This window comes from Chlorocebus sabaeus, chromosome 23 (genome assembly GCF_047675955.1).
Source record: "Chlorocebus sabaeus isolate Y175 chromosome 23, mChlSab1.0.hap1, whole genome shotgun sequence".
In the NCBI taxonomy this organism is placed as follows: Eukaryota; Metazoa; Chordata; class Mammalia; order Primates; family Cercopithecidae; genus Chlorocebus; species Chlorocebus sabaeus.
In genome coordinates this window covers 58,357,084-58,501,262 of record NC_132926.1, presented here as the reverse complement: position 1 = coordinate 58,501,262, position 144,179 = coordinate 58,357,084, and the positions used below count along the sequence as shown (strand labels likewise).

The window sequence follows — 144,179 nt, the reverse complement described above, 5'->3', positions numbered from 1 at the left end:
AGTAGACAGTTACTTTCATCCCTGGAGTATATACAGGCTTTCAATGTCTTGTTTCCTCTTGCCATTTTCTTAGGTTTGAATTATTTCATTTGCTAATATTTCCTAGCTTAGGCTGAGTTTCAAGCCAAGAACATTACTGCAAGAGTAGCAAGAAGAGAAAATCAATACCATATTGATTGCCAGTAAAAATGGCTATGAATAACTTCAGTTACCTCTTTGTAGTTTAAGGCTCATTGTTTTATCTTCACCATTTGTGGCTCTTTGAGTTTTTATAATGAAAATGTTGAGATTGAGTCAAAGACCTGGAAAAAATTTCATATCTATACAAGTTTGTAGATTCCTAAATGATGTGCTTTAAGAAAAAAGAAACAAACCTTTGGACACGGAGCTAAAAAGAATTATTTTCTGCTTTAGCTTTTTAATAAGAAAATGATTATTTTATTTATATATAATAAAGTGGTTATGTTTAGCTTGATCTAATGTAGGTAAATATCTTTACCTGTCCACGATCTTTTCACTCAATTTCAGTACATCAAAAAATACATTGTTTGTATGACAATGTATTTGTTTTAGACCTGACATTTCTTTCCAACATTGAATATAAAGACAATATTTAACCAACCTATTAACATAGAAATGTTTTAAATTGTAGAGAAATCACAGAGAATTAGGTCATGCTTTAAGTATTTTGGAGCTTAGGAAAATGTTTTCATTAGCTGTCAGAATGTAGGGTGGGAGGAGGTTAGGATAGAAGAATCTGCCTGGCTTGGCGGAGTTCTGGAAAAATATGATTCTGCAGATAGAGGGCAGCTCTTTGGGGCTCCCCAGATTGCCGACTTGGGGACATTGATTCTGACTCTACCTTTGGGAAGGCTGATTCTGAAAAGAACCAGAATCTTGCTATCAGTTTTAACATTGATACTTTGGTTCTTATCAACAGAAATCACCTTAGCTAATTTAAAGAAAACAAATAATACATTGGAGGGATATTGATAGTTCCAAAATCCAGGAAATAATGAATAATGTCCAGACTTCAGCAAGGACAGAAACTAGACAGCTTGGCAACTAGGTGTTCACTGAAGTCCAGAATTAGGGATAAAATAGCATCAATTATTTTCCATGCCATCCTTCCTTCCTCTGAGATTAACATTCTGGGAGGAAGAGAATTGATCTACCTAGGGTCCCAGGCCTAGGGTGGGCAAGAATCTTTGACAACTGCTATTCCTTTATGGTAAATGAGGAGGATTCTCAAAAGCAAACTAGGAAATTATCTGTTACTAGAAAAAGGGCAGGAAAAAAAAAACAACAACCCAACAGTTATCTCCTATAGGCAGTATTTTTTCACCCTAACGCTTCAGGATTTGTGTAGTCATTGTCCCAATATCTTCGTCTCACCATAATCTTTTTTTTTTTTTTTTTTTTTTTTTAAGACGGGGTCTCGCTCTGTCTGCCAGGCTGGAGTGCAGTGGCGCGATCTCAGCTCACTGCAAGCTCCGCCTCCCGGGTTTACGCCATTCTCCTGCCTCAGCCCCCCGAGTAGCTGGGACTACAGGCGCCCGCAGCCACGCCCGGCTAGTTTTTTGTATTTTTTAGTAGAGACGGGGTTTCACTCTCACCATAATCTTATAGTGCTCTCACAACCCTTTTCATTATAGACTTGCCCCTTAATTTTTTTGCAATGCCAGTCCAGCTTTGAGAGGACTGTGCATTGAGATGCTCTTGCTTTGGTGAGGCTATGCATTATGGTTTAGTTCTAGCATAGGTTCTGTATTGTTCTTGAGATCCCATTTCCTTGTTTCTGAGACTCCAGTTCTAGTGACCAGGGTCTTGTCTTATTTCCTGGATCTGAAGTTTGGAGTGAAACTCTGCTTTGCTTCTTGCTAGTCCCTCATCCCTACCAGAGGCTTGGGTGCTTTTCTGAACTTCCAATCTGTGATTGGTGTCCTGTTCTCCACTGTTAAACAACCCTGGGGCTCTCTGCCTGACCTCTCCTGGACTTCCCAGCACTGTGATTCTATGAAAATACTTTAAACATTCCTGGTGGGATCTGGCCAATGCCAACTAATTGTCTGCCAAATTCTCGCTCTCTCTGTTTTAAATTCAGACACACCTGTTTATGCAGTCCTGGCTTATCCAATATCCCCATTTAATTTTATTTTAAAAATTGTTTTAGTAAATATTGAATAGATATAAAATCCCAATAACACATTTAATGTTTTAAGAAATATCAAATAATAATCTCCAGTGTACCCATCACCAACCAGTTTAAGAAACAGGATGCAATGTCATTCTTACTTAAAGTAACTCTGCCTGACTGGTTAGAATGGGCCCATTCCACCTTTAAAGTCAGGAAAACTATGTTACAATCTCAGCTCTAATACTACCTATGTGATCTTGAATAGGTCACTTTGCCTCTCTGAACTTCAATTTAAACCTTGTCACTTTAAGTTGGAAAACATTATAGTTAGCACTTTATAGTTATAAATGTATCCTTCATCTAATGACTCTCAGTGAATGTGTCCTGCACCTTCCTCCTCCTCTTACATCTGCTGTTCATGGCCATCACCAACTTGTTCACTCTGGCACAAGACAGGATGCTCTATGCTAGCTGAAACAGGGATCCTTTTAAATTGAATACAAGATTGGCCTTAGAGTCGAGCCCAGCAGGAACCCAGTGGTCCTGACTATGGGGAAGAAGGATACACAGAGAGCCACCAGTATGTGAGGATTCATCATCCACACCTCTAAGTTACAAGGTTACATAGAGAACTAAAGGTACAGAGCAGGACATTATTTATCCCTATTCTGACCACTTAAACATTGGTCCCATTTAATCATTCCTCCTATCTCAACACCAGCCTATTAAGTCATCTTTGTTGGTCAGCCTTTCCTGGAGTACATGTTTCAATTATAGAAGGTATTTGACTAGATGTTTATTATTTGTTTAAATACCTCCCTTCACACTAGACAGAGCTCCATAAATGGAGGGCTCCTTCTGGCTCTTCCTATCTTGTTGTCTCCCTATACTCAGTTCTGTGACTGGCACCTAGCAGGTGCTCCATAAATGTTTGCTTCATGAAAGGTGCAGAGGCAGAGTTTAGCCTGCCCAGCATTTCTTAACAAAATTTGATCTGAAAATGGCCTTTAAGTATTATAGGCACAAAGAAACTATCTCTAAGATTGCTGCTTTGATACTTGAAAAGAACCAATAATGAAACTTGTACACATAATTCATGGAAAGATACAACAGCGTCAAACTGCCTTTTTGTATAAATTTTGAAACCCCTCCCCTATATCCCAAACTTCTGTTTAATAAGATATTCTATTGTTTTCTACTCCCCAGTTCTGACTCTGTTTCAGTCTGGCCTAGTCTGTTCTTGAGTGGGCAGAGAGAATACTTCATATTCAGCTAGAAACAGTAAGCAGGAGCTCTTAATGGGGACACTGCATCTGCCAATCCCCCCACAGCCGCCCCACACTCCCCACCTCCAGTGTGCTGTCACATTATGAATGTGGGGAATGCTCTATAAATGTTGGCAGACAGAATCAAACCCATAAGTTAGTTCATTTCAGCTTAAATGGATATGTCCAAATGAATTGCCACCCACATCTGAAATTCCCTGATTTGTATAGTACCATTTTTTTTTTCTTAAAAGAAATCGCATTCTGCCAGCAATAAAAATTACTCAAAATTTCAACAATTGTGATACTGTCTTGTAAAGATCACAAAGAGTCTTTTAAAATCCAATTTAGAAATAAGTCTATAAATATGTACACTGCAATGTTGCTTTCAATTAGGAAAATCCCCAGAATTTAACATATCAGATTTTAAAGAGGACATAATAAGTATTTTAACAGTTATTATGTGGGGGTTGATTCTGTAGTGGCTGTACAGCTCAGAATATTGAAAGAGCAGTATTTTTGCGCGTGGGTGGTGGGCGGGAAGGAGTGTCTCACATGCAGGCAGCTAAGCGGCAAACATGTTTATAATTGCAACACAGCAGAAAACATTGGTAAAGCTTATGAGCATAAAACAATTACACACAGACTTTGTGTCAGCCTGCGTGCCTTAAAGCAAGGGTCAGTAACCTAGAGCCCACGGTCTAATTCTGGCTCACTTAAGAGTCCTAAACAACCCACAGTACAGCTCTTTTCAGTCCAAACACGTTGGCAGTTTAAGGTATCGTAACTTTCCTTTTTTCATATGTCCTTGAGATCTAACCAATACTGTACCACTCAATTTCATCACAGTTTCCTGAATTTAGAATTCAAGTGGGGTTGGCTTTATATGATGACGAAGTAGCCAATTGACATTTTGATGAATAAATCTCAAATTTCATCGTTCTTAAAAAGATGAATTTTTAGACTCTTCAACATACTCTGCTTTTAGTTTTTCTTCTATTATTAGTTCTTGAGTGTTTAAAGAGGCCTTAAGACAATAAAACCTAGGTGTTTGTGGGGAGTGAGGGGATACAATCACATTCAAAAGCAATTTGAATTCTGGAAGTCATTTTAAGTGAGAATATTATTAAGTACAGTAGATAAAAGAACAATCTTAAAACAAAACAGCTATCACATAACAAACATCAATCAAAAAACCTTGAAATATAAAAAGTAGCTTGAAAATGTATGGGAATGGGAAAAGAGAAGGATTAGCTAATGAAAATACTCTAGGAAAGACAACGCTCTTGTAAAAAGACAATTTGGCAAGCCAAGGTACTCTTTTTATGGAAAAACTGGATGGGAGCAATCACTTTCAGAGTTTGATTTCAGAGGTTTGGGGAAGGTTTGTCTGCAACAAAATTCTCACCCACCTGTCACTGTCTCCTTCCCTTGAAATTCCTACAGGAGATATTCTTAGGGGCAAGGAGTGTGTGGGGTTATATCCAACAAGTGTCATGATCTAAGCTGCTAATATCCCTGGGAGTGGTAGTGCATTATGTTATCATTAATAATGAATTGCTTAATCAAACACCTAAAGGGATAGGAGTTCATTGAGAATTAAAAGGAGGAGATCATCCTGGATCATGGACCACTGTCCTGGGATATGAGAGCACTGGGCTAGGATAGAAAAGATGGGAAGAATTCCAGTGGGTTAGGGAAAGTGGAAGTAAGAATAGTGGGAACAATGGTTATGGGGAAGGGGTGGGAAAGAGAAGATATTCTATTTAAATCACACTTTTTCCTTAGGATAGGAGTTTTAGTTTTAGTTTTCTGAAGTTAGAACAAGGATGATGTTTTATACTATCTGGTAGTTTCTCCAAACACTTGATACAATTTAAAGTGGAGAGAACACAAGCTTTGGAGTCAGGATCTAGATTTAAACCACTCTCAATCGTTAAACTCTCTGAGCCCAGCTGCAGCTAAGAATATGTGGACATATGCTGATTGCCTACACAGTACTCAGCTCTCTTGTCTTTTTTTTCTAAGGGAATCCCAGGGTTCCCAGCTAGTGGCAGTTTGGGAAGGATTAAACCCAACCAAAGTCTAAGAGTTGGCTTTGATGGGTTCAAGCAAATCATTTCATTCCATTTGCATGTAATCCAACCTAAATTAATGCTTAGAGAGACATTTCACAAGGGCATCTGGGGTACATGCTGAATCTTCTAAGACATCTACTTTAAGAGGCGCTCTCTATCCCTGGGTAGGATGAGATGTGCTGATGTGAGGCCTGAAATGACTGTAGCCATTTTGCTGCCATGAAGGAAGCCAGTTGGAATTGAATTAGACACATGAATGAGGGCAAAACTGAGAGAACAGAAGAGAAATTCAGCCACAGCAGTGTTGAAATTGTATCTTAAGCTTCACATATTACTGGACTTATTAGTTATATGAGCCAATAAATTCCTTTTATTATTTGAGCTAGGTTTTTATTTAGGTTTTCTGTTGTTTGCAACCAAAACATTGCTAATCAATGCATTGAATCTCACTGGGCTTTTGTGAAGCTTATGGCCTATGGTGTTTGGCATATAAATATTAGGTGGAATTAACATTTATCTATTGGTTATTTTTAAAAAATTAATTTAACAACTGTCTAGTGAACCCTCATCGTGCCACTTTGTATAAACTATGGTGCTAAGTTCTAGGGCTATGAAGATATGTAAGAGTGGATCCCTGCTCTTAAGGTGTTCACAAACTTTGGACTAGCTTGTTTCTAACGATTTATTGGATATCATTGGAAAAATTTAAGCAGAAGAGACTGGGTTCTTTTAACCAGAATAGAAAGTTAGGTTACCTAGAACTTTAAAAGTTAATTCTTGAATATATAAATATTGACTATAATGTTAGGTTACTTGAATATATTACTATGACTACAGTTAATAAGGCAGTCTAACCATTTCTTTAGAACCAACAAATAGTATGTAGTCAGTGTTAGATAGGTTTTCACTGTGCTTTTTTACTTTTTCACCAAATTCCAACAACTGTTAGAGTTCCTCCTAATATCATTCAAAAATATAAACATTCTTCTATAATTAAAAAAAAAAAGCCTAGTAAGTACAGCACAATTTCTAATATGTCTCATTTAAGTCATTTTAATATAGCTCAAAAAAATCTGCAGATCTTTCATAACACAGAAGCTTTTTTCCAAGACTTTTAGTTGAACTTCTGTTGCTGCTAGTATTTTCTGAGTGGAAGAGTGCTATTTCTGGAGCTGAAATACAGTTGCTATTATAAGCTTTTTTTTTTTTTAAGGATAGTAATACTCATCAGTAAATATTACTTCAAATGCAGTTGGCTTTTGTAATAGTTTAGATTTGCTCCTTAATAGTTTTGGGAACAATTCCTGGTATATTGTTATGATTCTATCTAAAGTTAGAAAGTTTAATATGCATATTTCTTACACTAGCATCACACTGAATTGGGTATTATTTTATAAGGATTATCTGCATAATATAAGTAGGCACAGTTGATTAAAGTAATTTCCCTCTACTATGGCATTCTTTGCAAAATATGAGCACAGAAGTAGGTGGCTCATCCTCAAAAGTTCCGTATTATTTCAATGCAATCCATCTCTGCCAAAGGATATACTGCTCTCTTTAAGAACCTCAAATGGACTGGGCATAACGACTCACGCCTGTAATCCCAGCACTTTGGGAAGCCGAGGTGGGCAGACCACCTGAGGTCAGGAGTTCAAGACCAGCCTGGCCAACATGGTGAAACCCCGTCTCCACTAAAACTACAAAAATTAGTCGGGCATGGTGGCATGCACCTGTAATTCCAGCTACTTGTGAGGCTGAGGCAGGAGGATCATTTGAAGCAGGGAGGTGGAGGTTGCAGTGAGCTGAGACCACGTCATTGCACTCCAGCCTGGGCAACAAGAGCAAAATTCCATCTCAAAAAAAAAAAAAAAAAAACAAAAACCTCAAATGATAAATATTGGCCTATTAAATGTAATTTCAATAATCAGTTTCAATACATAGCATCTTTTTGACTTTTACAGGTAAAATTGATCAATGAGGTTATAAAACTGGAACAGTTTCTATTCAAGATAGAAAAATATATCCCTGTAATATTTCTTAAGGAACGAATATATCTTTTCTACAACTGATGATTAAAAAGAGGGAAGATAAGGTAAAATAAGGAACAAACACATGTTACTGCTTATCTCCACCCTGATGTTTCATTTAATGTATGGCTGATGAATGATAAAATGCTTTGTGTTTGCTCAATAGTTTGAGCTAACTTCTCAAACAGTACAACTGCTTCCAAGTTTTACAAATTTTCCACAATCCACATATTAAAATAGTGGATAAAAAACTTTGTTTTACATTAAAAACATGAAGCAGAGAGGTAAATATCAAGAAAATACAAGCTAGCCAGTGTCTATTATAAAGAAAAATATGTTGTTCCCGGTTTCATGTTGTTGGCTTGCTTTTTTCTCTTTGTGATTTGTGCCATACTAGATTGAATCACTTCTAATGATGTATGGCTGTGTCTCTTTCCCTTCTTCATCTTCATATTAAGGCCTTGTTCATTTATGGAGGATTCAAGCAACTCAAGGCCTTTTGGAACTGAGTGAGTACTTGGGCATCTATGATTGAAAGTGAAGGTCATTTCCAATTTGGAAAAGATGGTTTGGACCTGTTTTTTCTGCTTCTCTCCACTAAGCACAACTGTAATCCCTGGAAACAGTACAAAAAAATAACCAAAGGAGAACTCTAAAATATAGTCAGCAGAAGACAAGGTGGTGTGGGACCCCAAGACTGTAGGAATAGCACAGTGACAGGGTATCTTACATACCGCTACCCAACAGTGAAAGGCCACCCAGACCTAGTTTGAAAGCCGACCTAGCAATAGGAGGCAACATAGACAGGCTCAAACATTTCTCTGGACCACACTGGAGTCCCAGTGACAACATCAGGTGAGTCTGACAACACCAGCAAAGGGGATGGGTTGGAAAACTAACTGGAAATAAGCGACTGGAGGAGATACTCTCCTCTCCTGAGCCAGAGTCTCCCCTTTCCATTGAGAGATACCAAAGCAGACAGGGAGAACTAGCAGGAGAGACCCAGCAGCTGGATCTAGGAATCTTCTTTGTCTCCACAAGCCTGAGACTCTCCTCCCCAACCCAGAGACATCAGAGCAGCAGAGGGAGGTGGGAATAGGGAGAAACCAATAGTGGCATCTCTTCTTAAGAAGAATGAATGCTAATTTTACACAGTCTCTTCCTGAACATAGAAGAGACACGGACACTTCCAAACTTATTTTATAAGGCCAGTATTTCCCTAATAGCAAAACCAAGCAAAGGCAGCACCATAAAACCAACAAAACCCAAAAAACAAAAACTACAGATCAATATCTCTCATGAATATAGATACAAATATCCTCAACAAAATAGGAGTAAACTAGCTGGGTGTGGCGGCACATGCCTATAGTCCCAGCTACTTGAGAAGCTAAGGCAGGAAAATCCTTTGAGCCCAGGAGTTTGAGGTCAGCCTGAGCAATACAGCAAGATTCTCATCTCTTAAATAAATAAATAAGTAAATATATATATATGTGTGTGTGTGTGTGTGTGTGTGTATTAGCAAGCCATAATGTATTAAAAATTATACACCATGACCAAGTGGGATTTTTTTTCCAGGTATGTAAAACTGGTTAAATATTTTAAAATCACATGATGTTCTCTATAATATCAATAAGCTAAAGAAGAAGAAAAACCATAGGGTCATATCAATTGATGCAGAAAAAGAGGCCAGGCGTGGTAGCTCACGCCTGTAATTCCAGCACTTTGGGAGGCCAAGACGGGTAGATCACGAGGTCAAGAGATTGAGTCCATCCTGGCTAACATGGTGAAACCACGTCTCTACTAAAAGTACAAAAATTAGCTGGGCATGGTGGCGCACGCCTGTAGTCCCAGCTACTCACGAGGCTAAGGCAGGAGAATTGCTTGAATCGAGGAGGTGGAGGTTGCAGTGATCTAAGATCACACTACTGCACTCCAGCCTGGCATCAGAGCGAGACTCTGTCTCAAAATAAAATAAAGTAAAATAAAATAAGAAAAAAAAAAGAAAAAGTACTTGACAAAATCCAACACCTGTTTATGATAAAACTCTTAGCATATTAGTAATAGAAGAGAATTACTACAACTTGATAATGACCATCTATAAAAAAATTCTAAAATTAACATAATACTTAACAGGAACAAGGCAAAGGTGTCCACTCCCACAACTCTTAATCAATATAGTACTGGAAGTTCTAATGACTGGAATAAGGTAAGAAAAATGAATAATAGGCATACCATTTGTAGAGAAAAAATAAAGTTATCTCTACGGGCCAATTACATAATTGTCTATACATAAAATACCACGACATCTCCAAAGGGAAAACAAAAACACAAACCTCCCACAAACGTCTAGAACTTGTATGGGAGCTCAGGAAGATTACAGGGTACAAGATCAACACACAAATATCAATCATCTTATGTGTACCAACAATAAACATGCTGAAACCAAATTGTAAAACATAATACCAGTTTACAGTTGCTCCAAAGAAAATTAAACACTAAAGAAAACATGTACATAATCTGTTTGATGAAAATTAGAAAATGCTCATGAAGAATGTCAAGAAATAAATAAATAAATGGAGACACAACCATATTTATAGATTGGGAGACTCCACTGAGTAAGGATGCCAATTCTCTCCAAATTTATCTATAGTTTTAATGAAATCTCTACCACAGCAAGAATTTGTGAAGACATAGACAAGTTTATTTTAGAATTTATATGGAAAGGCACAGGCCTTAGAATAGCTTTAAAAAAATGACAAAAAATAGTAAAGTGGGAAAAGCTGCTCTGCCTGATATCAAGATCTACTATGTAGGTACAATAATCAAAAATGTGACATTGGCATAGAGATAAACACATATGTCAATGTATTAGAATAGATAACCCAGAAAAACACACACACAGATATGCTCAACTAATTTTGACAAAGGTGCAATACCTATTCAAAGGAGGAATGATAGACTTTTCAACAAAGGGTGCTGGAGAATACCTACAGAAATATTAACTTTAAATGGATCATAGACTTAAATATAAGATGTAAAACTATAAAAATTTGCTAATAGAAAAAAAGCATAGGAGGAATCTAGAGCCAGACAAAGGGTGGTTGGACTTGACACCAAAGCACAATCCATACAAGGAAAAATCGATAAATTGGATTTCATAAAAATAAATACCTTTTACTCCAATAAAGACCCTGTTAAGAAAATGAGAAGACAAGGTAGAGACTGGGAGAAGATATTTGCAAACCACATATCTGACGAATGACTGGTATCAAGAATATATAAAGAACTCTCAAAACTCAATAGTATAAAACTAAATAATCCAATTAGGATTATATAATTGGCAGTGGATATATGAATTTGCACAGCTAATACAATTGTATAGTGCTTACACACATGCATGCACAAAAATGAGGTAAATTATAACTGGGGAAATCTGAATAAAATGGGCAGATTTTATTAATGTCAATATCCTGGTTATGATATATTATAATTTAGCAAAATGTTATCATTTGGGTAAACTGGGAATAGTGTACAAGGAATCTATAACTCTGTATTATTTCTTACAGTTGCATGTGAATCCATAGTTATCTCAATAAAAGTTTCAACAGAGGCTGGGTGTGTGGCTCACGCCTGTAATTCCAGCACTTTGGGAGGTCAAGGGGGGCAGATCATGAGGTCAGGAGATTGAGACATTCTGGCTAACACGGGGAAACCCCATCTCTATCAAAAATACAAAAAATTAGCCAGGTGTGGTGGCACGCACCTATAGTCCCAGCTACTAGGGAGGCTGAGGCAGGAGAATCACTTGAACCCGGGAGGCGGAGGTTGCAGTGAACCGAGATAGCACCACTGCACTCCAGACTGGGTGACAGAGCAAGACTACATCTCAAAAAAAAAAAAAAAAAGTTTCAATTGAAAAGTCAGTCAGCTTGGTATTTGAAGTTGGTAAATTTAGGACAATTAAAAACAAGTTGGTTGCATACTTATAGACCTTATTGGTTTAATTTCAGAAGCTGAAAACACAGGCAAAATAAAATAATTTGAAAAAATTGTATATAGATGATCCATCCACAAGGGATTCCTCCAGGTAGTTAAAAGATTAGGTGGTTGGGCGTGGTAACTCATGTCTGTAATCCCAGCACTTTGAGAGGCCGAGGTGGGTGGACCACCTGAGGTCAGGAGTTCAAGACCAGCTTAGCCAACATGATGAAACCCTGCCTCTACTAAAAATACAAAAATTAGCCAGGTGTGGCGGTGTGTGCCTGTAGTTCCAGCTACTCAGGAGGCTGAGTCAGGAGAATCACTTGAACCCGGAAGGTGAAGGTTCCAATGAGTCAAGATTGTGCCACTATATTCCAGCAGCCTGGGTGGCAGAGTAGGACTCCATCTCAAAAAAAAAAAAAAAAAAAAGAAAAGAAAAGAAAAAATATTCTGTGTTCATTACTACACCTAAGCTTTAGAGGAATTCATGCTCTTCCAAAAATATTTCTTAGTGCTTCTGACAGAGATTTAATACAGTATTTGGAAATTGGCTATTTCTAACATCAATCACTGGCAATTTTTAATGGTGTTTTTGAAGGAAAAATTCATGTATAAGTTCAAGTTTACACAAATACTTTTAGTTTATAAGGAGGACTCTCATGATATTCAAATTTTGTGTTCTCAAGAAAATATAATTTTAAATAAAGACAAATTTAATAACAGCATAGCCAAATGCAACGGCTATTTTCCATTTTTTTGTGCTGAAACAAGCCATGATGTAATCCATTGAGACATTAAGTCCCCAAATTGCCGTCTTTTTATTTTATTTTCTTTTTTTTGAGACAATGTCTCACTCTGTTGCTCAGGCTAGAGTGTGGTGGTGCGATCATGGCTCACTGCAGCCTTAAACTCCCAAGCTCAGGCGATCCTCCCACCTCAGCCTCCCGAGGAGCAGGGACTACAGATGCTAACCACCATATCAGGCTAATTTTTGTATTTTTTGTAGGGACTGATTTCACCATGTTGCCCAGGCTGGTCTTGAACTCCTGAACTCAAATGAATCTCCCGCCTTGGCCTCCCAAACTGCTGGGATTACAGACATGAGCCACCACACGCCTTCAACCTTTCTCCTTTTTAGATAATAATTAAGGTCATTGTAAGACATATAAATATAATTCCAAGGTATACTAAAAAGTCACCTGTCCAATGTTTCTTTCAGCACATTTTCAGCAGCATTCCATAACAATTTTCAAATGTAAGTTTTTTGTATGATGCTTTACAAGATACCTTATTTTCTGTTGTTCTTAGCATGGATTGGAAGAAAGCTGAGAGAGGACAGAGTAAAATCTCAATTCGTGCTAACATTCTTTTTTTTCTCCAGAAGATGAATACATAGAGCTACTCAGACCACAGGTATGATAAACTTATGTCCGAGAGTGTGCCAAATGGCCGGATGTGTCAATATGGTTTTTTGCCATGATGTGGTAATAGGATTTCCATTTGGGCTTAGTTCTGAGGTTCTGATCTTGCTCATCCCTAGTCTATAGAAACTTATTTAAGGATTTTTTTTTTTTTTTTTTTTTGAGACAGGGTCACGATCTGTCACACAGGCTGAACTACAGTGGCAAGAACACAGCTCATTGCAGCCTTGAATTCCTGTGCTCAAGTGATCCTCTCACTTCAGCCTCCTGAGTAGCTGGGATTACAGGCACATACCACCATGCCCAAATAATTGAAACAAATATTTTTTGTAGAGATGGAGTCTTGCTTTGTTGCCCAGGCTTGTCTTGCACTTCTATCCTGAAGTGATCCTTCCAACTCAGCCTTCCAAAGTGTTCAGATTACAGCTGTGAGCCACCATACCCTGATTATTTAAGGATTTAATTCTGATCTGAGGTAGGTTTAGGGTGGCAGAGGATCCTATCACAACAGCAGCAACAACATAATGATGCATAAAAATGCAGTGGAATTAATTCAAACCCACAGCAGGCCAGAAATTACACACCTAAAAACCCTTCAGTTGGAAATGGTCTAAGTCAGACGGAAATCTCCTGGCACTCCTACCTCCAAGAGTCACTGGAAACCAGATCAATTCTCAGAAGCACGCGTGCAGTTGGCACACAGGCGCATCGCCAATACAATCTCTCCACCGTGATCATCTCGTTACATCAACCATAAGAGAACTGTCAGCCAATGAAATACAAAGCAAATGCAAAAGTATACTTCAGTATCCAAGATGCAGAGGCCTTAGTTAATATTTTAAAAATGCACGTTAATATCAGATATTCTGTAGTTAGTACTATGTAAATTCTATTATTATTTTCACTTTGAGTAGTCATTATATTACGTGTTAATCTTTCCAAAATGTACTTTACAGCCTTTGAACTCTTGAGAGTTAATTAATTTAAAATTAAATCATATCCTTATCATCAGAGTGCAATTTTACTAATAAGGAAAATAAAAGAAAGGCTTCATTTTCGAGATTTTTGCTGTGAAAAAGGACATTATTATAGAAATAAGCATTCTATCAACCCTAACTGATAAGGAGTCAAGAAAAAAAGAAAGCTAATGTTTTTCAATCTGACAGTCTCCAGGTTGAAAGCTAATTTTTTTGTTTGTTTGTTTTTTGAGATGCGGTCTCACTCTGTTTTCCAGGCTGGAGTTCAGTGGCATGATCTCGGCTCACTGCAACCTCCTTCTCCTGGGTTCAAGCGATTCTCCTGCTTCAGCCTCCCAAGTAGCTGGGATTACAGGCACATGCCACCAGGCCCAGCTAATTTTTGTATTTTTATTGGAGATGGGGTTTCAACATGTTGGCTAGGCTGGTCTCGAGCTCCTGATCTCAGGTGATCCACCCCACTCGGCCTCCCAAAGTGCTGGGATTACAGGAGTGAGCCATCGCACCCAGCCGAAAGCTGATCTTGAATAACGCCAATATCCAGAATTTTTTTTTCTAGAACCTATGTTAATACCAAGAACGAGTCTTATTATGGTAACAAGGCTGATTAAAACAGTGATGTGCTAGACAGCCAATTGTTAAATAATGAGGAATTTTGCAAGATAGTTGATGTCCCATTGGTGGATTAAAATCGGGCAGGTAGAAATATTTACACCATGCAAATTAGCATATTGTGCCAACAGCTGGTTGTTAAACATTTACCAGCATACCCCTGGGTACTCACATATTGGTAGAGTAAGTGGCTTCTTAAAGTTGTGATTTTGAGAAGATAAACTGAGGAAAGTCTCTTACTTTCTTTAAAATAACAAGTTTTTAATAATAATCATAGACTGCTGTTAGAGGAATTGTATCCAGAAAGTCTGTCTGATAATGAGCTATGACTTAGAAAAGTACAATAAATTGCACAGTCTTGTGTAGTTTACAAAGCCCTCAACATGGTTGATGTCGTTTGATGTTTACGACAATCCTGTAAAGCAAGTTTTATTGTTATTTTACAAGTTTGGTAACTGAGGCTCAAATGGATTTATTATCTTGTCCAAAATCACACACCAATGGTGGAGCTGATAGATAAACTTCGGTCTTCTGTCTCTAACTTCTTTGTAATGTATCAGAGGGAACACATGTAATGTTTCTTCTGCTATGTAATGTTTCAGAAGGGAAAATGCACTAAGTTTGGCATACAGGCTAAATTGGGGATATGGTTTGGATCTGTGTCCCCGCCCAAATCTCATGTAGAATTGTAATCCCCAGTGCTGGATGTGGGGCCTAGCGGGAGGTGACTGGATCATGAGGGCAGTTTCTCAACACAATTCCCCCTTGGTGCTGTCATCACGATAGTGAGTTCTCATGAGATCTGATTGTTTAGAAGTGTGTAGCACCTCCCGTCTCTCTCTCTTGCTCCTGCTCTGGCCACGTAAGACATGCCTGCTCCCACTGTGCCTTCCGCCATAATTGAAAGTTTCCTGAGGACTCCCCGGAAGCGGAGAAGAAGCTGCAATGACTCCTGTACAGCCTGTGGAACTGTGAGTCAATTAAACCCCTTTTCATTGTAAATTACCCAGTCTCAGGTATTTGTTTATAGCAATGTAAGAATGGAGTAATGCAATTAGTTTGGATTGGGAAATTGAAGTTCAAGAAGAGTGTAGAGCATGAGCTGCCACTCCAACAATGGGTAATATGGCTCTAACCAACCAGGGAACCAAACAACAGAACCAGGTGTGTAAGTAGCAAACTGCCCAGGAGGAGAAACCATAATATCAAAGGAAAGACTAGGAATTGTGCCAAAGACAATGCTACCAATTAAGAAAAGAGAGAGAGTGAGCCAATTTTGTATATCAGTTCAGCTCCAAGGAGTGGCATTCTTCTCAGGTACTAATTCAGATCTCTGTGGGCCAGTGCCCAATCAGGAAAATAGAAACACTTTAGGTATTTCAAACACAGGTGATTTAATGAAGGGATTTTTTAAAAAACAAAAACATTGTAAGATCTGAAAGATAAGATAGGGAAAGTGATGTTTAGAAGTTACTAATTGTGGGAAGCTGCTTGTACTCCTTACCTTGAAGATATTTAGAAAGCTAAGTAACTCCGTCCAAGGGTCATCTTAGCAATACATTTCCTTCTAGAAAATTGGGTACTTTGCGGAGGAACAGTAAGAAAAGTGAGTAAAAAAGTCAGGGGGAGATTATTCTAGGGACTTTATTCCAGTGTAGGTCCTTCAGATCCCTGATGTAGATGATTTGAACCAAAGGGTAAGTTGGAATTAGCTCAGGTTCTGGAAGCAAAATTAAAGTGGAGTTAACTTCAGAACATTTAGATCTGACTATCTTCCAAAGGCAAAGGTACTTTCTGCTTCCTGTTCTTTATTTTCAGTAACTTTACCAAGGCAGTCATCATAATCCAATCTGAGGGCATGTAAGGCTCTTCAGGATGGGCTTCACAGTGATCTAGGAATCTACCATTTGTAAAAGGACATGGAATTAAAGGTGAAAAAAGTCTATGTATTTCTCCAGAGAGTGACAAAACCTCAGTCTGAAAAGCATGTGGTCTAGGAGATTTTTGGAGGTTAAAGTAGTTGACTTTGCCCACATGAAGTAATATAGAATCAATGTCGCTAAAAGTGTGTGTGTGTGTGTGTGTGTTGTGGGTGAAGCTGGTGGATGGATAACGTTTAAAACAAATATACCCACAGCACAGCTACCTATTTTCTAATATACACATATACATACATATATAAGGATATTATATACATATTATATATTATCTAAATGCATATTATATATACACACACATTTAAAATGTAGCTAGCTAAAAACTTACAGTGACATCCTTTATGACTGCCACATCCCATCTTGAACCCTGGTTCAGGCTAGCCCAATAGCATGGCAGCAGCCTCATGCCACATAGAGATTTCAGAAAACATATAATCTACTCACAGACAGTGGGAAGACATATGGAAAACCCATATTACTGAGACCACAATGAGGGGATCATAAAGGAGGAAAATATGTTTGAGACAAGAAAAAGAGGGCAAGAATTAGAACTCTGGTGGGAGTGAAATGTCTATGTCATGCTAGGTCATTTCGAAACACATTTTGTTTTTGGGGAGCATGGATTTAGTAATCTACAAAAAATTCATTTTAGTCACGTACCTTGGGGTTGAGACCTGGCAAGGATTCAAGCTGATTCTCACAGCTTTACCTCAGACTTTCCTGGCTGTTAGAAGCCCCACTGCTCTTATTTACATAAAAAAGCTCTGTATAAAGTGAGGGAAGGCTTATAGAAGGGAAAAGTCAAGAAATAACTAAGAAGTTTTGGGACTTTAATATATTTCCAAGTTTTCGACTTCCTAACATCTCTTCCCATAAGTTCCCTGACATAGTGGGTATGACGATCTGCTTAAAGGAGAAATGACACTCACCATGGCACTCACCAAAAAGGAATAGAATAAGGAAGCTGGCAGTTTCTTCCTCTCTTTCCACAGCAAAATCACACCCCTTTATTGGAAGGTGGTCTAGTTGGTAGCATCAAATCACCAGAAAAAAAAAGGCCCTGGCTTCACCCTCAGCATGGAGCAGAATGACAGGAGAACTCCGTTGACATTTGATAACCTTCACTTAGTTTATTGGCTTTGAGAAAAAATAGTGGTGTACCACATACACACACACACGCCTACACTCACACATGTTAATTAAAATATATTCTGAGTCTAAAACCTCTCAGCAATTCCATTATCCCATTATCCCATTCTGGTCCTAGTCAGCATGTTGTGCAAGTAACAGCTTCCAAACTGGCGACCCTTATAGTTGAATCTCTTCATAGCAGCCAGTGTCTTCTTCAGATGTAAATCAGATTCTTTCAAGCTTCTACTTGAATCCTCTAGTGGCTTTCCTTTACATTTCTCATTTGTAAAATGGACTTACAAAAGTGCCAACTTACTGGAACTCTGAAAATCAAACGAGATAAAGCAGACAAAGTAATTCCACAGTGCCTAGTACATATCGTAGACACTCAATAAATGTTCAGTGGTAGCATTGCTATTATTATATTTTTTTCAACGTGTAATGAGTTGATAGTTATCTTACACTTGTAATTCTTTTTCAATTACTAGTGACCATTCAGGGTTGCTCAGGAGATTCATTAACTATGGTTAAATACACAAGTTCCTGCTATTACAGGAACATTATATATTTTGGAGCAAAATACATATAGGGAGTGTCCATGTAAAAAGCGGCTTCATGTGCCAATACTTGTCGGTCCTTGCTTCTTTTGAGTTTAAGCTTATATTTGCTTGTTTTCTCTGACCCAAACACTTTAATAGTATATTTCTCCTGATTAGAAGTCATATTGACCTCCTTGCACCTCAGTTTTGGCCTCTCTAGAAACCGAATGTGTTTCTCCTTGAGGTGCCCTTCAATAACCCTTGGTGTGAAATTCAGGAATGTCACATTTGGGCAAGACTAACCCAAAGATACTCTCCAAATTTGGGGGAAAAAACCCCCAATAATTTTCATGCAACATGCCTAAGTAGACAAAGATAAACTGACCTTCCCCATCATATTTTCTGTACTGTGCTTTAAAGAAATCAAGACAATTTATAAAAATACATATAGCACAATACAAAAACGAAAGGGAGTAGTATACAAGACAAGATTATACCACCAGAGTTGCTTAACTAAAATGCATGTTTTACAATACATGGAATACCTTGAGATAGACTACAAAGTTGGCTCTGGGTTTGCTAGCAGTCAGCACCATAAGGAAATAGAATGTTAAATGATTTATGGCACCCGTAAGATTAAAACAAACCAGCTGTATAAAAGAAACATAATTCTTCCTGGTATTGTAACTTAAAATAAACTTGTTCTTTGAGTTCTCATGTCGAAGATACAGTATGATGGAGTAAATATCACCCTTAAAAATATTCCTACAGTAATTACTATAACGAGTCTCATAGGACAGTTTCTTACATTGCCCCACAATGTAATCAGTTAGTTATCCATAACAGGGCCAGGCACGGTGGATCACGTCTGTAATTCCAGCACATTGGGAGGCCGAGGCGGGTGGATCACTTCAGGTCAGGACTTCAACACAAGCCTGACCAACATGGCGAAACCCCACCTCTACTAAAAGTACAAAAATTAGCCAGTCATGATGGCACATGCCTATAATCCCAGCTACTAGGGAGGCTGAGGCAGGAGAATCGCTTGAGCCCAGAAGGCAGAGGTTGCAGTGAGCCAAAATTGTGCCATTGCACTCCAGCCTGGGCAACAAGTAAAAACTCTGTCTCAAAAAAAAAAAAAAGAAAAAAAAAGAAGTTATCCATAACAGAAATCCACGTTTTGGTAAGCAAGTTCTATGCAAGGTGTTTGTTGGGGCAGTGGAGGAGATACAAAATCATGTGGGCCAGATGTATCTAAATCAAAGCATAAATTTGAGATATCTATAGTAATAGAAAGGCTGCATATTTTTTAGAAAATTTCCCCAAAATATTTTTTTCAAATGTTTTCAGTATTATCTGACAAGACAGTTTAAAGTTAGACTCTTGAACACCCCTCTTGTTAATTAATGGCAGACCCATTAATTAGACTCACAACCTTTTTATCAAAGCTAAGCCTAACCAGGACATGTTAGAGCAGACACTGTCTAATTTCACACAACGCAACTTCCTACTGAATCCTCAAGGATAAAGTAGTTGAGAAGAGAACTTGGAGTTGTAAGCAGCTAAAGGTTGGGGAATGTTTACTAAAAATAATTATTAACAATAATTTGTGTAGATATGTGGCTGAAAGGATAACTTATGTAAGTGAGCCAGTTGTACACAAGTAAATATTGGTTTTTAGCTTAAAGAATCTGTCATTCTTTGGGACCTGACATTTTGCAATAAGAGTTGATTAAAGAGTATTCTGAGTACAGATCATAGTAATTCTCTGACTGGTGCTGTTTCCTGTGAAGGCTACAATCCTTGAAGTTGTGTTTTGAAAAGGTTTTCCTTCAGCCTGTCTCTTTTTATTGCTCTCCCATATACATATTTGCAGTTGCTCTAATTCAATTTGGTATAAATCACTACTTTAGGATCTCTCTATCATTTCTTTCCTCTTCCTTCTCTCTTTCCTTTATTCCTCTGCCTAAACACGTTCAATCTGGAGACACTGTATTATAATAAGCAATCCCTAAGCCTGACAGTGTGTCCCAGGATCTCCTAACTCACCCCTTCTACCACATCTTGAAAAGCAGGGTAAATACATGGACTTTGGAGTCAGACATACCTGTATAGAAATTGTAGCTCTGTCTTTTACTAGCTGAATGACCTGAACACTTTGCTTAAACTCTGAGTCTTACTTTTCTCATTTACAAAGAAAGAGAAATGATACCTATCTATGGCAATTAAGAAATGTTTTCTAGAAAATGCCTGAAAGTCTTCAATTAGGCACTCACTAGTTGTTAGTTCTATTTCATCCAATTTGCCATTATATAAGGCTTGTGGGCAATACTGATAAAATTATTCTAAGAGCCAGATGTGGCATTTGTAGGTATTAAGTCTTATCTCAGCAACTGTGGTTAGACTCAACCCCTTTTTAAAACCTAAAGGCCTTCTATTTGACTTGGTGCTTGTGATAGGCAAAATATATCCCTTCCCCCAAAGACGTCCACATCCTAATCCCCAGAAACTATGAATATATTATCTCACATGGCCAAAGGGACTTTGCATTAAGATTAAATTAAGGATTTTGAGACAGGGAGATTATCCTGGATTATCCTGGTGGGCTCAATGTAATAATAGGATTCCTTCAAAGTCAAGAAGGGAAGTAACAGTGAGAGTCAGAGATGTGATGATGGAAGCAGAATTTGAAGTGGTACGATACTGGCTCTGAAGGTGCAAGTGGAATGTAGGAAGCCTCTAGAAGCTGGAAAACAGAAGCAAATGAATTAAATCCCAGAGCCTCCAGAAGGAACACAGCCCTGCTAACGCCTGGATTTTGGTTCAGTGAGAACCACTTTGGACTTCTGACCTCTAGACCTGTAAGATAATAAATTTTTATTGTTTTAAGCCATTAAATTTATGGTAATTTGTTATAGCAGCAATAGGAAAGGAATATAGTACCATATTCTACTTTTCTCTCTTCCAAAGGCTCTGCTATATGAAGTCTGAAGTGTAAGGGCTAATGATACTCATCGCAACTGAGTTTGGCTTGCTTCTGGACCTTTTCAGTCAACTGAATTAGGAAATACCTGTATGAAATACTGTGAGTTCATGATGATACTTCTAATTCAAATTTACAACTATAGGCAGTTTAGTTATTCTCTCTTTTAATGTATGCCAATGTCAAGAATAACAGAATTACAATATATTATAGTAACTCATTTTGCTTTATCCCACATTGCATATATCATAGTATCAGAAAAAACAGTATGAGCACCAACAATATGACTACCAAAAAAAAGTTTTTATAATTTTTTTGTCTTTATGATAAATCCCACTAGGGATATATAAGATACAACATTTTAAAGTCATTTGGAATTATGATCTTTTAAAAATTATTTTATATGTGCAGGATAAAATCAGTATTCTTTCCATTTACTGACCAGTCATAACCTTAATATCTGCTACATATTCTTTCTATTGCTTTGAATAATATTTTACTCTATTGAGTTTAATAATAATTAACATTTATTATCACTTAATCATTTACAATTGGGGTTTTTTGATATGTGGAAATGAATTCTAAAGTCAGCTTCTTTTTTGCAACCTTAACCATGACTCTCTAGAGTAGCCTGTTCAACGCCACTGACAGATTTCCAGTGAGATATTAATGTCTGATTTAAAGGCATGTAGGGGAAAGCTGAGGACTGCTGTTTTGGTTTGTAGCTCAAACACTTCACAACTGGATTCTCTTTAATATTTGAAAACTAGAACAGAGTTGATTAGGCAGCTTTTAAAACCAAGTGTTACCCCAGCACTGAGTACCCAAATTGCTATAGTTACTTTATAACACACATAGTTACTTTTCATTATAGTTACTTTTCATTATAGACAGACCAAGTTGATTTATCTTGGTTGACATGAATCAACAATATCAGAAGAGCATAGACAGTATTGTAAAGGAAACGAGATAGAGGACTATACTAGATTTTATTATTACGAATATAAATTGACAACTATACACTAATAGATACTAAAGTAACAGTTCTAGAAAGCAAGCATTGGCATTTGGTTGAAATTTGTTGTCAGTTAGATCAGGTCACCGAAGCTGGCAGAACACAAAGCATTAAGTCACAGTCCAAAGGGTTAGGTCTGCAATTGGCAGAGTTTCAGCAAGAAGCTGAGGTAGGGCTGCCTGGTGACAGAAGGCAGCTGCACTGAAATACAAAGCTTTGGTAGGGTGTGGCTAGCTTTGTCAATTAGGAGAACACAAGCCTGAAGCTAGGGAGCCTCACAACAGTGAGACAGTCAGAGATTATGTTAGGGTGAAACCAAAGAAGTGAAATAGGGTCAAATTATAGATTTGAATTTAAATGTTCATGTGGACGCAGAGCCAGATTATGAATAGAAAGAATACTTTGTAGGAGAGAGGGAGAGAAAGAGAAAGAGGTGAGGAAAACCAAAAACTAAGAATAAAAACCTGGTGATCAGGATAATTCAATTGCAAACAAAAGAAATATACTCTGGGTAATGCAATCAAACAGAATTTAGTGAAAGGCAATTAGGGGAGTCACAGAATTGACAGAAGCTGGAAGACTTGGTCTAGCCAGAATCCAAAATGCTCCAGAGGCTGGCAAGTAAGATCATAGCCACTATTGAAACTGTGTGGTCAGGGTGCCACTCTTGGGATGGAGTCCCTCCCATTCCAACCATTTTTAGTCTTCATGTTCCCCACCTCATAATTCAAATCTAGGTGCACTCCAGCCTGGGTGACAGAATGAGACCCTGTCTCAATAATAATAATATTAATAATTCAAATCTATGGAGAGAGAATCCAATTGATATTGTTTCAGCAACATGTCCCCCATTACTCCTCCCTTACTCCACACCTATAGGAAGGAAGGCACAGCCCCTGGTCACTGAATAGAGTGAGATAGAAAAAGATTCATCGAAGGGAAATCTGAGTGCTATTAGGAAAGGGTAAATAGATGCTGGACAGCCAATATACCATAAATGTCCATAAGTACTTGGTAAATAAAATTTTGAAAGGGCCTGAAGCAAATTCAAATAATATTTTGCTTCAGAACCACAATCTGGTTTCAAGTCTTAGACTCCTAAAGCTAGGAAACAGCTTGGGATCTGATATTTTCAACTTCTGATTACTGCTCATGTTGGATTGGAAAATGCAGGTTCCTAGGGGTCATGTGGTGTCTAACAACAACTATTTATTTATTGTTTACTATATGTCAGACACTGTGACAAGTACATTGCAGATATATCATTCATTTAATCTTCCTGATATCAATATGGTGTATATATATTATTGCCTCATTTTACAGATGAGCTGAGGTGCAGACTATTTAAAAAGCTTGCATAAGGAAGGAATATAGAAGAAAGCCAAAAAGTGGCATAATCCTTAGTACAGCAGAAGTAGAATGAGAACTAAACAGAAGTGAGAATTTAAACTAAAGTATCCTCTCACATCAATTTTAATTTTTATTGACCCTGTGATCTTATTCAGACAGATATGGCACTGATACTACAATAGGCATAGGTAGGAGAATGAAGACATGTCAGGAATTTAGCAGTACTAGTTGGTGAAGAAAGGGATGACATTAACGCCAAGCATAACCAAGCATGACCGAGACTAAAGAAACAATCAGAGAGGCTGATGCCCACAAGGTAGGCCCTTGTTCACTGTCCACAGAGTACATGAAATTCAGACATGGCATAGACAAGCTGTGGCACCAGTGCAGTCCTATTCAGCAGAAGGATATAGTAATGTAGTAATCCTAGTCAGTGGGTGATGTTTGAAGAAGTTCAGTAGCTTGAGGGTAATGTATCATAACAGTATCCTGCCCCATGAACTAGGATCTAGTCAGAACTGGGACTAGTGAAAAATTTTCCAAACCAAGCTTAAACTTTCACATTAGATGGGAGCTTAGGAATTGATATAGTTTCAATTATGAAAGAAAAGCAAAGGAGAAGTCCAGTGCTATAGACTGGGAAAATATCAGGGATATAGGGGAGTGGCACAGCTTGAAGTCTACCTGTAATCCAGCACTCTTACTTGGCATTCTACATCTTCAGAGGGCTACATGGTTCTTATGCGTGGGAGCTGTTGAGACATTTAGTCTTGCTCAGATTTCGTTCATGATCTAGGAAGGACTCTTGAGGTAGAAATATGAAGATATAACCACGGGGAGCAAAAGAAGACAAGAAGAGGGAAAATGGAACAGGGACTAATTATTATGACCATCTCCAAACTTTAGATTCATATATTACTCAGAATTCAAGCTGTTCTTGAAACCATTACAAGAAAATCACAGCTTTAGCTAACTCTTTTCCATTTATCACGAAACAACATTCTTTGGATAGCCAAACTTACTTAAAAACTGCCAGAATTCAGGTCTGCTAATGGATAAAAACAAAAATTAAATTGCCTAGCTAGAGATTTAGTCACTCTTTTTGGCAAGACACTGTTACATTTTTATGCTGTTTTAGCTTTTCCCTATGGAGCGTTTTCTTTATGGAAGTTCTCTCTTAAGAATGTATTCTCTTCTCCATGAGATTTTAACATGGTCTAAAAGTTGTCTTCTCTTATTAATATCCTGTCTAGCCTTTACCTTTAATTTATAGATGATATACTCTCTGCATGGAAAATACTCCTTTGAGGAGTGCTATGAACTGAATTTTGTCTCTCCAAAGTTCATATGTTGAATCCCTAACCCCGAATGTGATGGAATTTGCAGATGGGGCGTTTGGCAGGTAATTAGGTTTAGATGAGGTCATGAAGGCGGGGCCTTCTATAGGATTAACATGAGGAAGGGAGAGAGATCACCCTCTTTCTCCATGCCCATACATCGAGGAAAGGCCATGTGAGGACGCAGGGAGAAGGTGCCAATCCAAAAGTCAGGAAGAAAGATTTCGCCAGACTTTGACCATGCTGATATCCTGACCTCAGACTTTCAGCTTCCAGAACTGTGAGAAAATGAATTTGTATTGCTTAAGTTACTCAGTCTGCAATACTTTGTTATGGCAACCCGAGCTAACACAAGGAATCCTGAAAATGTGATTTTATTAAACATTTCTGAAGATCAATATTATAATATGCAATAAAGTCTCTCAGAAAAGTTTTGTGATTCTTGTCCATTTATTTTGCCACCTACCAAATACTTCAAACCATCCTTCTAAGGATGGTATAAAACAGTGTCTTGACTCTTTCGAGCTGTACTCATGTAACAATCTGAAATAAAGGTTGCTAAGCAATAGCTTCCCCAAAACCTGCTATAGCTGCTTTCTCCCAGAATCCTTCTTCTTCCTCCCCTTGACTGTAGGCTTGATGGGGGAAGAAATTATTCTCCTCGTCGCAGTAAAATATGCTGCTCTGCTCCCAGCCCCTGGCTATTGTTATAGTTCTCCATTTTGCATCCTTCCCTGTTCTACTTCATTGTTTACTTCTTAATTACATCTTTCTTCCAGGTACTTTTCCTTTAAAATAATGTTAAAAAATAAAGAATTAAGTATAATTTGGTGATGCCTCAGGCCTTATTCTGGCAACCAGTTAATCACCATGCCAGGTTTACCATTACAGTTAAGCAAAATATTGGAAAGAAGAAAATGAATGTTTTATCAGTTTTTATTTTGAAAAGTCTTAGTAAATATCTTAATCTCATAATTTCCTGCATAAAACCATAATCAAACTGTTTCGTTTCCATCTTTCTTCCACTTTAAATTTTACTGCTTACAAAGGAGAAAAAATGGCCAGCTTTACATTCCACAAACTACATACCATTCTCTCTCACCAAGCATCTGTAGGACATGTAGACAAAGCTTTTGTCAAAAGAGAATTTGATAAACGCAAGTTTCCAATGTACTATACAATTGTGACAACAGCATCACATGAATTTATGTTATAATCATAATGAAAAATATTAATAGAATATAAATACCTGAAGAGTGGTAATGCCAGGAAATGTGAGGTGACACAACAAATAAACTGTATTTGATTTGTAACATAGCAGAGTGAAAAGTATAATCTGGCTGCTTAGGTTGGAACATCATGCTATAAGATAAAGAGTTTTGCTTGCAATGCCTGTGGTTTGGCTTTTCCTTCATTAATATAAGCTGTTTTCACATTGCCGATTTTTCATATATACATAAATTTTTTTTTTTTTTTTTTTTAGACTGAGTCTCACTCTGTCGCCCAGGCTAGAGTGCAGTGGCGCTATCTCCACTTATTGCAACCTCCGCCTCCCAGGTTCAAGTGGTTCTCCTGCCTCAAGTCTCCTGAGAGTAGCTGGGATTAGAGGTGCATGCTACCACACCTGGCTAATTTTTGTATTTTTAGTAGAGATGGGGTTTTGCCACATTGGCCAGGCTGGTCTCTAACTCCTGACTTCAGGTGATCCACCCACCTTGGCTTCCCAAAGCAATTTGTTTTATAAGTTAATAGAATGACCTGAAAATGTCATTGCCTCCTACCTGGGTTACTTGTCTTTTTTTTTTTTTTTTTTTTGAGAAAAGGTCCTACTATGCGGCCCAGGCTGGCCTTAGACTCCTGGGATCAAGGGATCCTACTGCCTCAAGTCTCCCAAGTTGCTGGGACTATAGGCATTCACCACTACACCAGGCTTTGTCAATTTTAATCTATAGGAGTTTATGGGCCAAATTTTAACCAAATTCTTCACTGCAGTGTTAAAAATGTAAACACTTATTCCCATCCATTTCTAATATAATTTAATAAATACCAGTCAAGTGAAACAGCAGGAGGGGAGAAGGAACAAAGAAATCTGTAACTGGCTGTGATCAATTCGTTTTAAGTACCACTGTACTTACTTAGACCAGCTCATTTTTAATTTAAAAATGTGATTTGATCATATATTTATATACTTGACTTTCTCAACCATTTATGAAAACTTAGAAAGGTAGATGTTCTTTATCAAAACTGAGTTTTTTGAGGTAGAGAGAATAAAAAGGTTTGTTGGGAGTTGAGGACAATATTTAGTTTCCTGTGTTGCAGACACTTCTACTGAGTGAGATGTCAACTTTGTTTCTTGTCTAGCAGGGGGTCCTGGGAGAGATCAGAAATCCTGGGATATGTCATCTGCTTAGGCAAGTCATTCACAATTCTGAGCATGCATACATCTTAGCTGCTTTTGAGTCTCCTACAGAATGACGGTGTAGTAAGTATGGAGCAGAGCTCTTAACACTACCCTTCGAAGACTGGTGATGCTAGTCACTTCTTAACTTCCAGTTTGGAGAAGAAAGTGAGAAGGGAGGTTTTTTTTTTGTTTTGTTTTGTTTGTTTGTTTGTTTTTTTAAAAGGCACTGTTGGCCGGGCGCGGTGGCTCACGCCTGTAATTCCAGCACTTTGGGAGGCCAAGGCGGGCGGATCACGAGGTCAGGAGAACGAGACCATCCTGGCTAACACGGTGAAACCCCGTCTCTACTAAAAATGCAAAAAATTAGCCAGGCGTGGCGGCGGGCGCCTGTAGTCCCAGCTACTTGGGAGGCTGAAGCAGGAGAATGGCATGAACCCGGGAGGCGGAGCTTGCAGTGAGTCGAGATCGCGCCCTGCACTCCTGGGCGACTGAGCGAGAGACTCCGTCCCAAAAAAAAAAAAAAAAAAAAAAAAAAAAAAAAGGCACTGTTGTATTACAAACCAAAATCAAAAACAGATTTCCATACTAACTACCCCTCCAAAGGTAACGCATTAGGTATACCATTAACCTGGCAAAGTAGGGAGGAAAATGAAGGAGTGCATTTGTTTCATTAGAGGCATTTCGTTTTGAGAGGTGGACAGGAGAGCTATACACAAGACTCAAGTTTCTTGATACAGTAAGTACATCAAGAATATAAACGTGTTTGATAAAATGAACATTTTTACAACATGGCACCAGGCTATGATTCTTCTTCCTGCACACCTTCATGCCTAACTTTTTGAAAGGACTTGAGACATATGAATCACAATTTTAAAAAATTATAGTTTCAATGCCTTCGTGGTGGATCAATTTCCATAGAAGTCTACCAAAATGACTTATCTTCATCCCAGGGAACCAACTGCAAGAGGGAAAATGAAAGGAATGTCATATTCTTTCTATGTAGGCAGTGGACTTGAGTGAAGGTCAGAAACACTGATTTCAGTTTGTGCACTACAACCTGATGACTTGGGTGATGTTTGGCTTCTCAGAACTTTGGGAGACGAATTTGAAAAACAGATAATACCACACTATATAATTCAGAGGATTACCTCAGCTTACAAACAGCAAATGAGATGCAAATGTGAGACATAATTCATATTTCTAAGCAGTTGGAGCCCTGATATAGCACTGGGGTTATAGAGAAGTTGGGGAAAACGTCAACCCAGTGATGTCATACTCCTAGGCCGGGCCCTAAGATTTTTTGGAACCTGGCGGGCTGAGCACAATAGGGAAAGCCTCAGCACCCTGACTTGGCACAATGGCACCCTTAAGGCTCTTTGCTCACTCAATTCTTAGCAGCTCTCCTAAAGCACGGGGGCGTTTTCTTCCAGTTCTCTGTGTAGACTTTGCTATGCCTCTCCGCCCACTGCCTCATCCAGAGAAACACTCGTATCCACCACCGCTCCTCACTTTCTCTCACGCACGGCTCTAGGAAGACGAGGAGAGGGCGCGGCGTAGGCTTTATATACCTTGCCAGCCAATGACCGCGCCGTCTCCTTTCCGGTCGGCGATCCGACCAATCCAAGAAGGCTGGTGCAATCTTCGGCTCTACTCGGCTCTTTTCGCTGATGCGGGCAGCTTGGGGGCCGCGGCAGCTAGAGAGACGCTTTCCTTTTTAATTTTTTTTCCATGTGTTCACTTCCGGGTCCGGCGTCGATCCGGATGCCCGAGGCAGAAGGATGTTTGACCTCCGGATAAGCGAGGCGCCGCTGTGCATTCATTCCCAGCTGCATCGGTGGCGACAGCAGAGGCTCGGGCGGCGACTCTCCGGCCAGCGGCGGCGGTAGGAGACACCAGCGGCAGTGCAAGGACCGAATCCGAGCAGCGCTGCGTTACCTCGCTCGCTCCTTCCCCCCTACCTCGCTCGCTCGCTCCCTGCGTGGCTCGCTTTCCTCCTCCGGCCGCCGGCGGGTGTGATGTGCCGCCGTCGCTGCCCCCGCCGGCGCTGACTGACTGACTGGGGGCGCCGCCCGCGCCCGGGACCGACCCCGCTGCTCGCGGCCGCGCCTCTGAGGTAAAGCCCCCTGCGCGTTGGTGCTCGGCCGCCAGCCCCGGCCCGGTGGCTGCCTCGGCGCGGCCGCGGCGCCCTCCCTCCCGGATGGGGCTGGGGTCTCGGGCGGGGTGGGGTGGGGTGCGGCGGGGGCGGCGCCGCCGGCGCGGGTGTCGGGGGAGGGGTGGGCGAAGACCAGGGCGGGCGGCCAGGAGGCGTGGGCCGGAGGGGCCCGCGGTCCGAGGCTGAGGGCGCGGAGGGCTAGGGGGCAGCGGGGGCCGCGGGTGGCGGGCCGGCCTGGGTGCAAAAGTTGCCGGAGTGGTGCGGCGCGACTGGGGCGGCGAGGGAGGTGGGCCAGCTGGCCCGGCGGGGGCTTCCTTAGAAGAGATTGGGAGGTGGGGAGTGTCGCCCACGGTGCTCCTTGACTGTGTCCCGACAATTACCTTTGGAGTAGGGGCTTTGGGCAGGAAGGAGGCATGTATCGGCTGGGAGGAGGCGACAGGGGCCAGCGTTCAGTTCAGGGATAAACTTCCCGTTGGAGTGTTTAAGGGGTTGGGTGGGGGAACACAGGGATTTACCTGTTTCTTAGAGCTTTGACTCAACTAAAAACTTAACTAAGACATTAGTCAAAGGTTAACATAATTACTCTGATGGTTACTCTCATGGTGCCGGTTTGTTTATCCCACATGCAGGGGAAGTGACTCTGAGAGGCGTCGGGTCTCTTGGTCCATAGCCTCCACATTTCTTTTCAGCAGGATGAGAGGAGGGAGATGTGTGTCTATTCGTGGGGTGGGGGTAGTTAGGCCTGTGTCATGGTCATTCCCCTTCTCCCACCTCATGTTTCAGGGAGGAAAAGTTCAGATGGGGGAGAGAGAGAGTGTGCCTGTGTGTGTGGGAGACAGCTACTGTTGATACACTGTGTGAATTACTTTTAACTCTTTTGTGCTAATCACCCAGGCTGCTCAGTGGCCCCTTTTAAATCTTCTGCTAAAATATCTACTTTAAATTAGAGAATTATATAAGTACTTATTTTTAATGAATTAAGAAAGTAAATCATTATTTTAACTTTTGTAATTACTTCTTCCGATTCAAATGACATTTGCCCACAGATATAAGAGATAGCAAACTATATCTAAGATGGGATATAAAATTAAAACTGTATACATTTTAAAGATGTTTCTTTTTAAAGATGTTTCTTCGAGGAATATTGGCTTTCCCCATACATTTAGAAGAAAAACATTACAGGAATTGTGAGAATAATGTGGAATTAGAAAGATGTGAAACTAGAAATCATTTTTCGTCAAAAAAATCAGATCTGGTGTGTGACATTCTTAATAGCTTTCTTTCTTTTTTTTTTTTTTGGAGATGTACTTAGTGTATTTTGTAATTATTTACAAACTTTGCTCCAGTTGTATCTTAAGTTAAAATTATCTTATTTTGTATAGTTAACCTTTATAGTTGCACAGAAGATAAAAGATAAAAATTACATTTATGGGCATTGGAAGAAAGATGTTATCAAATACATTGTATGGCTTTGAGATACATTCTTAGCAGAATGTACAGACACTTCTGCTTTATGTGAACTTGCATTTCTGAATATGTATTAAGTAGAAGTAATTATTAGAATGGGGGACAGAAAGGTTAATTTTAATGTTATGAATGACATTTTTGGGGGATCTTGAGAAACTATTATCTTTACTGATGATTTATTGTAGTCATCCACCCCTTCTGCCATTCATCAGCTTAAACATTAGTGCATTACGTAATTATTGACATTTTCATCATTAGATTTTGCAAGCATTTACAATATATTAACAAAATCTTCTGTACGTGAAAGGCATTTATTACTTCCTTGAAAATAAAGGACTGGGATTAGTGGAATCAAGGAATTAATTCAACCAGGACCACCTTTACTGTGTGGCAAGGATGGAACAGTGGGTAGAATATGAAGATGAATGAGACTCAGTACTGCCTTCAAGGGAGAAGCAGACATACACAGAGGTAATTCACAGATTCCTGTGGGTTTTGTTGGAGGTGTATTGGACGCATGGGGTGTGTGTGAGACACTAATTTTTGACTGGGAAATTTTGAATGAATGTAGAGCTGGTAACACTCCATCTGGGCCTTAACATAGTTTAATAGGCAAAATGGGGGCGGAGGGAGTGACGGTGGGGGTAGTTTCCTGGGTGAAGGGAACAGCCTGAGCAAAGGCATGTGATTGTGTTACAGGGCTTGTTGAACTGGACATAAGGCTGTTTTGCCAGGAGGTCTTTGTGGGAGAAGCTATGAAAGTAGCTGGAGATCAGGCCATGGAAGTCCAACTTTGTATTTAAAGATGAGTCAGTTGGAGGCATGAAGGTCCAAATGTACGGAACCTATGCTACAGTAGGTAGGCAAATAAGGATAGTAAGTTTAAGGAAACAAGTTATAACAAAATAGTCAATTTTCTATCATTGGCACTACTGAAGGAAAGCAGAAAAGTATATAATCCAAAACAATCTATACATAGTTTTGTTATATTTATTTATTTACATTTTAATATGAGTGTGTCTGGTAATCTAGTAATTGGTTATACATGAAATCAATCCAGACTGTAAAAATGTGACTCAAGAAGAGAAGCTCTCCAGTTACTTCTCTGTGTCTCCTCTGATCCATCCTGTAATCCCTTTATGCTGGGAGTAGACTTATTCTGGTATAGTTTATTGGTTCAGATGTTTTGCAGAATGGAACAAGTGGTTGTTTTGTTCCAAAGGGCTTCCCAAAAGGATGTATCAAACTAAATAGAAGGAATGCTGAAGTATTAAATAACAAAATATAGGTCATTGAATAGTTACATTATTGTTGATAGTGAGATTTACTGTGGATGAAGTGAAATGTAAAGAGTGTATGTTTTCACAGAAAGTGGTTTTAATGAAGTAATAATAAAGGAATCTGTACGTGAAGAAAATTGACAGTACCAGAGGGATGATAATATGAGACACTTTCACAGTTCCGGATAAATGTGTGTGAAGTTTTTAAGTCATCTTAAATATTAGATGACCCTAAAATAATGTAACCCCACACTTAATCATTATCAAAGGAGTGCTTAGAAAAAAAAAATCAGTTTATAAGTGCATGTAAAATCATGTTACAGGGAAAATTGAAGGTTTTTTTTCCTCCTAATTATTTCCCTCTTAGCTTCCTTAATTATTCCCCTCTTAGTATTCAAAAAGGACTTATAACTGAATTTGAATTTGTGTTCCCTTCAACCTCCCAGTAACAACAACAATACCTCCTATAATTTATTAAGTGCATACTTTGATAGAGGCCATAAATGATACTATTAAGACAACTCTATGAGTTAGGTGGTGTAACCTCATTTTTGAGAGCAGGAAACAGTCTTCTGGAGTTTAAATAATGTGTTGAAGATATATCTTGGAAGTAACAGAGTGAATGTTTGAATCAGTTTATTTTTTTTCTGACTTCAAAGTCTTAATCCACCAATGATCTATTTTTTCTTATTTTCCGTCTTCATCCTTTTTCTGATCTTTTCTCAAGCAGTTGGCAATTAGTGGTATTAATTGATAGTATGTGTCTGAGTGTTGGTTCTTTATGATGTAATTTCTTCAGAAGTGGCAGTTTTGAGGTATCTGTCTTTAATTGTGGGATTCTGTAGGTGCAGACAGTATGGTTCCGGTAATTTAAGGTACCTCAGAGCATCACCTTTTGCTGATCTGCAGGACAGAACTATGCTTGGATTCTTAATGTATAGAAATGAAGTGTGCGTTCTCTATTAATGTGAAATGATTTTCAGGAGCATCTGAACTGCTCAGGAAATATGGAAGGAGAGATAAATATAGAAATGTATAACTTTTAGCGACATAGTGGAGGCTGCTGTTAGACATTTTTTGTTTCTTTTTTTTAAGCTCTCTCTGAAAGCTGAGATTTAGCAACTCTAAATGTTTGGGCTTCCCTTCTATTATGAAACCTAAGGAAAATATGTATTGATTTGTTCTTAGACCATAGTGATTGGTTATACTCTCTCCTGCCGCTTGGTGCTTATCATCTTAGTTATAAGAAATCATTTTTAACAATGAATTGAAGTATTGGGGAGATAAGACATACTTTTTTGGTTGCTTTGTTTACTAATGATATGTTACATAGTTATAATTTATTGAAAATTTATGAGTAAATTATGTCCACATGGCTAAATCATGTCCACATTTTTCATAACTTTTCAATGGAATGAGATAAGATCTGATGATACTCTTTTTCTTAAATGCAAAGTTTAATGTTTTTTTTCTCTAGGGTAGTAATGTGAGGTTGAAGTTGTATTCAAATTTATTACATTTATTTAGATCACTTTGTGTTACCTGGAAGTACTTTCTTTAGCTGATAGCTACATTTGGAAAAAAAGGGAAGAGTTACCCTGTTACTCCGCCATTGTGTTCTTCATCAAAATGGAGGAAATTCATATAAAGTGCCAAGGACTATGTGATGCCTGCCACATAGTAGGCACTGTGTAAATCTTCTGTCCTTCATTTCAGAAGTTGCTGATAAGAATTTTAGAGGGTGGATTGGTGGGTAGACAAGCAAAGACTCTCAGGAACACCCTGTTACAGGAAAATCTCTGTTACCTGACCTCTGCTTAACCCACTCGTGAGATTAAATGATAGTTTTCATTCTCTCTGTAGAATTTGCTGACTGATGCTCATGCTACATTGAGTGTAGCCTATTCTTTAGTTTGATCTTGAACTTTTATTCCCCCCAGTTACTGTATACTTACCAAGAGACGTGTGTTTGTACCCAACACACTGTTATGGCACTTGATGATGTAATCGCATAGTTTAATGAATTATTATTCATTGAACTCCGAAGATAAAAAGGTGTTTGTATGAGAACCAGTTGGCTGCTTTGAAATCAAGTGAATAGCCAAAATCAATTATGGTTGAAATAGATGAGGGTGAAATAATTTTAAATGATCAGGGGAAAAAAAAAACTAATAATCTAAAAAAATCTGCAATAATATTAGTTTTCACATGTTTGTGAAATGTCTTTCTGTGTTTAAGAAACAGAAACTGGAAATCACAGGTGTTGTTTTATGGGGAGTGGTTTTTGCAAGAAAAATGAAATAGAACTTTCATCAATAGACCCACACTTGAAGAAAAGGCCATATCTCTGTATTATAAGATTGTCTTGTGAATGGACATTTTTTGTTTTAGTTGTAATAAAATGTATAGAGTTTGTAGATGTTGAGAAATGATTTCCTTTTTAGGCTAACTTCAGAACCGTTGATTAATTGTAATATATTAAAGAAGTTGTCTGCTTCTAAAACATCATCTTTCCTAGTTTACGCTACTGCTTAGAGATTTATTTAATAACATCCTCTTTAAGGAAAAAAAAAAAAAAGAAAATTCTGGTATTCCCAGAGGTTCATTCCTTAGAGTGAATTGTTTAATTGTCTAGTCAGGTGATCAATCTATGGTTCTCACATATTTCCCAATATGGTCCCTAATCTGATTTCATAAGCTACCTTTCAACTTTTATGTACTGTCAGAGTTGGAGGGGTAAGCCTTCTTATAGTTCCAACATCTCCTCCATCCAAGTAGGAATGCGGAGGTAGAGGAGATTGTTCTTTGGAAGAGGAAATGTGGCACCCTTGATATATACGGGAGCACTTGAGCCTCCTGTCTCGCCTAGCTCAGTCCAAATGGAAAGGAGAACTTTCAGTTGAAGGAGCAGGAAGTCCAGGTTGGAGAAGGAGCGATATGTGTGGTATGCTATTTATTTTGGTGTAACCACATTGCTTGCTGAATTACAGTAGATGCTGAAATGGCACATTGAAGTATGAAGGTAGGGTGGGTGGCTCCAAGCTAGTACTTGAGGGCTCTGGCCTGCCTCTCTGATTTTCTTGGCTCTCTGTCTTCTGTGTGTTGGAGTCATCCTAAGGCCAGCAGCAAGATCACATCTAGACAGGCATTGGCCCGAGGAAGGAATGGATCTCTCTCTCTCTCTCTTTCTGTCTCTGTCTCTGGAAAAGCAAATAAATCTTTTGCATAAGCCTACCAACATACTTTTCTCTTCATATCTTATTGACCAGAATTAGGTCACATGTATGTCCTAACTAGTTATCTCAAGGAAAGTAAGGTTATCATGGTTGGTTTCTACTAATCAGGAGATACCTTCTGCAATTGGTGTTGGGATCACATTTTTCTGAGTTAGATGGAAGAGGGAGGATATTTTTAAAAAATTGTGGGAAGGAAGAATTTGGGGGATATGGATGTAAGAGAGATGATCAATAGTGACCGTTATATCTACCTGTTTTGAAGTGATTCTCGTGCTTCAGTGTCCCAAGTAGCTGGGATTACAGGCGCATGCCACCGCACCCAGCTAATTTTTGTATTTTTAGTATAGATGGGGTTTCTCCATGCTGGCCAGTCTGGTCTCGAACTCCTGGCCTCAAGGGATCTGCCTGCCTTGGCCTCCCAATGTGCTGGGCTTATAGGCGTGAGTCACCGTGGCTGGCCAGTTACTTTTTTTTGTTGTTGTTGAGATGGAGTTTTACTCTTGTCTCCTAGGCTGGCGTGCAATGGTGTGATCTCGGCTCATTGCAACCTCTGCCTCTTGGGTTCAAGTGATTCTCCTGCCTTAGCCTCCTGAGTAGCTGGGATTACAGGCACTCACCACCTTTCCTGGCTAATTGCTGTATTTTTAGTAGAGATGGGGTTTCGCCATGTTGGCCAGGCTGGTCTTGAACTCCTGACCTCAGGTGATCCTCCTGCCTCCGTCTCCCAAAGTGCTGGATTACAGGTGTGAGCCACCGCGCCTGGCTGGGTCTGAGTATTTTAGGAGCTTAAAAACCCTACTTTATTTTTTCATTGGCTAACTTTGAGTCAATAAAATAGGTGGTTAAGTTGAAAGGTTATAATTTTTTTCCATGAAACTCATGAAGCTATTTAATTTTAAATTAAAAATGTGTTCCTATAAACTCATTTAAAATTTTCTTCTGCATTGTTGCTTTCCTTCCTCACCATAAAGTTGCCCATAGCTTTGATTTCATTGATTACTTTGCTTGTCATGTCTGGGGAGAATAAGTGAGTAGAGGAAATGGGAGTTTCTTGGTCAGAAGGATTTATTTTGAATCCTGGAATACCAGTGAGATTGGAGGAAAGGATGGTTTTTACGTATTTCGAGAGCAGCCAAGTTGGTGAGGGAGTGGGGAGAAGGGAAGAACCGTAGAATTTTAGAATTAAAGTGTATCATAGGAAGATTGAAATGCTCAAGTCACACTCCTGATTAGTAGAACTCTTATCCTAATTACTAGTGTAATACTGTTTCTAAGTAAGAATTAGGAGGCCATAATAATCTTGTCTGCTTTGCAGTTTTGCTCAGGACTATGGGCTACCACTGTAAATCAGTCAGCTAATCACCTTTAGTACAGATACCTGTGTTCTTAGGCTTTGGAAAAATTTAACCAGAAGTTTTCTTTCTTTTTTCCAGTAAAATAAGTAAATAGACAAAATTTTTCAGCTTGCCTCAAGCAGTCAACAACAATGACAACATCACACAGAAAGACACACACACACACACACACCCCCCCACACACACAATAATCTTAAACCTAGCCTGCTTAAATGAAAATACAAAAGCGGACTATTTGGGACAATTTATTATTTTATTTTCAAGAAAATGATCTTAAACATTTCTTTACTGTCAATATATGTAAATGAAAGGAATATATATGTGCATATATGCTATACATATATACATAAGTACATATATGTATGGGTTGTAAGTATGTGGAGTAAACCCATCCATCTTCTGGAATAATATTTATGTTAATGACAGTTGCTTATAAATGGTGAGATTTAGGATGATTTTTATTTTTATACTTCATATACTTCTCTATATTGTTTGGGTTTTCAGCTATCACTGTGCATTATTTCTACCATCAGAAAAAACAGTATTTTTTTTTTTTTTTTTTTTTTTGAGGAGAGTAGAATCTTGGGGTGGGATGTGTTTACTACCAGTGTAGATTTTAATATGTAAGTTTGCTTTCCTTGTATATTACCATGAATAAAGTGTGCCTCAAATGTATTGATACTTTGCAGTTTTATGTTTAAAATTAGATTTATTAAAATTACTTAAAGTTTTAAGTTGAAATTGGCCATATAATATCTTTTGGTACAAATATATGTTATAAAATTAGTGGACTTCTGAATATTTTGAAATTATTGTGTTATCTATTTTTTAAATTTGTTTGGTTTGACTTCAGGTGATATACTAGGCCATGTATTAGACTGTGATTTATTAGAGTTAAAATTATGTTCAGAATTTCCTTTAGTAAAAAGGGAAGTGAAAAAGTTTTTTTTCTTTACACTCAGTCTGTGTCATGTTTATTTTCTATTTCTGTAAAATACTTATTTTATATTCTAGCAATGAATACTTTCAAGTGGCAGGCAAATATATTAGGTAATCAGGACAGAAGAGAAAATTTCCGGTATTGTGTAAGTCTTAGTGTGTGCAAATTTATGACTATAGGACCTTTTAATAAAATTTTAATTTGGAGTACAACAATAGTCTAGTATTGTTTTGGAGATGAAACTAGTAGGTGTCAGTTGTAGATGACATTGAAAAAAAGTATTTATAGATGCATATTTTTTACAAAACATTATTTTCTTTTCTACATTTATTTTAGGGAATCTGACAACAGTCCGACTCTCCCTACTTCAAAAATATAAATCTTTAAGTCTTAAAGATGTGAAATCTTGTGATGCCGGTTTTTATTTAAAAAAAGGATCTTTACTGAGTATTTTTTCTGTCATATGAGTATCAGGATATGTTGTAGCTGATGTGTCTTTATATAATTGAGATTCTGCAAATGTTTGTAGTTAATAAAGTATTGAAATATAATCAACTCCTTAAGATAATTGTTTTGAGTATTTTCTGATATCTGTTGAAAGTTGATAAGTAGAATAATGCATATTGTGTATTTGCTTATTATTGTATGCTTTGCTGTTTACCTTGATACCCTACTAATGAAGGTGGTTTTTTGAAGACTGAAAAGAAATCCTGAACATTTGGGAATGAGAATATCCAATAAGCTAAAATTAATTTTACTGTACACACTTGTTTACAAATTTCCAGTTGAAAATTAGTAATTTTTCTTCTGTGATAGAGTAAATGAAAGAAGTAAAATGGACAATTTTAAAGAGAGTTCCTGCAGTCCTTGCTATGGGGCTGGGAATGCTAACATTTAACTAAATAGATGAGAGGAGGGAAGGGTTTGTGGAGAATGTTTTTACTAGTGGTTCTTGGCCCGACTTCATATTACAGTTTTCTTGGCAGCTTAAAAAAAAAAGACATGTTGGGATCCTACCCATGCTAATTTATATTCCATAAATAATCAGTAGGGCCCGGGAAGGGCTAGGGCATTGATACATTTTAGGATTTCTACAGACAATTCCAGTGTGTTGCAGGGTTGAAAAAAAATAATTTCTCCTTCGTTTTACACTCTCCTCTTAGCCCTTTAAAAAAATGACTTCCTTTTATTTTCCAACTGTCTTTTTAAAATTTGGAAGGAGATATGAAGATGACACAGAAGAAAATGCAAAGAAAATATTAGCAAGAGAATCAAGTTAAAGTAGTGGTTTCTGTTCATAGCTTCATACAGTTAGTTGTTCCTCAGTAATTGGTTCCAGGACCCCTCACGGCTACCAAAATCCAAGGATGAGCTGGGCGCTGTGGCTCACCCCAGCACTTTGGGAGGCAGAGGCAGAGGCAGGAGGATCACGAGGTCATGATATTGAGACCATCTGGCTAACATGGTGAAACCTTTTCTCTACTAAAAGTATAGAAAATTAGCCGGGTGTGGTGGCACGCGCCTGTAGTCCCAGCTACTTGGGAGGCTGAGGCAGGAGAATCGCTTGAACCTGGGAGGTAGAGGTTGCAGTGAGGCGAGATCGCACCATTGTACTCCAGCCTAGGTGACAGAGCAAGACTCTGTCTCAAAAACAAAACAAAACAAAACAAAACAAAAATTTCCAAGGATGTGGTCAAGTACCTATATAAAATGGCACAGTATTTGCCTGTAACCTTTGACACCTTCCCCTGTACTTTAGGTTATTCCTAGATTACTTGTAATACCTAATACAATGTAAATGCTATGTAAATAGTTGTTATGAAGTATTGTTTAGGGAATAATGGTTAAAAAAAAAAAGTCTGTACATGTTTAGTACAGATGCTTTTTTTTCCCTGAATATCTCAATCTGAGGTTGGTTGAATCCAAGGATGCATAGATAACAAGGGTCAATTGTACTTAACATCCTTAGTGAGGCCCCTATATTCATTGCTCATTAGCAGTCTTTGATAAGTATAACGCCAAAGTTAGATAATTTCTAAAGCTTGGAAAGTTTGTTACGGGGAAATTTATCAAAAATAAATTACGGCATCAATTCAGTTGTTTCTGGAAATCTTAGGAGACCTAAGTGATATCTTTAAAGTTATTACAAATTATAAGAGGGCAAGAAGTGTTACTAATAAAGTTATTCATTTTAGGTTATATTTACCATATTTACAATGTCATTGAGTTGTATTTTTTATGGAACATCAGGATAGAAGGGACTTCAAAGATTATTTAGTATAACTGTACTTCTACTGCTTTATTCTTTTTTATACCACTGTTGATGAGGAACGGTCTCTGTTTTTTCCTGTTTAGTGAAAATATTTTACCTTAGTTATAGTATATTGTGTTTATTGCATATAGATTATATTGTTTATATTGCATATAGTTTGGAAATATATACACGTAAATACACTATGATAATAGGGTTTTATAGGGTTATTGCATCTCGATATCTGGGACAAAATTAGGGTCTTTTTAGTGACTGACTTGATATTGCTTCCTGGGTCAGGAACACCCTCAGCAGTTACAGTGTTTTTTCTGTGACAAAATGAGAGCAAGCCATTTTAGGATGAGTTCAATATATTCAATTCAATGAACATTTTTTGTGTGGTGGCAAAATTGGATTTGGCAGTGCTATAAATTGCAAGGGTTAGATTTCCAAAAACTGCCCTGATAGGAAGGAGAATGTGGTACAGAAATTTAGCACTGGCTAGGGTTTAGAGGACATGTTGTGTGAACCAGTAGGATACTTTTGGAATTATTCTGGATTCACCAAAATACCACAATAAAATTGGTACATGATAAAGAGTAATGAGTACCGTTCTATAGGACCATAATTCCTTTTCAACAGTTCTAACATCCACAGCACTCTGAAAACCAAAACTTTTTCTGTGTGTTTGGCACAAATTGATTTTTTCACAAAATCTGTTCTGAACTGTTCTATTTATTTCATATATTTAAAAGTTTCATTGTGGAAATAGCAAATGTTTGATTATAGTGTGCTGTCCCAGGCTTCTCTGTACTATCCCAGCATTCTCTAGAGGTGTTGTTAAATATATGGTGTATACCCACTGTATCACCTGTCAAAAATCTCCAGACATTCTGAATTCTAAGACATGTTTGACTGCCAGAATGTTGGAAAACAAGCTATGGACCTGCATCAGCCCCTTAATAGAAACTACTCCATATCTTACTTCTCTGAGGTGGAGTTTCAGTAAGATGCTAGTAAATTTCTTCTGCCTTTTTTCTTGTAAATATATAAATGCAAAATGGCATTTTATTTGAATCTGTGTTAGTTTCTTTAACAGTTGTTGAAAGCTGTCCTGGGTTTTTGACACTAAGTTATTAACTCTGGTCACTGTAGTCCTAGAAGCGTTGTGTAATTAGGATGCTTGAGATGGAAAATGTTTTGGGTAACTTTGGCATAACTGAGTATTCATCAAACACTCTTTTTAGTCCTTGGGGTTACATAATTTTACCTTTGCACATGATAACTTCATGCCAAAGCGCCTACAGGCAGCCCTCTCTTTTACATATCTTGGCTTCCTTTTTTAATAATAGAAAGAAGCAGGGGTGTGGTTGCAATGCCTCTGTTTTAGTTTCCTTAAACTTCCTTAATTTGTTTTTAAGACTTCATTTCAAATATATTTATATCTGCTTTGGCTTATTCTTATTTTTTGCCTCCAGTTCCTTTTCTCATACTTTCTGGTTCTTCTCGGTTCTTTTCCTCTTCCTCCTCCTCCCCCACTGTAAGATAATATTCCTCAAGAAGAAAAACTTACAGTTATGGTATTCTGTATCAGAAAAATTTTCTGCCTCCCAGAAAGGTGACAAATAAATCTGCATATTTTAGTATTATAGTTCCCTAAAGAGGACTTTTGTTTTAAGGGAATGGTTATTGTACCTCTTGTGCAGAGGTAGTGTTCTGTGTATGTGGTCTCTTTGCTTTCTTTCCATCCTTAAACACTGAAGGATAATGGGAGGGGGAGCACTAGCGTTGTATGCATTTTAAGCTATGTTTTCAAGTTCAACAAAGTAACAGGCACTCTCTAGATCCTAATAGGAGCATGTGAAACTTATAGGTAGCCATTCTTCTCCACCTCAAGAATAAGGTTTAAAATTTACACAGTTAGGTTATATGCACTGGCTTTGTGCTCGGAAAGCACTGTAATTCTATTGTCATTTGTATCATATTTTCTTTTGTTGCTTGCTTAAACTATGTGATGTCAGGTGGGTTGTCTTGTTTGCCATTTGTATTTCCTGCCTTTAGCACATAATAGGTCTTTAATGATCACTTATTTGTTGAATGGATTGTTTCTTTTTTTTTTTTTTAAATCAGGGAGAATGTTAACATGGGAGAACCTTGATTAAATGCCTTGCAAGGTACCAAGCTTATCCTACACCAGTTGTTTGCATTTTTTTTTTTTTTTTTTTTTTGAGACTGAGTCTTACTCTGTCACCCGGGTTGGAGTGCAGTGGTGCAATCTCGGCTCACTACGGCCTTCGTCTCTGGGTTCAAGCACTTCTCCTGCCTCAGCCTCCCAAGTATCCGGGATTATAGGCTTGTTCCACCATGTCCAGCTAGTTTTTGTATTTTCACCATATTGACCAGGCTTGGTCTTAAGCTCATGACCTCAAGCGATCTGCCCACCTCAGCCTCCCAAAGTGTTGGGATTACAGGTGTGAGCCGCTACGCCTGGCAGTTTGCATTGTTACAGTTGTATGAGACAATCTCAAACACATAAACTGTTTCCAATTTAAATAAAATAATAAACACAAGCATCTGACTTAGCTGCTCAGGCTTAAAAGTAGAAATACTGGCCGGGCGCGGTGGCTCACGCCTGTAATCCCAGCACTTTGGAAGGCTGAGGCGGGTGGATCATGAGGTCAGGAGATCGAGACCTCCTGGCTAACATGGTGAAACCCAGTCTCTACTAATAATACAAAAAAAAAATTAGCCGGGCATGGTGGCGGGCGCCTGTAGTCCTAGCTACTCGGGAGGCTGAGGCAGGAGAATGGCGTGAACCCAGGAGTCGGAGCTTGCGGTGATCCAAGATCGTGCCACTGCACTCCAGCCTGGGCGACAGAGCAAGACTCCGTCTCAAAAAAAAAAAAAAAAAATGTAGAAATACTTTATAGAAATGTTTTTAACTTTATTTTTAGAGATAGGGTCTCACTCCGTTGCCAAGGCTAGAGTGCAGTGGGATAATCATGGCTCACTGCAGCCTCAAACTCCTGGGCTCAGGTGATACTCCCACCTCAGCCCCCAAAGTTGCCAGGACTACAAGCATACACCACCATACCTGACAATATTTTATTTATTTATTATTATTTTTTTGTAGACACAGGGTCTTGGTATATTGCCCAGGCTGGTCTTGAATTGGCCTCAAGTGATCCTCCCACTCTGGCCTCCCAAGGTATTGGGATGACAGGCATGAGCCACCAGCCTAGAAATACATTTTTTTTTTTAAATGGCAGAAGTTAAAATTAAATGTATTATTGGGTGGCCAGAACGTTTGGTTAGAGGAAATACTCTTTTTTTTTTTTTTTTAGAATTTCAATTACTTATGATTTTAAGATATTTTTATATTAGTTTTTCTCTCTAAAATTCACTCTGCCAATAGTCAAAACACAGAACAGTTCTATCACCCCTTAAAATTCCCCTTGCAGTCAACTTCTCCCACTCCTAGCAGCCACTGATTTGTTTTCTCTTTCTATGATTTTGCTTTTTCTAGAATATCATATAACTTGAATCATGTGTTATATAACCTTTTGATTCTGGCTTCTTTCACTTTGCAGAATGCATTTGAGAATCATCTATATTGTAGCGAGTGTCAGTGGTTTCTTTTTACTGCTGAGCAATATTCCATTGTATGGATATACCTCACCACGTTTATCTATTTGCCCATTAAGAAATGTTTCATTGATGTACAGGATTGTGTGTGTGTGTGTCTATGAACATAATTTTTTTTTTCCTTGAGTAAGATGCTAAAGTTGGGATTGTTGGGTCATATGGCAAGTGTGTGTTTAACTTTATAAGAAACTGCCGAACTATTTTTCAAAGTGGCAGTACCGTTTTCATTCCCACTGGTGATATAGAAGAGTTCTAGTAGTAAGCAGTTCTAAAATTTAAGTTGGCTGTATTGAATCACTTTGGTTTGTTAGCTTGATTGCACACCAGCAATACTGGTATAGTAATATCCTGAATGTGATATTTTTATTGCTGTAGATCTGTCATTTAGAAATACTGATTTACGGGAGCCTCATTTTGAATGAATGCAATCTTCATTGTGTTCTGGAACTATTGTTTCTTGTTCAAGTAATGTAGTCCTGATCTCTGTAAGAAAAACTAGGCTTTCAAAGCCTTGTGTTCATATTGGGGTTTAAGGTACCTTTGGGTCAATTCTCTTTCTCTGTCTTAAGGCTTTCGTAGTTTGGGGGAAGAAGTCTCTTGATTTAGCTGGGCAAAAGGAAATCCTGTCTCCAGAGAAGTAGTAGTACTTTCAGCTTGTTTCTATCATCTGTTGCACGTTTCATTCTAGAATTTTGAAGTTAACTTATTTATAATTTACAATCAGTTATACTAAGTCTGTTCTGTGAGGAGAGTTGACATATACTTACCCAAACATTATTACCCTTAAATGAGCCTTTTAAATTTGTAGCCTTTGCATATACTAGGCTGTGTATTAGTAGTTATATATTTTTATACTTTGGAAAATTATCACTGTAGTTGAGAAGAATGAATATAACTTTGTTATGAGAACCATGTGTGATATAACCACTGACTTTTCTGGATGTACTTTCTCATTTAGTTAGCATTATAGGGAATGATCTGATAGATAAATAGCATAGCCTTTTACCAAAATACATTTTATTTTAGTTTTTTTTTTCTTTTAATGGCAAACTTTACGAAGTAGTACTGTTTTCTCTGTGTTTTCTGAACATATTCAAATCTTGTTAGTTTAGGGCACTCATTCTGAACCTCAGGTATAAAGTACTATTTTGAAGAGATGTCTATAAACCTATTGATGAGGATAAAGTTGTTTGTCTACCTTGTTCTCAGTCATAATTTTACTAGTCACTTCAGTTTTCTGTTTTAATTTGTATTCTATTATAAACTTATTAGAGTTACTTAAAAATGAAAGTATCTGACTCAAGTGGAATTTAGAGGCTTTTATTGTTTAATGAAGAGAATATGCATTTGTGACCTCCTTTAGTGAATTTCTTTTTCTTCTGGCTCATAGCTTTGTTTTGAAGAGTTGAAATCCCCGTGTAAATGACCTTTGATTTGTGGAGTGTTATTCCACCTGTAATATCTCTTAGAGCTATAAATTGCCTGCCTGCCCATAACTTTCTCTTTCCTCCTTTTTTTGAAAAAGTGATGATCGTATAAATTAACATTCTTAAATTTCTAAGAGGTTGTTCAGTCATTTATTCGTTTATTCACTTACTTATTTAAGAAACTTTTAATCAGTGTTGTCTAGTGTGTGTTATAATAGATATTAGGGAGACAGAATTGAATAAAATGACTCTTTTCCTTGAGGACATCAGATTAACAAATGGAGTATCTTAATGTTAAAGAGTGAAAACGTCCCATATCTTTCCTCTAAATTGGTAGTGAGATGCGGAGGTTTGATCAGATTCAGTTTCAATTGTTTTTTCTTCCATTGGGAAGATCAAAGGTTGTCATTCTTTTTGGAACGTTAACAGTCATTGATGATTCTTGCCTAGTCCATTAATTTACTAAGAGTTGTGTAATGGTTATAATTTAGTTGTCATTTCTTATTCATTTATTAGCTAGAGTACTTTTAAAGAGAAAATCCCCCTCACCAATTAGAATTTATTCTCATTATTCAGAGATTCCATATTTGTAAATTTACTTGCTTTAACCCTAAACTCAGTAGTCCCAATCATTCACAGACATGTGCATACCCAGAGTGGCAAAAATTTTAAGTCACCCAATGCGCATGTTCCCAGTTGAGGTTGAATAAGGTGATTCTCCACTTTCTGACGAAAAGCTTGGTTTTTGCAAGCTATTTATTACCTTTTTCCTGGTGATTTCACTGTTTAAAATGGCCCCCAAGCGTAGGGCTGATGTGCTGCTGCCTAGTGGTCCTAAGTGCAAGAGAGGTGTGATAAGCCTTATGGAAAAAATTCCTGTGTTAAATAAGCTGAGTTCAGGCATGAGTATAATGCTGTTGGCTGTTAGTGCAATGTTAATGAATCAGAGATGTATATTAAATAACGTGTCTTGAAAGAGAAACATACAAAAAACAAAACTATATATTGATTGGTTGATGAAAGTCTTGTGACCAGAGGCTGGCAGAACATAACTCTGTATTTATTTTGGAAGCAGTGGTTCAGTATTTGAAGTGACTTTATAAAACATAACTGCTGAAAAATCAGCTGTTTTTTGGTTTTCCTGAGATAAAAAAATTCTTTTAAATCAGTATTAAAACTGTACTATAGAAAGTTATGGGTAATGGAATTAGATAGATGATTAAGAGTCCTGATGAGATCTTTTTGAGGGCAAGTTCATCACTGTATTTCTAGCACCTAGACCTGTACCTAGGCTGTACCTATGTCTGGTACATGGTAAATACTCAGTAAATATTTGTTGAATGAAAATAAGCATCCCAAAATTTCCTTAATGGCTTGCAGTTTAAATTTGATAGCATTGTTAGGATTAGGGTTTGCAGTGAAATTTCTGATTGTAGATAGCGCGATGACCTGCCCACAGAGGTTGGTGTGGTGAATATTTTGGTATTATAAATTTAGCATGACCTTGGCTTGATTTTTGATTCTTGTCATTCTTAAAGATGAAGGTGCTCTTTGCTTTTCTGGGCTTATGTATAATAAATACTTAGGAGACCGTGTATTTTCAAATTAGATATTTCTGCTGGGTGCGGTAGCTCATACTTATATGAGCACATTGGGAGACGAAGGCAGGCGGATTGCATGAGCTCAGAAGTTTGAAACCAGCCTGGGCAACATGGCAAAACCCTGTCTCTACAAAAAATACAAAAATTAGCCTGGTGTGTGGCATGCACCTGTAGTCCCAGCTATTTTGAGATGTGTTCGAGCCACTTCACTCCAGCCTGGGTGACAAAGTGAGACCGTGTCTCAAAAAAAGAATAAATAAATAATTATAAATAATAATAATAAATAAATAAAAATTAAGTATTTCCTCCCCTTCCAACTCTTGAGACATGTGGGCTATGATAAAGGGTATTACAAATGGGAGTGTAAATTCACTTGTGAAATTGAGAATAGAAGGCATAAAAGAAATTTTGAGGATCTATGAAATGGTCATATTGTAGTTACTGGAGAACAGTGAGATCTGAATAGACTATTAATTAGACTTCCAGTAATATTTATACCTAGGACATTTAAATTTTAATAAGGTTTCTCATTTAATAATTGACTTAATGGTAACTGATTATAATATAGTATGTTTTGATGATACTCCTGTGCCATAATAACAGTAGCTTTTAAACTGTAGAAATACTTCTTGATTACTGACCCAATGATACATGTACATTCATTTAAAGCTTACAAATCTTGTTAAACACGACTTATCCTTATTACATATGTGCACTCCATTTTCTTTCCTCTTTGGTACTATTTTATTAAAAAAAAACTGTTGTCTGAGACTCATTATATTGATTAAATGGCTCACTAATGGGCCCTGATCCACAGTTTGGAGAACATTGTTCAAACAAAACTAGGTGATAATTTTTGAAAGCTAGAAATTCCTAGGTCTTAATAGGAATGTACAAAGACATCACTGAAATCAAGTTTCAAAAATATAAAGTGTTGTAGATGATAGTTACTAAATCTTTCTGGGATAAAAAAAGTCTCTGTAGTATGTAATTATAGAAAGTGGTCTCCATTTTTGTCATTACAGTTAATGATTTAGCTTTTAAAAATAAGTGTTTTTTCTTTTCTTAGACAACCACAGTTGAGCTAATGCCAGAAACCAGTAACTGGGACACTTGCTGCTAATAGAAGCATGTGATGTAACGGCTAGCCATCACATCACAAATATCTTTACTGATTTAAATTTTGGAGAAGGCTGAAGACATGTATTGTAATATAATTTTTATAGAGACTGAATAAAGCATTTGAAACACTGAGTCATTTCATATACTAAATTTGGAGTTTTTCATTTGAGATAACAAAGCTGTGGGAAATCAATGCTATGACAAGTAACTTTTGCCTATAAAATTTGATTTTTAAATTTCCATTTGTTGTAAATTTATACTTGTAAACAATATTGAATAACATGCCAAACATGAAAAGATACCTGTAGGAACTTTCAGTGCTTCATATTGATATGTTCTCAGATTACTTTCTCTGTTTTATCTAGTTTGCAGTCTTAAGGAGGTCATTTGGCTTTGTCAAGTCCTAAATTATTGGGGCATGCGGATGAGAGAATCTGATTTTCTGTTCTATGTTTTGTAGATTCATCAGTGGTCATCAAATTAGAAGTATTCCAGCGACCTACATTTCTATTCATATAATCAGATTATGTCTAATGTTTTCTGTATTTAGCAGCTTGTTTTTATCTTTGCTAGTAGATATTACTATATCAAAATTTTAATTGTTTGTGAAAGCAAATAAATTATATTCATTTATGCTCAAAAATAATTTTTAAAAGCATTATTTTGAAGAATTCCTGTCTTTTTAATGTAGATATTTAAATAAATTAGTAAACTGAGAATAATTACAGTCTTGAATAGAAGTCGTAAATATTTTATTACCATTTATTCACACATGTGGCTTTATGCTACATTAAATCTTTGTTATTTTTAGTAGTAGATGGATTAAGGTTTCAGTTAACGAGGCAAAATCTCTTGTAAAAATTAAAATATAAAGCAGTATAAGTAACTATGTTACAAAAAATTGTAAGCTGGATATTTCTGTGAATCTTCTCTCAGTAGTTTATATTTTAATGGGTGCCTAATTTTTAAGTTTTCAAGATGCATTTTTCCATTCTTTTCCTTGTAATTTTTAAATCTAAAGCTTCTGTGAGGGAAATTTTCAGTTTTTGCCATTGACTGCATCTGCAGGTATAATACAATACTAAGATTATTCGTAGATCTTTTTAGCAACTGGTATAATTTTAATGTATGCTCTGAATTTTGTAGCTAATTCTATTTCTAATCATATTTTTGTTTTTGCCCGACTACTAGAAAGTGCAAAAAATGCATTTGCTTTGAGTGGGTAATGAAACTCATGGTATATTATTAGTATTATATAGTTTTATTTCTAAGATTTTACTTCTCTGCTGATTTCTTTATGTAAATCTTTTCTTCATCCTTTTTGTAGTGCATGTATTACAAACTGCCCTAAATAAATTTTTATAACAAAGTTGGCTTTTAAATAAAGTGCCGATATTACTTAAGTTTTTAGGATAGATTGCTTCTAAGAATATATTTGTAAAGCAATTCAGTGGGAAAATAACAGTATTCTCTTCAGTGGTTCTTAACTTTTTTTTTTTAAAGATCATATAATCTTTTGATATCAAACCTGTTGAAAACTATGGATTTTCTCTTTAGAAAATTCTCAGGAAGTCTGTGGATTTCAGGTTAAGAACTCCACAGCTGTCTCCACTATTATTGATGAAGTCTGTTTTCATTAAAAGTAAGCAAGCAAAACCAAAACAGATTTGTAGAGGCACTTAATACTTTGCACTGTTAATTTTTTTGAAATATTCTTTTCAAATTTGATAGTGCTTTTTAGCTATCTTTAGGATGCAAGTTACTCATTTGTTGATAGTAGAATTAATAGATTAAATTAATGCCCGTATATGGAAAAGAAATATAAGCAGTAGTCTCTTGCCACTTATTTCTAGTCTTTGAATTTTTCAGTAGATAGAACCACTTTTAGTTATTTCAGTTTTAAATGCTTCAGGTGGTTACTTTTATGAATTTTAAATAATAAGCATACACTTTTCTCTTTCATACTATGACAAATTTTTGTATTTTAATTCTCCACTAAGAATGAAATTTTAGCTCACATACTCCCACTTTCTCTTGTGTCTTTAAATGTTTGGGTAGTTATTAAGTTTACTTCATCTGTTACTTACCACCGACACTTGAAATAATGTTCTTACATCTCTATTTCTTGTTCTAGTAAATTTTTAGGTTATCTCTTAACTCCGTACTTTGCAGGATGTGGATATTCTTGCCCTGTCCTTCCTTTTACCTTACCTGTTCCCCTTTAACAGCTGAGCTTCTGTCAGTTTCAATTGTAGTAGTATTTTAACACTGTCAAAGTTGGTTAAATTTATATTTTTATATGACTTTTATCTTGCATTTTTTCTTTTTGCTAAGGTTGAATTTAAAAGCTGAAAATCAGTTATCTATCTTGCAGTATTATGACAAGCTTTTGAATCAAGTAGTATGATAGAGTTGCTTTGCTTTCCTTTTTAACATTCTGCAGCCCCTTTTGGCCCCAGTTCAGGAAAATTTTCTTTTATGATTTCTTTTTTTACATTTTCTCTGTCCTTCTTGTTAATTTTTATTATAAGTTGGAAGTTGGAGATATTGGATTGTTTCCATCTTTTTTTCTTTATTTTTTTAATGTCTTTATAGTTTTGTTTTAAATATTAGGATTATTCCCCCACTTTGTTCTGGTTTATTCCATTTAATGCAGCATTATTTTCTTATTATATTTGTAAGTTAATTGTACTTCTCAAAAGCCCTTAGGGGCTAATTGTTTCAATTTTTGCTGCTGTTTTTAAAGTTCTCTTCTGTCTTCAAATGATCTGCTTCCCCAAGAGGTATTTTTCTTTTTTTTTTTTAATTTTTTTTTTTTTTTTTTTTTGGAAAGGGTGTTTTTTGTACTGTTAGCTTTCCTGATGTATCTAGTGGTACTTGATTGTCAGTTTATATTTGTGATTGAGGGACTAGGCCAGTATTTCTGGGTAAATGGTTTAGGTTTCTTTTGCTGTTGTGTTTGCTCTGCTGTTTTTTTTCTTCATAAATTTCTTGGGATCCTGTACACGGATGGGACTTATTGACTAGAAATGTTTAGAGATAGAAAGAACTAATTTATTCATTTACAGTATGAATTAACTGTCCTAGGTGCCAGGCAGTGTGCTAGGTTCAGGGATCATGAAGTTACGTATACTAGAGCCCTTGTCATCAAATAACAACAGACAATTATAAAACTGCATATAATATAAGAATATCCTTAGAAATTTCCAAGTCTAATCCTTCTATTTTATAATTATTAAAATGAGCTTAGACAGATTTAAGTGTCTTGCTCAATGCTATACAACTAAATAGGAGCTAAATGGGATTCCAGGAGTACTTTTGTTTAATTCTGTGCTCTTTATAATAGTACTTAGTCTAGCAAGCAGCATTAAAGAGGTCTGGAAGCAGCTATCAAGGATCCCAAGACTTGGGAGAACTGGTGTGTTGGAGCAGGATACAAAGCTTGGGACTTAGGTATAAGAGAAGGTTATGTATGCTACCTTATATAATTCTCAATCTTAGAAAATCAGAGCTAGAGATTTTTCTTGAGGGCTTGAAGAAATAAGCAGCCATTTTGGAGAAGCCCACATGGCAAACTATAGGCAGCTTCTAGAAACTGTAGGCAACCTCTAGAAACTGAGGGTGGCCTCCATCTGACAGCCAGCGAAAAGCTGGGGGCTCTCAGTTATACACTGCAAGCATATGAATTCTGCCCACAGTCTGAAGGAGCTTGGAAGAGGATTTTTTCCCCACTTGAACCTCCAGATGAGAAAGTGTCCTAGCCAATACCTTGAATACAGCCTGAGCAGGTCACTTAGCTAAGCTGTGCCCAGGCTTTGATCCACAGAGACTGCAAGATAATAAGTTTGTGTTGTTTTAAACCTCTAAGTTTTTAATAAGTTGTAACACAGTAATAGAAAACTAATAAACTTGGTCATGTCCAAGTGTGTTGTGTTGTTCAGCATAGTGCCATTATATAATAAACACAATGCTTTCTCATCTAATTTGAGAACAAATAACACTGCATTGTGCATTAAAAGCACGACAGTGAAAGTCCACTTTCTCTATTGGTTTTGACATCCATATGCATTGGTAATAAAAAAAATAAGTATGATGTAGTGGTAGGTTATGTGTGTGGCACTACTGTCAAGTTATAACTATGCCACTGCTATCATTCTCTGAGCAGCAGTGCGAAGTGATAAGAGCACCACATGTAGTCTCTGTCACAACTATTCAGCTCTGCTCTTGTAGCACAAAAGCATCCATAACATGTAAAAAAATTAGCATGGATTCCTATACCATTTTATTTATGAAGACTAAACTTGGATTTCTTATCATTATCGCATGTTATAAAATATTATTCTTCTTATAATCCCCCCCACAACTATGTAAAAATGTAAAGACTATTCTTAGGTCCAAGGTTCTATAAAAATAGGGAAATAGCTTGCAGGCTGTAGTTTCATGACTCCTGGTATAGACAAACATGGAGGCAATTCTAATACTGCTTGATAGGTGCTATCATAGGGAAAATACTATAACATACTAAGACTCTTACTAAGAAAATATTTTAATTAAAATTCTAATTTGTTAAAAGTATATTTGAAAAGTAAAAAAATACGTTACTACAAGTTTATGAACACTTACCTGAATGTACTAAACTAGATGGAATAAAATAGGAAATGGCTTAGTTTCTCCCTAACCACTATTGTCATCTATATATTTTGATTATTTTCACTTCCCGACTCATGAATGATATCCTAGTCCGTTTTCACTGATTTCTTGTTATGTATCTTTATAAGAATAGTTCTGTTTTCTCAATGGATTACTTTTCAGATATCAAAATGACCTATTCAAATTTTGATGTTCAATTTTAAACTAACTCATCACTCTGTCTGCCTCTCCCTTCCTCCTAGTTTCAGACTTGGCACTTGACTCTGGATCCTCTATCGAGGAAGGGAAGTAGGTGTTATTTCTTCATTCTTCTTTCTTCCATTCTCCCATTCATTAGCTGCCCCTTGCTCCTCTAGGGTTCATGTGGGGTGAAGGAATAGGAAAGGGAAAAGGCAAAAGTCCTTTATGTGCTTTTAAATGCTTCTATTGTGGAACAGTTTTGGTTCTCCAGAGTCTTCATATGGACCTCTTATGTAAAATGAACCAACCCACCTACACATATTTCTATACATAAGTATTTATATGCATGCACAAGCATTAAAAGCTTTGGAGCATACACATTGAATGAAAAGTAATGATTCTCTCTGACAAGGGCAGGTGGGATGGAGGACAAGGGCTATGGATATCCCAAGGGATATTTTTACTTCATTGTAGTATTGGAATTCTTATTACATGTAGTATGCTTTTTTTTGGTATTTGATTAATTGAACATAAATGAAAAGCTTTATATTGAAAATAACATGAAAATTTGCCAAAAGAAAATTACTTCCTTCTAAATTGAAAAAGTACAGAAGGGATTGTTTTAAAAAAAAACTTCTTAAAGCTAGATAGGAGGAATTAGTTCTAGTTTTCCGTTCCACTGTAGGGTGACTATAGTTAACAGTAATGCGTAGTTTCAAATAGTCAGAAGGAGTATATCGAATGTTCCCAACACAAAGAAATCATAAATGTTTGAGATGATGCCTATGCTAATTACTCTGATGTGATCACTTTATAGTATGTGTATTGAAACATCACCATGTACCCCATAAATATGTACTATTATATGTCAAAACTTCCAAAATAAAATATTAAGTTCATTATCTATTTAAAAAGTGGCATTAAAAAAGAAATAATGGGCAAAGGACATGAATAGACATTTTTCAAAAGAAAATATACATATGGCCAACGGCATAGGAAAAAATATTCAGCATCACAAATCATCAGGGAAATGCAAATTAAAACCACAATGAGGTATCATCTTCAGTTATAATGACTGTTACTAAAAAGACAAAAAAAATCACAGATGTTGGTGAGGATGCAGAGAAAAGGGAATTCCTATACACTGTTGGTGGGAATGTAAATTAGTGCAACCTATGTGGAAAACAGTATGGAGACTTCTCAAATAACTGAAAATAGAACTACCACTGGATCCAGCAATCTCACTACTGGGTATCTACCCAAAGGAAGAGAAATCAACATATCAAAAAGATACTTGCACTCCTACGTTTATGACAACACTGTTCACAATAGCGAAGACATAGAATGAACCTAAGTGCCCATCAAAGGATGAATGTGTAAAGAAAATGTAGTGTATATATATAATAGAATACTATTCAGCCATAAAAAAGAATGAATCATGTCTTTTGCAGCAACATAGTTAGAACTGGAGGTCATTATCTTAAACAAGCTAGGAACAGAAAGTCAAATATCACGTGTTCTCACTTATAAGTGGGTACTAAAAATGTTTATACATGGACTTAGAGAGTGGAATGACACACAGTGGAGACTTGGAAGGGTGAGGGGATGGGAGGGAGTGGGATGATGAGAAACTAATTAGTGGGTACAATGTACATGTTTTGGATGATGGTAAAAGCCCTGAGGTTGACCATATGCAATCTGTGTTTGCAACAAAATTGTACATGTACCCCATAGATTTGTACAAAAACAAAAGCAGTATTTTAATGTAAGTTTTACAGTAATGGTATCCTGGGGAAAATATACATATTGAGATGAAACATGCAATTTTTTGTGTGTGTATGGGAGCAGTTTTTAAAAATCATGTTTTGAGATGCAATTTACATACAATGCATAGATTTTAAATACAGTTTGATGAGTTTTGGCAAATGTATATATCCATGTAATTTCCTTCCAATTAAGATGTAGAACATTTCTTTCCTCCAGAAGGTTTCCTCATGACATTGTACAAATTTCCCACCACCCTACTTAACCGCTGATAGGATTTCTATCACCACAGCTTAGTTTTGCTGATTCTAGAGCTAAATATAACTAGAATCATATAATAGGTAATTGTTTATGCCTGACTTCTTTTACTCAGTCTAATATCTGAGAAATTTACCATATTGTTGCATGAATCAGCAGTTTGTGCCTTTTTAATGCTGAGTAGTCATCTATTATATGACTGTACCAATTTGTTGATTCTTCCGTTAATGCACATTTGGATTGTTTCCAGTTTTTGACTATTACTATAAGTGAGGCTGCTGTAAACATTAGTGTGCAAGTCTTTTTCTAAACATGCATTTTTATTTCCGTGTGTAAACATCTAAGAGTGTCATTGCTAGATCATAGGATAGGTGTATATTTTACTTTGTCAGAAACTGTCAACCTTTTTTCCAAAGTCATACTATTTTTTACTCCCACCAGCACTTTTTTGAGAGTTCTAGTTCTTCATTCTTAACAACACTTGATATTGTCAGTCTTTTAAATGTTAGCTATTGTAATGGCTGTGAAATGATATTTCATTATGGTTTTAATTTATATTTGCATGACAAGTAATGATTTGAGCACTGCTTCATATGCTTTGTGGCAATTTGTATATATTCTTTGTGAAAAGAGTCTGCTCAAATGATTTCTGTATTTTAAAAAATGGAGTTGTTCAATGAGAACACATGGACACAGGGAGGGGAATATCACACACAGGTGCCTGTCAGGGAGTGGGGGGCTAGGAGAGGAATAGCATTAGGAGAAATGCCTAATGTAGATGACGGTTTGATGGGTGCAGCAAACCACCATGGCACATGTACCTAAGTAACAAACCTGCATGTTCTGCACATGTATCCTAGAACTTAAAGTTTAATAATTTTTTTAAAAAGTTGTTTTTCTTATTCAGTTGCAACGTATTTGTACACACGCATATAAAATAATTTAGCCCATTGTGAAGTGTTTGTATTTGTTTTTTTAAAGCTGTCGTTTGATGAGAAATGATTGATTTTGATGACTCTGTGAGATTTTTAATGATTAGTGATTTTAGCATCTTCTAAGAAATTTTTACTTACCTTAAGATAGCAGAGATACCTCTCTGTGGTTCTGATATTTGTATTTAGGTCTGTGATCCATTTCAAATTATTATTTTTTAAAAATACATTTTTGTAGAGACAGGGTTTTGCTTTGTTTCTCAGCCTGGCCTGGCCTCAAGCAATCCTGCAGCCTTGGCCTTCCAAAATGCAGAAGTTACAGACATGAGCCACCACGCCTGGTTGTGGGTTGAATTTTGTCAAATATAATCTCTTGTCTGTAGAAATTATCCCATTGGGCTGTAATGGCAGCACTTTGAGAGGCTGAGGCGGGTATATTGCTTGAGCCTAAGGGTTTAAGACCAGCCTGGGCAACATGGCAAAACCTTGTCTGTACAAAAAACAGAAGTAATTAGCTGAGTGTGGTGGTGTGCGCCTGTGGTCTCAACTACTTGGGAAGCTGGGGTAGTAATATCACCAGAGCCTGAGCAAGTCAAAGCTGCAGTGAGCTGTGATTGTGTCACTGCACTCCAGCACTCAGCCTGGGTGACAGAGCAGGTAAAAAAAAAAAAAAAGGTCCCTGTGGGTTTTCTTTTTTCTGTTAGTTTGATGGTGCGTTGATTTCAAATGTTAAGTCAATCCTGCATTTCTAGTATTAAACCCTGTTTGCTTATTATTTGTTAAACTTTCTACATATTTGCTTATGTTGTGAAGAATTTTTGTATCTATGCTCATGAGAAATGCAGGTTTAATTTTCTTTGCTTGAATTGTTTTTGTCAGGCTTTTGTATTAGGAATGTGCTGATCTCACAAAGTAAATTGATTATTCTTGTGTCCTGAAAGAGCTTTAGAATAGTATTACTTTTTCCTAATATTTGATAAAATTCACCAGTGAAATCATCTTTATGGGAATACTTTTTTTTGATAGATTAAGTTTTAAAAATAGATATGGAACTTTTGATATTTTGTTTCACCTTGTATCTCTATATTACATTTTTCAAGGAATTTGTCCATTTCATCTGTATTAAATTTATTGACCTGAAGTTACTCATAGTCCTTTGTCCTTCAGTATTTGTAGGATCATTTTGATATCCCTTCTTTCATTGTTCTTATTGGTAATTTGTATATTCTCTTTTGTTCTTGATCATTTTTGCTAAGAGTTAGAAATTTCGTTGACCTTTTTCAAAGAAACAGTTTTTGTCTTTACTTTTTCTATTGTGGTCTATTTTCTGTTTTGTTGATTTTCCTATCTGGATAATTTCTTTGGAAATTATTGACACTTTCTTCTGCTTTATCCAGTTTGCCATTGAGTGTATCTAGTGAAGTTTTTCATTTCAGATATGACAGTTTTTATTCGAGGGTCTCTTTTTTTTTTTCTCTTTGTTTTGATATTTTTCTGTTTTATCAGCTGAGAATTCCTGTTTTTGCTCATTAAGACTATATTTTCCTATAAGTCTATGTTAGTAGTAACTCTACTGAAGTACTTCCTCAACTCTTGTCTGATTTGCTCTTTTCTTTAGCTGTTTTAAGAAGGAAGTCCAGAAAACCAATTAAAAACTTCTTTTCTAATATAGGCATTTAAAGCTTCTAGTTTTCTGCTAAGCATTAGAATTGCAAATTAGATTTTTTTCTAATTTCTGTTGTGATTTTTTATCAACTCATGAATTTAAATGTGCGTTTAATTTTCAAATTTTGGGACTTTTGTAGCTGCTATACAGCTATTGATTTCTAATTTAATTATTTTTTATTTTTTATTTTTTTGAGATAGTGTCTGCTCTGTTGCCCAGGCTGGAGTGCAGTGACATGATCTTTGCTCACTGCAACCTCCACCTCCCAGGTTCAAGTGATTTTCCTGCCTTAGCCTCCCGAGCAGCTGGGACTACAGGCATGTGCCACCATGTCTGGCTAATTTTTGTATTTTTTGTAGAGATGGGGTTTAACCATGTTGGCCAGACTGGTCTCGAACTCTTGACCTCAAGTGATATACCCACCTTGGCCTCCCAAAGTGCTGGGATTATAGGCATGAGCCACCAAGTCTGGTGATTTCTAATTTAATTCTATTTTGACCAAATATACTCTGTAATATTTTAGTTACTTGAGATTTAAATTATAGCACAGCGTATGATTTTTCTTGGTGAGCATCGAAAGGGAATTTTGTTTTGCGGTATTTTATAAATGTTAGTTAGCTCAAGGTAGTTGATGGTATTATCTAGATCTACCATATACATACTGATCTTTTGTCTTATACCTTGTTGATTATTGAAAGCATGCTATTAAAAATTTTTTAACAATGATTGCCTTTTTTCTTTTTAGTTTTGTTTTGCCTCATTTTGCTCATATGTATTTATGGTTTTTATGTCTTTCTGTTGAATTGATATTTTTATCATTATGAAATGCACCTCTGTAAATTTGGAGATAATCCTTTGTTTTGATGTCCAGTTTGTGTGATAATATTATAGCCTCACAAGCTTCGTATATGTGCTATTTACACAGTATATCTTTTTCTATTATTTAACTTTCAGTCTATCTTATATTTGTATTTGTTTATTTATTTATTTTGAGACAGGGTCTCACTCTGCTGCCCAGGCTGAAGTGCAGTGGCTCAATCTCAGCTCTCTACAACCTCTGCCTCACAGCTTCAAGCTGTTCTCCCACCTCAGCCCCCCAAGTAGCTGGGACTACAGGTGTGCACCACCACTCCTGGCTTTTTATTTTTGTATTTTTAGTAGAGACAGGCTCTCACCATGTTGCCCAGGCTGGTCTTGAACTCCTGAGCTCAAGAGAATCATCTACCTCTGCCTCCCAAAGTGCTGGGATTACAGTTGTGAGCCACTGCTTGTCTTTGTATTTAAAATAGTTTCTTGTGAACAGTTTGTAGTTGAGTCTTGCTTTATTATATAGTCTGACAATTTTTGCCTTTTTGGGGGAAAATCTGGTCTATTTCATTTTATGTGTGTTTTAAAGTCCACTGTCTTGCTCTTTGTTTTATTTTATCTCGTATGTCTTTTGTTTCTCTTCTGTTGTTTCAACCAAGTAGTGTTTAATCTTCCATTTTATTTCTTGTCCTGGTGTTTTAGCTGTTCCTATTGTAACTAATTTTTTATTGTTTGAACTAGGTATTAAAATGTGCGTTTTAACTTATCATTGACTACCTGGAATTAATATGGAACCACATAATTCTTCACAAATATAATATTTTCCCCATCTGTTTTATTTTTAATTTATATATTTAACAAATAAAAGTTATGTATATTTATTGTGTAGAACATGATATTTTGAAATAAGTATACATTGTAGAATAGCTAAATAGAGCTAATTAAAATATACATTACCTCACATTTTTTTTGTGTGTGGTGAGAAGACTTAAAATCTTCTCTCAATAATTTTCAAGAAGGAATCTTAAAACAGTAATTCCATTTACAACTCCCCCTCATTGCCATTTATGTTGTCATATATTTTACTTTTACCTGTTGTATATGATACTAAGAAATTGTGTATGCTTTAAATAGTAATTTATCTTTAAAGGAAATGAATAACCATGCATTTCCTAGTTTCAGTGCTCTTGATTTCTTCTTAAAGTTTCAAATTTCTGTCTGGTATTATGTGATTTACTTCAGCTTAAAGGACTATTTTAAAAGCATTTCTGTTGTGCAGGTCTGCTGGCAACTAATTCTCAGCTTCCCTTCATCTAAAAATGGCTTTTTTTCCTCCTTGTTTTAAAGAATTGTATTACTGGATGTAGAATTTTGAATTCGTCAACACCTGTGGCAAAAAGAGGGGAAAAATAATTCTAGGTTGAAAGTTTTTATTCCCCCTTTCATTGCTTTGAAAATATCCTTCCATTTTCTTTTGGGCCTCCGTTGTTTTTGATAAGAAGTTAGTTCCCCTGTATGTCACGTGTATTTTTTTCTCTCTTGGCTTTCAAGATTTTTTAAATTTTTGGATTTTAGCAGCTTGACTGTGGTATGCCTAGATTTAGCATTCTTGTTTGTTTGTTTTACCAAATTTGGGGAGTTTTTAGCTGTTTATTTGATTTCTTCTTTTTCTCCAGTTAAATAGGATTCTAACAGCTATTTATTAGTGTTAAAGTCGTGTCTTCTAATTCAAACATCAGGGTCATCTTGGGGTCTGTCTCCATTGACAACTTTGTTTCTTGGCCATGGGTTACATTTGATGCTACTTTACATGTTTGGTAATTTTTAGTTGTGTCATGGACATTGGAAATTCAGTATTGTTGAGAGTCTGGCTTTTTGTCTTTTTGAGACTTGAGTTTTGTTCTGGAATGCAGTTAATGTGCTCAGAGCTACTCTGAATCCTATCTAGGTTTATTTTTAGACTTTAGTTGGGACAGTCTAGAGTAGGCCTTATGTTGGGTATGGTCCTTACTTTTAAGAGTTTTTATGGCGTCTGAGCTGAATGCCTCAGTTCAGCTGGGATATTACTGAGTTTCTTCTACTATGACTGAATAGGAACTTTAAGGTCTCTCAGTTTTGTGCAGCTTCCAGTGTCTCCATTCTTCATTTAACAGTGTAGTAGCTATTTTCTGCTACGTTTTTTAAGACTGTTCCCTTGCACACATGTAGCATAGCCTTCTGCCCTGCTGCCACCTTACCTCACCACACCACTGCAAAACTCCTTCATTTTTGATACTGTGTACTGCGAATTTCATTTACTTCAACAGCTGCAAATTCTGATCTGTGATCACTGGTGTGTTGCCTGAGCCTCACGTCCTTGTGCTGTGGTCAGGAAATTGCTCCTAGCCAGAGAGCTTGGATGAAGGTGAGACTCACCTTTTGTGTTTTTTTCTCAGGGATCACAGTCTGTACTGCCTATTATTTGATGCTTAAAAACAGGTGCTTCATATGTTTTGTCCAGCTTTCTACTTGTTTACAACAAGCAGAGATGTTCAGTATAGTTACTCTGTCATGGCTGGAAGCAGAGTGAACAGGAGCTCACAGTTTCATCTGCAAATAAGAGTATGGCAAATAAAACAAGAAACTTCATAAATAGACTGGGTGTTAGGATTGATTGTGGAATCCTAATTAGGGAAAAGGAGTCAGGGTGGTGGGAGCAGGGGAGCGTAAAAAGAAAAAGCAGATAAGCTGTAAGTCCGCCTTTCTTCATAGTCCAGGACACGTAGCCCTCCTGCCCAAAAAACTCACTGTCTTCCTGTGCCCAACTTAACACCAGATCTTCTGCTGATAGAAAAATGCAGGTTAGCTCACTGCAATCTTGGCATTATCAGTGCTGCACATAGCCCTCTCCAGCACAAGAACGATCCTATAAAATCCCCACCACGCCTTGGTGTCTTTTCAGTCAGCTCCTCTCTCGCTAATCTGCCCATTGCTTTTTTGCAAAGTGTTTTCCTACTTTTACTAATAAGTCTGCCTTTCTTTACCAACTGTCTTGGTAAATTCCCTTATTGCCTACACCACAGGCCCCAGTTAGTCACTACTTGTAACAGTAATTGCATATTTGGGGAATTGCTGAAGATTACTCAGAAAATACTATTTGTTTCAACACTTGTTGTGGCTGCATTATATAATTAGAAAATTTCTGTAATAGGAATAAGTATTTGATATCAATCCTTGTTTCTTCATTAGTGACTGTATTTTGAAGTTACAGCTTCTTTAATAGCAAAGAATGAGAACCCACTCAAATTGTTCAAACAAAAGTAGGGAAATCCTGTAAGGGTGCAGAAGTACCACAGAATTGAGGTACATTTGATCACTGCAATTCCCAGAGAATATGAATGGGGCAGACTCTTCCAAAAGCCTTGAAAAATATTTTGAGCTTTAATGTTGTTATCTGTATGTTAGAAATTTAATACCTAATTTCTGCATCTGATAAGGTTGATCCCTGTCAACATTTCATAGTCTTGCAAAATTACATTTATGTTTTTAAGGCCCAGGTTAAATGTTATATAAGAATTGTTTTCCTTGAGGAAGAATGTTCTTGATGTTGTCAGTTCTGTGCTCCAATCCCATGTGTAATTATAGGATAATATTTGAATAAATGAAAATCATATGAGAATATATATTTTAAAAAGACTGAAAATTATTAAGTAGATGAACATGGGGAATATATATTTTTATTAAGGTATTTTATTTTTATAATTCATTCTCTTTCTGCTTCTAAATTGAAAATCTTATATTGACTTACTGGAATTTTTTGAGTACTTTTTGTCTAATTGAGGTAATTTTAAGTTGGGAGGTTTATATTAGTGAATGTATGTTGATATATGAAACAATATAATTTTGTTCTTTAATTTTTAAGAAGTAATTGAATCCCTGATATCTTTGTTTCATATCTTTGGTATTAAGGTATATAAATAAAAAAGTGTACTGTGGTTTGATTTCAATGGGCATCAATAGATAGCAGTAATTCTTGCCTAAACTTTTGTTATGTTATCTAATTTCCCAGACATGTATTTTAAAATTCTTAGTTGACTAATTTCATTTTCTTAATATTCTAGCTCTCTATCAGTATCAGCTCACATCATTGAAAAGATAATTTTGAAGACATGTTTTGCTGAAAAGACAGCTGAGAAAAATTTTACGAATGGGATGAGCATGCTGCAGTTAATTGACTACCTACTGCAATTTGAATGTTAACATTACCCATCTGGTACAGTTACCTAGTGATGTACCTATTTTCACAATACCCTATTTCAGTGTGCTTGTCTTGATTAAAGAATTCAAAGTGGAGTACCGCAAACTTGATATGGAAAATAAAAAGAAAGACAAGGACAAATCAGATGATAGAATGGCACGACCTAGTGGTCGATCGGGACACAACACTCGAGGAACTGGGTCTTCATCGTCTGGAGTTTTAATGGTTGGACCTAACTTTAGAGTTGGAAAAAAAATTGGATGTGGCAATTTTGGAGAATTACGATTAGGTAAGACTATTTTGTTCCATTATGTTATAAACATTTTAAAAATTGGAAGATACTTTCTAATGAAAATGATTTAGTTATTTAATTGTTTAGTTGTTTAATGGTTGTGGTAATTTTAAAGAATACGTATGTTGGAAATTTCTTTTGTACTTGTATTTTCATGTGTAAGAAATTCCCTAGTACAGGAATGTCTACTTTAACCATCCGGAGATTGACCATCCAGATTATGAGAAAACAATTAAATTAAAATAGCCCAGTAGGCTGAAATAGCTGCCAGTAAAGCCTTTGCAGTGTTCTGTAGGAATGATCTGTAGGCTACTTTTTCAGATTCAAAAATGATTAGTAACTGATAACTTTTGGGGCATAGTGATGGCTTAAAATCAAGTTAATATACTGAAACTGCATAGAATTAATGAAATTTACATCACTGTAATTTAATTTTTTCTTTTCTACCCTTCCTTCTGCCCCAAGTATGTCTGGGGTGGAGCTCAGGAGTCTATATTCTTAACAAGGGGCTCAGAGTATTGATTCAAAATTAGGCAAGTTTGGGAAACACTGGTCTAATTAAGCTTCCTAACTCTATATTTAAGGCAACTGGAACTCAGTGAGGGAAAGTTAATTGTCAGATGTTCACAACAATTGAGTAACAAGCTCAGTATCAAAATCTAGGTGTTTTAACTTCTAATACAGTAGTGATGTAGCTTTCCATTGCAGAAAACTAAGAAGGAGGGTGGTATGGTTGTATAGAAGTCAGTATTTAGGTACCCTGAGGGCTCTGGTCAGTGGACCACCAGTAGTGAACTTTAGATGTAAAAAGAAAATTTGACTTCACAGTTTCTTTTAGATTCAGTCCTGCTGCTAGAAATAAATCCAATTTTATGTTTACCTATTCAACTACTTCTCCTTTTCATCTTGTAAAGTACCCTAATTTGTAGTGACTCCTTCATCTTACTAGTTTTGTGTAGTTGATATACGTTAAATATTTGAATGAAGCAAGCCAATAAAAGGCAGTAATATAGTTTATACATAGTTGTTACATGATGTGGCTGGCAGGCTCACGTTTAGTAGGGACTCAAATATTTGAAAGGGTGAATGTTTTATGTTTTATTATTTGAAGGATATTGAATTAGATACTTTGAAATTCTTAAATTGTTTCAGACTTTGGAGTTAGAGAAAACATTATTTACGTGTTTATAATCTGTTATTATTGTATGTAATTCTCAGCAACATCCATCCAGTACTTATTACATATTTATCATGTACCAGGCATGATTAGTCATGGATAATATGCTGGAAAAATATAAAAATAGTGCCTTATGGAACAGATAAGTCATTTAACCACTCAGGGCCTCACATTTTTTTTATATCAGGATGATTTCCACTTCCTAGGTTATTGTTATAGGATTAAATTTAGATGATAATGTAAAAAGACCAACACTATACTTGCATATACTTTGGCCATTTTTATTCGGAATCTGATTCATATAATTTATTTCAAAATAACTACACATACACAGATATATATGTATTTGTGTGAATACACACATACACACGGCACATGTATATAGGTGTGTGTGTGTGTGTGTATTCACACAAAGCTAGTTGACCATTTTAACAAGGGCAATATGAGAAATATGAGAAACTATATGTACCATATACTGAAGCTATATATGTCATGTACTGAAAAAGAAGTAAAACACCCCTTTCTTTTGTAGTCTGTGAATAGGCAGGAATAGGAGTATGATGGCTTCTTAGTACATCTATCTGTCTGTTCTATCTATCTGATTTATATATGGGTCTTTGATGTGTGTGTGTGTATATATATCTCTGTGTATTTATGTAAATTTATTTAAATGTATTATCTGTATATCTATGTGTTTTATGTATACTTATAATATGTACGTGTCAAGCTAGTTTAATCATTTATTCTTCCTTATTCATAGACTTCTAAAAGGGTATTTTACTGCTTTTTCAAAAAGCCTCAGATGGTTTCTTTGTTAAGAAAACATCATTACGAGCATTAGTCTTTCTATACCTGGATAAACACTAATGTTAAAAGCTGGTTTATATTCTTAAAGTACTTTCTTTAAAACCTCATTAATAGATACATCTTTAACATTTAATTACTGGTACTGAAATTTTATGTGGTTACTATCAGGTAAGAAAGACTATAAGGTATACTATAGGTAAGTGCTTTTCAAAAAGGTGCTGTTGGTATTTGGGCCTGGGCAGTTCTTTTTTGGGGTAGAAGACTGTCCCAGACATTGCAGGGCATTTAAAAGTTGAGACCTGTGGTGCTTGGCATGGTGGCTCACATCTATCATCCCAGAACTTTGGGAGACCAAGGCAGGAGGGTGGCTTGAGGCCAGGAGTTCAAGACCAGCCTCTGCAACATAGCAAGAGTCTATCTCTACAGAAAATAAAAAATTAGCCAGGTATGATGGTTTATGCCTATAGTCCTAGCTATTCAGGAGCCTGAGGCAGAAAGATCACTTGAGCTGAGGAGTTTAAGGTTGCAGTGAGCTATGATTGTGCCACTGCATTCTAGCCTGGGTGACAGAGTGAGACTCTGTCTCAAAAAAAAAAAAAAAAGGCCATGAGATTAAAAAAAATAAGTAAACATTTAAAATAATAATTTTAAATTATATTTATTTGCTTTTAAATTTAAATATGTGTTTATCATTTTTAATCTGGCTTCTGTTTTTATTTTAAAATGAACAGTCAAGTGTGGTGGGGCATATCTGTAGTTCCAGTTACTGGAGTGGAGTGGCTGAGGTAGGAGGATCACTTGATTCTAGGGGGTTGAGTCTAGCATGGACAATATAGTGAGATCCTGTCTCTAAAAAAAAAAATAAAAATAAAAATAAATAAGGATGGTGATTTGGTGTGCAGATGCTCCTTAAGGTGGGTTTACATCCTGATAAACCCATCTTAAGTTGAAATATCATAAGTTGAAAATGGGCATTTTATAGACATAATGACATTGGAAACCCCAAAACACAATATCCAGAAAATGCTGGCCACGCAGTACGGTGTAGAATATTGGTTGTTTACCCTCGTGGTTGTGTGGCTGACTGAGAGCGGCAGCTCACTGCATCTGCCCAGCATAGTGAGATAGTATCCTGCTTCATATTGCTAGTTCAGGAAAAGATCAAAATTCAAAGTATGGTTTCTATTGAATGCGTGTTGTTTTTACATCATTATATAAAGTTGAAATATCTCAAATTGAACCATCATAGTTGAGAACCATCTGTGTTTGTAGTTGTCTTTTATGTGTTGGTAGTAAGGTTTGCATTCTGCATTGGTAGATGTATCTAGTTCAGGCAGTCAAACTCCTAGGAATGTTTTTGACAGGCACTGAATAAGACCAAACATAGCTAGCTAAAATATAGGGTCGTATTATATATATATTTTTATTTTTCTGTATATTATGATGTTTTGACGTCTTAAAAATCCTTTCTGGCTGGGAAGAGATTGCCCCTCCAGAGGTTAGCCAATTCTTAGAAGTAGCCAAAAACTGAGCTGGGAGCATGCCTATGATATGCACACTAACCAATCCCCACCCCTTTTCTATCTGGCCCATACACCTAGGAGGCAATATTCCTTTACCTTATCATCCCCAGGGCCAGGTACCTGGAAGCTAGAGACCCATTCTTATAGCCCAGAAGTCACTGGAATTATTCAAACTAAGTAATCCTTAACTATTTACCTTGCCCTGCCTTGCCTTTCCCTGGGAAACCCCAGTAAATGCTTTGGCCTAGGCATTTCCCTTGCTTGTTTTTCTGCCACCTAACCAAAACCTAGCGTTTCCCCTGTGATCCTGTGTGGCATGTGATGTGACTTCCTGTCCAGAATTTGTAAGTATAATAACCTCTGTTTTCATGAGGGACTTTCCTTTGTACTCTGTGGCCACATCTGTCTATCATATAAAAGAGCACAGAAGAGAATATTATGTATTGCTTTATGAATAACCATGTCTGAAATAAGACATTGTAACTTTTGACATAATTAAGTATGCCACAGGAGCTTCCATAACATCTCTTATTTTTGTTTTTTCTTTTCTTATTCCTACATAGCTAGTAACTCCTTATTTTATTGTTTATATTTGATAATTGCTTTGTTGAAAATTCTGCAGGCCTTACAATATATTATCAAATGAATATATAGATTTGAATGGGTTCATCATTTTCATGTTCATTGATTTTTCTGCTGTTTCTAACCGAAGCTACTATAAAACTTACCTGAAAAATATAATAACTAAGGAATAGACTGTAAGACAGTAACAAAAAAATTCAATATATAGTGGTTCCAAGCAAATGGTTTATTTTCATTTCACACCACACAGACCAGAGGGAGAAACCCCAAGGCTGTCAGGGTACCTCTGCATCCTTAATATGTGACTCTTCAGTCTCTGTGCACAAATTGCTTTAGCTGTTTCCATCTCCCAGCCTGCAAGAATACAGAAAAAAAGGGGCAGGAGCATATACATTCCTTTCTGGAAGTGAGGAGGAACATACTTAATGTCTACTGATATTTAGAACTTAAGTCACATAGCCACACTAAGCTGAAAGAGAGGCGGGCAGTGTAGTCTTTAGCTGGGCAGCCATTTTCAAGCTTGGGCATTCTGTAGGGGGAGAATGGCTATTGGTGGGTAAATAGTTGTTTCTGCTGTAAACATATATAGTTTTTGAAGAAAATAGTTTTTGATAATTACCACCCCAAAGCCACAAAATTGGTAAAACTATATTTTCAAGTTTAATATGGCACAATGCTTTACTGGAAATGTCTTTTAAAATTGGATTAAAACATCACTTAACTGGCACCAGTTTACTTGGATTTTTCTTTTGATGTGATTCTCACTACATGCGCATTCCTTCCCTTTTATTCACACCTTACTCACACCATACATAAACACATACTTTGCATCATTTGTTTGTTTACGTGTATAACAAATACTGATTAAAAGTGAGGCTGTGGCTATGCTAGGTGACAAAAATGCACTTGTGTTGTTGTTTAATCTTTGTTCATCATTGTGACTTCAAGTTTCAGCAGAATCTCTAGTATTCAAAAAAAGATGATACTTTTAGGATTTAGTGCTTTCTGCTGTGACCTCAAAGGTAGACATTGGAGTACAAAAATAGTACTTTTAGAGGCATTTGGTATATTTTGATTCTTTGAGATCTGTAGTTAACCTAACTTCTTGTCCTGTTAAGTTTTTTCCTTATGTACTTATGAATAAACATCATATACAAAATAGTTATGAAAAGATGATAATATGTTTGGGAAATACAAATTCTGTCTTGGAACTCAAAACCAGAATTGTCTTTTGTTAATGTTCTTTGACATTAAGTTCTTCATTGTGAATATCATTAAATTATTTACTGCCAAGTTTAATAGAGGAAACCTAACTTTTCATACATAATGCATTTTTGAAAATATATATGAAGGTATATCTAAATGTTGAACTAATTGACTAAAAATATGCAATATTCTGTAATTTTTGAAAATATGTATATAAGTTCAATGAGTATATGAAAAGAGCTTAAAGTTGACCACTTTTGGAACTTCTGTTGAGTTCCATCCTTTTTGCCAACTGTATTGAGTTTATGACACCTATGTTACTTAGTGTTAACATGAATACTTCTTTTTGTCCTTTATTTTCACTCGATTTTGTACAATAAGGACAAAATTCAGAAAAGTATTATAATATTTGTATAAATAAACACTACTGTACAAAGGTGGCAACACAACTAAAGCTGAAATTTTGCCTCGAAGTTTTACTACTGTTCGTCAGCTGCTGTATGGAAGGAGGTTCAGGCTATTATGCTGGAAAATCACATGTGTCAAAGTTGTTGATTGCTGCTTCTGTGTTCAGTAGCCAATGTGACCAGGGCCAGTTACTCTCACTGTTAAAAAAAAACAAACCAAAAAACTGTTATTGTTCTATTTTCCTCACTATGAAAGTAATATATGCTAATTGAAAAAATACTGGAAATTCAGAAATCATGTACTGTTTTTTAATTCTTTTTAATGTACTTACACATTAATCAAATTATTTTCATATACTTAGTGCTTCCAAAATTCTCCTTAGTACTCTACTTTGACTACAGATGCTGACCAGTTGGAATTTTCTAGATTATTTTTGATTTGTCAGTGCTAAAGATTACTGTAATTCATTTGAATTCTTTACATGTTAGTGATATTAAATCTCTAGTGATATTAAATATTTTAAATATTTTATGTAATCAAATTTGTATAAAACATTATGATCCTAATTTTTATTTTTTAATTTTTTTGATGGAGTCTCGCTCTGTTGCCCAGGCTGGAGTGCAGTGGTACGATCTTGGCTCACTGCAACCTCCGCCTCCTGGGTTCAAGCAATTCTCCTGCCTCAACCTCCTGAGTAGCTGGGATTACAGGTGTGCGCCACCATGCCTGGCTAATTTTTGTATTTTTAGTAGAGACAGGATTTCACCATGTTGGTCAGTCTGGTCTTGAACTCCTGACTTCGTGATCCGCCTGCCTTGGCCTCCCAACGTGTTGGGATTACAGACGTGAGCCACTGCGCCAGCCATGATCTTCTTATGCTCAGAAAATCCTTAATGTATGGATGTGATAAATATTCTTGTTTTTAGCTTGTATTTAACTCTTAAGATATTTGGAATTAATTTGGTTGTAAGGTGAGGCGCCAGTAACTATTTTTCTCCTCAAAGTGGTTAGTTTATCACAGCCAATTATCGAATGTTTTAAAATTTTATTTCAGATATTTTAAGTTTATTTAATATATTTACTGGATTAAATATGAGTCCTAGTAAGATTACATCTCATAATAACGATGGATTTAAAATGAAATGGTGGTTGGGAGAGGAATTTGGTATTCTTATATAGGAGTTCTGGTTTTGAAATTTTTTAAGCATGCGTTTGACTATTGATTACTTTTGTATACAATATTCCAACAAAGTCAGAATTTTTCCGTTTTTATAAGTGGGCTATTGGTATCTGTAGTGTTTGTATCACTTTCTAGTCTGAATCTAGGTGAAATACTAAATACATCATTGAGTTGATAATAAGTTTAAATATTTCCTTGTTAAGTTTTTTTGCCAAGTAGAAGCAAAAACCTATGCTTTAATTAAATGTATTATGTGTTTTTTTTCAGAGTACAGTTTTATATAATGTATCTTTAAAATCAGTTACTTGCAGAATCTGATGTTTTTTTCTTTTTCAAGGGAAAAATTTATACACAAATGAATATGTGGCAATTAAGTTGGTAAGTTCCTGTTTCCTAATTTTTCTTAATTATTTCTTTGTTACTTTTTAAGTGATTAACTTACATATTTTAATTACTTTTTGTTTGCATGTCATTTGTAATTTGGATGTTTATTTGACAGTTATATGCATAGCTAATCTTTTGTTGTTAAGCTCCTAACATCATCCTGCTCTTAAAGTATATGGTAATGTGTAGGACATTTTTGTTTGTCTGTGCCACAAAAACTCAATCCCTTTACTTTGGCAGCATTATAGAACTGAATTTCTGGATCATGGCCCTATTTTTAATTTAGGGAAGGATTTTTAATTAGATAAAAATTAACAAGATTTTGCCTTCTGATTCAAACATTTTGATAAAACAAAAGTGTTCTTAGTATTCAGGATTATATTCTTTGACAACATACTTCCAGGTAGCTTCTGAAGTTTCTTTTTAAATTGTTACTTCATATATGTGGCAAAGCTGGATATTGCTTGACTTTCAGGGATCCAGAAATGCTTGATGTGGTAGGTGATAGATAACAGGGAAAGCAAACTCCTGTGAAATTATTCTGAAGTCTTCAGTATGCCCAGTATGACAGCTGCAAAGCAGAGGAGAGATCTCTTTTGGAAAAATTGGGATCTAGGAATTATTTTTATACGACATACTTTCTGGTACAACTTTTCTGTCTGGTTTGCCAGCCAGGTTTCCCTGAAGTTTAGCATGGCTTGGTTTTTTCTGCCTTTCTCAACCTTGTCTGTCAATATAACCTCTGTTATTAGGGTAATGTGAAATGAATATATAAAAGAGAGACTATTAGGAGAAGAGGCAAATGGGAGGAAATAGAAAAACTCTACTATTTAATATTAAGTATCTTTTGAGTATAGATCAAGTTTTAGTGTAACAAATGTTTATTTTCACTCAAAGATGTACAGTAGGGTTGCAGTGCCATGAAGAGAGACTGGTTGGCTGACATGTGGCTTTAGACTGGGTTTTAGCTAGATGAGTCCATATTGGTATTAAGATCTGGTCCTTGGCTTATGAAACAAAACCTGATAAGGTTATCTCACCAGTTGTCAGCGTTTCTTAGAGGTGGATTCACAGTAATCAATTCACACTATCAAGCTCTCAGATTCAGGAAAGAGTGAATTTCTAACTAATAATGAGGTATTTTACAGGTCTAGAAAGCCCAAATTTCTTTCTATAGGCCGATGTACATAGAAAGCCAAGTTAAAATTACAGGATCCCCTCATGAGCATAAAATCAGAACAAGAGGTTGGTGAATATTAATCACAGTGGGGAGGCCTACTGTGGGATCCGCCTGCTTCGGCCTCCCAAAGTGCTGGGATTACAGGCTTGAGCCACTGCGCCCAACCTCGACATTGTTTGAACAGGCATTGCCGACTTTCATTTCTTTGAAATTCTTCCTTTTCTCATGTTGTAGGCCAGTGGTCCTGAACCTACAACAATTCTTGTGGTGTGCAAGGATAAAAGTGTGGCAGTGTTTACAGTCTGTGCTATTGATGCAACAGCCTGTAGAGAGCAACTCTACTCACGGGAGCGTGTTTTGTTTGTGAATGATATTTATCTGATATGTTAAGGCAGATAAACCATCGTGTCAAAGCAGAAACCCCTGCTCTAGACTGACTTTTCCTTGTCTGTTACATTCATTAAGTGGTGATCCTTAGGTCCTATTATTTATAGATTTGGAACTTGTTCAGACCATTGATGCCTTACTAAACATTTATTATGTCATCTTTCAGCCTTCTTATATACATACCCATATATCACTTTTTAAAGTTTATTTTTGTGCTGTATCTCTGTCCTCTTAATTACTTTTCTCCCCTTTTTTGGAGAGAAAAAGCACAATGATCAGCTTTAAATGATCGTTTAAAGCACAATGATCAGCATTACATGTAATAATTATGGTTATTCATTGTCCTTTGGGGGAACTAGGAATGGTTTTGGATCTATGTTTCTAGTATTTTGAGGTTGTAGAGTGGTATCTAGTCATGTTCACCTCAAGTTCATCCAAAATATTGGAAGGACAGAAAACTTTTCACATATACCGTTAAACGATAGTTTGTTACTTAGTTCATGATTTCCTTATATGTTTTTTCATTTGTATCTGTTACATCTATTTGTGCCAGATGACGTGATTTTGTTTAGACCTGCCATAAAAGTAATCACTTGAAAATCTTATGTCTGTATACCTCAGTGCTATCTGGCTTTTATACTTTGCTTGGTACAAATAAAGGCATAATTTGATAACCTGAGTTCGGAGAGCAGATTTCTGTGACTGCTTTCAGCTTCGTCATCTCTTATGAAGATTTTTTTCATTTGTCTAATATTACCCTAGTTCAGATCAAAAGTTTGTTTCAAGATAATTTGTTAATATTACCTCAGCTATCATCCTTATATCTTGTTGTACATGAATAATGAAAATATCATCCTGGGGAAGGTGACTTTTATTATATAGTGTTAAAACTTTGCTGCTTAAGTACTGGAATCTAGTTGAAATGACTCAACTAAGTCAGATTTGGGTCTCTAGTTTTATCTAAGGGGTATTAGTGATTGAATAAGTTATGTATTTAATTTCATTTGTGATTGTTTACATGGACACCTTTTTATTGCATCTTAAGGTTATGTACTTCTAGGTAGTTAACTGAATAATTATAGGTAATATAGTGCTATATGTATAGAAGCCACTGTTTTAAGTACTTTATAGAAAGGTTAAGTTTTAACCCAATTTTACAGATGACGGAACTGGAAAGTACAGAAAAGTTAAATAATTTGCTGAAAGTTACACAGTTAGTAGAGGATTTAGGATTCAAACCTAGTACAATTTAGTTTCAGTATCTGTGCTCTTAACTACTGTACTATCCTGCCTCTCAAGAACTAAGCTGATTGTTTTCTCCTGTAATAAAATTTATAAATTTTGCAGTGGGATATTAATGTTGTTTATGTGAATTCTTTTGTTGTTGCTCATAGTTTCATTATGGTGTGTTGGTATAAAATTTTTGTTAGTTACCCTGTTTGGGATTCACGTTCCTCTTGAATTGGTGGTTTGTTATCCTCATCAATTCTTGAATATTCATAGCAATAATTTATCCAATTATTGCCTCTGCTGACTTTTCTGTCTCCTTTCCTCCTGGTACTCTTATCAAATCCATACTAAACCTCACTGGATTGTCCAGGTCTCTAATCTTTTCTTCTGTTTTCCAATATTTCTTCCTTCAGGATACATTCTGTATAGTTTTTCTGTCTGCCTTACAGTTTCCAAATTCTCTCTTCTGTTATGCTAATCTGCTGGCAAAATGAGTTTTAAATTTAGTTATTGTATTCTCTTATTTTTCAAAGTTCTATTGATTCTTTTTGAAATTTTCTCTTACCTTTATACTTTTCTGTTGGTTCTTTTTAAAATTTCCTGTTACCCTGTTACAGTTTTGGGCTTCTTGTATTTTCATATTTAATATTATTTCTAATGTCTAAAACCTATGTTTCCTCTGTACATGTTGTGTGTATGTGTGTATGCGGTGTGTGTGTGTGTGTGTGTGTATGAATCTCAAAAACATTTTATGTCGAATGATAAAAGCTGGACACAACAGAAAGCATACACTGTATGTCATTTAGGTGAAATCCAGCAACAGGCAAAACTAATCCAAAGCTGGTAGAAGTAAAAAAGGGATGATGGAAATGCTCTATAGATTGGTGTGGGGCTTATAGGGATACATGGAGTTGATATGGATTTAACACTTATGAACTGTGTGTTTTATTGCATATGAGTTATACCTTAGGGAAAAAAATTTAAGACATTGTTGCTACTATCAACATTTTCATATTCCCATTTTTGTTCTTTCTTACTATCCTATGGCTTAACTTTAATCTAGAACCTTTATGGAAGAAATATACAGTTCAGAGGTGAATTTGGGGAACCAGAGAAATAGTAAAAGGGCCATCATTTCTCTAGTGATGAATGTTCAGAACATATTTTTCTCAGGGTCAGAGTCAAACTTAAGGGATTTTTCTGCTGCCTGATCTAATGGCTACTTAGTTTATGTACATTTGTAGCATCATTTTATTTTACATTGAACAGAAAGTTGATTTTTATATGAATCTAATCTTAGACAAAGATGCCTAGTAGACTATTACGTAATATATGGCATTGACACCAAAATTTGTAACATTTGTGTTGGGGCCTACTGCCCTTTTAATAACTTAAATGTCTTTTTTTGTTTGTTTTTCAATTAGGAGCCCATGAAATCAAGAGCACCACAGCTACATTTGGAATACAGATTCTATAAGCAGTTAGGATCTGGAGGTAAAGTCTTGTATTAATTTTTAAATTTGAAATAAAGTGGATTGTCATGACTTTTTAGTTTCAAGGAATTTTTTTTTAAGTTTGGTTAAGAAAATCACTTCATATGGCTATGTTTATTATACATTTTCTTACTATTGTCTTAGGATCCCTTTTTAATTTTATGACAAATTTGGAGCTTTTTATGTTTCTGCTGATACAAGTAGAGAACATTGTGAAAAAATTTAATTTGAATATATAAAATGCATACTTCTTCCATATTCTTAGTCTTTGGCACTATTATAGCTGTTGAAGTGGCTTATAATATAGTGGTAGGCTGAAAAATGGTCACATAGAAGATATCCGTATCATAATCCCTAGAACCTCTACATGTTACTGTATGAGAAAGACTTTGCAGGTATAATAAATTAAGGATTTTGAGATGGAGAGATTATTCTGGATTATCTAGTGGGCATTAAATGCAATTACAAGTCTTTGTAAGACAGGCAGAGGGACATTTACACATGCAGAAAAGGAGTAGGCATTGTGACTGGAGCAGAGCAGCCATAAGAATCTGGGAGAGGCTTCTAGCACTTTCGCCTAGAGTCTCTAGAGGGAGTGTGGCCTTGCAAACACCTTGATTTGGCCCAGCGAAACTGATTTCAGACTCTCACCTCCGTAACTGAAAAAATAAATTTCTGTTGTTTTAAGCCACCAAATTTGTAGTAATTTGTTACAGTGACCCTAGGCAACTAATGTGGGTATGTTTTTATATAAACTCTAAATTTAAGTGAGATTATTTCATGCCACTAGCGATAATTCATGGAAAAACTTTCTATTGTATGTTACATTTTCTTTATGTTAAAAAGGTTCTCACAGCACTTTTGTGTATACTTCTATTCAATAAAGGATTTTACTTGTATAGCTTCTTGTATGATACAGGTAGGGGAATTTTGTTTCTCCAGATTTGATGAAATGGAATTTCTTCATGTATCTTTTCGTAAGCATGTTTACATTCTAGTGGATAGAGCTGTCCATTTAATACTGATACCAAATTTACATTCTGTTTTTCTAAGAGCACACTTTGCAAATGAGTAGTCATTGCAGGGACAATAAGTTTTAAATTTTGTAGTAATGTGTTCATCACTACAGACTTCTTATAATACGTATTTAAGTCTGATACAGACAGGCCTCAGGGAGTTATCAGAATTATCACTGACAACTGGGATTTAAAGGCTATTGGGATAAAACTAATTATGTGTGAAACTATACATATTAGTTAAGACTAGCAAATAAGAAGTTAAGTGGGAATAAAATGAATTTATTGACTCATGTACTTGGAAATTCAAGGAAATGACTTGATATAAAAGACATTGTTCTATCCAGTGCTTCAAATAGTGTCATCAACATCTTAAGTCTCTATGATATGCCTTTTGAGTATGTGTAGGCGTCACTTTCTGGTTGGCCCTTCTTAAGAGATGCTGGAGGTGGCCACCAATAACCTAGGCTTAGCAATTATGAAAACATCTCTTTCCTAAAACTTTCAGCAAAAGTTGTAGGACTAAATCTTACTGCCTTATGTCATGCTTATCCCTGATTTAATTACTATGAATTTGATTGCCTCAAGTTAGATCAAATGCTTATCCGAACTTTAGGGAAATCGAGGTGTTATGTAAGCGGGATTGGATGCCAGGGTGATAAACACACACACACACACACACACACACATATCTATCTAGTACAGTAGTAAAACTGTCATTTGGAAGAATAGGATTGAGTGGTTTAATTAGAAATGAGTAAGTCAGTTTAGAGTTTAGCAAGTCATTGAATTGAATAACAAATGTGTATTTTTATTATTTTAACTTTTTTCTGTTTTATATTTAAAAACTATGTCAGAAATAGTAAGACTAAAAAAGAAACATCTTTTAGGACTTGAATGCCATAGGACTGCAGTGTTGCACAACCGCAGGGACCACCATTTACAGGGTAGTCTCTATTTACTAAGGGTGCTATGCTCCTCTGTGCTCTATGGGTGTCATTTACATAGATTGAAATACAAATGGTCTTACTGAAGGTGTGCATCATGTGGCTCTGAGCTCTGACACGTGTGGGTATTTTAGAGTATTTTGTACGAGTCGTGAATTTGAGCGTGTTTTTTGTGTTTTTTTTCGGTCATTCGTGAATTTTATGAAAGCATTTTCAAGTACCTTTGTGAGCTTTGTAGAACATCAAGAGTGCTTAATTGTTTTGGAAGAACTGATGACTTTTAAACAGTTTGATTTTGGAATTCGTATCTGAAAAGATTATATTTTCAGACTGCTCTTAATTATAAACGGGCTATTTAGAGTAACTAAGCCTGTAATTTTCCTATGGTTTGCTGAATTTCATTTATATAGCAATTTGTTTGTTAGTATTCTCTTTAAAAATAGATTTAAGTAACATCTAGCATATATAAAGAACTTCTAAAACTCACCAACAAAAATAGACAAAGGACAAATAAATTCCGCTTACATGAGGCACTTAGAATAGTCAAATTCATAGAGGCAGAAAGTAGAATGGTGTTTTCTGGGGGCTTGGGGAGAGGGCAGAAATGGGGAATTATTGTTCACTGGGTAAGAGTTTCAATATGGGATGATGAACACATTTTGGAGATGGATGGATAGTGGTGATGGTTGTACAATAAGGTAAATGTACTTAATACCACTGAACTGTCCACTTAAAGATGGTTTAAATGATAAGTTCTATGTGTATTTTACCACAAAGAAATTGAAAATGGATTTGTTTAGAATTATTTAGTGAGGTATCTGTGAAAAAATACACAATTTGGTTTTGCCTGTTTGGGTTTTGATCCTCCTGTAAATCCATGCTTCTTTCTTTCTCTTTATGTAGCTTCTCTGATGATATCCCTCTTTACATTATTTAGCTTTGCATAGGATTAGAATATTGTTTTATACCATTTTCACTCTCTGTGATAGCAAAAATTTAATGTATTGAATAGTCTTGTTTTGTCACATCTACTCAGTATTCATTGAGTCAAATGAAGACCTAGATTTGGGAGTCATCAGCACATAGATGGTTTTTAAAGCTAAAGAAATGGATAAGATCTCCCTGAGGAGAGTATAGAGGTTGACAAGAAAAGAATAGCAAGAACAAAGTTGTGTGGACCACTCCATTGGTTTTAAATAGATTTGACTCTTAATAACAGAAATTGTGGCTGCCGTAGCTTAAACAAGTAAAGGTATGTAATGTGAGACAAATGAGTTCAGAGGTGGGCAATTGTAGGGTTGGTACAGCTGCTCAAAAGTAAGGAACCAGGCTCCTAACCTTAGTGTGTGGCTTCATCCTGCAATCCTGGATTTTTTGTAACAGTAGGGAAGGAGGAAGAAATGAAGTTACTATTTGTGTAAAGTTAACTTCGAGTTCTTTATCTCCTGCTTCCATTCTTTAAGTCTAGCTGTATATGAATATCCCTACTGAAATTAGAAATTCATATAGCTGGAATGAGTTCCCTACCTTCTTTTGCCCTTATTTTCTCAACAATTTCTCTCTCTCTTAAAAGACCTTCCTGCTTGGTCTTTTGGATTACCTGCTTCCATTAGTTCCACATCTGTTCAAGCTGAAATGTTAGCCTCCTCTGATTTTGGTGTATTGGTGTAGTAAAGTTCTGTCAGTTTTGTCTCTTAAAGTCTCTCTTGACTTCATTCTCTTCCAGTCCCCATTGTCACTTTTCTTCGAATTGGGCTTCCTCTTGAATATCTCAACGCCCTTTTTACCTCTACCTGCACATAGGGGCACATCATTTGGTATAAAGTCCGAATTTCTTTCTCTTTCTACTTACCTACTTTTCAGTTGCACTACACTTACTATTCCTTGAGTAGATCTTACTATTTTCACATGTCTGTATTCTTTCTGGAATATCTTTCTTTTCTAATGAATTGCTTTTTTCTTTAAGCCTTAGCTAAATGTCACCTGCTTAGCAGTGCGTTTTCTGACATATTTCCCTCTCCAGAAAAGCCTCCTATTTGATCTGATATTATTTTGAATATGAAAACCTTTGAAACCTTTATTTTTCTTTTATCATGTGGTAATTATTATTTGTCTATGCCTTCTCCACTGAGTTTTGAACTCTTTGAGGGCAGTGATAATGATATGTTCATCTTTTTCTTCTTGGTAGCAGAATGATTGGCAGTTGTAGGTTCTTGGTAAATGGTTGAAAGAATAAATTCTTAAATAACAATAATAGACTGTTTTCTTTCATTAGATGCAAAGTTGGGATATATAATCTTCAAATTTCCTATAGTTTTCTAACTTCTGTGATCCTGTGATATTTTAATATTACACAAAATCATTATATTATTAATTTTGAGTTTATTCTATTTCTGGACAAATAATACAATTTCACATTTTTAAATTTTTAAAATTAATTTCATTTGTGTTATCCTATGATTAGGTAAATTTATTTTCTCATTTTAGACAACTAGAGATCAAAGGAAAAAATTATTGATGAGAATTTTCTAATTAATGGAAGTGGTAACCAAGGAGATATGCAGAAATTTTTATATTAAAACTTACTGAACTGTACAACTCAGCCATCTAAAATTAATCACTTTCTTGAGAAGGGTGGGCTTTAATTATTAGAATTAACTCAGTTTCTTCATTTACTTGAAAATAAAGTATATTTGAATTGTTGATATTTCATGAAAATGCATAGAACATATTTGAAATTTATGGGAAATTTGTTTTTGAAGATCTGTGATTCTGAGTAACACTTCTTAATTTTTTTTGACATTAGTTTAAATAGGCTACATTAGGAGAAACTGCAGTTAATGTATTCCTGGAACATCTTAATTAGCTGATATTTTTAATCATAGGAAATAAAACCTTTTTTCTGTCATAAATTACTACTTATCAGGGGAAGTTAATGAACTTTTTCTCTGTCATAAATTACTATTCTTGGCAAATCTCTAACTATGGAAATGATATTAAAAATACTGTTTGACACCATGCATATGTTAAATCATCATTTCTCAAGTGGCTTGACTTGTTGAGATTCCTTGTACTATGTAGTTCTAAGCAATAATTTGATGGTAGCCACAGGTGCTGTTACTAAAATTATAACTCTTTATAAAAATGTTGCCTTTCGAAAGGTGTTTGAAAAGCCCCCTCGTTCTTCTTTATGATGATCCTTCTGCCTTCTTGATTTGTGCCTTGTTATAAAGTCTGGATTTATGTACTCCCTACATTTTTTACTCTGGTTTATAGATGCCTACATTTTCACTTTCAAGACAATTTAGTTCCATCTGCTGGTTAAATGAACGGTGGTGATTTTGTAATGCACGGAAATTTTATTGTACTGTTCACTTTTGAGAAGTATTATGGGTAATAGTATAAACTTTGTTAAAAGTTGTGGGTGTAAACCATTCAGTAGTATCTAAAACTGATTTAATTCACAGTTACCAGATCAAGTTTCTCAGACCATGTTTTAGGTAAGACATTCAAAAAATTCTGCTCTATGTATATTATAAGCTGTTGTTTGGTAAAATTGAAAAGAAGTACTGTAAAAAGCATGAAAGTTCAGTGAATAAATACTTATAATATTACTGTATTTTGTTATTAACAAAAATAATGAAAATATGATATGAGTGGGTTAGTCAGTAAACTTAATCTCAGCCCAGATAACCAACAGTTTATGTAGCATATTCTTAGAATTCCTTTTTCTATCATAGCTAAGTTGCTTTTAGAAGAAGTCTTTAAAAATATGTAATACTTCTGATTCTTTAAAGAGGTCTCTCTGTATGGAAATATCTACAGGTTTTGCATTGCTAAACATTTATTTATATGTGAATATATACTTACATTGGTACTACTATCATAGTAGATGGAAGTGTACTTTTTTTTCTGTTAAAGTTGTAGTTTATGGAGAATGGGTACATTTGAAGAATGTTATGCATTATCAGTAAGAAAGAGGTGTTACCTGATAGTGGTTTTAGTTTGGTTTATATGGTGCAGGTGTTGGTGTGGTTCTGTGTGGTGTGAATACTATAGTATTTTCAGTGATTAAGCACATAGGAATCTTAAAAAGCAAACCATACTTTTGAATAGGGTATTACTAAATATACATAATTTTTGTAATTCCTCCTGCAATAGTAAAAAGATAGAAAGTATAAAACCATGAAAAATTACGAAAATTTCATATTTAGTTTTGCTTTAAGTGTTATATAACGCGTTGTAAGAATAAAAGATTTGTAAGCTTGTAGCTTAGGGACGGGGTGGGGGGGAAGAATCATAGAGTCCATTTTTTCCTTAAATTTTATAGGCCCAAATTGGGTAACAACCTAAATTCTTTTCAGTTTTTGCAACGGATAAATTTTTGTTTGTCGGTGATGTTATTTTTTTAATGTTGTTTGAATGTTAGAATATTTTCTACATGTGTAAATTAAATCATTCACAGAAAGGACTGTTGCTCTTTTTTACAGTGGGCTAACTTGATTCCTTTTATTTGGGGTTAACTGATAGAATTTAACTACTACAGGCAGATATTGTGGTCTTTTAGTGGAAGGACTGTTACCAAGTCTGTAACTCAGTACACCTGTTGGTTCATAGTAGCGCTTACTATTCAGCTAGGACAGCACTTCTTAAATTTCTGGGTCTTGGGATTCTTTTATGCTCTTACCCTTTTTGAGTATGTCAGAGCACTTTTGTTGTTGTGGGTCTTAGCTATTGATATTTACCATATTAGAAATTAACACAGAAATATAAGAATGTTGCTATATTTGTTTAAAATAAAAATAATAATTGAGACATTTTAAAATCAAGGCAATTTTGTTGATATACTTTCCAAAATAAAAACAGTGAGAAAAGTAACATCATTTTACAGATTTTGCAAATCTCTTTTAATGTCTGGCTTAATAGTAAACAGCTAGATTCCCATATCTTCTGCATTTAGTATATTGTGATAACACAAGTCCCATAGTCTCTGGAATGAGAGTGAAAAAAAATATTTGTGTTATTACAAAATAATTCTGATATTTCTGACTTCCTGCAAGGGTCTCACGGACCACCCCTGTCCTCAGGAGCTTCAGGCCACATGTTGAAAACTGTTGACCTAGGAGCATTTGTGCTAAAGGTTAAGAATGCCTTAATGCAAAATTACCTTAAAAAAAGATAGGGTAATACTGTGTGATAATTCTGTACTTAGCATTTCTAGCCATGATTTAGGTTTTCTTAATCAGAGCTGTTTAAATTAAATCAGGAAGTTTAAATTTCCTAATAAGTTTGTTAGTACTTTTGTTCTAGTTCTTCCTATTTGTGTTAGGCTGTTCTTGTGTTGCTATAAAGAAATGCTGGAGTCTGGGTAATTTATAAGAAAAGAGGTTTAATTGGCTCATGGTTCTGTAGGCTGTATAGGAAGCATGGTGCCAGGCATCTGTTCAACTTCTTGTAAGGCCTCAGGAATCTTACAGTCATGGCAGAAGGCAAGGGGAAGCCAGCTTATCACGTGGAGAGTGTGGGAGCGAGAGAGAGAGAGAAAGTGAGGGGGAGGTACCACACACTTTTAAACCAAATCTCATAAGAACTCACAATCATGAGAACAGCACAAACCCATGAGGGATCTGCCCCAGTAACCCAGTTAACTCCCATCAGGCCCCACCTTTAACTCTGAGGGTTATAACTCAACGTAAGATTTAGAGGGTACAACATCCAAACTGTATCAGTATTTTACATTTTACATGAAGAATTCTAGACCTGAAAATGGATCATGATACTACTGTGAAATGGATCATGATATTATTTCCTTAATGGTCTACTTAACTTACCTGTTAGGAGCTGAAGTATTTAAAAACTTGACACAAAGTACCAAGCAGTCTTTAATAGTTCCTATGCATTACTGTTGTGTGACTTAATTTTGTTTTGTCACTTAAAAGGAACACTAACATATTAAATGAGATATTTAATGAAGTGAATTTTTGTAGAGTGAGGGTGAGATTATATTTTCAGATATGTGAATTTTGTATTCATACTCCTTGAGCTTTTGGGAAAAATAAACTTCTCTTGAAAAGTAAAGATATTGGAAATTATCAGACCTAACTTTCATGAATTCACAGCGGATTGCTTTTTATATTAGTCTCAAATAAAAATAATTTTAGAACCACTGGAATGGGTGGAGTAAGATTTTATAATTGAAAATTCGCTAGGTATAAGAACAAACCTTCTTTCTGAGCCTCTCGTGCCCTGTTTTTCCTTACCTCTCTCATTTCTAAAAAATCTCTACCTTGTGATACAACCTACCATTTACGTTGCTGTGGTGGTTTTGGTTTGTTTTTGCTTAGGGTGTACCCTGCCTCAACCTCTATTTGTTAGTTGCAGTTCTTCTTAACTCTTAAAAATTTAAGTTGCTTGCTCAGTGATTAAAACAAAACAAAACAAAAAACTGTCCAGACTTGTTCTGGGAAATAAAATTATAGTTTGATGTAAATATCATTTTAAGTTTTTCTTTATGGTCCTAGAAAAAAGAAAGCATTTTTTTTTCCTGATTGCAAAAATAGCATACATTCATAATAAAAATTAGGAAAAGTTTTTTTTTTTAAAAAGTGAAAGTAGAAATCACCAGTGCTTCCAGTAATCTGTTAGCTTTCTGCTTTTTTCTTGTATTATCTTTTCTATTCATATGTATGTTTAATGACTGTATTAGTCCGTTTTCTTGCTGCTGATTGATAAAGACATACCCGAGATGGGGCAATTTACAAAAGAAAGAGGTTTATTAGACTTACAGTTCCATGTGGCTGGGGAGGCCTCACAATCATGGCGGAAGGTGAAAGGCACATCTCACTGGCAGACAAGAGCTTGTGCAGGCAAACTCCCGTTTTTAAAGCCTTCAGATCTTGTGAGACTCATTCACTATTACAAGACCGGTACAGGAAAGACCCAATCCCATAATTCAGTCACCTCCCACTGGGTTCCCACAACATGTGAAATTGTGGGAGTTACAATTCCAGATGAGACTTGGGTGGGGTCACAGCCAAACCATATCAATGACTCATTAGAAATATTTTAAGGACAGGCGTGGTGACTCACACCTGTAATCCCAGCACTTTGGGAGGCCGAGGTGGGTGGATCACTTGAGGTTTGGAGTTTGAGACCATCCTGGCCAACATAGGGAAACCCTGTCTCTACTAAAAATACAGTAAAAATATTAGCTGGGTGTGGTGGCAGGTGCTTATAATCCCAGCTATTTTGGGAGGCTGAGGCAGGAGAATCCCTTGAACTGGGAAGCGGAGGTTGTGGTGAGCTGAGATCGCACCACTGTATTCCAGTCTGGGCAATACAGTGAGACTCCATTTAAAAAAAAAATCTTTTTTAAGTAATACATGGTTTAAAACAACAAAAATTTTAATCAGTATTATAAGAGGTAATAAAAGTTTGTCTTTTACAGTTATCTCCAAAGATAGTTGAAGGCTGTATTATATTCCATAGAATGGGTATGACATATTAGGTTGGTGCAAACATAATTGCAGTTTCGGGCTAAGAATTTTAAGTCATTATGACTGGTCTCAAGCACATCTTTATTAATCAAAATAGGAACCATTACAGTCAACACATTTTTTGCCAACAAGAAATAAGTTTGTTTGTTCATGTAGCGTAAAAATTGGTGCTTTGGGATTTGATGAACTCTTAGAAAGCATTTTTACTGCATCTTGCTGGTTGTGGAAACGTTTTCCCTGCAAAAAGTTTTCAAGATGCTTGAAGAAGTAGTAGTTGGTTGGTGAGAGGTCAGGTGAATATGGCAGTTGAGGCAAAACTTCATAGCCCATTGAAGCATTTGTTGTGCAGTGTGTGGTTGGTGTTGTGATGGAGAAGAATTGCGTCCTTTCTGTTGTCCAATGCCAGCTGCAGGCATTGCAGTTTTCGGTGCATCTCATTGATTTGCTGAGCATACTTCTCAGATGTAATGGTTTCGCTGGGATTCAGAAAGCTGTAGTGGATCAGTCCAGCAGCCGACCACCAAACGCGACTATGACCTTTTTTCGGTGCAAGTTTGGCTTTGGGAAGTGCTTTGGAGCTTCTTCTCGGTTCATCCACTGGGCTGGTTGTCACCGGTTGTCATATAAAATCCATTCTTTGTCTCACGTCACAATACGATTGAGAGATGGTTCATTGTTGTGTGAAGTAAGAGAAGATGACACGTCAAAAGGATGTTTTCAAAAAAAATTTTTGCTCAGCTCATGAGGCACCCACTAATTGACCTTTTTCACCTTTCCAACTTGCTTCAAATGCTGAACAACCATAGAAAGGTCGATGATGAGTTCTTTGGCAACTATATAAGATAGTTGTAAGAGGATCAGCTTTGATGATTGCCCTCAGTTGGTCATTGTCAGCTTCTGATGGCCAACCACTATGCTCCTCATCTTCAAGGCTCTTGTCTCCTTTGTAAAACTTCTTGAACCATCACTATACTGTATGTTTGTTAGCAGTTCCTGGGGCAAATGCATTGTTGATGTTGCATGTTGTTTCCACTGTCTTACGACCCATTTTTGAACTCAAATAAGGAAATCACTCAAATTTGCTTTTTGTCTAACATTTCCATAGTCTAAAATAAATTTTAAGTAAACAACAATAAGTCATTAGCAAAAATAATAAAATGAGAAACACGCATTAAAATGATGTATAACATGACCACATTTAATAATGTATTTCAATATCAAACGGCAAATTCCAACAGTGTAAAAACTGCAATTACATTTGCACCAAGCTAATACTTTGTTTAATTAGCATAGAATTGGTGGATTTTTAGGTAGCTGCCAATTCTTTTTGTAACTGTAACAAACAGTGAAGCTTGAACATCATTATATGCATACTTATGCTTACTTTGGAAAGGATAGGGTAATTTTCCGCCAAAAGCAAAAGGATAGGGTAATTTTCCTCCAAAAATGTACTACTTTCTCTTCTCATCAATGTTTTAACCCACAGCTGTCAGTCTTGACTAATTAATTTTTAAATTATGAATATGCCTTTGAAACTACACCAAAATTTGACAAGTAGTCATTTCTTAAAGGTCAGTTACAATGTAGAGTATAGAAATCATACCAAAAAACCTTTTCTGCTCTCATTCATTAAAATCCATTGTAGTTTGAATGAACCATTTACCCATGTGTGATTTTGTAACTATATGCATTATCTTTTGGAGGACACTGGTTCATTGAGTTATGCATGTATTTCAAATACTAACACATTTCACTACCCAACATTAAATCATAATAGCTAATATCACCATAGTTCCATCAGAACAAGTTTTTAAGTATTGGAAAACTGTCAAGGTCTTCATAGCATATAAAAATTTTTACAAAATTCGAATTGCTTGAAAGCTTTAATTTTATTATTGGTAATAAATGTCAGGTTTTCTTGAAGTAAGAGTCTCTTCATTCATTCTTGAGAATGCTTTTTATTTATTTATTTTGCTTCATTGTACTCTTGAATAGCAAAGTTAAAAGTGAATGTTCTTGATTTGCTCTCAATCGTTAATGGAAAGCATTCCGTCTTTCACCATTAAATGTGATGTTAGCTGGTAGTTTTTCCTGTATTCCCTTTATCAGATTTAGAAACCTTCTATTCCAAATTTTTGAGTGTTATATCAAATGCTTTCTTAGCACCCATTAAGATGGTCTTATGGTTTTTGCCATTTCTTCTGTTATTATGGTGAATTATATTGGTGGATTTTTAAATATTAACCCAACTTTGTATTCCTGGATTAAAGCATTCTTAGCATGGTCTCTCATTCACTTACATATCTGTAATGCCCAACCCAGTCCCATAAAGTTATAGTATATGTTCAGTAAGTATTTGTTAAATTAATTAAGACAGTGAAATTCCTTAAATGGTTTTCCTGTTTTGGAAACTGTTGAAAACTTTTGAAAAAAACAGTCATTTTATAAACCAAAATACACTGCTGTCTGTTATACTCAGAAGTCATTTCTCAACAACATTAACTATTGGGAATATAGATGGTGATTCAGAAGGAAGTAGAGAACCTTTTGACAGTCCTTTTTTTTTTTCTTTTTGAGATGGAGTCTTGCTGTGTCAGCCAGGCTGGAGTGCAGTGGAGCAATCTTGACTTATTGCAACCTCCACCTCCTGGGTTCATGCAGTTCTCCTGCCTCAGCCTCCCAAGTAGCTGGCATTACAGACGCATGTCACCATGCCTGGCCGTTTTGTATTTTTAGTAGAGACGGGGTTTCACCACGTGGGCCAGGCTGGTTTCAAACTTCTGACCTCAAATGATCTACCCACCTCAGCCTCCCAAAGTACTGGGATTACAGGCATGAGCTACCGCACCCAGCCGGCAGTCCTTTCATTGAAGAAGTTCAAAACCTTTTTATTTTTACATTTTGTATATAGTTCTACCAAGTTTTGATCTAATTTCCATGCACCCTGCATATCAGAAGTAACAAACTGGAGTGGAATAAGTTATTAGAGATTGTTAAATTGAGAGGATGTAAATTAATAACTTTCAGTGGCAGAGAGGGGGAAAAAGCATTATGGAAAGAATTTTAAAAGCTTAGTAGCTGAGAGCCGTTTGTAAATCTTAATTGCATCTCCAGCCTCTTAATGTATATAGCATTGTAAAGGCAGGATTTTAGAGTTGGAATAAACTTAACAAGCCTCTCATTCCCTGTTTCTGAACCTTTTCTCTGCCTTTACACATGTGAGGGGTAGATATGACAAATACATATAAGAGTGGCTGTGGTAGGAGTGGCTTTGATTCCAAGTAGCAGGAGGAGATGGGACAAGCATGTGTGATGTGTGTGTGTTTGCAGGGGGTCCTGATATATACATATTGGGGTGTATTAGAATCTCCGTTTCTGGGGAGGGCACCATGTATGCAGTTTGAATTTGTATCCATTCCTGCTATGATTACACTATCTCTCTCTTTTTTTTTTTTTTTTTTTTTTTGAGAAAGAATCTTGCTCTGTCACCCAGGCTGGAGTGCAGTGGCGTGATCTTGGCTCACTGCAACCTCCACCTCCTGGGTTCAAGCGATCCTCCTACTTCAGCCTCCCGAGAAGCTGGGACTACAGTGATTACACTAGCTTACATTCCCACCTGTAGATGTTCTGCTGCCTCACTCATATTCATATCCAAGAAATACTTGTCTTATCCAAATCACTAATATTATTATAGATTAGTAAACAGAGGCCCACTTGAGAGGTTGAATGACAAGCTAGCCACACAGCTGATGAATATTAGGTTAGACACTAAGAATGTAGTTGTCTTGATTTTTAGTTCATTGTTTTCTGTTCTGTCCTGCAATAATTTATATTCAAAATAATAGGGTAAATAATAAGAATGTTATATTTAAAAAAACTTTTTATTAAAAAGAATGAGAAGTTTTCATTAGATTTGTTTTCTCTTTCAATATATTGAAAAAAATCACTCGGAAGTAAAACTGAGACATTTGTGGTGGAAGAAGTTCATTTTTTCATGCTAATAGATAAATGCAGTGTTAAGTTTCAAACTAAATAATAGAGAGGGAGACTGTCTAAAAGAAAATGATAGTTATTTAGGAGTGGGCATTTCAGTGGGAATATATGTGAGTATATTCAGGGAGGTAAAGGAAGACAAAAATTTTTAAAGGAAAAATGAGGAGGGTCACATAAGTTGTTTTGAGAGATTATCCTTGGCTACAAGGATCATTAACAAGAATGGCATCAGTCCATGGTTGGACAGGCACTTCCTGGGCAGATGTCCTTGCAGAGTAATTTTTTGTAAGGTTGTGGTGGCTTTTGTTCCAGGTTGTGGTTTTTGCAGTCTTATGTGATAGTTCTTGTTATCAGGCATATATATGTGTGAGAACCCTCCCTTCATCTCCTTCCCTAGCTCTGTTTGTCAGGGTTTTAATATAAGTGACTCCGTTTTGATTCTGACAACTTCCATATAAAGTAAATTGATCACTTATATTTCAGTTTATTGGGAATCTGTTAGTTCTGAAAATAAAATACAGATGACTTCTGGGCATTCAGACTTCATATTTGGAGTTTGTATTATTCTATATAGCTTCATAATGAATTATTACTAGCTCTTACTGGCTTAAAATGAAAGACTTTACTATCTCACAATTTCTGTGGGTCAGGAATACATGCATGGCTTAGCTGGGTCATCTGTTTAGAGTCTTACCATGTGGAAATTAAGGTGTAAGCCTGGACTACAATCTTACATGAGCCTCAGTACTCTCTCCTAAGTTCACTGGTTCTTTTCAGAATTCAATTCCTCATGGCAATAGAACTGTGGCCCTTACTTCCTCGAGGATTCCTATCTGGCATGTAGCTCGCTCCACACCATGGTGGTTTGCTGCTTTAAGGCCAGCAGGAGAGTTTCTCTGCTGTTTCCAATATCTCTGACTTCTAGACCATCTTTTTAAAGGCTCACCTGAATAGGTCAGGTCCATCAGGATTCTCCTCCTTTTGATCAACTTACAGTCAACTGATGGGAGCCTTGATTATATCTGCCATATAAGTTAGCCTGGTCACAATAGTGAGATCCTAGGAATCCTGCCCACTTTCAAGGGGAGGCGTTTATACAAGGTGTATAAACCAGAGGATGGGAATCTTGACAGTGGTGATCTTAGCAGTATGCCTACCACAGGGTTATTAAAGCCAGTAGCGACTCTCTTGTTCAAAAGAACTGGAATCTTTTAACTGTGTGCTAAGCGTTTCTCCAGGCTATGGAAATATAAAGCTAAAAAGCCCAGCTTTTGTCCAGTAGTAAGGTGGTAGAGAGAAAGAATGAAGTACTGTTTATGATGTAATTCAGTCACGCAGCTGCAATAGAGGTGTATCCAGGCTACAGTGTGAACATCAAAGAGAAGGTATTGGGAGGTGGGGAGGTTTGGTCAGGAAAAGTTACGTATTTGGAAAAAGTGATAGTACTGCTTTAGTTCCTGAAACTAAATTTTAAAACCAGTTTTTAAGAGGAAAACCTTAGTATTTAAGATGGTGAAATTATTAAATGAGTATTTCTTTTCCCCCAGATGGTATACCTCAAGTTTACTATTTCGGCCCTTGTGGTAAATACAATGCTATGGTGCTGGAACTACTGGGACCTAGTTTGGAAGACTTGTTTGACTTGTGTGACAGAACATTTTCTCTTAAAACAGTTCTCATGATAGCTATACAACTGGTAAGTAAAATAGGGTGTTTGAAGTTGTTTGAACGATTACATGGTTGTTGGTCACAAATTCATATTAAAAGTTTAAAGTTCTGTGATATTGTCTTACAGAGCATTTGACCTAATACAAATGTTTCTACTTTTCATACTGTCTTTCTGGGATCCATGTAACTTAAAATAACTAGTCAAGTATATTTTATTTGTATGAAAACTAATATAATAATTGCTTTAAGATCAAAATGCTCAGTTTGATAATGAAGTTGTCACTAGCCATTTCTTCATATAAAAGATGAATACTTCAAAAGAGAACCTCAGAAACATAGATTTTTTTTTTCTTTTTTTTTTTTTTGAGATAGAGTCTTGCTTTGTTGCCCAGGCTGGAGAGCAGTGGTGACATCTCGGCTTACTGTAACCTCTGCCTCCCAGGTTCAAGCTATTCTCCTGCCTCAGCCTCCCGAATAGCTGGGACTACAGGCGCGTGCCACCACACCTGGCCAATTTTTTTGTATTTTTTGTAGAGATGGGGTTTCACCATGTTAGTCAGGATGATCTCGATCTGACCTTGTAATCCACCTGCCTTGGCCTTCCAAAGTGCTGGGATTATAGGCGTGAGCCACCATGCCCGGCCAGAAACATGGATTCTTAATTTTGGTAATAGACTTTATGACCTGGAAAAACAAGTGGCAAACTAATGAATTAGAGAGTCTTGATAAACTACTTAGACTTCAGGGAATTCATTGGATAACAATTAGAGAATGTTTTAAGGCAGTTTTGAAATAAATGCCAACAGAAGTGTGCTGCAGAAGTCTTAAAATTGTTTTTATTCATTGACTCATTAATTCTACTTCTACAAATTTGTCCTGTGGATGTTTTCACAGGTGCTTAAAGCTTTATATGAAAGGATGTTTATAATAAAAAAATGAGAAGCAACCCAAATGTGCAGAAATAACAGGGTTAGTTGAATAAATTAATAGCCAGAGGAAAATATGCAGCTATTAAAAAGTGCGCATTAAAGATTGTTTCATAGGCTAAGTGTGGTGGCTTGTGCCTGTAATTCCAGTGCTTTGGCAGGCTGAGGCTGGAGGATCACTTGAGCCCAGGAGTTCAAGATCGATCTGGGCAACTTAGTGTGACTCCATCTCTACAAAAAATTAAAAAAAAAAAAAAAAAAAAAAAAGGCCGGGTGTGGTGGTGTGCTTGTGTAGTCCCAGTTGCTGAGGAGGTTGAGGCAGGAGGATTGCTTGAACCCAGAGGTTGAAGGTTGAAGCTGCAGCAAGCTATGCATTCCAGCCTGGGTGGCAGAGTGTGGGATCCTGTCCGCTCCTCCCCCCCCGCACCGCCCACCACACACCAAACACCAAAAAACCAAACAACTCCCCCAAACAAAACAAAGAATATTTCATGACCTTGAAAATGCTCATATCATTAAGAATCTATAGACATAGAATACTGTATATTGTATGCTGCAAAGTTTGTTAAGCAAACGAAAATGACCTGTGTAACCATATGTTTACATTGCATTGTTAACCATGATTATCACTAAGTGAAGCAGTTTTATTTTCTTATTTGTAATACTCTGTTTTATGACAGTTTGTACAATGAACATTGAGAATTTGTAAAATAATTAATAAAAATGAGCTATATTATTAATATTAGAGTTGGATTCCAGACTTTTCTAGCTTTAAGATCTTTCTAACTTTAAGATTAATCATTTTTAAATGTTTAATACCTAGGAAAAAGTAAGGGAAACATTATGAAAAAGAAAAAGATACTGAATAGTGCTGTTGTTTTTATACTTGTAAAAGTTGCTTGGTTATTGAATTGATAAGGAAGACTATATTGCAACGTTTTGCATATGTCTGCTTATACTTTTGAGTTCAAGGTCTTGTATCAGTATGACTTTTTGATTTTATGAAGTAGCATCCTCTGAAAGTGTTGATTGAATCAGACTTACTGATATGAAAGGAATTCATAAAATTCAAATACTCTTGTTTAACAGTGACCATAATAGTAAAGGCAAAGATTTTAAATTGTAATTTGCTATATGTATTTGAAGAACGATGGGCTGACATCATTTTACTTTTAAGGGGTTGAAACAATTTCTGATTTATTTCTTTTGTATGTTTTCATTCTGTCTTGCCTTTATCATACTTGCTTAGGCTAGTCAAAGCCCAAAATAAAACTTCTCTTCTTTTTTTCTTAAACTAAGATTTCTCGCATGGAATATGTCCATTCAAAGAACTTGATATACAGAGATGTAAAACCTGAGAACTTCTTAATAGGACGACCAGGAAACAAAACCCAGCAAGTTATTCACATTATAGATTTTGGTTTGGCAAAGGAATATATTGATCCAGAGACAAAGAAACACATACCATACAGAGAACACAAGAGCCTTACAGGAACAGCTAGATATATGAGCATAAACACACATTTAGGAAAAGGTATGTGTACCTTTCGTAAGTATGGAAGTTTGAATTCAGCAGCTGTGCTAACACTGTGCGTTTTTATTTGTTATGGTTCAGTTTTTGCAGATTACAATAGCTTTTATTATAATTTTCATTTATCAGATCTACCTAGAATTTACTTTCACTTATATTTTAATAAAACTCTTTGGAAGTAAGTTGCTATAGAGTAAATGAGTGACAGCTATCTTTACATTCACTGTATTTTTTGTATTTATATAACTTGAAGTGTGCATCTTTGGTACAGTTATGGGGATTCTTTTAATTATTTCTCTTACAAAATATGAGAGAATACCAAATTTTAACTGAATTTAATGCATGTGGAAATATTGGATTGAGACTATAGCTCTCCAGTATGGCTAGCCACAGAAATAGCAACTAGCCTAATAAGTACATGACTTTAGAGGTGGGCAGAGCTGGCTTACCTGTATGCTAACTGTGACTTTGGACAAGTTTAACCTTTTTAAGGGGTTTCTTATTGGTAAAAAGGGTAAAACAATATCAACTTTGCAGGATTTTTTTTATAGCATTCCTCCTTCACCCAGGTTCATATTTATCATATCCCTTAAATCATTTTCATCTGAAACAGTTCCTCAGTCGTTCTTTGTGGCTCATGACCTTAATATTTTTTAGGAGCTCAGGCTATTTTATAGGGTATCTCCAATTTGGGTCTGTTATTTCTTTTTGACTAGATTTGGGTAGGCATTTTGAGCACAAATATCACAGAAGTAATGTGTTCTTAGTGCATCAGTTTGGGATTGCTTGCTTGGGTGATATCTGCCAAATTTCTCTACTGAAAAGTTTCTTGTAGTTAGATTTTGGGATTATGTAAACATGTTCCTCATCAGATTTTTACCCTCTAGATTTAGCATCCATTGATGATTTTCTAACTCTATTATTTCTAATGTTTATATTTCCTTATTTGTCAGTTGATATTCTAATGTAAGCAGAAGCCTTCCCTTGTCCCCCAGTTATTGACTTATGTCTATATGAACTTATTAATTCTTACCTTATTTAATGTAATGTATTGAATGCATTATTATTTATTTTGATAGCCAAAGGGTTCCAGATGTGGCCACTGGTTGCCCCTTCAAGCTGGCTTCTCTGTCCTTTTGACATGTTCTCATGAATCTTTTGAGTTCTTTCTTTCTGGTGCAACAAGTTCTTATAAATAAACTCATCTTGCAGTTTCTCTTCTACAGCCCCATAATCAGTCCTTTTCTCCAAGAAGTTCTGAATCCTTTTATTGGATAATGGTATTTAGAAGCCAAGATTTGGCCACTGGATATGCTCATTACTGTGGTATGTTGTTACTGCCAGGCCCTTTCTGCAGCAGAACTAGGAAATGTTTGTGCGTGTATGTATATACATACACATATAGAGATATGCCTATATATGTGTGTGCGTGACACACATACATTAATATCTGTTAAAAATTTTGAGTTTACACTGATACACTTTTAATTTCAGTCTGTCAGTATAAAACAGTATTTCCTTTTTCTATATTTGTAATTCCCATCCCTTTTCCATATTTGCATCTTTTTTTTAACCAACAGTGAGAAATCTGGCTATCACTACTCATAATATATTTACTTGTTTTTAAAAGCTGAGGATACTCAGAAAGTAGTTTCAGATTGCCAAGTGATACAACTTTATATAGCAAGTCTAATAGAATTATAGCATTTGTAATTCTTATTTTATTGAAGAGTTTTTTTTATTTGAAGTAAAATTTACATTGGGTAAAGTATACAACATTTGATTATATAAATTTGTGAGTATTAATGAATGTGCACACTACATAGTCCACAGCACTATCGAGATTTAGAACACCTTCATTATCCTATAGACTTCCATTTTACCCATCTTAGTCATTCCCCTCCTTTTCTAGAAGCAATCACCGATCTGATTTGTATCACAACAGTTGAGTTTTGCTGATTCTATTACTTCAGATAAATAGAATCATCCAACTTATTTTGGTTGGTATAATGTCTTTAAGATTCAACTGTGGTTTTGCAAATATCAGTAGTTCATTCTTTTTTAGTGCTAAGTAATATTCCATTGCATAAACATAGCACAGACTGCTTATCCATTTAAATGTTGATGGATATTTGGGTTAAATTTTTGACTTATGAATAAAACTTGTATAATATTCTTACAAATCTTTTTGTGGGCATAGTTTTCAGTTTGGTCCTATGGCAGGTATTATTTAACTTTATAAGAAACTACCTGTCTGTTCTGGGGAGTGTTCATACCTTTTTTTATTTCCACCAATAATGAATGAGAATTTTGTTTTTTTCATATTCTTGACAACGTTTAGAGTTTGTCAGTCTTTTTCATTGTAGCTGTTCTAGTGGCCAAGGGGTAGTCTTTTAATTCCTTGTGATTATTGTTTCTGAGATCTGTTTCATGTATTTATTGGCTGTTTGTATATCTTCTTTTGAGAAGTGTGTGTCATTTCATTGTTAATTTGTAGAGTTCTTTATATATTCTGGGTATGATTATTTTGTCATATATATGCATTGTGAATAATTTCTTCCAGTCTTGGCTTGCTCCTATTCATTTTCTTAATGGTATCTTTTGATGAGCAGAACTGTTAAGTATTTATGAAGTCTAGTTTATCCATTTTTTTGTTTATGGTTATTGCCTTTTGAATTCTAACAAATCTTTACCTTCATGTGATAAAGTAAACAAATCTTTACCTTCATTACATTTTATGCTTTCTTCTAGAAGCTTTATAGTTTTAGCTTTTTATATCTGTGATCCATCAGAATTGATTTTTTATATCGTGTGAGATAGGGGATGAGGTTCTTTCTATGATATATTCTTTCCTATTGAATTACTTTTATTTCTTGAAAAGTCACTTCTAGATTATATTTGCCACATTCAGTATTCATATCAGAGAAAGTACAAACTTAATTATCTGCTTTTAGATATTGTTCTGCTTTCAGTTACTGTTAAACATCTCACAACAGATAGATATGTGAACCAATCAATATATATCCATCACTGCTGCTCAAAAGTACCTTCAGATATGCTGTCACAGATTTGGACAGGATCTTGGAAGTCGTCTAATCCAACTTTCAGATCCTGATCTTAGCTTTTTCTCTAACCATTCTCCTCAGCCTTAGCTACTCTATAGAGCATGTCCCTGCTCTGTCTCTCAATCATAACTCAATAGGATGTGGCATCTTTCCTGACAGCTGACCTGACTCTAGGCTTATGGTATTTTTTGTTTTCAGACATCTGAAATGCCTGAGAAATGTAAATTTACTGTTTTTTTTTTTTTTTTTTTTTTAAGAAAAGTAAGGTTCAAATATTTAAAATTAAAAAACACGAGTTTTATTCAGTTAATATGTTCAGGGAGTAGCTTTCAATAGCTGACTTTCCTGATAGATTTAAAAATATGATTGGGTAGCTATACAACTTTTGGGATTGTGACTTCTATTAAAACCAGGCACGCTTTATTTACATGTGCAGTGACTGTGAGAAATTTTCATTTTACGGGAGTTGTTAGCAGACTATAACAACTAACAAAGGTTCACCACTATTTTATTGTGAGACATGAAGTCACAACTTCCTTAGGGCCTAATGTTCCTTATCTGAACAATGGTAAATGTAACAGCATTCTATTTGTAGAAATGGCAAAGTGAGTGTGATTTGTTTGTCATTGTTAGGAAAAATCATCAGTACCTGGGAAATGAGATTTAACTATTATAATAATCTCTCTTTACTCCTCTTTCAGGAATAAAACAAAAATTTATTTAGCAAACAATGAATGTTTAATGTTTACTTTTCCCCATTTATAAACACCCTCAGTTTTCATGTAAAACTCAGGAGTAGGTGGGTAATATTAACAGATAAAAAATTTTGTGTCTAAAATTACATGAATTCCTATTTAAAAATTAAGAGTAAGCTAAGGTAATACGAATTTGGATGCTGAGGAATTAAAACATTTGGTAAATTGTGTTGCCTTTGGACATGGAATACATAGTGGTGTTTTAAGTTTAGAGTACTTGGTTTTGTGAGGAGTCAGGAAGAGATAAAGAAGGAAAAGGAGCAGAGAAAACATGACTTTTTAATGTGATTTTAATTTGTGCATATCTTATTTCTGCCCTCCCTGCTTTGCCTGGATCTTGGTGATTACTTTTAAAGCCTTATTCATTCACCCATCTTTCCATCCATTCATTCATTCTTAGGCACTCAAGGACTTCTTGCTCACATGAACTTTTCAAAATAGAGAGTTTGGTCAAAGGAACATTATATGGGTTTGTAAGTTTTTTCCTTTTTGGAGACTGACACTATCTTAGACTTAAAAAGGAAAAAGATGTTCCTAATATAATAATATAGAAGAATAGTGTAAAATCACATAATAGGAATTAACATTTTATTCTTGTAGTATCTGTTGATCTTAACTAGGTGATTTATGTTCAGAAGGCAGACATTGCAGTTCACATTTATACCTTTCTTGTATCTGCTTAAGCCTCTGTCCAAGATGCAATCTTGATAATGCTTTGTGTTACAGATGTGGATTTCCATGGTGTCCTTGCATGAAAACTTTCTTTAGTGTTGTCATATTGAATTATTTTTGTGTTACATCTGATCGTGTGTCTACTTTTTAATATCTTTTTAAAGACTTTTGTCAGCTGCCTTGAACCTCATAATATTCCTTTGGATGACTGTTTTCCCCTTTTTTGTCTTCTCTTGTTGAAGTCATTTGATATTAAGTAAATAATGTCTATTTCTCTTTGATGAGTAGTCTTGAGATAAAAATCAAGTCTTTTATTTTTAAATTTTTATTATTCAAGAATAAAAAAACTAGCATTTGAGGGATAAGTTGGGAGTTGCTTTGAAAGTGTTAGTAAAAACCTGTGTTCATAGAAGAATGATGTTTCAAGCTTCTAAGTGGTAAGTTCTCTGAATAGGAGAGAAGGAACTACATAATTACGGTGTTCCAAAAATGCCTTCTTTCTATGCTGTCATTCTGTGGTGTGATTCATATAATTTAATTTCTGGGTTAATTGTCTCAATTTCTGAGGCCTGTTCTTTAAGCTGCTCACACAGTTTTTCTGCAGTTTAAAAACATGTACTTACATTTTGTAATTATATTTTAACAGTTTAAAATGTATTGTATAATTTCTTGTTAGAGTATAATGAACATAATTGATATTTTCTTGATGTTTCAGGGTATAGTTTTTTAATATGATGGCTATTATATAGCAATATTCTCAAGATCAGTTGGAGGTGGTTAGGATGGATATCTGTATTTAAATAAATTTGGAGACAATTTTATTTATACTTTTTTTTTTTTTTTCTTGAGATGGAGTCTCGCTCTGTCGCCCAGGCTGGAGTGCAGTGGCGCAATCTCTGCTCACTGCAAGTTGCGCCACCTCCCAGGGTAACGCCATTCTCCTGCCTCAGCCTCCCTAGAAGCTGAGACTACAGGCGCCCGCCACCACACCTGGCTAATTTTTTTGTATTTTTAGTAGAGACAGGGGTTTCACTGTGTTCGCCAGGTTGGTCTCGATCTCCTGACCTCGTGATCCGCCCGCCTCGGACTCCCAAAGTGCTGGGATTACAGGCGTGAGCCACCGCGCCCGGCCTTATTTATACTTTTTAATAGATTCTCTCTCTCTCTCTGTTTTTTTTTGACTTTCACCTGTGTTATCCCTTAATTTTTGATATTGTATGTAGTATAGCTACTGCTGGCAATACTTTGCTTTTCTCTACCTTTGGTTTACTTCTTTTGACCTTGTCACCAAACTTACTAGAATTATGTCTAAATTAAGAGAACTAGATTTCAGAAGAACTTTAGGAATTAAGTGAATGCATGTACTGGGTTCAGTTGCACAGAAAACTTTTATTTCTAAGTTTCGTTTATATTACTAGATTCGGTGTTTAGTGAACTGTTGCTGTGTATTGTCTTGCATGATTGTGTTTTGTTCTTTTCCTTTTTAGGTTTGTGTTCTCCCTCTTTTTTTTTTTTCAAAATCCTTGTTATATAATTTTGAAAACAGAGCTCAATGAATCTTGAGGAAGATGTATTTTTTTTTTTTTTTAGGGTAGTGCCAACTAAAGTAACTTTTAATATTTAAGAAGGAAATATGAAGTGAACCTTTTACTTCCTTGTAGTAGATAATGTGTATCTTTTTTTTTTTTTTACTTATAAGAAATGATTTAAACTTTCTTCAGGGAGAATTTTTGTTGTTTGAGCTGTCTTCTTTGTCTTCTCATGTCCCTACTTAGCTTAGCCAACATGTCTTTTGGCCTCATTGTTTTTCATTATGTTAGAAAATGCAGTAGTAAGTTTATTTTTGCAAATATATGCATGTGTCATAGAAAATTTCCTGTTTCTATGTGAAGCATCGATAAATTTGAGTTAACGAAAAAGGGAATATTTTTCTGTTGAAAATTGAATTGAAATTTCAATTGAAATGGAAACAGTGCTAGGCAAGTGAGTAATCAGATTTAAAAAAAGAAAAATAAATAATGTTGAGATATTAAGGGTAGAATTTTTAAATAGAAAAACATTGCAGAAGATTTCCAGTCAACATTTGATTAAGTGATGAAATGCTTTCCAAAATGAAAGAAATGTACACAACTGGGCTGAAATCTTGCCCTTCACTTATTAGGTGCCTAGTTTTGAAGTAGTCACTTAATCTTTCTGAGCTTCACTTTCCTTATTTGGGATTACAAATAACTCTTTTCAGTGTAGCTGTAATTTTGAAAGATAGTGTATATAAAACATGGACACGGACTCTTAATACGTGTTGATTATTTTGTATGGTACATATATTCCTGAAGAGGAAAATTTTAATTGACTGTGTACCTTTTTAAATTGGTTTCAAGACCTTTTTAAAAGAATCTTTAATGATACTTATTGTAAAGAAAAATAATGACTTTCTGGTTTCTTTAGGTGCTCATGGCAAGAGTTCTTATAATGATTCTTGGCCTTGTGGAAAAACATTCGTTTTCAAACAGGCCTTTGTAGTTAAGTGCTTTAAAAAATATGAACAGGGTTTAATAAGGGCCAGATTACTGTTGGGAGATTTTTTTCATGTAAAAGAACTACTAAAGACCCTAGGGGGTGTTCTTGAGTTACTGTGTTTCAGAAAGAAAGCCTTCCTGTGATTTCTATAACTTACTACATGGTAATATTTATTTCCAGATATGTCATTTGGTGAAAGAACACAAAGAGAGGAATTATGAGGGTAAAGAGCATTTCAGACTGAGTTTCAGTAGTAGATTTATTTTACTAGCTAATATTTATGGCTTGAATTTTGAAATGCTTTGTGGGTTATGAGACTAATACTGTTCTCTGATAGAACCATGTAGGCAAGATCACCTTATGCCCATGGCTTATTAGCACTATGTGACTAAAGCTCCTCTTGGATAGAATTCAAAGAGGAATTGCCTTTTATATTGAGTTTCTCTCCTTAACAAAGTCTTACTGTAGGGCTCAACATACTTTTACTTGTACTGTATTTTAAGTTTCTTAAACTATATGCATATAATATATGTCTTGCATATACACTGATAAATGTATCCCTACTGTACTGTATTTTAAGTTCTTTAAACTATATGCATATATAGTATATATATTATATGCATATATGTCTTGCATATACATTGATAAATGTATTCCTACATATTTCGTGTTTTTTGATGCTGTTGTAAAGGTATCGGTTTTAAAATTCAATTTTCACTTACTCGTTGTGAGTATAGAAATCCAGTTGACTTTTATTTTTATTTTGTAGAGACAGGGTCTTGCTCTGTTGCCCAGGCTGGAATGCAATGGTGCAACCATGGCTCCCTGCAACCTCATCCTCCTAGGCTCAAGAAATCCTCCCACCTCAGCCTCCCTAGTAGCTGGGACTATAGGTGCATGCCAACACACCCAGTCACCAGCTAATTAAAAAAATTTTTTTTTTCGTAAAGTTGGGGTTTCTCTGTGTTGCTCAAGCTAGTGTTGAACTCCTGGTCTCAGGCTATCCTCCTGCCTCGACCTCCCCAAAGTCCTGAAATTACAGGTGTGAGCCACCGAGCCTGGCCCCAGTTGATTTTTATATATTAACCTTGTATCCTGTAACCTTGCTAAAACTCACCTACTAGTTGTAATAGACCTTTTGTAGATTATTTAGATTTTTCTAAATATACAATCCTGTTGTCTGCAGAGAGCAATAGTTTTATTTCTTCATTTCCGATCTGAATATCTGTTAATTTTGTTTTCTTTGCTTCTTTGAACTGGCAAGAACCTCCAGTACAATACTGAATAGAAAGGGTAAGAGTGGATATCTTTGTTCGTTCCCGATCTTAGGAGTGACTTTTATCATTTAAGAACATAGTTGTTGTCAGGATGAAGTTGCCCTGTAGTTCCTAGTTTGTTGAGAGTTTTTAAAAATCATTAATACATGTTGAATTTTGTCAAGTGCTTTTTCTGTATCTGAGATGATGACATGATTTATATTTTATTGTATTAATTTGGTGAATTACATTGATTGATTTTTAAAAGTTAAACCAAACCTACGTTCCTAGGATGAGCCTTACTTAGTCATGAAGTATTATCTTTTTAAGGATTTCGTGTCTGTGTTTATGAGGAATATTTCTTGTAGTTTCCTTTAATTGTAATGTCTTTATCTGTTGTTGGTAACAGGGTAATGCAGTGAGTTGGGAACTCTTCTAATCCCGAGTTTGTGTAGAATTGGTATTATTCTTTAACTGTTTAATAGGATTCAGTAGCGATGCTATCTGGATTGTATTTTGGGAAGTTTTTAAATAATAAATTTAATTTCTTTAATTGCTGCAGAGCTATTTACATTTTCTTCTTGAGGCAGTTTTAGTTATTAGTAGCTTTCAAGATATTTGTCCATTTCATATAAGTTGTTTAATTTATTGGATTGTTTCGTAGTACTGTTTTATCATTCTTTTAATATCTGTGGGATCTGTTCTGATGCCTCCTCTGTTTCTTCTGTTTTTGGTAATTTGTGTTTCTTTCTTTTAGCCTGCTAAGAAGATTAATGATTTTATTGAGCTTTTGTTTTCATCGGTTTTCATTACTGATTGTCCATTGGTCATTGTCTGGTCATTGATTTCCTCATTTGTCATTATTTTGTCTTTCTGTTTATTTTGGGTGGTATTGATATGAAGGCAGATAAAGATGAGTTGGTCAGAATACAGAGTCTGAAATAGACTTATACATAGATGGTTGATTGAATTTTGAGAATGGTGCAAAAGCAACTTGAGGGGAAAGGATAGTTTTGCCGAGAAACTATACGAGAGTAGCTAGATATCAATTTGAAAAAAATAAATCTAAATCCTTACTCCACACGAAAAGAAAAAAAAAAAAAATTACTTCAAAATGAATAATAGGTTAAAATATAGGAACCATAACTATAAAATTTCTAGAAGAAAAAACAGGAGAAGATCTTTGTGGTCCTGTGAGTAGAGATTTCCTAGATTGGACATCAAAAAGTATAAACAATAAGAGGAAAAAACCCTGATAAATTGGACTTCATCAAAATGTAAAATTTCTTTTAAACCTACTTTTAAGGAAACAAAAAAATAGCAAACTGTTTTCTCGAAGGGAAAAGGCATTGGCAAAACATATCTGAAAATAACTTGTATCCAGAATATACAAGGAGCTATTGCAACTGTTTAATAAGACAACCCAATTTATTAAATGGGCAAACGCATGAAATAAAGTTCAACGTTAGTCACCAGTGAAATGCAAGTTCAGTCAGTTAATCCATACTTTGAAGTTTGCTTTTCTGAAAGGATTTATTACTGCCTATACTTCATAGCCACTAGCATGGCTAAAATTTAGAAGACCATACTAAAGGTTGGACAGGTTATGAAACAACTGAAACTCTCATACATTGCTGGTAGAAATGTGAAATGACACAATCCCTTTGGAAAACGGTATAGAAGGTTTTTATAAAGTTAAACCTATACTTACAACATCATGTTGCAATCCCCTTTCTAGATATTAACCCAACATAAATGAAAACCTATGTCAACATAGACTAGTACAAGAAGAATGTTCATAACAGCTTTATTCACAATAGCCCCGAACTGGAACCTACTCAAATGTCTGTCAACAGATGAATAAACACATTTTAATGTACTACTCAGCATTAAAAAGTAATGAGGTATAATTGTACATAACAACATGGATAAATCCTGAAAACTTAGTAAGTGAAAGAATTTGGATACAAGTCTATACTGTATGATTCCATTCGTGTGCACTTGTCTAATCTGTAGTGATGAAGGCAGATAAGTGGTTGCCTGAGGCTGATGGTATTGTGGGAGCTGGAGGAGAGTAATAGGCAAGAGACTTTAGGAAACCTTTTGGAGCATTAGAAATGCCTCTTGATTGTGGTGGTAGTTATGCAGGTGTGTGTGTTGTTAAAACTTATCAAACTATACCCTTAAGACTACCAGAATCTAATGAAGTAAAGTTTTTGTTATAAAAGTCATAACATTTTTTTTCATATTCTCATCCCCACTTTCATTAGTGGATGTAGGGACTTTAAGGCCACTACTTATTTTGGAAAATTTGCTATTTTTGATACTGTATACTTATATTTTATAACAAAAAGTGCAAGAAATAAAAAAATAAAACTCTCCATTATATCACATTTTTAGCTTGTGAAATGGCAAGTTGAAATCTTTTCTCTAGTCTTCCAGTCTCGTAGCCTTAATGACTACCAATTTTGATGTATACTTCTTCAACTTGCAGTCTGGTGGAAGTGTATATATGGATTAAATAAAAGCAAACATAGTATCTTTAAATCATAACAAGTGTTATTAAAAACAAGTATATTCATCTGTTTTCATGTTGCTGCTGCTGCTGATAAAGATATAGCTGAGACTGGGCAATTTACAAAAGAAAGAGGTTTAATGGACTTACAGTTCCACATGGCTGGGGAGGCCTCACAGTCATGGCGGAAGGCAAGAAGGAGCAAGTCACATCTCATGTGGCTGGCGGCAGGCAAAGAGAGAGCTTGTGCAGGGAAACTCCTTATAAAACCATCAGGTCTCGTAAGACTTATTCACTATCACGAGAACAGCATGGGAAAAACCTGGCCCCATGATTCATTACCTCCCACTGCGTCCCTCTCACAACACATGGGAATTCAAGATGAGATTTGGGTGTAAACACAGCCAAACCATATCAACAAGTATAGAATGTTTACACAGTAAAAATCAGAACCTTTTCTGACCCTTCATCCTAGTTCAGATCCGTACTTTCAAAAGTTTGCTTTTCTGAAAGCATTGAGTACTGCCTAAATAGTATGGTTGTTGATGTGGATACAACATCTTGCACATAAACAAACATCCTCTTATTAAAGTATTTTCTCATTGATAGTTAGCATTTTGGTATTATTTTAAAATATCGAGAAATCTTAAGTATTTAACTTCAGTGACAGAAAAATTGAAATATCATTCAGTCAACAAATATTTATAAGCATCTCCCTGAGCCTTTGTCTGTGATCTTTATTCACGTATGTGCTAAATGACATTTTGTTACAACAACTTGAAAATGACAGTTGGTCAAGCAGTATTTTTGGTGATAGTGAAGGGGTTATTAAGGTTGGTATGTGTCAAACACAAGTTTTTCTTAAAATATATTAAACACAATACCCCATAATCATGTTTAATTTAATGGAGAATATTTATCATGGAAGTTTTGTGCTCATATAACTTGAGGAAATGCAGGGTTGAAAAAGTTAAACATTTTAAACTCTAGACTTCTCAGAAGTTTTAATATGTTACCTTCTGAATCTTTAAGACAGAGCTATAGTATATAGTGACTCTGATTGACCATGGCCTGTACTCTTTTCCCCTTGGCCTGTACTTCCATGAATAGATATCTAAGCAGAAAAATAAATCTCTAACAGCATCTAAAAATTATAAAGGAATATTTTAAAGATGCACAATAATCTTAATGTAAAAACATTATATAGATATAATTTATCACTTATAGGTACTATATCTGTATTTTGTATTTATATGTTGAACTTTTGGAAATTAATATTTACATAATGAAAGAACAAAGTCTCCATTCTTCCATCCTTAACTGTTAGAGAAAAGTGAAATTTATATTTCTTTTATATTTCAGAACAAAGTAGAAGAGATGATTTAGAAGCTTTAGGTCATATGTTCATGTACTTTCTGAGAGGCAGTCTTCCTTGGCAAGGCTTAAAGGTAATTGTTTTTGTGTTTCTTTACTGAATTTCATGAAATATGAAGATATTAAGGTCCTCTCTTCCAAGTAAACAATTTTCATATTTTAACATTTTATTTTGTAAGTAGGCATCAGGGGTCACTGTGTTGCCCAGGCTGGTCTCAAACTCCTGGGCTCAAGCATTCCTTCTGCCTTGGCCTTCCAAAGCTCTGGGATTACAGGCTACCGTGTGCAACCCCAGCTAAATAAATAATTTTTAAATTACCATAGTCTCAAGATTTTTTTTTTTCTGTTTTAGGCTGACACATTAAAAGAGAGATATCAGAAAATTGGAGATACAAAACGGGCTACACCAATAGAAGTATTATGTGAAAATTTTCCAGGTAATGAATAATGTGAGGTTGATACATTATATACAGAAAACAAGAAATGCTAATTTTTATTGCTTAAGTTTATAAATTTTTTTTCTATGCTTTAAAAAAAAAAGAGCTAAAAATATGATTTAAAGGATGTCAGCATTTGATGCCGAACCCGCAGGAACACTTTGTACCTTTGCTTTGCAAATGGTATTAATAGAAGAAAATCCTATCCGTTAATAGTGTTGATCAGTACCAGCTGAAGTAATATTTTCTTTAGTGATATACTTTTAATAAGTTAAAATTTTTGCTAAGAAATGCCAGTTACAAAGTTTTGGTATACAGTGTTAGTCATTTGGGTCTCAATGTCAAGCTCAAAGGAGGTATATGAAGTATGATTTGGTTTAGTTTTCAAATTAAACTTACTTAAATTAAGTAAGGCCAGTAAAACCTTACTGACCTCACTAGTTTTGTGCTAATTTTTTTTTTTTTGAGTCGGAGTCTCGCTGTATCGCCCAGACTGGAGTGCAGTGGCCGTATCTCAGCTCACTGCAAGCTCCACCTCCCAGGTTTATGCCATTCTCCTGTCTCAGCCACCCAAGTAGCTGGGACTACAGGCGCCCGCCACCTCGCCCGGCTGGTTTTTTTTTTTTTTTTTTGTATTTTTTAGTAAAGACGGGGTTTCACCGTGTTAGCCAGGATGGTCTTGATCTCCTGACCTCGTGATCCGCCCGTCTCGGCCTCCCAAAGTGCTGGGATTACAGGCTTGAGCCACCGCGCCCGGCCTTGTGCTAATTTTTTATTGGGGAGCTGTATGCATTTATGAAAATAATTTTGCTTTCAAGTAGATTTATGGCAACTCAAGCCAACAAAAATTTACTTAAGGTTTCTAAATCAATTAAGGAATAAGAATAACTTGTTAGTATATTAAAATAACGACTGTGATTTATTTGTGCAGCCACGTTAAGTGAAAAGAACTAAATTTGAAGATAAAATACTGAATTCCTATCTAACTTTAGTATTCCCTGGTTCTCCTGTATAATGCTGGCATTATTAATGTAATAATGATATTATCATCAACATAACGAAAGTAGCTCTTTCTCAAGCTTGTTTATATTATTCATTGACAGCAAACTTTATATATTTTTCTTTCTTGCTGTAATATCTAGGAGTAGATTTTTTAAAATATTGGTTAATAGTACTAGCAGTTTAGGTGTAGGAAGATACGATAGTTGTCATTAAGGAAGCCTATATAAAGGTGGGAAAATGGGTTTGCCGAATTAAATTGGCCAGGTATTTAGCTAGAAAGTGGAACAGTGGGAGAGTCACCACATAAAGAAGGCCACTGCATACCACTTTTATTGCCTTATTGTGCTGGGTGTGATCTTTTTCCTACTGTCTGGGGCTGCCTGTGAATGCTAGGTGTAACTTACCATCTCTTACTGTAGTGATTTTCTGTGCCCTGTAGTGATGGTGAAATGCCCTGCTTTACTAATTGCTCACCATTTTGCCTATTGTTATATATATATTTGTTTTTTTGTTTTTCTTTTCCTTCTGAAAAGTATTACCCTTAAAAATACTTATATCTAATACATTTGGGAATTACAATAGCATGCAGAGATTTGTATATTGCCAGATAATTGTTAGATATCTGACTGGAAATTAAGAGAAGACTTAAACTGTGCTCTTGTGTTATGTTTTTGAGATTGTTTTAGCTTTCCTTTGTTAGCTTGATTGGTTAGAATACTGCTCAAAACCAAGGTTAGGAATTTGAATTCTCTATTTGTTAGTTGGTATATGTCACTGATTTTAAAGGAAATCTAGCAGGCCAATACAGATGCTTTCATATAAATCAGTTCTCACCAGTATTTTAAATAAAATTTTAGATTTGTAAACTGAATATGATGCTTTGTGATTAATCATGCATTATTAAACTGCTTATTCAACTTGTCATACTGCCAAATATTAAAAATAATCTTATAAAAATAAAAATTTTAGCTTTTCCTAACGAAATGAAGCAAAAATAGTGGTTGTTAAACTAAACCTCTCATTTTTCTTGTGTCTATATTCCCTTCCTTCTTTTCCTTTTTTTTATTTTGTTGTAATTTAACTTAGAAAAATTTAAATTGCAATATAATTTTGTTACTTTTCAAGTGTTTTTATATAATACAATGTGCTTTTAGATACTTAATTTTATTATTGAGTATTAAAGAAAAGTATAGTCCAAATAATTTTTATATTATTTCTAGAAGAAATGGCAACATATCTTCGTTATGTAAGAAGGCTAGATTTTTTTGAAAAACCAGACTATGACTACTTAAGAAAGCTTTTTACTGACTTGTTTGATCGAAAAGGATATATGTTTGATTATGAATATGACTGGATTGGTAAACAGTTGGTGAGTATTCTACATAATAAAATATTATTTATAGTATCTGTTGTCTTTTTAATAGTACAGTATCTTCAATTGAAAAGAGTGGAGAACAAATAGTTGTTTTAAAGGATTCATTTTATTGTTTTTTAAAGGACGTTTCTGCAGGTAGCGCCGTACTAGTATTCTTTGAGTTTCTCAAAAGACCTACATCTGGATTCTTTGCCTTTTAGCATGAAGAGTTACTTTTAACTTCCATCCTGATTTAGTTCTTAATAACTTTTTGTGTAATATTCTCATGATTAATTTAATACTTTAATACCTTGATGAAAATTAAAATTTGTATAAGTCTCTTCAAGTCAAAATATTGGAAATAAGCAATTTTAATAGTTTTTTAAAATTCTTCTAATTTTCTTGAAAATTTATTCTATTTATACATTTGCTTTGGAAATGAGAGGCATAAACATACACATTTTTATCATTTTGATATGAAAATGTAACCTAAAAGTGATGGCAGCATTAGAAGATCTTTTGTAGATGTAAAAATAAGTACTTTATAAAGAATTTAAATATTTTAAAAACACTTTAAAAACTAGGTATATTCTCTTTGCTTTATCTTTTTAGCTTTAACAACCTATTTTGAGAATGATGCCTTTACTTAAAGCCTTAGTTTATTTAACAGTCTTTTGTTTTTTCCTTAATTCTTTTAAGCAGATAAATAAATGATTTTAAATAAGATTTCTGAAATAGAATGTATTGATACCAATTGTTATTGTATTGTAGCCTACTCCAGTGGGTGCAGTTCAGCAAGATCCTGCTCTGTCATCAAACAGAGAAGCACATCAACACAGAGATAAGATGCAACAATCCAAAAACCAGGTTTGCTGCACTTTAGATATGAAATATCTTCCTTTCATGATTGAAAAATACACTTTTTTCTTCAATAGATAAAACATACTGAAGGATTGAAAATACATATTTTTAATAGATAAACTATTTTCTCTTAATTTTCACTGTTTATTAGTTTAATAATAGCATTAGAATGTTTAATCATAAATCCCTAATTAATGGTACAAATTAGTGTAAACTGAGCAATATTTGATATTCTGTTAGAATGGGAGTATTTGGATACCCTATTGGAATGAATTGTAATAGCACTTGATCTTTCTAACTGTAATTTAGTTCAGTAAATTATTTATTGAATTTCTGCTATTGTAAAGCTACTATTCTACACATTATAGAAATTCAGAAGTAAAGAAGAATGTATAACCTTTAAGAATGATTTTGTCACCAGTGACTAAAAGCAGTATTGTAGCTAAGAGCTCACTCAATTCTCTAGAATCAGGCATACATGGGTATGGTTTGACCCTGGACAAATAAGTTAATCTCTCAAAGCCTCAGTTTCCTCATCTATAAAATGGAAACAATGCATGTTAATTTATAGCATACAGTAAGCTTTCATTCAATCAAAACTCTTGTGTCTGCTGTTACTATTGTTATTATAATAAATACAGAAATAACTATATTTAAAAAGAGAATAAGTTATATTACACGAAGCACTAATAAAGTGCCATGGAGGAGATCATATGTGGGGCTCTATGAAGATTTTATGGAAAAGGTAGCTTTTGACACAAACCCAGGGAATGAATGGAATTTTTAAAGGGAAATGAAGAAATAAGGGCATTTTGGGGAGAGTGAATAATATAAAATATGAAGCAGAAGTTTAAAAATAGAGAATTTGAGGAATAGCAAGTGGTTCAATTTGTTTGGAGCAGAGAGTAGGTAGAGATGGATTAGAGAGGGAGTAGAGAGTCAGTCTGAGATAAAGCGTAGAAGTTGATCAAGTAGAGAGTTCATGTTTCCTGGCCAGGTAAAGGAATGGAAAGCTGTTGAAATTTTGGGCAGTGTTTTAATTTCTCTCTCTCTCTTTCTCTTTTTTTTTGGTAAGAAAGTTTTATTGAAGACAGCTTTGACTTAAAAATTTTGCTATCATGCTGAGTTAAGGAGTGGCTAGAAATTTTCTGTTACAATCCTTTCTGGAGAAGGATAGCGTGCCATCCTTTTTTACTTTTATATTGTTTATCCCATCAAAGTTTAAGTGAAGATTAAAGATAAAAACAGGATGAAAATCAAAAAAAGAACACCACTTGTTAAAAATCATAGCAAAATAAAATGCTGCATTTTAGGGAGTGTTTAACAATATTATGCTGTAAATCATGGCCAATTTTAAAAGATTAATATTACATTTTTGACTTAGAAAAATTGGTACTATAAAGCATCTCATACATAAATTACTTCATATATAAATTAGAATTAGTTGACAGCTGGAGTGCTGTGAAAAGATTCTGTATAAAGAAAGAAATGGCTCAGAAGTTGAGACTTAGTATGTGTTTTATAAACCAGACTTAATTCCTTGAATGTACTTGGAAGAAGATTAATATGGTATTCCTAGAAATTCTCCACTTGAGCTGTTAGGTATTATAATAAGTGAAATTCCTCTATTGTTGAATTAAATTATAAATCTAATATTTTAGATTTTTAGTTTTCTACATGTTTCAGACATGTCTTGCTAACTAGATTGTAAGCTCACTGAGAGTGAGAACCATTTCATTTGTCCAGTCCTTGTTGCACTAAATGTAGGGTGTGTGTGTGTGTATGTGTGTGTATATGTATGTGTATGTGTATGTATATGTATGTGTATATATGTATATGTATGTATATATGTATATATATGTATATATATAATTTGTAGGCAATTCTTTAGGATAGCCTTATGTATTGAATTTGGGATGTGAATATACAGATTTTCATCATGATAGAAAAGTTGTATGTCTAAAAATAACTCTTCTTAAATATCTCTAGACCACTAAGCAGCTTAAGTTCTACGAGAAACCCACAGTTCACAATCCCAGAGGAAGAAAGATTATTTCAAATGACTTAAACCTTGTAATTCCCCCAGACAAATGATAAATTTAAGTTGAGGGGATCCTGAAATTGTGGGGTACCTGTAATTATTTATTTTCAGGAGAGAACGTGTAGCTCTTACTATATTCTTAGAGAATTCCACGACCCTAAAATATTGCTGATTGCCCTAGATATTTGTCTCAATTTTAGCATCATTTTTATTCTTTAATCTTTTCTAGACTTCATCTGATTGATTTCAACTTAAGCTACAAATCTGCTTAATTCTGGTTATGAATTTGGAGGGTTTAATGAAAAGACATTATAGAACTATCATTGTTTTGATGACATACTTTATGCCACAGAGTATGTAATTTTGCAGTGTACAATTTAGGAAGCTTAGTGCCAGAGCATTTATTCATGTGTCTACTTGAATTTTACATCTCTCCCCTTAAGGTTGCTCTGGCCAACAATATGCTGGAGGGTCCCTATACTCCAATATGCTTGGCACTTTGTGGCAAGATTTTCATGACTTTGTTTGAAAAAGAAAGAAAGAAAGAAAAGAGTACTGAAGGCTTTAGAATGTATTTAATTTTGGTAAGGAGCTGGGTAGTATTACTGGAAGAGCGTTAGGCTCTGAGTTGGAATTCCTCTTGTACTCCTTGCTAGGTCTGTGACTGTAGGGAAGTGCTTAATGTCTCACTGTCTTCATCAGTAAAAGGTGATGATAATATCTACCTCAAAATACGATAAAATATAAAGCAGCTAATTCAGAACCACACATGTAATAAAGCTTAAGAAGTATATTCTTCTCCCTACTTTTTATTAGTGTTGTCCACATTTTCCTGAAACAGAAGTTGACCCCTATTAAGATACTAGTCTTAATTTTACTGGTAGATTATGAATTTTACTGGTTTGTTATTGCCATGCAAATTTGCCAAGGGATCTAAAAACATCAAGAGTTTTCAGATTATTTCATAGACATGGATTCCTTAATTTGAACCAGATAAAAGGAGATCAAGGAAGCAAAGAGATTCATATGTATAAGATTATCACTTAGGAAAAAAAATGTTTGTTTTGTCATATTCTGATAGTATTCTGTATAGTGCTTCTCCCTTTTCAAAGAACTTTTCTGTTTTCTCATATTATTCTCACAATCAGAAATGAGGGACTAAGCAAGAGAGAAAATATTTTTAGAATCTCAGGTACAGTTATTTAAGGGCTATCATTTGTACCTTGCTAGAAATAGCTCCTCCTCAGAAAACCAGTGATGACCTCTACTGTGTAAAAATATAGCGGGTGGGCTTCTAGTGTGCCCATGATTTATTTGGAGTTCTGTCTTGGTCATGGCATTTTTACCTTTCTGGTTCTTTGTTAGTTCATTTATAAAGCTAGAGGGTAGAGTCTGTGATTTCTAAGGTATTTTTACTTCTAAAATTTTATGGTTCTATTTTATTTTTATTGTTGATCATTACACAATTTGACAACTTAGCTAAAATCACTCCACATTCTGTATACAAAGATAACTGCACCGTGATTCAGAATAGTAAGGGTATTTTAAATTTCCTTTTATACATTTGTTTTATATATTATGAGGATAAGATGTTTAACATATTGGGTTTTTCTTCTTCCATGCATGCCATATGCATTTAATAAATGGCAGTCGGCAGACCACAGGGCAGCTTGGGACTCCCAGCAGGCAAATCCCCACCATTTGAGAGCTCACCTTGCAGCAGACAGACATGGTGGCTCGGTACAGGTATTTTCTGATTTTTGCATGAGTGATTATTACCCAGATTTATACAACTAACCCTTTTTTTTGGAACTCATGGCATGATTTCATATCTTAATGGAAAATTTGTTGCTGAACTTCTCTAGCCATAATTCTATTCCTTTGTTATTTAACCAGAAAAGCCAAAATTAACGTGGTCTAGAAAGACCATCAGGAATACCAAGATTTTTCCTTTGTTCATTTTTGCAACTATATGCAACAATATTTAAGTCATACAGGAGATTAGAAAAACAAACAGTATTATGCTTGAAATAGGTATTAAACTTGACTTTCCAATAATAAGATCAGTCTTTTTAATGCTTTAATTAATAGAACATTTTTGTATTTTTTCCCATTCATTGACTTTGCCTCCTTTAAACTTAATCAGTTAAATATCTTTTTTCATCCTTAGTACTCAGAATATACTTTCTGATTAATTGTTCAAATAAACATGACCCTAATTTTTATAATAGCATGTTTTGTTTGTACTTATAAAAAATATGAGATAGAAATTTTGATGACAAATGTTTAATACTCCCGTCAATAAATTGTGTGCCTTTTTAGATAAATTTAAAGCACTCCCTTATTTATGATTTGTTTCTTTTCACCTTTTTTATACACTTAGAGACAGCTACTTATAGGTACTCAGCCCTCCATTGCCCCGTAAATTTTAATCATTTATGTATATTGTAGAAATAGGGAAAGATTGCTGCGTCTCGTATTGTCTTTTAAAACGTTAGTTTTAGGTAATCTAAAAGCTTAAAGTAAGTGAGATAACAAATGTTATCTCAGTACATTTCAATTTAGGATTTTTTTTACATTTTTATTTTTTTCTTTACATATTTTCACCTGAATAATTTGCAATTTTATCAAATTTGCATTTTTCTTAATGTATATATTTAATCAACTGATTCTGTACTCTGGATTCTATTCTTTCTTGATTTGAATTCTAAAAATTAAATCTTATGAGCTCTCAAGTCTTTCTCACCATTAAATTTTAGAGGTAATTTAAATTATATAATCAAGTACTTTTGTAGACTTTTGTAGTTCATGGAATTTTCAGTAATGTGTGGTAGACTTATTTGAGTAGATCTATAAAAGTCTAGGGTGAAGGACTTAGAGGCAAGGGTATCTAAATTGTAAAAATTTTTATGACCTCAATTCATATAGTTAGAAAAGCTAACCAAGCAAATTATGTTCTATTTGCATAACACAAACTATATTTTGTACATATCTATATATGTTCATATGTTTTTAAGTTTGTGTGTATGTGTGCAAGTGTTTCACTCAGTGCAACAGTTAAGGCACTATTAGAAAATTGTCCTACCATTTCTGTACCATTACCAGATTTATTTTCTTAGCCTCTTCTTACTCGTATGTGATTCCCTGAGGTGGCTCAAAGGGTCAATGAATTTCATTATTCACTCATTATTTCACTACTTCGTGTTTATTGTTTCACATGTTTTCACAGAGATGTTTGAACATTGCTCATTTCTCATTATTTCTAAGAGTTTTCAGCCTACTGAGACTACGTCGGACTTCATCCTAACATTCAATAAGTGATCAACTTAATAAATTTCTAGTAATACATAAATACATAGGTAAAACAAAGAATAGTATTTTCATTGACTTCATGTATTTTATAATATTAACTGACACATGATATGATGGACTAATATGACAGCCTAAGTAGGATCATGCCTGAATCCTTCCCACTCCAAAATAAAGACTGAATTCATTTATAATTTATGTCCTGTACACTTTCAAAATTATTTGAAAATTTATGATATGACCCTTGTGTAACTGGACTAATGAAATTATAAATTAAAACATAATAAGACCAAAGAAAAGTACCTGAAATATGAACTAATATTATTATAATTGAATACTATGTTTGTTTCTAAATGAAGGCAGAAAGGGAAGCAATATGTTCTATTAATATTACTCTCATTGTCTGATGGAGGAGAAATAGAGAAAAAAACTTTTTAGTACTACAAAAGTATGAGAAGAATTTGCCTTGGGCTTCTTTGTGCAGTGATCATTAAATCACCTGTTGAACAAACTTTCAAGCATTGGCTTTGTAGGAGAGGCAAAGACTTTATATGGCAATTAAATTATTCATAACAAACATACTAAGAGTATATCATCAAATAGATATTTTAGGAAAGACATTTCCATAATTAATAGGTAGCTGTCTGGTGTTGAAATGTGATACAGATTTAGGATATCCAGAAACAGAATCAACAGTTACTTAAAATGAGCCTTTGGTAAAACTATGGCTTTCACTCCTCATCAGTGCAGTCTTTTCCTTGGGACTGATCTTTGCTGTCAGTGCAGCACTGAAAATCATTCCAAGCTCTTTAGAGTTGACATATAAGATGAAATCTCTTGCCATTTTTGACCTATGGAAAGATCCTCAGATATTTATTTCACATGTACTTTTAGTGGAAATTACCAGCAGAGTCTAAATTTGAACTCCCCACCTTTCCAGAATTACTGTATAGCAGACCAGACATAGAGTTACCAAGTTGATGATGTTGCAGTTAAGAGCCCAAGCTCTGCAGTCAGATTTGAGTTCAAATTCTGTGCCAAGTTTATTTATTAGTAAATGAGGATTTTAACAATTCCTCTACCTTATGGTTTTGTTGTGAAAATTTTAAAGAGTAATTAACATAGAGCTTGAGGCTTAGGAAGTGTTAGATAAGTAGAATCTATTGTTTTTGCAAATTAAGAAACTTGAGTAGTAGTTTTATTGATCTCTGGGAAGTGAAGTATTAGAGGTATAGTCAAAAGAAAGCATTGATGAATGGGATTTTTCTAATTTTATCTCTTTAGTTCAATCATATTAAGTCAGTAGCTAAAAAGATACAGCTGTACATTCGATAAACTTTTTCCATTCACGAGAATAAGAATAAGAATAATATTCAAATATCTAAAAACTTTATTTTATATCAGCCTGTGTTCTGGAAAACCCCTAGGGGAATCAAGTGTGCCCCTCTTGGTTCTCTCTTAGAATCATTGGTAATAATAAATATGGCTGAGAAACTCAGACTTAACCACATTCAGTGTCTTGGCCATTCATTACTCAGCAAATAGCTAAGTGTTCGTTATATGCTAGGCTCTTCTAAGTTTTTTTGAATGAAAAGAAGTGTATAAAGACATAGTGCCTGTGTCCATAAAGAAGTCAGTGGAGAAGGCTGATGAACACGCAGGGTGATACGTGGAGATAGCACAGGGTACTAGGAGAGTTGATAGGAAAAGCACCTAACCTGGATGAGTCAAGACTTTCTGGGGAAAGTGACATCTAAACTGAGACATAAAGAATCAGTGGGAGTTAATCAACTGAAGAAGATAGAAGGGGTCAAGAGAGGAGTATACCAGGCAGTGAAGACAATATGAATAAGGTGGCGAGAGAGACATATTGAGAAGCTGATTTAGTCAAGCTGGTGTGTGTTGAGAAATGAGACTGAGAAGGTATGCTGGAGGTAAATCATGAAGGATCTACCGGGTCTTGTTACTAAATTTGGCTTTATTCTGAGGATAATGGGTAGCCATAAGGGATTGGGAGACCAAGTTTGATTAGTGTTTTCTAAAGATTGCTTTTGCTGGAGACTAGATTGAAAGGAGACAAGTCTAAATAAGGGATACAGCTGTCAAAAGTCTGTAGTTGAGGAAAAATATTGAGTAGTGGGGATAACAAGAAATGAAAGACCTTGAAAAGAATTAGAAGGTTGAGTTTAGTTGGGTATGGGCCTGAGGAAAAGTTCCCGTTGTTACCCCTTTTTGATACGTTTCTACATGGCAAATCAAAATCCCCAAAATTAGGTTTTAAAATATACCACTGACAACAGATAGTAGTAATCTCTAATTCCATTTTAGCTGTGCTTTTCACTGTAGCACAAATCCATTGAGCTCAGTGCCAACTGAAAATCTGATCCTGTATAGAGGCAACTGTAAGCAAAGGTAAAAAGACAAATATTAAGGACACTGCTGAAAAATTGTTTACATGCTTGTACTATGTACATGTACTTGAATACCTCCTGATTGTTCGGAAATCTCTTATAGTTGTACAATCTTTGGTTTGAATCTAACGAATAGTATGACTCTGAGCACTTGGGAGAAAAAGGGGCAGAATTACAAATGGTGCATATATGTTGTGCAACCAGGCATTGTTGAGGAAAACGAAAGAATAACATTCATTGTTGTAATAAGCAGTCTGATCTTTCAGCCGATGAAGCATCAGAACAAATAAAAATACAGCTGGTGATAACCGAAAAGGATTAGGCAAATGTATCTTGAGATGATAATAAAATATACGTGATTAAAAGTCGAGAGGAATAGTAGATACCATTATCTCAATTACATTAATTGTGAATACTGACCTTTCTAAAACATTTCTAATACTAGTTTTAGTCTATAAAATATTTGAAAATGCAGTTATTAACAAGGAACAAAATCTAGTGACTATTACAATCACATCTTTCTATTCGTAGTTTTCTGGGGTACTGAAATCTGCAAAAGAGAGGTTGTGGAAGGAGTATAGTTATATGCCTTTATTACATAAATTGTAGTTCATCTCCTTTGATCTAGTTTAGGAAATTCCTTATCTGTTATCATTGGGGTAAATCAGTATTATGAATTTATTTATTTTTTTTGCATTAACATTTACAGTAACATCTCTGAAGACTGTGATGATCAAGGAAAATAATTATCCTGAGTGAGAGTTAATTGAAAATCCATTTTGGCTTATCTTTGTTGAAAGTTTGTGAGCATGTCACTGTGCTTTAGGGTCATCTTTTGCAATACCAAGAATACCAATTATGCCTTTAGTCTTTAGGATATGTAAAGAAGTTGGTTTCATATAGTATATGTATACTGTAACACAGGTTCAGGAAATTATTTGAAGTCACTCTTTTAACTATTAATATATCTCATTAGTATGCTTTCTTATAGATGCCTTTTAAAAAAGTTGAATACATAAATATATAATGTTTTAGAATTTCTAATAGATGATTGGATAGATAAGAATTTGGCTAATTAATATATTTGGTAAATTCATACATTGTATCAAGGCTCTACTTGTTAATCTTGCTTACAGGATATCAAATAGAAATTAGGAAGACAGGCGGGGCGTGGTGGCTTATGCCTGTAATCCCAGCACTTTGGGAGACTGAGGCAGTTGATCACTTGAGGTCAGGAGTTCAAGATCAGCCTAACCAACATGATGAAACCCCATCTCTACTAAAAATACAAAAATTAGCCGGGCATGGTGGTGCACACCTGTAATCCCAGCTACTTGGGAGGCTGAGGTAGGCGAATCGCTTGAATCCGGGAGGCGGAGGTTGCAATGAGCCAAGATTGTGCCACTGCACTTCAGCCGGGGTGACAGAATGAGACGCCATCTCAAAAACAAAACAAAAAAAGCAGTTAGGAAGACAGTAGTATAACTAATGTGTATGAATTCATTATATTTGGAAAGTACATTAATTGGCTTTTAAAAATCATTGACAATAAAGATACTATGTGTTATGTCTGTACTCTATAAAGTCTATAAGAATAACATCTTTTGGAATTGGATTTGTCAGGCATCTGTTAAGTTTACGATTATGTCTCAGACTTGCTTGTGAGCTCTTTCTCCAATAGCCCTCTTAAATTCTGACAGTAAAACTGGAGTCTAGTTGCCTTTTTTTTTTTTTTAAATCTTCTTAAAATAAGAACTGTAGTAAGTTTCTTGTCAAATTGAGAATGTCAGAGGAAATTTTTTTTTAAGAACAACAACAATCCTGTATAATGCCTGAATTATTTTTTGAAATGTCAAACCTCAGAATATCTGCCATTTTTATATACTTTTAAGAAATCAGCCTGATGTACACTAGTATTTCAGAGACTCATCTTCTAGTTCAAGTTATAATTCTAGAAATGTCACTTAAGTAGAATTGTTCTTTAGAATTTGGCTTATAAAAAAATTTGTACATACTTGATTGTTTTAGCCTTCCAGGAATATAATGATATATTATTTACAGTATTATATCTTCATTACTTCTTTGTAAAACCCTTTTGCAAAAAGGCACAAATTTTAAGTGAAAATACTTTTAATGCCATGATACAGTCTCAAGTCACTGGTGTTAAATAGGCCAGTTTTATGAAGGTCAACAACAATATCCTATCTTAACTCTGTTACCACAGTGATTCTATTCTGAGCTTGGGATACTAGTCTCTACTCAGAGGATTGGGGAATCTGGGAAACCCTGGAATATTTACATTAAAGGAAGATGTTGCTTCTTTCTGGTCTGGTTCTGGTCAACCAGGTAAAATGGGATTTGAAACATTTCAATAAAATAAAGTTTACCAAAGTCAGGTATAAAAAGTCTTCCTCTGTGAACTGAAGTAAATCAGATTATATAATTGCAGTGTATATATAGTCACTGTTGCTAGAAAATGTGTTGTAATTAATGTTGCTAGAATTTAGACTACCTGGGTTTTAAAATTTTCAGTTATGTTGCTTAAAATAAGGGAAGACGTGTCAGAGGAGCTGCCTGTAAGTTGAGGTGGCATCCCTCTACCTTTCTAGGGCCATTGAACAAAAGGGAGACTAAGAAACCTGTTGAATAGTATGTTGAGAAAAGAGCAGTGGAAATTGTTCAGTGAACTGTTTGATTATGTACTGGATACATGTACTCTGTTCAAGGTAGTGGAGAATATGTGAGATAAGAATACTGCTTTCTATCTCCTTTCCAATTTAGTGCAGAGGCTCTGACATTTTCAAAATTAAGAATAAAGAACCAAATTATGTTCAATAATTAGAACAGATAATTATTTTTAAATGTTTTCAGAGAGAGAGAAATAAAGAGAAAAAATTTACAACTCAATAGAATGACAGAAAGGAGGAAGCAAGTACCCCAGAAAAGGAGAGGCATGCTTAGATGTAAGAGTATTCTTTTCTTTAGATTGCCTTTGAAGATTATCAAGGCAGTTTTGTGTGTTTTCAGCTGTAGGCACAAATGCAGTGTTCATTTCTAAGTACTTACTCCATATAGGATATAGGAAACTGAATTTCCACTATTCCTAAGTTAACTCAAATATGTTGGCTGATTTGTAGTTATTAATACTTTCCTTGGAAATGGAGAGGGTCTTGTTTCTCCACACTAAAGTGTCAGGTCTACAAGGACAGGGATGTTTATCTTGCTTACTTTGGTATTCCAAATACCTAGAACAGTGCCTAGCGTGTTGTAGACTAAAGTAAGAACTTAATTAAGTTTTAAAAATATAATGTACTATAAATACTACTTTTAAGTCTAATAGTCAGTTGCCAACTCTGTTGCCCATGCCAGTGTTGCTGACCTTTTATTTCATTTAAAGAGATTAGGTAGTGAGTAGGAGGGGCATCAAAGAGAATTCTTAGATTTTTGAGTCTGGAAGTCTAGAAGATGGGAGGGCTTTAACTGAAATGGGAGTCATGGGAAGAGCAATACATTTCAGAGGGAGTAGGATAAATTTTCCTTCAGAAATGCAGAGTTTGAGGTGCCAAACTTGGCTTAGCAAACTGAAGATATGGGTGAGTGGTTAGGGCTAGGGAGTCCTTTACCTAGAGGTGATAGTTGAAGCCATGATTATAGATGAAACATAGTGATAATGATGGCCACCATTTATTGAGCTCTTCCCATATGCCAGGCACTGTGCTTTATATGTTGACATTTATATATTGATCTCATCTCACCCTCGTGTCAGCTTTGTTAATTAGATGCTGCTGTTCACCATTTCATACTTGAGAACACTAAGGTTTAGCAAGGTAAGGTATCTTTCCCAGAGTCTCATAGCTGGTAAGTGGTAGAGCTAGGCTTTGAGTCTAGACCCATCTTACTCCAGAATTTTCAGCGATTGCCAAGTGATTTGATGTACAAGAAAATGAGGCACCGAGCAGAGTGTCCTGAATACATTTTCTAGGAATCTTTGGTAACCTTTAAGATAACTCTTATTAGGGTTCTTATGTAGGGTTGGAGAACTGATTGCAAGGAGTAAAGGAATAAACACATGGAAAATTTTATAAAAATGGAAGTGGTGAGTTATATACTTTTTTTCCAAAAAGACAATAAGGTGAATTTGCGGAAACAAGAGAATTTGGGAGAATTTGGGAATTTCCGCATGATTTTTATCTTGTTTCAGGATTTCATTCATGCGTACATGCATTCATTTATTTCAACAAATATTTATTGAGTGCCTATTCTGTGCCAGGCGTAGCAGGAAACAATTCAAGGTCTCTGTTTCCCTGGAGCTTAATTTTGATGGAGGTAGGGACGGATGTCAAGAAATACAACAAATAAATGAGCAAGCGGGTAAGAAAAACACAAACACTGATAAATACTCTACAGATAATTTAAAATAGGGTGTAACATAAAAGACTGTCAGCATAGACATTTTTAGCTGTGTGATAGAAAAGGCCTGTCTCAGAGATGCTCTTTGAGAATCTGAAAGATGAGAAGTCAGCTAATAAGTAGGAAGAGAATTCTAGGCAGTGACAATAGATAATGCCAAGGCCTGTAAGTGGGAAGAATCTTGACATACTGGATGGAGGCTAGTGAGCTTCAGAGAAGGTGATGTGAGATCAGAGAGGTAGGCAGGCATCACATCATGTGGGACTTTGTCAATTTGTGTAAGGAGTATAGATTTTTTATTCTAAGTGAAACGGGAAGCCAAGAGTTGGAGAGTTTTAAGCAGGGAGCTATATGTGATGTGATTTGCATGTTAAAAGGAGCACCCTGATTGCTGTGTGGACAATACTTTTGAGTGGGGGACAAAGCAGAAGACTAGATAATAGGTTTTTGCTCTTAATCACATAAGATATCATAGTGGCTTGGACTGGAGTCCTTGTATTAATAGAGATGGTAAGAACTTATTAGATATGGGATATGTTTGGAGAAGGATTTAACAGGATCTGCCATTGATGGATTAGATGTGGGTTTTAAGTTAAAGAGGAATCACAGTGACCCCTACATTTGAACAACTGGGTGAATGATGGTGTTGTCTATTTAAACGGGCGGTTTGAAATGGAGACTTGAGCATAATTGCAGATTGAAGTGAAGGGTCCATTAGAAGGAGTAATATTGAAGTTTTCAATATTCAAGGAAAGTAATTCATGATATAGCAAGGTGCCAAAGGACATAGGCACACAAGAGGAAACTGATTGAGACATACATGTAGGAGTTAGCCTTAAAAACCAGAGGGAAGGAGACGGAAGACAGAGATTTCGAAAAGGAAAGGAAGTAAGTTGAAAAGCACATTTTAGATGACCTTGATCTTTAATACAATGCTAGACCTATTACTGTATTTAGTTATGAACATGTTGCTACCTATTGTTTTGTTCCTCACATTAACTTTCTAATTGAAATACTTTAACCTTAATTATGTTTATCCTTGTATAACCTATTTAGTATGTATGTATATTTATGAGTGTGTGTACATATGTATATATATAAAAAATTTTTTTAAACAGGTTGTAAGTTCTACAAATGGAGAGTTAAACACAGATGACCCCACCGCAGGACGTTCAAATGCACCCATCACAGCCCCTACTGAAGTAGAAGTGATGGATGAAACCAAGTATGTGTTTATTTTACTTGTTTTAGTAACTCTCTGTTTTTAAATTATGCATGTTTGAGATTTATAGTTACATACGATTATTTCAGGAAATTTTTTTTAGGGAATAGGTGCATGCAAAACAAGTGGTATACTTAATTATTTTAATCACTAGAATAAGTTTAAAACAGTTCTATTCCAGTAAATATTTTAATAATACAAAATATTTAAGAACTGTGTTCAAATTCTTATTTAGAATTGACAGCGTTATTTTTAGCTTTTGAGTTTTAGGAGTGTTGATGCATGGAAGTTATTGATGTACTATCAGTCTTTTTTCTGTAAGCATAAGAATAAATATTAACTTTATAAAATGCATGTTTTAATATTTTGAATTAGTTTTTCAAAACATAAATTATAAAAACATTGCTTGGAAAAAATTAAGTATGAAAAACAATGTGATAATTTCAATGTGGGCTGTTTCTGATTCTCTCTCTCTGTCTCTCTTTTTTTTCCTTGTATTTTTTTTTTGTGTGTGTATAGCTGCCAGAAAGTGTTGAACATGTGGTGAGTCTCAAGTGTAGGCAGGCAGAAATAGCTCCGTTGACTGTAATTTCAAATATTTAGCATCATTTTGTGTATTTTGAAAACAAAACTCTCAACACAACAATTATAATTGGTAAAAGTTATTCAAAAGTATTTGATATCATTAAGATAGCTCAGAAAAAGCAAGAAATAATTGTTTGAGGAGCTCTTTTGCCTGCTGCAACTTTTTTACTTTAAGTGACATAGATTTGGGGCCACTTTTTAATTGCATAGATGATACACCAACCCTGCTTGTGCTTGTGCATTTGTTTTATAATAGTTTTTATTTGCTGTTTAAATAGATAGATTTTTGCATTAAGCTTTCTTTTTTGTTTGCAATTGTTAAATACATGTAGCAGATCTCATCCCCCAGAGTAGTATCACTAAAACAGTATTTCATTTACTAACCATTTATCATTGCCCTTGAATACAATATTGATAAATTTCATGATAACCTTGTAGTAAGAAAGCCATTTTAAAAATCCTCATCTAGTTACTAATAATTGCAGATATTATGGAAAGTAATATTAATAGAAATAATTGGGGATTTAAATTATTTTCTGACATTTGCCTTTAGTTATAATACTGTGCTTAAATGCTTCTGTCAGTTTCAGGACAAATTTTGAGTCAGACTGGGAGTGAATAAAGGAAGTTGCTTAGTTTAGTAAATTTTGAAATATTTTACTTATATCCAAAGACACCTTATATAATTTTCAAAATAATGCTCATTTGCTGGCTGCAAAATTAGGAAACTTTCGTGGATTTTTTTCTTAAAGAGCAGTGATTAAGAATCCATTTTAATCACTTTTGAATATAGAATGTATTGACAGTGTGACTAAGACTAGTGTATTTCAAGATATAATTAGCTGTATACTTGTATATTTTTATGAACCACAGAAATAAATCCCTGAAAGTATAGTCTTTCTTGTGTGTTTTTAAATCAGAGATAAAAACAACAGCTTATCTTTGTGAATTTTAGGTACAATCCTAAGACAGGAAAGTAGGGTGGTGGTGTGACAGATTCGACTGCACATGTCCTTTGCAGTTAAACATAGTTTGTAGAATCCTGTTTCTGCCACTGATTTGTTACCTTCAAGAAAGCTTGTTTCTTTTTCTGTAAAATGAAGCTAATAATACCTATTTCATAGGTTGAGAAAATTAAATGTGATAAAGCCCTGGTGTTTTGTCTGGCACACAGCAGGTACTCAATAGCTATTATTACCCCTGTTTATTTCTTCTCTTCCAGCTGCCAGTGACATTTCTCATCTCTGTTTTTGGGCTTTTGCCTCTTTTATCTGTGTTCTATATTTTTACTTCCATACCCACGTTCTTCACTGAAACTAGCGGTTCTGTGTTTACATCCTCCTGGAGACTTGCTTTTAATCAAATTTATTAAATTTATCCATTTATTCATTTAGCAGTTACACTGCTGAGGTTTCCGAAATACCTAATACTGTCCTTGTTCTTAAGTACAGCCAGCAGGAAGATTGCAGTTGTACTAGTATATGTCGGTATATTATAATATGATGAAAAAGGTATTTTAAAAAATGGTTAGAGGTTGTAAAGATAAAGATTACTTGCTGACATGGATGATCAGAGAATACTTGATGGAAAGTGGCTCTGAAGAATGGCATAGTAATTTATGTAGTTGGGATGAGTGTGGGTGTGTGTTTGGGTCCCTATCTGTAGACACTGGAGGATGTGAAAGAAGGAAGTGGTGGGAAGGCTGTTCCTATAGGAAGCATTCTCCATTGCCTGCCATATTTCTTGGCATGGCATCAAGGCCTCTCATACCTGTCACGGTCTGGCCCCTGCCTATCTTTGCAACTCCGTTTTCCATTCTGAACTTTATAGAGCATTGGTTCCTTAAATCTGCCTTTGCTATGTTATCCTCTTTATGTACTTCCCACTTCTTGAAACTTACTGAATTTCTTGAAAATAAGGATTTTTTTCATCCTCAGATTCCTAGTGGCTGTATGTCCTAATAAATCATTACTAAATAATTAACAGTGTGGTATACCCATACAATGGACTGCCATTTGACAATATAAAGAAATGAAATTGAAAACATTGTGCTAAATGAAAGAAGCCAAATACAAAAGGGCCACATGTTATGTGAATCCATTTAAATGAAATGTCCAGAATAGGCAAATATATAGGCACCAAAAGATTGGTGATTGCCCAGGGCAGGGAAGAGGAGGATGGGATATCTTTATAGAGTGATGGAAATGTTCTGAAATTAGATAGTGGTGATAGCTGCTCAATTGTGAATACTAAAACACACTGAATTATATACTTTGAAAGGATAAATTTTATAACATGAAAAATATCTTAATAAAATGGTTGTTTTAAAAAAAGTATAGCAACTCATGATATCAGTGAAGCCTTACATCAGGTGGGTTAGGTAGGTTACAGAAATCCTCAGAACTTTCCTACCTCTTTGCTGGTTAAACATTCTATTTAAACAAGATTTTTTTCTTTAGGTTTATTCTAACGTTTCTACAAGTTTATTATTGTGTTCCTCATCTCCTCTTAATCTGTGACTAAGAAATTTGGGCATGATTTTTTTTCTTTTTTAAGAGATAGGAATCTTGCTATATTGCCAAGGCTGGCCTTGAACTACTGGGCTCAAGTGATTTTCCTGCCTCAGACTCCCCAGTAGGTGGGACTATAGGTGCACACCACCATACCCAGCTCCTTTTCTAAATTGCATCTTACACTTCTCTCTGCCACCATTTAACACATAACTAGGGACGTGCTTAGAATTCTCTTTCAGAATTTCTTTTTCATCTTTCGTCTTACCTATAATTAGCAGAGATCCTTCTCACCCCACCCCATTAAGTAGAATGTATTCTATAATGCACATTTTAGCATCCTCATGTTTCCTGAGAATAATACCTCATTGGGGTAAATATTTGATTTCCAAATGATGGAAAATACTCTTTCTCCCATATGGAAAATGATGGGAAAGCTAATTAGCTTCATTAGTAATGAGGTTTTGTCTTTCTTGTTTACTGTAGTTGAGAATTTTAAGACAGGTGATGCAAATGATAGCACCTTCATCATTCATTCCACGTATTTAGGAGAACAAAATAATTTAAGTATTTACTTTTTAAGTAGTATGAAACCGTCTTTTATTCTTTTTCTTTCTTTCCTTCTTCTAATATTTACTGAACAGATTATCGTGTGTTTGATAATATGATGATTATTAAGGTATGTCAAAGTTTGTATACCATTAAGTTGGATGGAACGTATACCAACAACTTTTATACAATGGTTCTCAACCTTGATTTCACATTATAGTTACCTAGGGAGTTTTAAAAATGTACTAATATTTGGGCTGTATTTTCAAGGTTTCTGATTTTACTAGTTGGTCTGTGGTGGGGCTTGGTTATCAGTATTTTTAAAAAAACTCGGGTGACTCTAAGGAGCAGCCAGGGTTAAGGATCATTGGTCTAATACAAAGTATTACACGATTGCTAATCATGTAGGAGAGGGATAATTATTACTGGAGTTCAGAAAATGGAGTATGTCCTCCTAGTTGGGAAGATCAGAGAAGTCCTCATGGGTAAGGATGCATTTACACTAGTTCTGAAAGATGAGAATGATTTGGCAAGGGAAATGGGTGGAAGGAGTCAGGGAGAAGAGGTTGGAGCAAGGAAAGAATTGAACCAGTCCAAGGAGTAACTCATGCAGGCAGAGAATATATGAACACATTAATGAAAATTGAGATAGGCTAATTTCCCAAATCTCAAAGGGCCTTGGTAGCCAGTAAACAAATTTGGACCTTATCTTTCTCAGCACAAGAAAGGAAGCCAAGAAATGACATGTGGTTTTAAGCCAAGAAACTATGATCAGGTTGATCTTTAGGAAAATTAATTTGGTTGCAGTTATGAGGCTTATGTCACTTCCTGGGGTTCAACAGATTGCAGAAAATGGTTTAAGAATATAAATTGTTTTCCTATGAAACTAGATGGAGAATTTATATTTTGGGTTAGTAGTCTCTAGTAAACAAACTGTTCCTTAAAAAATGTTTTAAGATTACAGTATGGGACCATTTGTTTAGTTTCGATAATACTGAGTGTTCAGGAGTTTGATAGTCTCTAGAACTGTAAAGATAAGTAAAGAATAATATGTTTCCTCAAGAGATCAGTTCAGTGAGGAAGAGAGAGGTAGAAAAATTATAATACAAAGTGACAGAGACTGTGTCATTCTTTTGGGAGAGAGCAAATGGATTTTAAGTGGAAAGAAGAGCATATGCAAAGATACAGAGGTAAGAAATCCCACTTGGTGTATTCTGGGAATGGCAAGGAGATTTTTTGCTTCTTCTTACTTTTCCCTTCCTTCCATCCATAGTATAGGCCACCTGGGAAGGAAGCCTAATGAAGGATGAGACTAAGAGGAGGGTGGAAATAGGTTGGGAACCAAATTCCGAAGAGCTGTGTGAACCTAATGCTTTAGTCAATGTAGAATCATTGATGAGATTTAAGAGGAAAAGGGCATGGCCTTATTTATGATGGGGGCAATTTGGATGACAGATTGGAGAGAGGAGAGACTTAGACTGGGAAGTCCTTTAAAAGGCACTTAGCAGTGGTGGCGGCGAGTTGAAAAGTTCTGAACTAAGCCAACATGAGAAGATGGGAAAATTTTGAAAGTCATTTCAGACTTAAGGGACTAATTGCAAGTGGACAGGGAAGAAGAAGTTGGAGACGAAAATGGGCCTGCAGGCTTTTGGCTGGAGTAATTTTGTAGATGATCTTGTTCTCTGATCTAAACTCTTCTTGCTTAGCTAAACGGTTCCTCGATTTTTCTTTAAATCAAGAGATCCAGAGATATGAAATTACACTTCAGGTTTAACCTTAAGGGGAAATATTCTTTGTGAAAGAATTAAAGATTAGATGCCATAAAAGATACTTTCTGTACACTCATCAACCCAGGTCAGGAGAAGCTAGGTCCTGGAGTCCTACGTGGGTAGGTCTAGGAGGTACCAACAGTCTCTCAACCAAAGGGCGAGCAATGAGTCATCTTAGAAGGGATAAATAAGAACATCATATCCAGATAGGGAAACATGCTTCAGTTTCTGGGTGGATTTGAGAGAAGAAAGTATATGACATATATCCAGGAAGACAAGGCAAATAGATGAAGAAAAAGGCAATGAACAAAGGAGAAATGGTGGTGCGGTGTCAATAGCAAAAGCCTTTGTGTGTTTTCGGACTTTGATCCGTTTTGATTGCCTGTTTGTTGCCTAATAGTATTTAAAGAAACTAAAGTTGTTTTAAAGTTCATCTTAAGTAGGACTTAACATTTATTCCCAAATTATTTTAGAGTGGAGATGTAGCTTCACATTTTGAGAGGCTGATGTGGAAGGATTACTTGAGCTCAGGAGTTTGATACCAGCCTGGGCAACATAGTGAGATCGTGTCTCCACTAAAAATAATTTTTAAAAAATTGCCAGCTGGGTGCCTGTAGTCCCAGCTACTCAGGAGCCTGAAGTGAGAGGACCACTATTAAATAAGTACTAACTTTGTGCCAGTTTGTTGGGCTATAACTGAGCAGTCCTTTATGAAGCTTAAATTCTAGTGCAAAGGCAGATAATAAATAAAATAATTTCAAAGTAAGAGTAAGTTATTACAGAAAAATAAAACAATAGTGTGATCAAGTGGCTACATGGGAGCAGCACTGTTTCAGATTAAGTGCTGGGGAAGAGGAAGCAATTGAGATGAGACCTGATTTCTTAATCACTAAGGCTATGAATTAGCTATTTCGGTAATTGCTTTTATCTTAAGAAATAAGCCATAAGGTTAAAACATCAATTTATTTCCTAACTTCTGTAAGTATATCATATTTTTAGCACCTCTCTCTTATCTATGTGTTTGGATGTATTTGTATCACATAAGGCAATGCTGTCCTCTGGTGGTAGTAACTTTAATAGCATGCCAGCTGTACTTTTGCAAATCTGTTATAAGGATGTGTTCTTTATTTAGTGGGATTTATTTAAAATAGATATCCTTTTTAGATTGTGTTTGAATTTAAGGGCCATTAGAATTTATTTGAAAATCTTACTTAGTTTCAAATAAGTGCTTGTCATAGTTCAGTAAAACACTGTTGAAGGAAAGATTACTTAAGTGTGAAGATCTCAACTCTCAGAACTCTCAGTACTGGAAATACAAACTAAGCAAAGTAAATTGCTGATACAAGTGTAGAAAATCTAGGACTTGGTCTTGTTCATCAAAATGTGTATTACATTAAATTACCCATTTCAAAGGGCTAATACAACTTTAGAAAATTTTGAAAGAATCTATTTGGAATTTGAAGGGACAGTGTTTAAGAATAGTGAGCATTATTAAAGGAATTTTATATCAAACAATAAATTTCAATTGAAATATGGCTATATACTTAAATTTAATATTCTAAGTATTCTGTCACTTCTAAATACCTATTTTATGTCTTGCTTTCTGCCATTTGGACATTTTTCTTCTCTTTTCTAAGTCTTAAATTTAAAGGTTCATTTGGAGTAAAGGATTTTATTTTTTAGAAAGTAATTGAGATTTGAGAAATATTAGGTAGCTGACAGTTAAAAATAAATTTGACTTATTTTTTAAAATCCAGAACAAATCTCTTACATCTGTAGTCTTGTACTGTGGCAGCTCTTCTCTAGGCTCTTGACTGGGTAATCCATTTCTGTTCTTTCTGCTAGTCACCTCCATGAGAGTAAAGTTGATAAACATTCATCATTACATATATTTCTAGTTGAATCTTTATTATTTACATTCCATGGTCTAGTCGATGTGTACTGTTTGGTTTACTTAAAAAATGCAGTTGTGTAATTTGGTTTTCAGTACCCTCATAGTTGTTTCATAATTATGGCAGAAATCACAATAAATAATTTAAAATTATTTTTGACTAAAGATAATGTGGGTAGAGAGATTATGTAATTTAACTGGACAATGTAGATTTCTGTTTACATTTATTTCACGGAAGTATATAAAACATATCTAGAAGTTATGTTATATTCTGTAATCTTTTGCTGGATGGGACACCTGAAGCTATTTTTTTTTTTTTTTTTTTTTTTTTTTTTTGAGACAGAGTCTCACTCTGTTGCCCAGGCTGGAGTGCGATGGCACAATCTTGGCTCACTGCAACCTCCACCTCCTGGGTTCAAGTGATTCTTCTGCCTCAGCCTCCTGAGTAGCTGGGATTACAGGTGCCCACCACCACGCCCAGCTAATTTTTGTATTTTTAGTAGAGACAAGGTTTCACCATGTTGGTCAGGCTGGTCTTGAACTCCTGACCTTGTGATCCACCCACCTTGACCTCCCAAAGTGCTGGGATTACAGGCATGAGCCACCGCGCTGGGCCAAAGCTATTCTTTTATGAATATAGATTGGTAAGAATTATAGAAACATCTTTATAAGGTCATATTATACACAGTCTGAATTGGGAGCTCTCGGTGATGAAATCACCATGTGTATAAATATACTTTGCTTTTATTACAAAATGTGATTTATAAACATGCCCACACACCCACAGAGGGTTTCAGTGGAAATCAGGGATACCCAACCATGCTTGTCTGTGCCAAAAGTAAACTCAATGTTAGGAAGGGGTTGACTGTTTAAAGGTTAAAAGAAAAGGTGCCTAACTATATGTAGTGTTGTCATGTTATATATTCTAATAGACTGACTCAGACTGTGAGGCTTTTAAGATAGGTGTGTATGTACTTTTTTTTCTTTTTCTTTTTGGTGGGAGCAGATCAGTGATTCTCATTTTTCATTTCATACCAGACCACAGCATTTTCCCACAGCAGCCTTGATGTGTTGCATCTCCTCATGACTAGAAGAATTTACTGTGAGAGAAACTAGTTCTCTTAAGGATTGATTACATCTAGATTTTTTTTTTTTTTAAACTTTTTCTTTTAGAGGCAGGGTCTTGTTCTGTTACACAGAGTGGGATTCAGTGGCACAATCATAGTTCAAACATTCCTCCCGCCTCTGCCTCTCAAGGAGCTGGGACAACATGCGGGTGCCACCATGTCCAGCGTGTGTGTGTGTGTGTGTATATATATTTAGAGATACTTGTGTATGTGTATATATAGTTAAAGAGAGAGAGAGATTTAGAGATGGGGTCTTGCTGTATTGCCCAGTCTAGTCTTGAATTCTTAAACTCCTGAGCTCAAGCAGTCCTCCTGCCTTGGCCTCCCAAAGTGCTGGAATTACAGGCATGAGCCACTGTGCCCAGCCAAGATTTTTTTTCACCTAGAAATAAAAGTCAGGATTATATTGTTTTGCATATGCAGTTTTGACTTGTACAATGGAATCACTTCAGTTGTGCTACTTTAAATATTAAGCATAGTTTTTACCTTAACTTTCAATAAACTTGACCTTCTTTAACCCTTAAAGAATTTAAAATTGCCAGTCTTGACATTCTATAAAATGTGTTTTCTGTTTTTCACTTTTTTAATATGATGGAAAATGTTGACTAGTGTATGTTGTAGTATCTTTTTATTTTTGGAGTCTAAACTGATTATTGGTAAGAATAAGCTCCCCAGTGTTAGGATCATTATTGCCTTTCTGATGGCTTCAACAATCACATATAAATATCTGGGAGAAAGGGTGAGAATGCATAGAATGAAATTCTCAGTTAGTCTTAGTGAAAAACCTTTTGAATTTAATGGCTCCTTTTTATGTTGCATAGAATGTCTTGCTATTCTTAAAAGGCATGTGGATGAAACATAATAGTAATAACTCTGCCATATTTTCACTAATACATATGCTTCATTGGTGTAATCACTGTTTATCTTGCACTAGACTATTGCTTTTTATGATCATTTAAGTTAATATGATACAGTCAACTTTGTGACATTTTAGTGCTTTTAAACTAAAAAGAGTGTTTCCCTCATCTGCAGGTGCTGCTGTTTTTTCAAACGAAGGAAAAGGAAAACCATACAGCGCCACAAATGACTCTGGACACAGACAGATCCTGGGGAGTTACTTACATGTTCATCTGCTGTCTTGTGATTAAAATCATCTCTGTAGTGACCACATATATTTTCAAGGACTCACTCTTAGAAACAAAAATGTCATACTTTCATACTTCATTTTGTGGTTGTCTTACATTCTTTTTTTTTTTTCTAATTGAACTTTTATGGAAGCTTTAAAGTTTTGTCAAAACATGAGTGCTTTGCCCATCAATGAATGGAATGGACCAATGAGGTGGTATTGATGAATATAGTTCTATAGAACATTTTTCAGAAGTTCTTCTGTTGCAGAAAGCATACAGTATCTTAAGTATCAACCAGTTGTATACCTAATCTGGTTTTTTATAACTTCTGTAAGAGCATAATCAAACAGGAATTTTCTTTCTCAGTGGATAATACAACAGAGAAAACAGAGTTGCCCAAATATTTAAAAGAAGTTATTCCTTGAGAAGTTCATATTTTGTGACATCTGCATTGATTTCAGTGTTACTGATGGTACTGTTATTCATAAGTCATATTAACATTCTCTCTGTGAAATCATGGTACAGTCACTGCCCAGAGGTACTGAGGAAAAAGCAATATGGGTTCCGCAGATGGTAGTGGTAAAATGAATCTTAAGTAGTGCGGTAAATATGTGCTCTGCTTTTGTTGCACCACCATGTGAAGTACTGTGTTGCAGAAGTGGCAAAAGTGCTTGTTTTTTAAAATGCAAAATATTTGTACAATGTAACTTTATGCTTCCAAATAATAATGTATGTTAGACAGCAAGAAATGAATACTTCAAACAGTGATATATGTTGGAGTTACAAAGAAATACACTAAGGAGAGGCAGTAAATGTGAACCTTGTTGCAATGTATAAGGTGGAAGCCTAAAGAAATCTCACTGAAACTTACTGCTGAATGATTACATTCTCCCTTAAGCAGAAAACTTTGGATGTGCCATGCAATGGTGTCTGTGTAATTATTTTGCTCTTTGATAAAAAAAAGACCCCCAGCAATAAAAAGTGGGTCACTCTATGCCCTCTGTGCACATTAGTCTCTTGTATTCAACTTTGCTGATTCTCTGGAATTTTCCTACTCTTTAGCATAATTTTGATGATTGAAAAATATTTTGGAAAGGATGGGTCAGGTGCTTTGCCTCCATAGTCTTTTGAAGTGCCTGCATATGAACAAAAAAAAAAAAAAAAAAACTAATTCTGTAAAAAAGGAAGCCCATTCCACTTTTCAAATATGCTTTGTTTTAAGCCATAAAGACACACATGTAGTTTTGTCACATTCTGCTAGCCAGAATTTTCAAGAAGGGTTAAAACAAAGCCTGGCTAGAAGGATAGTTATATTGAACAAATCTCATATTCATCTTTCATTTATAAAATTGTTACTTACTCCTTCCATGCAGTCTCTTCGTTGTCTTTAAGTGTGTGCCTTCAGGCATGCTTATTTATTTTTATTGTCTCAAGGTAACATTTAAGATGTATATTAAAGTAAATCTACATTTTTTTACTTCATTATTGCATTTACAGGGATTTAATTATACTTTGTAATTTATTTTTCTTATTAGCCAAAAGTTTAATGCATTTTTTTGATGAATTAGGCACCCACATGAACACCACAAATCAGGACATTGTTTTTCATTGTTGCTATGAATCCTGTGAATGATCTCTTTTTATTTTAAAGACCTATACTTAACCTAGAAAACATTTGCTGTATAATTTGGTCAACAGTTTCCATTCTATCTGTATACTGTCATGATGTCTTAAACTGCAGGAGTTACATACTGAGTTTATATTTTTATTTGCTTTGAGCAAGGTAGATGGATGTTTTGGCAATTATAATGTGAAACCACTTCTTTCTTTACAGTATTTGACCAAATTTGTGTGTCTATGATATTTGTAAATACATGCGAATATCTGTATTTCTTATCATAAGCCTATTTAGTTTTATTCTCAGTAGGGTTTTTTGGATTGTACAGTGTTTATATGATCTGAACTCCTTATACATAAGAAGGTGTGTATATTAATCCAATTATGGACTTAAAATATTTTAAAAGTATAAATACCCTTATTTGCTGCAAAGACCAGTGTGTAGACATTTGCTTTTTAGCAATATTTTTAAGTGCTCCATTTTAATGCCAAGGAATAAGTCTTTTGGCAACACAAACTGGTCAATAATAGGTAATGCAGGTATGTTCAGGTTAAGCCAACAATGTTTTGCATTTTTATGCTTATTTTCTGTCAACACTAATGAAGTCAACATTGCCTGAATGTCTGAATAATGAAACACATCCCTGTTTAAAAGTATGTAACTGAAAAAGAAATAAAAAAAAAAATAATAAAAGTAGTTTTTTTAAACTTGCTCTTTCCCATTTCCTCTAATGATGGGTAAAATAATGTCACTCCCTAATTTAAGATAGGAGTTTTAAAATTTTGCTTTATTTAGTTGGTTATATATGGGAAGCAGAGCTGAAGGATATATGCTTTTGTTATTTTATGTTTTGTTTTGCTTTCTTGAAATCCAGTGGTAAAGAGCACACACTAGAAAGGATCTAAGCTTTCTTTAATATTGAAAAAAAAATTATACTTCTCTGAACTGTTTAATAGAGCAATAGTTAAATACATCTTCTGATAAGGGAAATAGAATCATTTTTCCTCTTTGAGAATGGAATCATACTATTATGTTCACAGAAATTAAGCATTATTCCAGTTTTAAGTGAATGACTTTAAAATCATTGCAGATGGGGAGCCCATATTTCTAACAGTATCTCATAGTTCATCATTGTGCTAGGTGCTTTACGGGAGTTTACAAAATGGCATTAATGGTATGCTACTTACTGAGGAATGCTACAGGTAAGATAAGGCAAAGCAGCCCTCTCTCAGCCTGTCAATATTGTGTCCATGAAGCAGCAGAGACCTTCAGAAGCAGGAGAAAGATCTGGAGATGACACATAACTGTAAAGGTTCTATTTAGAAAAATTTGACTTAAGATGGGGATTTCAATCTGAATGAATATATAGTTGCATTAGTCAGAACTCTTTGAATTGAAAGTGACAGAAATTTAACCTGGCTTGAGCAATAAGAGTGTGCATTATCTCATTTAACTGAAAAGTCGAGTGGTAGGACTGCCTTCAGACATGCTTAATCCTGGAGTTAAGACAGGAATCTTCTCCGTATCTTTTGGTTTTGCTTTCCTACCCTGCTGTTTTCAGTATCAGGAAGACTTTCTATGTGTCATGGTAAAGTGGCCATCCACCATCTTAGTATTTTCAGCAAAACAAAAAACAAAGGGCCATTTTTCTCAATAGCTCCAACAGAAGCCTAAGACTGACATTCCCTTATTGGTTGATGTGCCCACCCCTGAGCCAATTACTATGGACAAGGGAATATTGTTCTCCCAGTGGCTGAGCCTGAGTCATGGTTTGACCTTGAGGAGACACATTGGTGATGGAACTGGTTGAGAAGAGTTAAGAACATTTTTTTCTACTAGAGTGCAAATACAATTATAAAGATTTGCTGATATTCAGGATAACTAATTTCTTCTCTGCCTAGCTCTAATACAGACCCACATAAATTATTTTCTTAGGACATTTACTTGTTCATAAGAATACATGGATCATAACCAAAGAAAGGACTATATATAGAAGAATGATCAGGTAATATTACTGGGATATAAAAACGGTTTGTTAGACCAGTTGTTTATTGATATTTATACTTTGATTTCACTTAAATGGACAGACGCTCTGGCACTTCTGCAGACTAGGGGTTGGAAACTTTTTGGCAAAGTTTAGCTTTGTGAGCTGAAAGGCAAAATTGAGGCTTTTATATATTTAAGTAATGAGAAAGAAAACTTTTCACATATATTTTATTGATAAAATTCAAAATATATTAATACTTGAATATGTTTTTTTGTGATACAGGGCTACTAAGAATCGAGTGATTTTGAGGGGATAATATCTCACTAAATTGGGGTTCAAAATTAATTGCAAATATTCATTTGTTAATGCTGGCCTATAATGTGATTTTTTGTATTTCATCTTTGAAAACGTCTTCTCACTCAAATAGATACATCCATGTACTGTTATCAGTTGTGATTGAGTGTGTAATTTTAATTGATCATATTCATCATTTGGAAGGTATTTATAGAATTCTATTAGATTCTGCTATTGTTATTTGCCTTTTAGCTGTCATTACATTGCATATTAATCACTTCCTATTGAAGGTTAGGTGGATGCTCAATTGTATATTTAAATGAATACTGAAATAGAACAATTTCCTTTGCACTTGCATTAAGGTCCAGTAGTGCAGCTTGAACAACAGTGGAACTTGGAAAATATGTTCACTACAGGTTTGTGTGGGAATGGAGATCTTGCTTCTTATCTTGATAGCATGGGAAATATATAAAGCCAGCTTTATAATACTTGTGATTTAAACAACATTAGTTGCCATCAAAATGACCTTGTCACAGTATGTTTCACATATAAGTGCCGTTTTGCCTTGTAATTGTAGGTTGAATTTATTAAAAAGCATTATTAAGTTTGCAGCAAAAGTAATTTCCAAAGCTATTCAGTGTTTGAAAATAGTTTGAGGGTGGTTCTCCTCATTCATAACGATTTCAGTCTTGGTTCTGAGGTAAAAAAAAGTTACAATAAAACTACTGTTCCAACCTGGGCAACATGGCAAAACCCCATCTCTACAAAAAATTGGTGAGGCATGGTGGCATACACCCACAGTCCCAGCTACCCAGGAGGCTGAGGTGGGAGGATGTCCTGAGTCCAGGAGTCGAAGCTGCAGCGAGCCATGATTATGATGCTGCACTCTAGCGTGGGCGACAGAGTGAGATCCTGTGTCTTAACAAACAAAACCAAAAAACTTTACTGCTGCCATCAAACCGCTATGTAATTGGGCAAGTCAGAATACTGAACTTCTATTTCTGACAAAACCAAATGGAACCAATGATGATTAAGATCACAAGTAAATAAAATTTACCATTGACTTTACTAGTTTGATGACATGATATATTTAAATATTTCCCACAAAACCTGCTGATGAATAACGCAGCATGTAACCATTGACTAATTTATTTAACTATGCATTTTTTTGCCACTTCACACATTTTTACCACCATGAATTGCAACACATCTTAGCAGATTCTACTTAAGGTTGTACTAAATTGGTGTTTTCTTGACTTCTTTGAAATATTCTTTCCTACAGTTATTGTATGCAGACTATTCATAAAGGCTAGTTCTTGAGTCACTTCAAACTCAGCATTGACTTGTCAAGTATACAGCTGGGCAGTATTGGTAACATCTGTTGACTCACCAAAAGCAAAGCAAAGCTACTTGAAATCATTTGCCTTGTTTTTTAATTGACTGTTGGTGTTGCCACAGTGTCCTCATGTCTCCAAGCAAGTATTCTTGGTGAAAAGCTGGTAGTGTTGAAGAAGTTTTTCTCTGGGCCCACTCTCTGGTTGCTACAATCAAACACAATTGAATTAACTCTAACTCACCATCAGTATATAGCTGTTTTTGCTTGGCTAACAAATGAGCCACTCAGAAAGTTACTTTGGTTACACCCTTATTCTAATTTTTTAAATTAGTAGATTATGCTGTGATAAGATACTACATTTTAAGTTTTCTGATTGTTCTAACTGTTGATTTCCTGTGGGTTGGGAATATTGTGATGAGTGCTTAGTCTGCAAATATATTTTTTTAGCACAGTGAAAGTGTCATTGCATAATAAACACAATGCTTTGCGATATAGTTGTACGACAATTCACACTCCACTGTGCCTTAAAAGTGCAACACTCAAAGTCCACTTTTTAAAACTTTTTTTGACATGATGTATATGCACTGGTAATAAAAAATAAAATGTCTGTATGACAATATGTATGACACTTGAAATGCTGTTGAGTTTTATAGCCATCACTGAGATTTGTAGCATGTTGAATAGCAGTGCAAAACAATGAAAGCACCACATATGGTTACTGTCACAATTAATTCAACTCTGCCTTTGTAGCATGAAAGCAGCCATAGTCAATATGTAATTGAATGAACATGGCTGTGTTCTAATAAAATTTTATTTATGGACACTAAAATTTGAATTTCATATAATTTTTATGTGTCATAAAATTCCCTCTCGATTTTTTTCAACCATTTAGAAATGTTAAGTGTCATTCTTAGTTTGTGAACTGAGCAAAAATAGGAGGTGGGCTGGACTCGGCCTGCAGACCGTAGTTTGCCAACGTTTGGTCTATGCCACACTGGAAAGATTTGAATGTTCGAAGTAAATTAGTTTTTACTTAATTGCATGAAACTGCTTACCGAAAGATGACCTTTTCTCCTCCGTTTATAAAAGAAAATTTCATTTTGAAATAGCACCAAGAATTAAAATATTACGGAAAATGCAACCACAGTACATAGGGAGTTAGTAATCAAATGAGCTCACATATTAACTTAGATGTTGAAGCAGTGTGCAGCCTTAGCCCATGAATGTCAGGATTAGACAAATTTAATTTTAGTTTAAACTTCTTGTGAGAACTGTGGCAAGTTAACTCACCCTGTTTCTTCACCTTAAACTGGAGATAATGCCTACTTTGAAGTGTGATTCTGAGGATTAGTGGATTATCTTTATAATAGCTCAATGCATTTACCCTTCATTAAAAGTACGATTTTAAACTGAGCAACACCTTAATTTCTCATACAGTGTGTACACTTCTGCTCTTTAAGATAAGGGTAAGGTCTGGTATTAGACTTTGTATTCCTAGACTGACACCATTATTCCTATCTGTTTAAAAATATTGGGCCTTAATTCTATCACATTGTACAGTTGCCATTCTGCCCCACTTAATGACATCAACAAGTTCAAAATATTTTATACCCTATTGATAAAAATGACAACAGGAGAGGGCCAGGGCAAAGTCCTGTCTGAAGCAGCTGTAGTCCATATTAGGGTCAATATCAATCCATTGAACCAATAACATGTCTAAATGTTCTCTGTAATGTATGAATCCTTCAACACCACTTAATTACTATTAGCTAATAGTAATTTATCAGAAGCTTTGCTGAAATCCAAGTAAACTATTTGGTCTGTTTCCATGCCCTGTCATTCTCATTATGCCATCAAAAAAGGAATTGAATTTAGTTTTAGATTTTATTTCCTCCTTGCCATTTCCCCCCCACCCCCTTAACTTTTAAGGCTAAAGATTATTCTTGATTTTAAAAAAGCTGAGCCTTACATTCTCTTCCTCATTCCTCAGCCTTTCCTTTACATATGGCTCCACATACAGATTATAAACTCTTTTTTTTGTTGGCTTTAGCATTAAAAAGAATCTCCAGCTAATACAAAACCTTAAAGATGTTATTTATTTATTTTTTTACATTTATTTCCTATACCCTTTTAAAAGCTGAGCTTGTTAGAAAGGAGACTGTTTTCTCAAAACGTTTTTTCTTTTTAGGATCACTTTTTTTTTTTTTTTTAATTTATTTATTATTATTAAACTTCAAGTTGTAGGGTACATGTGCACAAAGTACAGGTTTGCTACATATGTATACTTGTGCCATGTTGGTGTGCTGCACCCATCAACTCGTCATTTACATCAGGTATAACTCCCAATGCAATCCCTCCCCCCTCCCCCCTCCCCATGATAGGCCCCGGTGTGTGATGTTCCCCTTCCCGAGTCCAAGTGATCTCATTGTTCAGTTCCCACCTACGAGTGAGAACATGCGGTGTTTGGTTTTCTGTTCTTGTGATAGTTTGCTAAGAATGATGGTTTCCAGCTGCATCCATGTCCCTACAAAGGACACAAACTCATCCTTTTTTATGGCTGCATAGTATTCCATGGTGTATATGTGCCACATTTTCTTAATCCAATCTGTCACTGATGGACATTTGGGTTGATTCCAAGTCTTTGCTATTGTGAATAGTGCTGCAATAAACATACATGTGCATGTGTCCTTATAGCAGCATAATTTATAATCCTTTGGGTATATACCCAATAATGGGATGGCTGGGTCATATGGTACATCTAGTTCTAGATCCTTGAGGAATCGCCATACTGTTTTCCATAATGGTTGAACTAGTTTACAATCCCACCAACAGTGTAAAAGTGTTCCTATTTCTCCACATCCTCTCCAGCACCTGTTGTTTCCTGACTTTTGAATGATCGCCATTCTAACTGGTGTGAGATGGTATCTCATTGTGGTTTTGATTTGCATTTCTCTGATGGCCAGTGATGATGAGCATTTTTTCATGTGTCTGTTGGCTGTATGAATGTCTTCTTTTGAGAAATGTCTGTTCATATCCTTTGCCCACTTTTGGATGGGGTTGTTTGTTTTTTTCTTGTAAATTTGTTTGAGTTCTTTGTAGGTTCTGGATATTAGCCCTTTGTCAGATGAGTAGATTGCAAAACTTTTCTCCCATTCTGTAGGTTGCCTGCTCACTCTGATGGTAGTTTCTTTTGCTGTGCAGAAGCTCTTTAGTTTGATGAGATCCCATTTGTCAATTTTGGCTTTTGCTGCCGTTGCTTTTGGTGTTTTAGACATGAAGTCTTTGCCCATGCCTATGTCCTGAATGGTACTACCTAGGTTTTCCTCTAGGATTTTTATGGTATTAGGTCTAACATTTAAGTCTCTAATCCATCTTGAATTAATTTTCGTATAAGGAGTAAGGAAAGGATCCAGTTTCAGCTTTCTACTTATGGCTAGCCAGTTTTCCCAGCACCATTTATTAAATAGGGAATCCTTTCCCCATTTCTTGTTTCTCTCAGGTTTGTCAAAGATCAGATGGCTGTAGATGTGTGGTATTATTTCTGAGGACTCTGTTCTGTTCCATTGGTCTATATCTCTGTTTTGGTACCAGTACCATGCTGTTTTGGTTACTGTAGCCTTGTAGTATAGTTTGAAGTCAGGTAGCGTGATGCCTCCAGCTTTGTTCTTTTGACTTAGGATTGTCTTGGAGATGCGGGCTCTTTTTTGGTTCCTTATGAACTTTAAAGCAGTTTTTTCCAATTCTGTGAAGAAGCTCATTGGTAGCTTGATGGGGATGGCATTGAATCTATAAATTACCTTGGGCAGTATGGCCATTTTCACGATATTGATTCTTCCTATCCATGAGCATGGAATGTTCTTCCATTTGTTTGTGTCCTCTTTGATTTCACTGAGCAGTGGTTTGTAGTTCTCCTTGAAGAGGTCCTTTACATCCCTTGTAAGTTGGATTCCTAGGTATTTTATTCTCTTTGAAGCAATTGTGAATGGAAGTTCATTCCTGATTTGGCTCTCTGTTTGACTGTCACTGGTGTATAAGAATGCTTGTGATTTTTGCACATTAATTTTGTATCCTGAGACTTTGCTGAAGTTGCTGATCAGCTTAAGGAGATTTTGGGCTGAGACAATGGGGTTTTCTAAATATACAATCATGTCGTCTGCAAACAGGGACAGTTTGACTTCTTCTTTTCCTAACTGAATCCCCTTGATTTCTTTCTCTTGCCTGATTGCCCTAGCCAGAACTTCCAACACTATGTTGAATAGGAGTGGTGAGAGAGGGCATCCCTGTCTTGTGCCAGTTTTCAAAGGGAATTTTTCCAGTTTTTGCCCATTCAGTATGATATTGGCTGTGGGTTTGTCATAAATAGCTCTTATTATTTTGAGGTACGTTCCATCAATACCGAATTTATTGAGCGTTTTTAGCATGAAGGGCTGTTGAATTTTGTCAAAAGCCTTTTCTGCATCTATTGAGATAATGATGTGGTTCTTGTCTTTGGTTCTGTTTATATGCTGGATTATGTTTATTGATTTGCGAATGTTGAACCAGCCTTGCATCCCAGGGATGAAGCCCACTTGATCATGGTGGATAAGCTTTTTGATGTGCTGCTGAATCCGGTTTGCCAGTATTTTATTGAGGATTTTTGCATCGATGTTCATCAGGGATATTGGTCTAAAATTCTCTTTTTTTGTTGTGTCTCTGCCAGGCTTTGGTATCAGGATGATGTTGGCCTCATAAAATGAGTTAGGGAGGATTCCCTCTTTTTCTATTGATTGGAATAGTTTCAGAAGGAATGGTACCAGCTCCTCCTTGTACCTCTGGTAGAATTCAGCTGTGAATCCATCTGGTCCTGGACTTTTTTTGGTTGGTAGGCTATTAATTATTGCCTCAATTTCACAGCCTACTATTGGTCTATTCAGGGATTCAACTTCTTCCTGGTTTAGTCTTGGAAGAGTGTAAGTGTCCAGGAAATTATCCATTTCTTCTAGATTTTCCAGTTTATTTGCGTAGAGGTGTTTATAGTATTCTCTGATGGTAGTTTGTATTTCTGTGGGGTCGGTGGTGATATCCCCTTTATCATTTTTAATTGCGTCGATTTGATTCTGCTCTCTTTTCTTCTTTATTAGTCTTGCTAGTGGTCTGTCAATTTTGTTGATCTTTTCAAAAAACCAACTCCTGGATTCATTGATTTTTTGGAGGTTTTTTTGTGTCTCTATCTCCTTCAGTTCTGCTCTGATCTTAGTTATTTCTTGCCTTCTGCTAGCTTTCGAATGTGTTTGCTCTTGCTTCTCTAGTTCTTTTAATTGCGATGTTAGAGTGTCAATTTTAGATCTTTCCTGCTTTCTCTTGTGGGCATTTAGTGCTATAAATTTCCCTCTACACACTGCTTTAAATGTGTCCCAGAGATTCTGGTATGTTGTATCTTTGTTCTCATTGGTTTCAAAGAACATCTTTATTTCTGCCTTCATTTCGTTATGTACCCAGTAGTCATTCAGGAGCAGGTTGTTCAGTTTCCATGTAGTTGAGCGGTTTTGATTGAGTTTCTTAGTCCTGAGTTCTAATTTGATTGCACTGTGGTCTGAGAGACAGTTTGTTATAATTTCTGTTCTTGTACATTTGCTGAGGAGTGCTTTACTTCCGATTACGTGGTCAATTTTGGAGTAAGTACGATGTGGTGCTGAGAAGAATGTATATTCTGTTGATTTGGGGTGGAGAGTTCTATAGATGTCTATTAGGTCTGCTTGCTGCAGAGATGAGTTCAATTCCTGGATATCCTTGTTAACTTTCTGTCTCGTTGATCTGTCTAATGTTGACAGTGGAGTGTTGAAGTCTCCCATTATGATTGTATGGGAGTCTAAGTCTCTTTGTAAGTCTCTAAGGACTTGCTTTATGAATCTGGGTGCTCCTGTATTGGGTGCATATATATTTAGGATAGTTAGCTCTTCCTGTTGAATTGATCCCTTTACCATTATGTAATGGCCTTCTTTGTCTCTTTTGATCTTTGATGGTTTAAAGTCTGTTTTATCAGAGACTAGTATTGCAACCCCCGCTTTTTTTTGTTCTCCATTTGCTTGGTAAATCTTCCTCCATCCCTTTATTTTGAGCCTATGTATGTCTCTGCGTGTGAGATGGGTCTCCTGAATACAGCAGACTGATGGGTCTTGACTCTTTATCCAGTTTGCCAGTCTGTGTCTTTTAATTGGAGCATTTAGTCCATTTACATTTAAGGTTAAGATTGTTATGTGTGAACTTGATCCTGCCATTATGATATTAACTGGTTATTTTGCTCGTTAGTTGATGCAGTTTCTTCCTAGCCTTGATGGTCTTTACATTTTGGCATGTTTTTGCAATGGCTGGTACCGGTTGTTCCTTTCCATGTTTAGTGCTTCCTTCAGGGTCTCTTGTAAGGCAGGCCTAGTGGTGACAAAATCTCTAAACATTTGCTTATCTGTAAAGGATTTTATTTCTCCTTCACTGATGAAACTTAGTTTGGCTGGATATAAAATTCTGGGTTTAAAATTCTTTTCTTTAAGAATGTTGAATATTGGCCCCCACTCTCTTCTGGCTTGAAGAGTTTCTGCCGAGAGATCTGCTGTTAGTCTGATGGGCTTCCCTTTGTGGGTAACCCGACCTTTCTCTCTGGCTGCCCTTCAGATTTTTTCCTTCATTTCAACTTTGGTGAATCTGGCAATTATGTGTCTTGGAGTTGCTCTTCTCGAGGAGTATCTTTGTGGCGTTCTCTGTATTTCCTGGATTTGAATATTGGCCTGCCCTACTAGGTTGGGGAAGTTCTCCTGGATGATATCCTGAAGAGTGTTTTCCAACTTGGTTCCGTTTTCCCCCTCACTTTCAGGCACCCCAATCAGACGTAGATTTGGTCTTTTTACATAATCCCATACTTCTTGCAGGCTTTGTTCATTTCTTTTTCTTCTTTTTTCTTTTGGTTTCTCTTCTCGCTTCATTTCATTCATTTGATCCTCCATCGCTGACATTCTTTCTTCCAGTTGATCGAGACGGTTACTGAAGCTTGTGCATTTGTCACGTATTTCTCGTGCCATGGTTTTCATCTCTTTCATTTCGTTTGTGAGCTTCTCTGCATTAATTACTCTAGCCATCACTTCTTCCACTTTTTTTTCAAGATTTTTAGTTTCTTTGCGCTGGGTACGTAATTCCTCCTTTAGCTCTGAGAAATTTGATGGACTGAAGCCTTCTCTCATCTCGTCGAAGTCATTCTCCGTCCAGCTTTGATCCGTTGCTGGCGATGAGCTGCGCTCCTTTGCCGGGGGAGATGTGCTCTTATTTTTTGAATTTCCAGCTTTTCTGCCCTGCTTTTTCCCCATCTTTGTGGTTTTATCTGCCTCTGGTCTTTGATGATGGTGATGTACTGTTGGGGTTTTGGTGTAGGTGTCCTTCCTGTTTGATAGCTTTCCTTCTAACAGTCAGGATCCTCAGCTGTAGGTTGTAGCTGTAGGAGATTGCTTGAGGTCCACTCCAGACCCTGTTTGCCTGGGTATCAGCAGCAGAGGCTGCAGAAGATAGAATATTTCTGAACAGCGAGTGTACCTGTCTGATTCTTGCTTTGGAATCTTCCTCTCAGGGGTGTACTCCACCCTGTGAGGTGTGGGGTGTCAGACTGCCCCTAGTGGGGGATGTCTCCCAGTTAGGCTACTCAGGGGTCAGGGACCCACTTGAGCAGGGAGTCTGTCCCTTCTCAGATCTCAACCTCCGTGTTGGGAGATCCACTGCTCTCTTCAAAGCTGTCAGACAGAGTCGTTTGCGTCTGCAGAGCTGCTGCGTTTGTTATTATTTACTGTGCCCTGTCCCCAGAGGTGGAGTCTACAGAGACAGGCAGGTTTCCTTGAGCTGCTGTGAGCTCCACCCAGTTCGAGCTTCCCAGCAGCTTTGTTTACCTACTTAAGCCTCAGCAATGGCGGGCGCCCCTCCCCCAGCCTCGCTGCTGCCTTGCCGGTAGATCACAGACTGCTGTGCTAGCAATGAGGGAGGCTCCGTGGGTGTGGGACACTCCCGGCCAGGTGTGGGATATGATCTCCTGGTGTGCCTGTCTGCTTAAAGCGCAGTATTGGGGTGGGAGTTACCCGATTTTCCAGGTGTTGTGTGTCTCAGTTCCCCTGGCTAGGAAAAGGGATTCCCTTCCCCCTTGCGCTTTCCAGGTGAGGCAATGCCTCGCCCTGCTTCAGCTCTCGCTGGTCGGGCTGCAGCAGCTGACCAGCACCGATCGTCTGGCACTCCCCAGTGAGATGAACCCAGTACCTCAGTTGAAAATGCAGAAATCGCCGGTCTTCTGTGTCGCTCGCGCTGGGAGTTGGAGACTGGAGCTGTTCCTATTCGGCCATCTTGCTCCTGATTTCTAGGATCACTTTTCATTGCAGAAATGAAATCAGAGTCTTGAGTTCTTTTCACAAGGTTATCATAAACCTAAGATGAGATGCTCACATTCTCTTAAGGTGGCCGACCATTCTGCTTTATGAACATATTCCTCTTGCTAGTCATTTTTGTGGTCCAGAATAGTAGCTTCAATTTTTGCTTTCTCTGTTTCCTCTAAGATTATTTTAGGCATATAAAGAATTTACAGAGTTTCTGGGC

General features: G+C 35.6%; 1 protein-coding gene across 31 annotated transcripts; it reads left to right on the top strand.

Annotated features, from left to right (window-relative positions):
* The first annotated feature begins 28,859 nt into the window (after nucleotides 1-28,859).
* Nucleotides 28,860-131,338, top strand: CSNK1G3 (casein kinase 1 gamma 3). 31 transcript variants are annotated; one of them, XM_073010726.1, is made up of 17 exons: nucleotides 28,870-29,304; nucleotides 31,118-31,281; nucleotides 31,510-31,669; nucleotides 62,025-62,450; nucleotides 69,674-69,714; nucleotides 73,942-74,011; nucleotides 89,010-89,158; nucleotides 91,356-91,590; nucleotides 103,730-103,815; nucleotides 104,094-104,178; nucleotides 106,401-106,549; nucleotides 107,306-107,401; nucleotides 111,087-111,182; nucleotides 120,685-120,791; nucleotides 121,308-121,331; nucleotides 122,498-122,550; nucleotides 130,252-131,338. In XM_073010726.1, the coding sequence occupies exons 4-17, from the start codon at nucleotides 62,273-62,275 to the stop codon at nucleotides 130,365-130,367; spliced, it is 1,485 nt and encodes a 494-aa protein (XP_072866827.1). In that variant the 5' UTR covers nucleotides 28,870-29,304; nucleotides 31,118-31,281; nucleotides 31,510-31,669; nucleotides 62,025-62,272; the 3' UTR covers nucleotides 130,368-131,338. The 31 variants fall into 31 exon arrangements, with proteins under 31 accessions (XP_037864459.1, XP_072866827.1, XP_072866825.1 ...); XM_073010724.1 differs by lacking the exon at nucleotides 31,510-31,669 and adding an exon at nucleotides 30,470-30,598 and having other exon boundaries at nucleotides 31,145-31,281; XM_073010722.1 differs by lacking the exon at nucleotides 31,510-31,669 and adding an exon at nucleotides 30,470-30,598.
* The last annotated feature ends 12,841 nt before the right edge of the window (nucleotides 131,339-144,179 follow it).

Coding starts and splice junctions, on each gene's coding strand:
- CSNK1G3 (XM_073010723.1), top strand. CDS start 62,273: ATGGAAAATAAAAAGAAAGACAAGGACAAATCAGATGATAGAATGGCA. Junction 111,183..120,684: donor GACATGGTGGCTCGGTACAG/GTATTTTCTGAT, acceptor TTTTTTAAACAG/GTTGTAAGTTCTACAAATGG. Junction 120,792..121,307: donor GAAGTGATGGATGAAACCAA/GTATGTGTTTAT, acceptor GTGTGTGTATAG/CTGCCAGAAAGTGTTGAACA.